Here is a 115,221-nt window from a genome sequence, read left to right as displayed (position 1 = left end):
TAGCTATATGTAGTAAAGACCAATATAGACACTTAAAAAGTGTTAAATTGAACTATATATGAGTTAAATTAACACTGTAAATTTTGCTATGTATTTCACTCTATTATAGAGACATGACTTTACCCAAACAACCTGGTTAGAGACCTCATCTCTTGTACTTGCCAATAAGGAAAGATGATATTTTACTGTATAGCTACTCAGTAGCTTTTCAGTACTTAGTATTTAAAGTAAATTTTTAATACTTGAGTAGATTTCTAGACCAGTACTATTACTTTTACTTAAGTAAATTTTAACCAGAGTAAATGTACTTTTACTTGAGTACAACAGAATTACTGAATTCTCAGCACATCGGACATTGAAGCAGATGGGCTACAACAGCAGAACACCGAGCCAGGTGTCAATCCTAACAGCTAAAAACAGGAAACTGAGGCCACAGCTAAAAGGCTCGCCATATTGGACACTAGAAGATTGGAAATATGTTGGCTGATGTGATCTGTCTTGATTTCTCCTGCGGCATTCAAACAGTAAGGTCAGAATTATATATAAACAACATGAGAACCTGCCTGTCCAGAAAGTCACTGAAATCACTGTTCTTCCCCATTCTGATTCTCTATTTTGACTTCAGCAGATCATCCTGCCCGTACGTGCTTAAATGCATTTAGGCTGATATGAATGGCTGATGAGGCATTTGTGTTAATGAGCAGTTGAAAGGGTGTACCTAATGAAGTGGTCAGTAAGCGTACTCATGCTCTGCACTCTAAGATGTGAGCTAATGACAACCTAATGCTAACCTACTGATAGTGTTTGTAATTAGCATTTCAGATATTGCCAGTGTAGGTGCATAATTTAGACAGTGCTCTTGCTATGGCATCGTTTGGTTATTTAAAGGCTTCTGTGCTTTCCATTACTACCAGTCATTAAATTAATAGAGCTTAATACAAGATATATCAAAAGAACCAAAAACTTTGACAAAAATTATAAATAGACAAAGCTTTCTGTCATGCACAGCATTTTCTGCATGTTTTGCTCAGTCAACAGCACAGGCCTGGAGATGAGCCAAAGCAGGAAGAGGAAACCCCAGCGCTGTTCACACATGGCTGTGGATAAAAATAGTTAAGGTGTTTGTTTCCCAAACAAATGATCAGGCAGTGATGGACATTCTTTCTCTTGGTTTTCTTGTATTATTGTTTTGTGACCAATTTTATATTTGTACAGACTTATTTGAACACAAACATGTAATTTATGGATTCATAGTTCACCTGTGGTCTCTAGCAACTTTATGAAAAAAATGTCCTCAAAACAGACTGAAAACTGTCTTTGTTGGGGTAAAACAGAGCAGACTAGCGTGTCTGTCTATCTAAGGCTTCTGTACTAGTATCACATGCCTTTTAATTTGTAAGGATTTTTTAATTTATTTTTACCCTTGTTGACAAAGCAGTAGGCATATGTCTGTTTTTTGTTGCGCTTTCTGCTCCTGTACATGTGTAAGTGGTGTTTCCTGACATAATAAATCCTCTTACAGTCAAACTCATCACTTTGTGCCAAATCTTGCCTTAGAAAATGCAAACAAAGGCACTTTGGTTCTTGGCTGCATGTGACCCACCCCTACAGGTTATATTACTATGTGGAACTATTCAACCATATTCCTGATGTTCTTGCTTTCTTTTGTACGCCATGTAAAAACATCAGCGTAAATAAAAGCATTTTGTCTCCCTTTACCTGTAAATGAAAATGAGAACAGCATTAGAGCACCATCTGCTGGTTGAATCCATCTTTAATCCTGATGAACCCTGCTTTTATTTCACATTATGTTTATTTTTGGGTTACAAGCTGGTTTGGTGGGTGAATACTGAAGTAGGCCAGCAGGCTATGGATAACATAATTATACACTGAAAAACAATCATGGTTTTAAGCTATTTATTTATTATAAGCCTATATAATATCACTTAAAGATAATGTTTTTCTGTTCATGGTGACCATTGTGTTTCTATTTCACTTTCCACACCACAAACAAAATTTTAAAGACTGTCAGACATAACTGTATTTTATTCCTTCCTTTTAAATCTTTCTTTCTTAAATGAAACTATCACAAATGATCAATTTGTTACGGGCTATTGCAGCCATGGTATACTACGCCCCATTTACCATCATGCCTCAGGCTGGACTCAGTGGTTTGGTATCTAAATTTGTTAATGTTTTAAACATACAGAAGCCTACATTTAGATATGGATTAGTAGGCCTAACAAACCTTAAAAGCCATCCTTAAAGAGTTTTTAGGCCATTTTACTGCTTTTTGGTCATTTTGTTTTCTTTTTTTGAACATTTTGACTGTGATGATGCTAACAATATAAATTTGAAGGCTAAGCTTTTTTCAACAGATTTTTGAAAATTCTAATATCAGAACCTTTAAAGGATCAATAATAAATTACTTTATTGACATCCATTAAAACCACCATATTTGATCCCCCAGCCATCACACTAAAAAGCGTGAATGTTATATTAACCTCACATCCTGGAGTCATTGCTTCATTGACACTGATTTTCAGACATCAGACATAATAAAATAATAAAATCAAACATAATAATCCCCTTCAAGGAAATCCAATTTTCATGTTGCTTAAGAAAAACATTAAATTTTGTGTTTTTTTACAATAAAAACATCACGGTCTTCTACACTTAAACTGGCATTTAAAGGGTTAAATTTGAAAACTTCAGGATTTTTTAATCATGACAAATATTGCAAAAAAGTACACTTAAAAAAATGCCTAGTTATTTTTTTTATTCCAGTAATGTCAAGTGTCCATGTTTGGTCACAAACACCCTCAGTGCAACAAAACAATTTATTAAAATCTTCAAATAAAAACAGCCTAAAATCAAAAGTGTTACTTATTATTTAAATATTCAAGCCTGTGAATAAAATTTGCATGTAGTGTATGAGAAATATTTCATTTGTGTGTGTGTGTTTTTTTCTTTTTTCACATTACAAACATCACAGTTATTTGCACTTAATCTGGTATATAAAGGGTTTAATTCCTAAAAAAAAAAAAGATCAATATTTGATATTCATGATCAGGTCTCATTTTGTTTAACAGTTAATACAAAAGAAATGAGAAAATTATAAATGTGGGCCATACCATTTTTATTATTTGTGTTTGCTGCCGTTTTGGTCGTTTTGCCGGTTACATCCTCGGTATAATAATGAGGATATTCAGATGATTTACGTCATTTTCTGTTATTCTTTTTTAATAACTTATTCGAGGAGGATGTTACGTAGCCAACCGAGCCTTACTTTTCTTACACTCGTAAGAAACTTCATATATAGGTCAGTAAAGTTTGTAAAGACTGGTTATTATCTCAGTGCCCCTCTCCGAAAGACTGCAAAACAATGACGTTTCACGTCATAGGCTCGGTGGTCTTAAATAACGTAATATTGCGTCATTACGTCTAACTTTGGCTATGATGCTTTGGTAGACAGGTGAGTAACCTAGAAGCTATCATGTGACCATATAAGTATCATCACAATGAGATGAAACAAACATTAGTGCTCTCTGAAGAAGGATTAAAGTATCTACGTTATGCTCCGGCTGTCTGACCACGTGCGTTTACGAGTTGACGTAGCGCCTCTCTGACCGCACAGCTGCAGTCACGTAAACATAATTCTTCTCCTGCTTGGAAATCACTCACCCACTCTTTCCCTTCTTCTCAAAAACACTCACACGGTTAAAGCAAGATAAACACCATAAAACTTCTCTCCGACATGTTGGTTATGAATTTTTTAAACGGATGACGTTTGTGTTACATCCTTCTGATGTGGTGAAATGTGTGCGTTTCTGAAGTGGAGACCTTTATGGAAAAGCTCTGTAAGCTATTACGAGCACGTGTGACAGAAAGAATAGTTCCGATATTTGTTAATGTGAGTCAAAAGTTAGGGGTCATGAATTAGAACATTTAAGATATACTAAATAAGGTTGCTAATGGGACAGTGTGGGAGTTCAGAAATAGAGAGGACATTGATTCTCAATTTGAAAAGCTTAATTTTAGCAGCTTTTTGTCGCCTCTGCTCTTAGATACTTTTATTTTGTAATGCAATTATGTCATATTGTTTTACTTTTATTTTTGAGGAAAAAACATTAAGTACAAACATGATGGGTTTCTCCAAAGAATTACAAAACTGGGACTTTACTTTGAAAAGCACAAATTGTAATTTTAACCTCTGTGTTAACCTGACACAAAGCCCTTCCACAGAATTGGCTGGACCCCTGAAAAACCCCATGAATGGGCCCACCCCAGTTGATATTTATTGATAACAGTAATGCGTGTGTTGGATCAGTAGCATTGGTGCTTGCATCTGAGCAAACAATTACTTCACTTTGGAGCTGAAAAGTGTGTCAAGCTATCATTGGGTTCTGATGTTGAAATTATTTATTCAAGCCACTTTTAACCCTTTAAGTCACTGTTTCTGCCTATGTTGTCGCATTTTTTTTCCACATTAAATCAACTTTTGTTACTTTTAACCATTTTCACTAATTTAGCTTCTTATTTTTGCACCTTTTGGCCAATTTTTTTTAACCCTACCACCAATTTTGTTACTTTTAGCTATTTTTTTGCCACCTTAAAGCCATTTTTTGCCACCGTAAGCACCTTTTTTTAGCCACTTTTTCCTTTCTTGCCCCTTTTTGCCTCTTTAAACCTCTTTTGTGCCACTTTTAAGCAATTTTTGCCACTCTTCAACCCATTTTCACCCTTTGATTTCTGCAATTTTGCCACTTTTAAGCAATTTCTTCCATTTTTAACTGGTTTTCACCATTTTGTTGCCTGTTTTGCCACTTTTAGCCAATTTTTATTCATTGTAGACCAATAATTGCCGCTCTTTTACCTCTTTTCACCATGTATTTCTGTCAATTGTTGCCACTTTTAACCCATCTTTATCACCTTTAATCAAATTTTGCCATTTTAACCACTTTTTACCTTTTTAACTGCCCACTTTTTTCATTTCTTAACCCATATTTGCTCCTTATCACTATTTTTGCCTCTTTTAACATCTTCTTGTAACTTAAAAGTAATTTTTTGACGCCCTTTAACCACTTTCTACCACTTATTTCTGCCACTTTTTAACAGCTTGTCACCATATTTATCATCCATTTTTTGCCACTATTAAATATTTTTTGCCACTGCAAGCCAAATTTAGCCACTTTAGACCCATTATTGCCACATTCACATTCATTCCTGGCCAATCAGAGCGACAAGACAAAATGATAGTAGACATGTGCTCCAGTACTAACCTGAGCTCTACATGTTGACTCATGTGACATTTAGCCAATCAGATAGTGTTGTGGATGGTATGCTAGGTAAGACCTTGGAGAGTGAAACTCAAGGCAGAGTAGCCCCTCTCTGGTGTTCTCTGGTACCAGGGCTGAACAGGAAGGAAGTTAGCTGGATGAAGGACACTGTTCTGTTATTTTTCTGTTTTGTTTTGTTGTTAACAAATTCATAAAGTTATCTCAACTTAAAAATTTAAGACAGACTTCTAAGTTGAAAGAACAAGATTAATTTTACAGTGTAAACGGTGCCCTGTATATTTGTGACTGCAGAGAGGATGGTGCAACATTACAGGAAAATCCATGTAACTCTCTCTTTGTCTTGCAGCAGTGTAGACTGCCAAGTTTCTCTGTGCCTCATTTTATTTATCTCAGCTGTTTGATAAATGTGTGATTGTGATGGCAGCTCTATGTTGCATCGATGTTAATGACATATCCCCCATACATTGAAGTTCTTCCTTAAATAGACACACAAGTGTTTGACAGTGTAGGTTAAGGGGCTAAAAAGAGAAGTATAACATTCTTTCCTATCCTTTTTTTTTTTACTGCCGGGATGAAGTGCATCCCACCTGAGTGACCTTACAAGCAGACCTGGAAGAGGCCCATACATAGACTTTAAACAGAGGTCTTCCTCTCACCATTAAATCACAGTTTAATTATGTAGAAACTCATGAGTCATCCTTGCACTCAGAAAGTGGGACCTCCTTCTCCAAACTGCTTAAAAGGACCCAAAACATGCTCCTGTTTAGAAGTTGAAAAGAGCTTGCTTTGGCCCAGTTCTTCCTATTTATTTTTAACATTATTAACATATTTATTACTTATTTATTCCTATTTTTTCCAGATGTATCTGTTTACACACACTTTGGTTTCTTTTGTCTCTGTCATCTTGCTGCCTTTTTCTCTGTCGTTTTATCTCCCTGACTCCAGCCCACTTTTACACTTGAATAATCAAGTCAGAGAGGTGCACCTCTACACAGGTATCTTCAATACCTTTCATTATGATATTTTGATGCAGATAAAGGAGTGTTAATGACATATTGTTGCCCTTGAACTCTTAACATGCTTATGTTTTTTCTCCTTGTTGCAGATAATCACAGAAGAGGCATGTATTTGCAGATGACGTTGGATGGTGGAGTGTCAGGAAGTGACGCTCAGACTCTTCACAGTGAGTATTTGGCTGATCATTCAATAGCAGACATTTCTGTAAGCGCATAGTACCAAAGGTATCAAAGATGTATCTATTAATGATTGTGTGTTTGCAGGTGTGATGGAGCTGAAATCTATAAATCCAGGAAGCACAGTCATCAAAGGGCACTCATCGTCTCTGTTTCTCTGTGTGGACAGTGAGGGCCATTTAAGAGGGCAGGTACAGCAAGCAAAGCAAACTTTTATATCCTAAAGGCTCTGTCCTTAAAGCCCTTCACTCAGCACTCACTTGTGTTGTCACTTTCAGAGACAATACGTGGAAGCTGACTGCACCTTCAGAGAGTTGCTCCTGGCAGACGGATACACTCGTTTCCTCTCCTCACACCATGGAGTCCCGGTGTCTCTGGCATCCAAACACTCCCCAGATCGACACACGGCGCTCCCCTTCACACGGTTCCTACCGCTCAGGAATACTTTGGCAGGCGAGAGTGCGACTGAACAGCCACCAAACAATGAGAGGTATTTGAACGTGGACTCTGATGATCTTCTTGGAATGGGTCTAAACACTGTGGGCAGTCCTCAGTTCTCCATGGACAAGTAAAGAACAGATCTAAAAGTGTGGATGTGCATTTCTAAAAATACATCATTACTGACCTGATTTAACCTGCAGACTTGATTTTGTTATGACACAAATGGCTAAGTTATTTAATTTTAAACATGTTTCTAGGACAGTGTTGTAAATGTAACTTATTTATTTATTGTATGAGTTGTAAAGGCTATTTAATTACTGAACTATTTAATATTGGTTTAGTTTAAAGCTCCTGTGTGTTATTTTGTGTTGACTTCAGCGCCCCCAAAGATAACTAAGTTATCTTTTTGCCGATACCATACATGTGTAAGTACTGCATTTTTGCCCTTTTCCACCATTTTTTGCCACATTTTGCCTATTTAAGCATCCTTTTGCCATTAAATACCACTTGTTTCCTAATTTTTGCCCATTTTTGCCAGTCTTGACTGCTTTTGCCCATTTCAATCGCTTTTCATTCTTTTTTTTTTTTTTGCTGCATTTTTGCCACTTTTGGACTATTTTTGCCACCTGTAACTCATTTTTTTGTAACTTCTCACCCATTTTTTGCTACTTTCTAAAATTTTTTCCACTTTTTCTCCCCATTTTTGTCCTTTTCACCCATTTTTGCTGCTTTTTGACCATTTTTGCCACCTTTAACTTATTTTTATTCCTACTTTAAGTGGTTTTGCCACTTTTCACCACTTAGAATGTGGCTCTTACAAAAGTATTTTTCAACAATTTGGCTCTTTGGTTGAGCTGGGTTGAGTAACACTGGTAAAGAAAATAACAGTTGTTATGTTGATATTTGGATTTTCCCTGTAGCTCCCAGAGAGGCATCATTATTATTTAAGTCTGTTTTATAACCATCTAACAACTCCTCACAGGAGCTTTAATGGGTGTTTTTTTTATTTATTCAAATAGTCATATTGACTGAAATAGATGGAAAATTGGTGTCTGTGTTGCCTAGATTCTTACAGGTACCTATGATGTATTTAGGTGAATCATGTTGGTTTACTTTTTGTAGTTTGTGTTTTTCTGTGTAGTTCTTATACTTTGCTCTTAGTTTATCACTTTGTCAACCCCTGCCAAAATTTGCTGTGTTTCTAAATTTGGAGTGACTTAAAAGTCAAATATTGATGTTTTAGTACAGCTCTAGCTGAGAGAAGTTCTAATGAAATATTGAAAACTCAACTTTTGTTTTCTGAATCCATTGTTAACACAGTGACCTGGGAAACAAATGTGCAGATAGAGGAAAAACTCCTGCTGAATAACAGACTTTATATTTATGGAAGCAAGAGCACCCTCTAGTGGACAACTGAGCAACTACTGAGAGAAGTCTCTATCACTATTTATGGCTTTGGTGATGGTTCTGTTTCCTGTGTTTTGGCTGGGAAACATAAGACAAAGTAAGGCTGCCATAAAGTATATACAGTATATACTAATGGATGTATACATTACAGTATGTAGTACATTCTGTAGATTCTAGACACTTCAACAGTGACCTTAAAGTATTTTTGTTAACTCTTAAATGTTACAACACCAATGTGGAGTCAGCTAGAGAGGCAGTACATCACTCTCCCCAAAACAGTGTCTTATTCTTGGCTCTAGCTTTTTTCAGATTTTGAAATACTTTTAATTATTTATTATTTATGTTTCATTAAATATTTTCAGTCAGTTTCTGTTATAAGTATCCCTAATTTTTCTGTTTTATCTGCATCTATTCTATTGTTGTCTGTACCTCAGCACATCCCTACATTTGTCTTTCAATGATGTAAAATAAATAAATGATGATTAAATGATAATTTTTTTGATTTTTGTCACAAACATAATTGACTCAACAACTTGATCCTTGACCAGCAAGAGGGAAACCTGATTTGACTGTATACATGCTTTGAATAAAACAGATCACAGGGTAAAACCTGAATGTGTTTATCAATTTTTTCAAAATCTTCTAACAGCATCTATCTGATAACTGATTATACTGTTTACATGCAGAACTGTTTAGAACTTTTAGGTACGCTTAGGCCAAAAATTGAGGCTGAAGTAAGGCGTATAAATGAAGTAAGCCACATAAGTGCACCATCAGGCATGAAGGAGGATTGACACAGCCCCAGTCATGCTCTGGATGTCGTTGTAAATAATCTGCTGAAAAAAATAAAGTCCACAACTTTAGGGCAGAATAAGGGAAGGTCTAAGGTGGGTAGTAGGGTTGCCACTAGCCCCTGGTCGGGCAGTGGCTGTCCCACTAAGGCCTGAAAATCACGAGCAGTCCCCAGGCGTATAACCAGGTGTGAAAATGCCTAGAGAAAGGAGTCTGGCCGGCCCTCCCCCACCCTGGCATGAATCTTTAGCATCCTACATGTCTAAAACTTATGCACTAACTACTTTAGTAATCAGGTAAAATCAGATAATGATCAGTTTGTGAGTGACTAATGAAAACAGACTCAATGATCAATAAGGCTTAAAGCTCCTGTGATGAACTTTCATTTTTTGTTGTCTTTGGCGCCCCCCTGTGGACAAAATAATTACTCTGCCCTGCTTTGACAGACTCACTGTTCATCTTTAACAGTTAGTGATACATGTGATATGCATGTACAGTAATTACACAGACTGTTTGCAGTGAGCTGTTAATCACTTAGTGAGACAACTACCCCCGTCATGAAGTTTTAGGCATGCAAGATAACTTTATAGGAATAGCGTATCTTTATACCAATGGTCTGGTTTGCTTTTGTAGCTCATAAATAGTCATCAGTATTGATTTCAGTCTGTTTCATAACCAGCTAAAATTCCTTTAGAGGAGCTTTAAATAGAGTTTAAGATTTTAGAATAATACGGATGTTTTTTTTAAAAAATAACGGACAGAAGGCTACTTAAATACTGTAACTTGACATCACCATATTTAGTCTGAACATGTTTCTGCCCATGTTCCTTTCTATTTGTTGTCTAACATACAAGCAGTTAGCTATACATTTTTAAATATAGATGCAATGCTTTCACATTAAAATTTAAACTATAATAATACAAGATAATATGCAGTTTACTTGTAATGTAGTAATCAGGCGCTGCCCCTGATCTTCTTCAGTGTCTGCAACTCAGCTCCTATTTCTCTTCCACAAACTATTTGATCCCCCTTTAGTACTGATCATAAAACTAACATCAATAACACAAACTAACACACATTATTGAATCAGTCTCTTCTGCCAGTTTAACATACCTTCCACGGATCATCACAGTGATGTAGTGGAAAGTCTTCTGTGCTCCAGTGAAACTAATAGTAATGTTAAAGGCAGCTTATAAGAGCTTAGTGGCTGTGGAAAAGGTCAGTCACGGCCATGCAGTCGTGACACACAGATTAAGTCTGGCTAATTTCAATGACTAAATGATATTCAACAGTCTTAGCACTGGAGGATTTAGCATTGATGCTTTTCTATAGTTTGAGACATTCTGTATATGAAATGATAATGCAAAACTGAACAAGAAACTTTTATATTTCTGCAACACTAAAATTTTTGAGACTTTATGAACCCAAATGATTGTTAGTACCCGGTCTCAGTAAGGAGCACCTGGGGGGATATGGGCACAATAATGTCAAAGCAAGTTTTGGGTGGACAAAGAAAACTAGCTTGTCCAGAAATTATCCCATGAACATGATGAAGTTTCCCATCCTCAATAGAAGGAACTGTTTACATATGGGGCTGTTTTTCACAAGCAGTAAAAATACTTTATACTCAGCAGATATTTTCTGCCAGTTTATCATATATGAGCCACTTAAATGTTTTGTGCCAACTCAGAGATATGTTACTCTATGTGTATTTCCACTTATCAATCCATCTCACTTCCACAGCCAATGTCCGTCAAGCCTTGCTTGTAGTGAAGGGAGTTCTGTCTCTTTTTAGAGATCTGGATCATTTGGCTCAGCTCAGTAATAAGAGCCAGTCTTTTGCTTCCAAACAGCTCTTCATGTTGCACAGTTTAACCTTTTCTATACCTATTAAATGACAATAATTGAGCATTTAACGTTAGTTCAAGCAGGCCACAGAGTCAAGCGTCGCCATATAAATGAGATCAGCTGATCTCACGTGAGCCCTCATCAGCTGACAGCCAGCAGATTTGCTTCTAAGCACGCCATTGGCTAATCGCGCTCATGCTGTCATTTAAACTGCTGTAGCCTGGCTCTCTTTGCTGCTCCTTCTACAAGCTGCTTTTGCAACCCTCCTCCACCCCAGCTCCTCCTTTATTCTGATTCTGACTTTCATCCTGCTGTCGTTGACGCCTGCTCTTCTCTGGGGATTTTGCAGCCACTCTCCCTGCCTCAGGCTTTCCTTATTGGCATTGGAAGAGCAGGAACATGTGCTGTTCCTGCTTGATGCTTTCCACATCAGCTTGCGGAACAGCAGGGGGCATCCCAGAACAGCAACAAAGCCAAATATAAATAACAGCAATAAGTGCAAATGAATAACAGCCAATAAAGACAAATATCTGAAATGGTGAAAAGGAAAAAGGTGGCTCCTGTCGTTCACATAAAGCTACCTCTTACAACCAGTTTTTCTCGCGAATGACCATCCATAACCTTCCTCACTTGCCATATTGGCTTGACTTGTCACTTCAGTGTAACCAGTATACCACAAGGTTTATTTTCTAAGTATCTCACAATTTTCTCTCAAAGCATATTTATGAAAAAATTAGGTTCACAGAAAAATCTCCTTTTTTTTTTTTTTTTTGAAATTGAGACCATTTGCAGGAACTTGCTTGCAATTTTTTGTTAATCAAAATAAGAAATTAACCAATAAATATCATGCTTTTGTGGCTGTTGTTTGCAAACAGGTATCGAAGTTATCTGTTTTTTTAACAGTGTTGTGTTAAAAGTTCCTGGGATTAAAATCCTGGTATTGTGACAGCCCTTTTCCCTCGATAATTAACAGGCATAAAGAACAGAGCTCTGTTTAAGAAAATAAATAAAATATAATCTTTATTAAAAACTCTGAGTGCAGAAGTAAGCAGGTAAATACAGAAATGTAGCCACAGCCATTCAAACGTTCCTCTGTAACACTGCAGACAACAGAGATGTACTACAGCATGATAAAGGTCGTGTCAGTCACCTCAGGTCACATACACCAAAATTACACAAATGTGAACTTTGTACACAAGTTACAGAAGAATGTAAAGAATGACGGGTTGGATTACGAGGGATCTGATTGGTTGCAGCTGGTGTTTGGTTGATGAGACCTGATATCTCTATTGGCAATAATCTATCTGCTTTAACTTTAAGCGACAAAGTGACAGTACTAAGACATCGTAGTTTTCAATCACAGAACAGACATTCAAAAAGTCATCTTTATCTCACACAAGCTCATTAATAAATAACAGCACATGACCCTGAGAATATAAAACGCACTGTCTTTTTATGCTTTTTAAAGCTATATTTTAGAAAATGCCTTTTAGCAACATTTGGCTAGCTGGTGTTGTAATAAATATAAATGAAGGCAATAAAAGTTTCAAGAAGGCTTATCAGTGCCACATCTCCTCTCCTCAGGACCTACACACTTATGAACTTTCATCCTGCTTTTCCATTCACTTTTGTCATTTGATGTTACAAAACTACACTTGTGTAACCAGTGGCTCCCTAAGATACATATTTCCTCCTGTGAACTCTGGGCTCTGCCCCGCACACAGTCCACCCAGCAGAGTCCCGTTCAAAGGATTGCAGATTCCTTCAATTGCGTAATAATCCCCCTCTGTATCCCTCTCCCCTTCATCCGCCCCCCCCTCGGGTTCCTCATCCTCCCACACGCTTGTCTGAATGTGGGTGTACTCGGTTTGATCCACACACTCCGTCTCACGGTGGTAGAAGTAGCTGAAGTTGGACACTATGACTGGCACTGGCAGAGAGATGGTTAACACACCAGCAATGGCGCACATAGAGCCCACTAGCTTCCCCCACACGGTCTCTGGGTACATGTCACCGTAGCCCACTGTTGTCATTGTTACAACAGCCCACCAGAAGGCGTGTGGTATGCTAATAAAGGCCGTGTTGGTGTGGTCAGCCTCTGCAAAGTAGATGGCGCTTGAGAATAGGATGACGCCAATGAACAGGAAGAAGATTAGCAGGCCTAGCTCGCGCATGCTAGCCCTCAGAGTCTGACCGAGGATCTGGAGGCCTTTAGAGTGACGGGACAGCTTGAAGATCCTGAACACCCTCACTAACCTGATGACTCTGATGATGGCCAAAGACGTGGCCGGAGAGGCATCGTTGTCCTTGGCCAGCTCTGTTCCCAGAGTGACAAAATAAGGCAGGATGGCACTGAAGTCGATGATGTTCATAACGTCCTTGAAGAAGTACGTCTTACTCGGACAGCACATGAAGCGCATGAGGAGCTCGAAGGAGAACCAACATATGCACATTGTCTCCACCAAGAAGAAGGGGTCGTGGAAAACACTCTGAGGAGGAGGCATGTTCTCCGATACATTCTTGGCCTGGGAGTGGTATTTGTAAAAGTATTCCTGTAGTAGAAGACACAGAACAGACAGGGAAGGTAAAAAACATCTTAGCAGAAACACAAGAGAAAAAACAGCAAGACTGGCACTGTTTAAAACAAAACAGAATCCAACCAGAGCTACTTCTGTAGCTCTGTTGCCCTACTATTTTTCTTAAATTTGAAGGGAGAGCTTCAAAGCCTCTCTTTATCTCTCAAATCATAAAGAAAACAGCACTTTTACAACTGAAGACTTTTCTACATGTTTATGGCATTTTTGCTGATTCAAGAGGAACAGCCCTTATTTGGTATAGGTCCTTCTAGAGGTGTATCAGAGTAAGAATTGGTGACTGTGTTTCCTCTTGTGCCCCTTGTGGAGTTAAGCCGGGATACACTGTGCGAATTTCATCCCATTTAGCCACAGATTTTGAGTCACACAACTCACTTAGAGGTTGCACTGGCATTCAGTCAGATCAGGCGTCATTTGTCATGCTGTGTACAGAGGAATACGACAGCTGACAACAACCCGATCACAACTAGAAACACTTCATCCCCATTGTGTGAAACTTTTTGAAAAAGGAACCTGCAGATTTTTGTCACAGACCGTCCCGACTTCACTCACACAGTGTGAACACCCAGGTAGTGCACGACAATCGGACTATATAGTGTCAGCACAGGGCGATGGCGATGGCCGTGCGTCATAAGAGATTCAGCCACACAGTATGACTTGACATTCTGCCACAACTGCCATAGAGTCTGCTTGAAATCTCACAGTGTATGCCCAGCTTAACTCAAGGCTCCATTCTAGGAGCAGTTCTTCTCTCCCTATACCTCCTCCCTCTTGGGTTAACCCCTTGAAGCCTGTAAACACAAATTATAGCCAGAAAATCCTAATTTTTTGGAACTGAAATGTTTACTTCACTTTCTACTGAAATCCAAAAAATAATAATTTCTATAAAATTTAACCTATATATTTTTTGTACCTCATTTGATACATTAGGTGTTTTTGGTAACTGAGCAACTGACCTGAGGACATTTTTATTATGTATCAGATTGTATTCAGAATATTTTTTTAGTAATTTATTGATCATATTGATGAGGTAGAGGTATCCTAAAAGTATGTATCAAATATTATACAACAGGCTTTAAGGGGTTAATTTAAAAAAACATGGAATATCTTTCCACCTCTATGCAGATGACACTCAACGTTAAATGCCTATAAAAATAAATGATTTTAGCTTTACTAAACATCTGCTAGACTGTTTAAGAGTTGTTAAAGCCTGGATGGCCCTGAACTTTTCACATTTTAATGAAAATGAAACAGGACTGATTGTTATTTGCCCCTGTGGAGCCTGTGATGCTCCTCTCAGGGACCTGAACCCTGCTACCTTACATAAGACCCAAAATTTCAAATCTTTGTCAAAAGATGAAGAGTGATTTTGAATTAAATCAACAAATAAAATCTGTAGTTAAATCCCATTTTTACCATTTGAAGCATCTGTCCAAGATAAAATTGGTTTTATCTTTCAATGACTTAGAGGTAGTAATTTATACTATTAATTCTACACATTTTACTGCTGTAATGCACTTTAACATTGCAGTTACTTAGGTCTCTTTTTGTGTTTAGTCAACCCAAAATGCCACAGCTATACTTTTAACTGATCTTATAAACATCAACATATCACCCTGATCCAGGCCTGCCTCCGCTGGCTCACTCTTAATTTTAGGATTCATTTAAAAAATGCATTGTCTTTTTTTTAAGCTTTAAATAGATTAACCCATTATTCTTATAATTGCACAGAAATAGGTCTCAGGTCTGTCAAAGGAAAGTTGATTCTTAGGCCACTGTGAAAAATATTTGGATATAGTGTTTTGCACTTTCTCCAGTAAAGTGAGGCATTTGATTTTGTGGAGTTTTTGTGTGTCCTTTGAGTTGAGTTGAATTTTTCCCTGTTTTTCATGGTAATTTTTATGTAAAACTTTGCTCTAATCTTATAGAACATGTAGTAGACATTGTCAATTGCATCACTTTTTTCCAAGTATCTTTTGTAGATCAAACAGCCTAGCTTTGCTGCTGTTATACCTCTTTCAGTGTAATTCAATCAGTAGCTGGCAAACCAGTGGTTTAAAAAAGCAGCTTCCTCTACACTAAACCTGAGGTATTATTATATATTCAGAGCAGATTTTCAGACCAAAACAAATGCTCTCCCCCTTCCTACTTGCATTCACATTTTCCACTCCCCTCCTGTCTTATTTCCATGCATTATCAAAGTTCTTAGAGTTCTTAAAGTTATATGTTTGTCTTTGTAGGCCACAGAAAGTTTCTGTTTTTGAATAGTCTGTTTGTTCTTCAGTTTTACTCAAAGCCACACCCTATTTATGCCAAAGAAACATCGTCCCTGAGTGGGCAGGGGCATGCCCCCCCTTTCAGAAACAAGGCCAATATTTAGAGCAGGAGGGGTTCACTTAAAAAAAAAAAAAAAAAAAAAAGAAACATGTTTGAGCCTCTGAGTGACACCTAAATAGGTTCATCAGTGTAAACAGAGAGCTGATAATAACAAATCATGAAGATGACTTTAGCTGACTCTAGTCTCGTTGAAGACAGTCATTATGATGCAATATATTTAGATACGGTGTAGCTGATGTTTTTTCTATACTCACATTTAGAATGCTGTATTGAAAGTGGTAATCATTTTCTCACAAAGCTATTCCTCACATCAAATGCTTAGTCTTTATATTATTTTCATAGCATTTTATAAAGTGTTTCATGTTCTCATAAAGTAGAGCTACAGCATGTCGTCCACCATCTTATTGGTTCCCACATTAGACAACATCATAAAAGCGCTTGACATCTGCGGTTTGACATTTCAATCATAGCTTCACCTATCTCCTTTTCAGCCCACCTGTCTCTCCATCTTCCGTGTCAGTTGGTGTTACATTCGACATTCCAGCACTGGATAGCGGCTGTTTAAGGCATCTTACACATAACATCAAGCGTGAAACGGATGACACAGATCATAAGGGATCAGTGTAGCATGCTGTAATGGGCCATGTGTGATAAATAAAGTTGCAGGGTAGTCGAAATAAACCTGGAGTATTCCTTTTTGACTTTCAGTAGCAGGTCAGTGACAGTGTTTATTACTAAAGGTGTACGTCTATGTGTTGATCCGCTCCAAGGGCTCTCCTAGGACTAAATATAACCCCGTGAGATCTCTGAAGAGAAACATGAGAGTGTCTTGCTGAGCCGCTCCTCATCCATCTCCACCTTCGTCGCTACCCCATCTCTCCCCCCGGCCTCTGCAGCCGGGTAGCATTGCCAATGCGGTTCAGTGGGTCTGCTGCAGACTTGGACAGGAGTGAGTTACAGTAGTTTTCCTGGCAGTAACCCCCTCCCCAACTCCCCCTTGTGCTGCCTGGTCTAGCAAAGCAGTCCTGAAGGAATGTGTTAACATGACCCGACGTATGCTCCTCATCCTGTGAGACCTTTCAGTCTCCGGATCTAAGCCACCGGAAGGCTTTGGCTCACCTTTGTGTTTGTGTTCGGTCACTTCTGTGACCTTTTCATTAACACACCTCACTGTCTTCCTCACCCTGTCTTCCCTTTCTCTCCTCTCCTTTTATTTGTATTCAAAGCCCCCACCCACTACTCCCTGTACCCTTTAGCGCTTCCTGAATCTGAGTGTATCAAATTTAACAGCCGACTAAAATAATCACAGCATAAGCTTCTCTCAGCCTCACTCTCTCCCTCTCTCTTTGGTCTCCTTCCAGACATATTGGCAAATACTTTTCCCTATGCCAGTCTTTTTCCTTTTAACACACTGTAGTACTCACCAAGTGTGTGTTTACCTAAACACCTGCTTCCCGTAATATCACATTTCTGTTTGAGAAAGGCTGTCATAAACAAGCCATTCAAGACCTCATACCTACTTTGATTTATTTTGACTTTATGGGAAACTTTGAATAGTTTTCCAGTCAAAAGATTTTACATCACATCAGGCATCTTATCTGACTCAACAACTTTAAACTGTTCTTTGTGCTGACATAAATCAGTTTTTAAGTAACATTTCTTGAGGCGGAAGAGACTGTGCAAGAGCCTCATGGCTTCTTTACTTCATTTCACTCATCAGTGTTGTGTGTCACATAGAACATGTGCAATATTTGCTGTTTATGGTTGGATTGGTATGTCTGATCCAACTTTTTAAAGCTCTGATACTGATCTGATACCTGACACAGGATATCTGACAGTATCAGTACAATACCAGTGTTAAATTATAACCCAAATTCCAAAAAAGTTGGGGCGCTGTATAAAATGTAAATAAAAGCTGAATGCAAGGGCTTTCAAATCTGATAAACCCATATTTTATCCACAATAGAACAAAAACAACATATCAGATATTGAAACTGAGATATATTACCTTTTCATGAAAAATATTAGTTCATTTTGAATTTGATGGCAGAAACATATCTCAAAAAAGTTAGGGCAGGGCCATGTTTACCACTGTGTAGAAGGGTCTGGGGAACAAGGAGACCAGTCAGTGAAGTGTTGAGTGTCGTACAATTCATCAAACTCATCAAATTTTGACTAATCTGACCACAGAACAGTTTTCCATTTGCCTCTGTCCATTATAAATGAGTGTTGGCCCAGAGTTGAAGGCGGCGTCTCTAGATCATGTTCACATATGGCTTCTTCTTCACATGATACACATTTAACTTGCATTTGTCAATGGCATGGCAAAGTGTGATGACAGATAATGATTTCTGTAAGTGTTCCTGAGTTCCTGCAGTGATTGCCAGTCCAGAAATATGCCTGTTTTTAATGCAGTGCTACCTGAGGGCCTGGAGATCATGAGTATTGACCTTTGGTCTTGTTACTTGTGCACAAAGATTTCTCCAGATTCTCTGAATCTTTTGATGATATTATGTACTGGAGATGATGGGATATTCGAAGTCTTCACAATTTTCGTTAAGCAACGTTTTTCTGAAATTATTCCACAATTTTAAGATGCAATTTTTTGTAGATGGGTGAGCCTGTGCCCAATTTTGCCTCTGAGAGAGTCTGCATCTCAGAAAACCTTTTATACCCATGACCAGGTATAAAAGGAGCATTTTGAAAATTGACTTGTTGCCAGTTAACTTAATGAGTTGCAAAATGCTCCTCCAGTTGGTTTTTCATTAGTACCACTTTTTCATTTTTTTTTTTTTTTTTGGCCCTGCCCCTACTTTTTTGTGATATGTTGCTGCCATCAGACTTAAAATGAGCCAATATTTTTATGAAATGGTAAAATGTCTGAGTTTCAATATCTTGTATGTTGATAATGTTCTATTGTGAATAAAGTATGGGTTCACGAGATTGCATTTTCCACCGTGCTCCAACATTTTTGTAATAAAGGTTGTAGTAACTGGCACTCCTCCCTGTGAAGATGAGACTGGGAACCACTTATGTGTGAGGCTGCATCAGCTTTTTCAACATTTGTACAGCACTAAGTAAATAAATGCATAAGAATTAAATCTGTTGTCATTTTCAGCCCTACAGTCTTTGTACCACTTGCAATAGCATCACTCACCCTCTGCTGTCACACTGAACCCTGCGTTAGCAGCACTGTTAAATGTTATAAGCTGTGCACTACCATTAATTTTATATGTTGCAGTCATTGTCTCTAGAAATGTCAGTAAACTGATCAAGCATTTCTTTGATGGATTGAAATCGGGTCCACTGATAGGAGTTGTTACAACGCACAACTATTAAATTATGGAGGCCGGGGCGAAGTACCTTATTATGACAAAATACACTATGGTTCCAAGTGTTTTCTTGCTTTTTTAACAATCACTGGAATTTTATCTTATGCATGCAACACAGCCAACTAAGCAAACAAGTTTTGTATGCCATCTTGACTGAAAAATATCCAAACTGCTCAGCTATATGTTAGCTCTCTTCATGTTATGTTGGCTCCATCCAGCTAAATGTACAGGCCTACCCAGGCCCTGACGACAGTGATGTTGCAGACACATCTAAGGTCGTAATCACAGAATAACACAGACCTGGACTATTTTGATTGGCCTCAAGGATTCCGTCCCATCTAGAGATCTGGGTCATTATTGGATCAATATCTGATACCAGGATCGAATCAATGCCTCCCAGATATGTACTACTATGTTTACATGTAAAGTGGTGTCATTTGACCTTATTCACCCAAAAGACTAGAAGTTTAACAAAATATTGATGAAGCAAAACATCATCATCCTGATTGTAATTTTGAACAGATTTCTCTACCTATTTGACTCAACCTCTCAATCATGATGCCTCACAGTGGCATCTAAAAAGACACAAATGAGGGTGAATGTTAATGCAAATGGCTGTTAATTGGTCAAAGAAGAAGTTTACAGACAGAAAAATGATGGATAATGCCACTGCCATGAAAAAGAGTTTAAGAGAGAAAGCTTGTAAAGAGTCCTGACTGTGACCAAATAGCAGTGACTAAATATATTACCAGTAATCATGCACTTGACCTTTTTAGGGTTATTCAAATTAATATGATGGTGGAAAATGATTAGTTATTACAGAACCCCTGTACTTTGACTATATCATTATTATTATATGGAAGTATTTTGAATTGCATCATATCGGATCATATTTTATCGTGAAATATCCTGAGATTCTCCCCCCAAGTAAAGACAGCTAAATGTGTGCAGCATTCATGTCAAAGCTACATTTCACTGCAGGAACAATATGATATAAATGCCCTATTTTTTTATATCATTATACAAGATGGGGTTTATCTTTGTTTGTTGCAGACTATCTTTAAACATTTTTAGTTTACTTTTTGTACATCCTTGGCAACTTTTGCACATTACTGTTGAAACACAACAGCACATACCAAACTGCTAGATTGTGCATATTTCATATCATATTATTTTGCATTTACATGGTTTATTTGGTAAGTTTTTTCTACAATGGGGAGTCTTCTGTTTACTTTTTTTCTATTCCAAATAATGCTTTTATCTTTGCACTCCAGAAAAAGAAAAAGACAAACTTCTTGTACTATACAAACCTACAATGCAATACATCCAGACATTGATTGTGGGAAAAAATACTGATTAATTTGTGTGAAACTGATTATAAAAACATGTTTGAAACTATCTAGACAGGGATGATTTGTAGCCTTCCAATGTCCAACTCACATAAAGGCCATCTAGTAAATTAAATGTTTGGTTTAAAAAGATAATATCTCAACCATACAATCCTTTAGAAACTACAGAACCCCTTGAGAGAATGTCAGCCTTCTATATTTTACTCTTGCTCTGTTTTTTTCTAAACAAAGACATTTCTTACCTCTCGTGCCTCTTTCTCAGTCCTGAAGTCAGGCAGCGTCTCCAGACAAAAGATGAGGATGGACACCACAATCACCATCACACTGATGATGGCTATGATGCGAGCGCCCGAAGATGACTCCGGGTGCTCAAACAGCATCCACAGTTTTCTCTGGATTTGGTTGGTTGGCAGAGGTCTCTCCTCCTCTTTGGGAAACCCTTCATCCTCCTTAAAGCGGTTCATGATGTCCTCTCCCAGCTCGTAGAAGAGCAGCTCATCCATAAAGATGTCCAGTGGGATGTTGGCAGGCCTCCGAAGCCTCCCGCCCGACTGGTAGAAATACAGAATGGCATCAAAGCAGGCCCGATTGCGGTCCAGGAAGAGCTCGTTTCGAAGTGGGTCAAAGTATCGTGACCTACGCCTTGGGTCTCCGAGCAAGGAGTCGGGGAACTGGGCCAAGGTGCGAAGCTGAGTTTCATAACGCATCCCTGAGACGTTGATGGCCAGTCTTTCACTCAGTGCCCATCCACTCCTCCAAAGAGAGCCAGAACGCCGCCTCTCTTTCTTCTTCTCTTTCTCATTTCCTTTGAGTTCTTTCTCTCCTTTCTCCTCGCTGTTCAGCTGGTTCTTCAGCTGTTTGTCTTTCTCTCCTCTCTCATCGTCCTGGGGGTCACTGCCATCCATCCCTGTTTGTAGGCCAGGTCAAGGAACGAAACAAAACCACTCTCCAGGGGATTTTGGGAAGGACTGGACTAAAACAAAGCCCTGTCTGAAACACGAAAAAGGAATTGGGTTTAGTAGTAATTCATAGCAATGAAGATGTTTTAAGTAGCAGAAAATAGTGCACCAGTGTCTCTTGTACAGTAAAAATTTAATAAATGAACAACATCAGCCAACAACATGTCCTATATCCTATAAATTGTCAATCATTTTATCTTAAATTGGCATTATAATTTGAACATGACAGATTCAAAGAATGGCGGTACCCCCCTCCCCTCCCCCCTTAGTGCTAAAGCATTTACTCACTAGGTTTAAAGCAGCTGCTGACAGAGGGTAATGGCCAGATGAAAAATCACATTTTTCGTCTCCTGTGTCTCATCCGGTTGTCTGTTGTCTCTCTGCCGTCATGTCTGTCTGCCACATAAAGTCCTCCTTCTGTTGTGTTGTCCACCTTCAGTCCAGCAAAACTCTTCTACCACGTTGGACACTTCCAGTTGTTTGTTCAAGGAACATCCACGATCTTGTCCAGTTCCCTTGCTGTCTCACGTTGTCTGTCTTAAAAAATTTTTTTTGGGAATGCTGTCCTGTTGAAATTCAATCTCTGTTAGAGCCCTGCAACCCCTCCCTGTCCTTTCCCTCCATTTCAGCTATGGGGCAAGACAACCTTCAACCTTCCTATCAAATGTCACCTCTGCCTGGCACTGCATGCATGGTGTAACCATCTCTAACAAGCATGCTGCTCTGACTGACTGACAGAGGTACCAGTCATTATTCCAAAGATATGATTGAATCTTGTATTAATAAGAAAATAAAATATGGAATTTATTCAGTGGTCATACAAATTATGCAATTGTTTATAAGGCTATCTGAGTGGTAAATGGTACAGCTTATACTGTTAGCATTATAATTCAGGATTTACAGGAGTGGTTTAGGGTACTGTTTGATTCTTCTATGCAAAAGCACATTTCACGGCATTTTATGTCCAATATTGTCATCTGTGATGTATGTTTTTATCTTAGTTAAGAGAATAACAAACCGATAAACATCCGTATTATTAAAAGTCAAGAGTATATTTACAATAGAGTCAAAGGAAATATTTCAGAAATATTTAAAACACTTTGGAAATGTAAAAAATTATTCAAATTTGCATTTAAATTCTGCTGTCCTTTTGTAATAAGGATAATATATTATTTATTAATGAATTCTCATCTAAAATAAGGCCCAACCTTAATTTAAACAGTTTCAATTCAAAAAAATTACATGAAAATTATATTTTTTCACATAATACCTGGTGTAAATAAACAAGAAATAAAACCTACCCTGAAAATGTGAGGATGGCCTGCACTTCTCAACGCCTCTGCTCTGTTCAGATAGGAAAGCAGAGCAACTTCTTAATCTTTATAAATGATAACCTACCTAAATTATATACAAAACATTAAGTTAACAAAAATAAAGAACATATTTGCAACAATACTTTCATTTTCAAGGCAGGTTTTCTTCAATGTTTTATGAGCTTCTTCGTCTGGGTACCATGAAAACAAGAAACTTCATGAGAGGTAGCAGTAGCCAATCAGAAGGCACAGAGTGACTTGATTGACAGACTTTCTATCCAATCAAACACGGACTAGAACCGCAACGGTTCGAATCTTTTGAAGCTTCTGCAGTGACTTGCTAACTCAGGTAGCATGCATGCTTGTTATCAGAAATTGTGATTTTGAACGCGTTTTTATCGGTTATTGCTTTAACACTGTTGGAGAACAATTAATTTTGGAGGTTTTTTATTGTTTCTCTGAAAGCTTTTATGGAAAACAACAGCATGTAACCGTCTGAAGTTTAGTCATTATTTGTGCTACTTTAAAGAGGAGGTGACAAAGGTGACAAACTCTTTTAGCCCTTGTAAGTAGGCATAATTTAGTCAAAAGACCATTTAAAATAATGGAAATGTAGTCCTCATTCATTGGTATTGCTGGAATTGGGTGTATTTATTGGTGTTTAGCATTGATAATGTAGCACAGTTAAAATTTTTAGGGTTATTACGTTAGCTTTGCTGATTTTTTTTTTACCCTTCTCTCTCGCAGAGAGGATGCTTCAAGTTCAAAGAAGTGTATCTAACCAGTCCATGTACTAAATAAGACCAAGCATCAACCCACCTGTACCATAATGGGCCGACGTACAGGTACTGTAATATCTGGTAAGCAGATTGACTGTTAGGTCTGTTAAAAAATGCTTTACTAGAACACTGTTTCATTGTATGATTGGAGCAGCTATGCTGCCTTTTTCAGTTTAACCCATTAATCATGAATGAATCCAAAATAAGACTGAGAATTGTCATCCCTACAATTTATTTCATGTGATTTCTCATGCTTGTAGTATGAAAAGCATATTTTGTGTATTTTACATTGCAGATGTCAGGGGTCTTGCATTTAATGGGTTAAGTTCCCAAAAAAAAAGAATCAATATTTGGTGTTTGGGTCAGGTCTGAAGTTGGTTTTGAAAAATAATGCACTGAAGTTGGGAAAACATGTAGATTATTTTTATTGTTATTTATGTGCGCCTCCATTTTTGTCCATGAACACCCTCAGTGTAACAATATTTGATACACCATCAAAGGGTTAAAATAATTAGAATTGCCTGAATGGTGTTCAAATAGATAGCATTGTCTGCAAAGATAGATATGAGACATTTAATGTGACATTCAGCATGAAGAGATGCTTCTTTTCTCATAAAAATATGTTACTCATATTTTCTTCGGTTTTTATTAAAGTATTAATGTGAGTCAATCAATACAACTCACTATTACTAAAGACTAAGTCAACTTATAGTTGAAATGTCGTTTTTAGTGAATAGTTTTTTCATCATTCTGAATGCTAGAGCAGACACTACCTTGTTTTACCACCAGAGGGAGATAATGTACGGGCACAAAGAAGAGAAAACCTGAATAAGGCCTCTGCAGTCATTTTTTCAGAGCTGCCTTCACTCACAGAATAAACACACTGCTTACTGAGCTGATACATTACACTCCCATTTGATCACATATCATGTCATCAAATTATATAACTCAGACTCCTTGTTATGAATCTCACAACCCCTTGTGCAGTTGTGCAAATGAGACGGTACGCTTTAAGACTTACGCAGATTCTTGATTAGATAAAGAGATATACAAATATTAAGCTCTTAATAAATGTAGTAAGGGATTTTTAGAGTTTCTTTGGGTGTAAAAGACAAGGAAAATCAACAACAAAATTACACTCTGATTTTGTGTCACTCTGCCTCACATACTAGGATATGAGGTGACTATGCTTCTGTCTGTTCTCTAAAAATGGCAAAAAAAATTATTCTGCTCTCATGCAGCTTTGCAGTGCAATCACAAGATATCGTGACTCCCATGAGATGGCTCACATACCAACACAGATCCATTACCAGGTAGAACAGTGTGAAAAAGACAGCAGGTATCCATAAGTAGAAAATAGGTGACTCATCAGACCGCATTACTATTTCCCACCATGTAGCGCTAAAACCAGGTTATTACTCTGTACCTTTATCATGGATACAGACAGTTTCTTGAAAGCATTTCTGAGCTTTGTGTCTAGTTTGTGACAGTTTACAGGGAAAAATTAAGTTTAAGATAGCTGTATTATTTTGTTAGAATTGAACTGAGTATGTCCTGATATGATATGAAACACTTTAGGACCACTAATAAGGGGTGTTTTTTTTTATAAGTGCCACTGAATTAATGTTTGTTTCCTTCCTTTAAAAACAAAAGCTCTGTCACTGGGTGCAGGCACAGAACAATATAAAGAAGTATACAGTAAAGGGTCACTTTTTACATGAAGGTTTCCGATTTCATTGAAATTTGATGAAACAAAAGCAGCACCCCCATTACCTCATCATTCTCAAATATCATGACACATTTACAGTTGACCTCAAATGTATAGATTACCATTACCGTAAATGACAAGCTTAAAATGGCTCAGGAAAAAGTCAGGATTGACATTTTGACCTTGTTGGAAATGTTCCCTTCATCTCCTTCAGCTCCCACAAATTGAATGTGTCATCCTTAAGTTTGTTTTAAAACTTTATAACTTTCCATTGTGTCCCCACTTCAAGTCTGATTATATCAATCACTTCATTGCGGCATCGTGTTCCTGACGGGCTGATGAACAGTGTTAAATGTGACTGTCAGTGAAGAGTGTTACAGGATAAGCCAGTATGCACGGAAGAAAACATTACCTCAGGTAAAAACAAGCGACAGACCAGTGATGTCACTTTTTCATTTATTTTAGGTTCATTTCAATGATTTGAAGCAGTTTTTAACGTCTCTGAAAAAGCATCTCATGACTGTTAATCAGTTATTCATTCAAGCTGCTGTGGAGATTGGCTCACATTAGGTCGCATTGACATTCATACATTGTAAGTCTCAATAGTAGAAATATGTTCAATTATGACACTTTATTGATATGTTTCTATTTTTTCTTCAAAATATAAAAAGATAGATCATGAACATTCCATTGAAATATACTTTATACAGTTCTTGATGAGTTGTTCTTTGTGTTCCAACATTTCAAAAATAAAATCAGACGGATACTCCAGTGACCACCTCCTCTCCCCATTCACTCTCCTACTAAGACCACAGTACAATGGACTAGTACCTAAGTCTGTTTTATACTATTTGATGGCATGTAAAACGAACATACATCTTTTATCTTTGGATGCTTACATGAATGCATGTTGTTAGCCTGTAATATTAGATCTATGTTAGTGATGTGACTTATGCATTGTCACATTATTTCTAATTAAATGAGATATTACAAAATCTATGGTAACATAGTATGATAACACTTCCTCTAAATGAACTTTTATAACTTTGTAAAATAAAATATTTCAGCTTAGTGCGATTGCAAAGTCACTTTATGGAGAGCCATAAAGTGACCACACGTTTGTGTTGCAATCATCTGAACTGATGACAGAACATCTGTGTCTCAGGGAGAATACAGTAAGTGTCGATCAGTGGCATATATGGTGCAGATTGCATACAGTGTCCTCTATGTAAATAAAAAAAAAAACAAACAGGCACATTAAAAAATAATAATGGTGTAGAAGACATGTCGCCTGGAGAAGACATGTCATGATATATAAAACACAAAGAAGCAGTTAGTTCAACATTTGCAACTACTTACCATATAAAGCATTTTGTTCTTTTGGTTACTGAATGAAATCTTTGACGTTTAGTAACAGATCGCAAAAATTAAAACAGACTTAGCACTCTCAACATTGTAACTCATTCTGTTCAACATGACTAAATCAAATGGCAGTATTATGCGATAGAAAAAGGAAAGACATCTTTTTTAGCCTGGTTTCGGCAGAGCAGTCACAATGTAGAGAATGAAGAAAAATGGCAACGGTGAAAAACAAGGAAAGAAAGAAAAACAGACAGCACTACTTGGCCATGAGAATACACAAACAGCTGGTTGAAGCACAAAGTTTTTGCAAGTGTGCATACCATTGCTAGAAGTTTACTTCTGAAATATTCATACACGTTTTTGTGACCATCCATGGTTGCCTAATGCCTTCCAAAATGGGAACTGACTTCAGGAGTTCTTAAAAGACAAGGGACCATAACAAAATCCCATGGACTATTACTGGAAATAGAAGCTCTAAAACCTGTAAAACCTTGAATAGTCTATACAACAACACTGAGTCTCTATTATTCTGCTGAACCTCCACTTACAATGTACTGGGAATGGACAGAGGACCATTCAGCTGCCTGAGCTAAACCCTGGACCAGCAGGGCCTGAAACTCACTTTGAATATCGAACCCTGGTTGAGGTGCTTGGAAAGCACTCAACATAGAGATGCTTTTTTTAGCAACATTTTTTGTTTTACATCACTCTCCCTCAGTGGACACTGGTATCTCTCATCCTCTCTTTTTTACAACACTTAAAAGTACTTCACTGACATCATTTTGGAAGCTCTGGGTCTCTTTGTTTGGTGCTCATATGACTGTAGTGTGCGGTAATGAGCTGCCAACTAGCCAGCTGGATGACGCGTAAGCTCCACGGGTAATGACGGATGCAAAGACTTGACCTCTAAAAAAAAAAAAAAATACTGATGAGCTACCTCTACACACTCATGCCGACACCGTGAGTGTGAGTAGTTTTCAGTTGCCTCTCGGAGGAAGACGTTTCTGCTCTACGACACGGCACAGTGTTCATAGTTATCAAGACTGGATTCATGACAAACAATGATAGGAGGCTCAGGGGATATGTCAAGACTCTGCTCCTCCCTCGAGAGATTATCAAGTCATAATGCATGCGTTTTTTTACACATCACTGTGAGGTGTTCACATTATCTTTGTCTAATATATACTAAAATTTATTATGTTAGAAAGGAAATAGCAAACACCTACATCCACGCACATCATCGACACACCTGAGTCCTTTAAACCATACAAACTTTGGAATGGCAGTTAGCTCCATGCAAACCTGAAATCTCTCTTGATTGTTCGCCAATGAAGTATATTTCATAGTCTCTTATTGGATAACCTGCACTTGCACGCGCATTTTTCGACTAAGGATCAGCGAAACAGAACTGCCTATCCCAGCATAACCCTGCCACGGGACATTCAAGGCTTTAACGAATCTCTAACACTGAGGCGTTGAAGATACTCTCGAGGTTCTCTGTTTGCCCTGCTACAATCATGTGACAACTTTTGATTTATTGCCAAAGAAAAAAGCAAACTATGAGTACGGATCAAGCAGTCAAAAAGTGTGGAGAGCTGTTGTTTTAGAACTGCTGCTGCTTGTTGCTGCTGCTGCTACGGTAGTTGTGCAAATGATTAAGGAGGAAAACAAAAACTTTGTGATTAACAACAGTATCCTTTGCGCAAATCTCAAAGTTTGGCAAAGTCTTGAGCAATCGCTTTCGATTAAATGGTTGTAAATCATACTCTATTAAAGTAAAACTATGGCAGCGGCTGAAAACACTTGAATGAGGGATGTAGGGCAGTAGTAGCAGAGAGATTTCATTAAACATAAAACATAGTTCAGGGTGTACTTTGCAAACATACATGTTTCAATATTCACATTTTTTAACTTTTCAAAACAAAATATAGCTCTTCTCTTTCATTATAATCTTTTTTTTAAAACATTAATTGCATATAACATTTTTTTAATTCATTTTATATATACTTTTTTGTATCTCTAGCACCCTTGTCTTCAACTAAGGGCTTGCAGAAAAGACAGTCATGCAAAGTAGTCATGCTGGTAAACAAAGTTACAAAAATGCATTATCTTTTTTTTTTGTTTATCTCAGCGTCCATCCTTTGTCCATTGTCTTTGTAGGCAAGAGTCCGGCATTGCTCATTGTCTTTCAAAAAGCATGTTCCTGGTGCGTGTGGGGAAAAATAACTTTGCCCACCCTTCTTGACAAAATATGTACTTCTTATCTTTTTTCCAGACTTTGACTCCATTTCATGATGCCAAATTTTCTTTCAACATTTGCATCTGATTTTTTTTTTAATTTCTTCTTTCATTTCTGGACCTTTTCTGCACAGCAACATCTTCCGAAGCCATGGATAGTTGATTTGTTTATCAAAATATAGATTTGTTCTCTTTGTACATTTCCACACTTGCTCTACTCGTGGTCCATTTCTCTTCATTATCCCTTTTGCCCAAGGGCTCCCCCGATGGGCCACCTTTATCCCAGAATTGACTTGCCTGTCAAGCAGTCGTTGGCAGCAACAGGGACAAGAGAGGGTTGGGGCAGTATACGACTGGGAATTCTTGTGCCGATTTGGCAGTGTCGGCCTTTGTGTTAGGGGAAAAGTTTATCCGATTGGTCCCTTTCAAAACAATAACAGACTTTCCAGCTAATGGGCAGTTTTGTGCAACATAAAAGGTGTCTTTGTGGTTGGAATGTATTTTTCATTGTAATTTAGGCAGGCCAATATCCATTGATATTGAGGAAAGGCTGACGATAAGTCAGACTTTGATTTTCTGTCTTTTTGCTCTTTATGTCTGAGCATGGCGTCAGCCAGACATGGGGGAAATACTTAAATGTGCATATAGACATGATATTAGTGGCAGTGAAAAGACAATGTTCTTTTAGAGGAATGACTATTGAACAAAGGCAATGGCCAGCATAGGGTTGAGTACAAACCTCATCCTAAATGGAATAGTTCCCCTAATCTACGTTACATTACAGAAGGTCATTTAGCAAGTGCATGCTACAGGACCTTTGGTATCCTACATGGATTTTTTGGGCAAGCCCAAGCCAGTACAGAAGAGATAAGGACAGGTCTTTTTCCACCATTTTTATGGCGAATATTTCAGGTGATTCTAAATGTACACATAATGCTATAGATGACCTGTTTGAGCTGATGCTACATGTGCTTCATTTGTTCAACTTCATAGATTGTGCTGTTTTTGATTATCTCAGTGTTTGTGAGGAGGGCAGTGTTCCAGACTAATAGAAGCTAATGGAAGACATAAGTTCAGTGGCAAACACGCTTTGTAAGAGCTAAACTTGAGTGGGGGCTTTAGTATGCTCACTGTTATATGTTGTGCAATCGGGCTCGTTTTAATTTGCACTCTCAGTTCAGTGCAACTTTTGTTAGAATGTCAAGTGTCACAAGGAGTAAGACCAATCCTTTGTCTCTCATGTACTCTTATATATTTTTGTTCTTCACTTGAAAGAAACCCAAGAGAAAAATGACATCTAAAAGATCCTTTGAATGCATAAATTCCCCTCTCTTCAACCTATCGATGGATTTAGTCAAGTTTTTTCCCAGCCAACAAATGCTACAATATGTTAGCAGAGATGCTACATTGTTCATTCAGTCCTCCGTGAAGACAAGTGTTTTTGTTTTTTTTTTTTTCCCGGAAACTGGTGAAGTTGCTCAGTTGTTCAGCACTGCGGATGGTACTGAGTTGGTCATCACACAAGATGGCGAGTATAATGTTGTCAGAGATATGTCATCTGGAATGTGTAAACAGGAGTCCTTTTCTCTCCAAAAGTGTGTCAGTGCAATGCTCAGTCAGTTTGCCAAAAATAAAAGGGGGGAAAAAGAAGGTCTGTCAGGCAGTTGTCTAAACGTGGTCAGAGTTCCAAGAGGCTGCTTTGGTAACAACTTGAGGAGCAGACCGTATGATTTTTTCTTTTTAATTCATGATTAACCTCTGGTCTCTTTCTTGTCACCCTAAAGATCTCCTTTCCATCCGTGTCACACCGGTTGCTTGCGTGGCTCCCGCCGCAAATTTACCGCTTACTGACTCCTCATTAGAGAGAAGGCGAATGCTAGAAACTTAACACTGTGAAGACAAGAACAGAAAGCCATTAATATTACATTCAGAAAGAATAAAAATATTTTGTAATTCATGTTCAGTGAAATTGAAAATTGCTAACATTACCAGTAAGCAGTGTTATCCAGATTGGTTTATAGAAGTGCTTAACTAATATAAGCCAATCTGGTCATAAGTACAAGAAAAATCCTGAGCTGTTTTAGAAATAAGCCAATAACACTGAATTTCATATCAAAGATCCAAAGTGTAAAATAGTGTGCAATAGGGAAGTAATCAGAGATTACCGTTACCTGTAAACTGCTGGTTAACTGTGCATGTCAGAATAAAGTGCACAAATTGAGAATGTAATGACACCTCTAGTACAACTACAGAAACATTTTATGTCAAATATAAGGCAGAGAGTTATGTTATTGTTGAACAAGAAAAATCAAGAAATGGACAGCTGACAATATCAAACACAACAGGCTGAATGTTACAAACTGCCAGCCAACTGACCAGCACCCTGATCTCCACTCTGCCAAATTTCAACAGAAAGAGAAATCATCTTAACAGAACTGAGTCATGTACAGAGCATTTTAAAGTGAAGAATTAGGCGATATGCTGTTATTTACAAACAGATGTGTTTGTAAGTGCGGGTATGTACGTGTGAAAACAGTCATTGAAGAATGCTCATTTCATGGAAAAACACATTTTGACAGATGGACAGAAAAACACAAAGTTATTTATATACAAAAGAGAAACTATTGTTGAAACCATTTCAGGAAGCTTAACCTCTTATGTAAGACATTCATCATGCAAACGCAAGTGTTCATTTATGAATATATTTGTCAACAGCTTGAGCATTATCAGTGTATGACTCAAGTTATTGCAAACAGTTCTTTATCACGTGTGCTGGCACGATGCATTATTTACTGAGAGGATAAACACCTTTGTTGTGGTTTCACCAGAAAACAGCAATTCAAAGGAAACATTATCATTAATTGCAGCCGTGTTAGTTCTTCAAGTTCTTCGTCCTCAGTGTCCTCTATTAAAATCCTCTTTAGTTGCAGATTTCTCCAGAAAAAGGAAAACATAATTCATGCTTCCTGCAAACAACTTACACTGTAAAGGCCTTTGGATCCTGTAAGCATCACCTAAAGAAGGCATATTGCCACCTACCCTTCCCTAAACGCATTCCCCTGTGCTTGTATACTGAGATTAGGACAGTAGTCAAATTAAATTTCCTAACTAAGCTATAACAGTATCCTGATTTAACTGTGCATGTAAACATACTGAATGCTTCTTAAACATTCCTCTTACAGCACTTAAAATGTGCAGTCTATAAATGTTCATCTGGTCAAGCTTCTTGCTGAGCCTCTTTATGAATGACTTTTGCTTCTAAGGGACCGATAGCTGTTTCCCCTTTCAGTGCCTGAAATGAAATCACATTAGATTACTTAGCCGCATTACTTAACATGAGCTTGTTGGTTCATAGTGGTTAAAAAGCTCTCTTTAATGGACATAATGAGCTTGGTTGACCATCTTCTGTGCAGCTTATTTCTGCATAGTAGTATCAGTCATACAAATGCTTTACAGCTATAAATTTGCTCACTAAAACTATACGTTCATCATAAATAAAAAAAAAAGTCCCCACCTTTTCACTGATTTAAAGACTGAACTACAGAAAACTGGAAATATTCCAGTGCTCATTAACTTAATAAACTGTTGAAATATCTACATTAAATGTTCAGTGTACTACATGTAGTACCAGCTCTTGTCTGATTCAAAAACAAAAAATCAGCTCTTAAGTTTGTTGTAACACCGTGTCCAGCATGTGGGCATCAAGCACTGCTTTCCACTGCAACACATTAGATGCTCACTGTTCTCACTGCATCTTTTTTAGTATTTACCTCTCTACTTTTCAAATTTCATTTTTTCCTTTGAACAGAATTAAAACTATTGCTTTTATTTTGATTGAAGAGAAACAGAAGTGTTGCCTTCATAATGAGGAGTCTGTGACAGCTGTGACCCAATTAGCTTTGCCACCATTTTAACATGAAAATAGTATTTTAAACATGGATATGGATAATGTGAGTGTATCACTATCTCCAATAATAAAACGAGCAACAAAGCTCTGTGAGGTAGAAATTTGAAAGAAATCATGCAGGGATGCTTGATATTGCATTTTTGCTGATGTCTGAAATGCCAATATTTACAGTTAATTTAGACGATACAGATATCAATACCAATATATAAAGTAAAACTTCAGGCCTTAAAACCCACAATTTATAGTTTGAGGATGAACAAATGAACAAATGTAAATCCTTAAATCACACTTTAAAATGTAAGGAGTTAAGACTGAACAGTTATGGAAAATAATCTTATTGCTTTTTTCCCTCCAATGTTGCATTTTTTTCCTTATGTTTTTAGTCTTGTGTATTTTTCAACAAACACAAATAATAAATCATTCTACATTATGGCCAACACAATATTAGTTGGATTAAACTAGAGCATACTACAAATGCAATATGAGTTGTTGTATTGAAGTGATTGATAGTTGTGTTGTCACTCTCATTTTCAACAGGAAACACAAAAGTAAGTTAAGTAGGGTTTTTTATGAACTATTTTTTAAAAATGACACTTTGATATTTGCACAATGTGAAAAGCATAAATATTTTGCACACCTCTCAGGTCCAAAAAATATTGCACCTACTGGGATTTAAAATTTGTAAAATTTGTCATATGGCAATTCAATCTAAATCTGCCCGGCCCTGTAAGGCATGATGATGAATAAAGAAAAGACTTCAGCTTCAACTCTCACCTAAAACTCCACTGACTTATTTGTCGATAAAGCTAACATTTACAGCTGATATTGGTAGACTTTTAACAGCCAAAATATCTGTTGCAAATATCAGCAGAATTTTTCATTTCTGCCGCTACAGATACTACCAGTGTAGTGCTGATGGTATCCTGCACCCTTAAAATAAAGAAAATTTTCCTTTAGGGCACTCCTGGTTCCCAGTCAGTTTTCCTCACTCTTTGCTGCCCATAGAAATGTATTTGGCAGATAGGAAAACAGAAACAGGGCAACGGGGTAAAAATGGCATGCCCTATCTATGGAATGACTGATGGTCGGTTAGGACAACAAGAAACTATTAAAATAAGCTGATTTGGTGTAAACACTCACTCATGTTTGTGATATTTGGACACAGTGTTACAGTTAAATAAGCTGTATGCTTTAAAAATAACCCTATCATGGGCCACAGATGGATTAGAGGTCAGGTAGCAGCCCGTATACTTGGGCCTGGCTTGACTCTAGACTGTGGCTCCTTTCCTGCATGTCATTCCCCACTCTCTCACCCATGTTTCTGACTCTATTCACTGACTTCATTTTTAAATAAAGGCCCCAAAATAATTTTAAAAAATTAACACATACCACTCATTTGTTAGTTTGTGTAATTTTCAGAAAACACATTGTAATAAAAATACAACATGTAACAGAATCGTAAAACTCTTTAAGAAATCCTTTTTGAAGCCCGTCCACACTCAAGAAGTATGCATAGATGTAAGTGTTTTTTTGTATGACTTTAATGTATTCAGATGTGTAGATACAGATATGTACATATTTAATTATACCCATTGACCTATTAAGCATTGCTTCAAAGGTTTAGCTAGTTAAATCTAGCAAGTTTGCATGAACTCTTAAACTGACATCAGAGCCTAGAGGGGCCTCATAGAGGCACTAACAACATCTGCCTGTTTTGTTACTTAAACAATGTTTACATCAGAATGTCCCGGGTGATTTGCATTGGCTTTAACTATGTGATACGACCCTTAAAACTCAGAAATACAGTTATGATGTTCTTCAAATAAATACTGATAAACACAAAGCAAGTCTGAAATACAAACATCCATGACCATAAATGTTCATATTCAAGTGGTGGAATGTGAAATTATGTTATTCCTCTCATCCATGGTCAGTCAATATTAAAGAAAAACATTCAGTTGCATACATACATGGTGCATGGACATTTCTTGACTGTAACAAAAATGTACATTCCATATAAAGTGTCATACCTGTATAATTCAAGTATCAGCAAACTAACATCCACATTGTGGAGTCATTTTAAGATTATACAGTATGCATGTGCGCTTAAAAGGTTTAATGAGGTTTTGTGCGCTGAGAGAAGTGATGCTCCCAAAAATTACAAACTGAAATTCAAGTTTGTTGATGTTGACAGAGACTAGCTTTGAGTTTGAACCCAGGCCAATCAATGTTTGACATTGTATCATGCTCATGAAACATTGGTCTACAAGTTATATTTGTTTAAAAACCTACAATCCCCAAGTAACCTTAACTTCCCTAAATTCAGATTGACATTACACATTAAAGAGCTGTCAAACATTTTTTTCTTTTTTTGAGAAACAAAACTCTGCATGCTGTTTCAAATATTTTCAGACAACACCAAATTATTGTAATGTTTTGACATCATACTGATGAAATGTAAAGAAATCTTATATAAACACTTTTTAATCAGTTCTTTAAATTCTCAATGGCCTTCAAATCACAGCATTAGATGAAGCTTTGCAAGCATAACTTCTTGCAGTGACTGTATAGTAAAGTCTATCAACTAACATTTTATAAACCTCTCTTGATTCAAGCAAACATTCAAGAGATGCCATCATTTTCATCTTCTTACTGCATATCTAAGTTCTCAAGGTTGAGTCATCTGGAAGCACATCGATTCTTTTGGACAAAACAGAATGAGGTCCACAAATTATTACAGTAATGAAATCAGGATTTGACATTTAAACATATGGAAACTCCTTTCCTTTCACCTGAAAAAAAAAGTTTGTTTTAAAGCACTTACAGTTTTTTCCAAGTCTTTCAGTCCCTTTACATTTCTTTTGTGAATGAACTGAAGTACAGTTAAATACAACACTGGATATTTTTGACGAATCTTATTTTAGACAATCAGTGGTAAAGAAAAGTTATTCCTTACAATAAATTACACTTAACCAGTACAAGTGAAGAAAATATACAAATATTACAAACCTAAAAAAATCTAAATGGCAGCCAAGAATAAGAAAAACTCTTACCAACCATTGAAACCACGTTAACTTGAAATAAAACAAGACAAATGGCCCATAAACATGTTTAACTTGTAAAACTCAGTCAACAATAAAAAAAGAAGACAGCCTTCCATTTCTGTGCATTTTTAAGATAAAAATAGATCTGCATATTTACATATGTATAAACACAAAGTGTTTCCCCAGCATTAAAATAATATTTGATGTTTATTGCATATGTGAATGTGGCTTTACTATATATGATTCATTTTATTTTATTAAGCTCAACATTTTATCATGACCTTTTCATGCAAGGATGGCAATCTGGTTAACAATGAAACAAACAAAACTTTAAAATGAGTAATGGAAGTAGATGATAGACTGTCATACTGCCACTGTCATATATTTTACTTTTTTTGTGTTAACAAACATTTAAAATGGAAAAAAGTATAAAAACTTAGAAGTGAAGAAAATGCAAAACAGATATTTAGAAGAGTTATACTTCATTTGTTTAGGACGTGTTTGATTGGTCTGTCTCATGTTGATTTCATTCATTCTTTTGTTGTATTGTCTTTTTATATCTTATTCCAACATGCAAACTTTCAAAGTTAGTAAATTTACAATGACAATGATTAGTAAAGTGCTTGTATTTGTTTGAACTATACAATAATTTGTTGTCATTCATACATGACTTTATAGTTACATTATTGTAATAACTTTCTACATACAATGCATTCAGTTTTTATTCAGAAATTAAAAGAATACGTACATATTTCATACGACAACTGTCTTCATTAGTATTCTTAAAAGACCAAGTCTGTTTTTGGTATTGTCAAATAGAAATGATTGACTGATATAAATATTAACGGTTAAAAACCAAAATGACTCCTTGGAAGACCGTTTACGTAGACCAGCAGGTCTACCTGGGAGGTCTTCAGCTGCCTTAAAGATATTTATTTATTCTTTTTGAGTTTCAATCGACTCTCAGAAAACAGCTAAAAGACAAAAATACAAAAAAATGGAAGAAAACAATGCAGTAGATTTCCGATTTTCAGCCGATTGTTTCAGCATGTATGGGTTTATCCAGGACTACAGCCACTGGTGTGATCTGTTAGCTGAGGCTAGTATTAAGTAGTATACTAGTACTAGATTAACTTCCCTCATCATGACTCTCAGTGTACATGTATTGATGAAAAAGTAATTAAATAGTATGCAAAGAGTTTGCACACTGAGACGTTTTTTTTATTTTTGGATGCTTTCATTTGAGCCATAATCAGATTTTTAAATACATTTCTTAAATTAACCTTGTAGGGGTGCTCCTAATCACATCTGATACCTGCAAATTAGAGCTGAGTTTAGGTGACTGGTCTAAAGAAAACACATTCCATAAACTGATTTCACTTTACTGGCACACCAGCTTTACAATGTGACGGTGCAACGTTGCGGCTACAGTTAGCCGTGCTAGTCGTATGGTGTGCTCACACCATACATGAGTAAAATCATTTGTTAATTACATGTAAAGTAAATCTAAAGATAGAGTAGGCGCGAGAATGCATGGCACATATTGAGCAAGAAATCTGGGGGGGTCTGTCACAATGGGCCTGTTCTACTGGCACAAGAATAAAAAGGAGCTCGCCTGAAGCCCCTCCCCTCATATGCATCTTGTGGACACTCACACGCGATTTGACACACGAGAGGAGCAAGTTATTTGCGCAAACTTTAAAAAACAAAGCAAGCAAACTCACAAATAGGAAACCGTTTGTGCTTGGTGTTAACATAAAAATTTTTAGCTAGTAAAAGTCGTACCACAATGCACATGCACTGTAGCATTGCTTCTTGTGCATGTGTATTCTGGAATCACTTCCAGCATGATCCTTGAAGTGCTTTTTTCAGTGCACTTCTCCCTCACTTTGAGAAATGTATGGATGAAAACAAAACATTGGAGCTGCACCTGCAACTCTTCATATTAAACACATATATAAACGACTTTGACAGATGCAAGGAGAAAAAAAGGAGCAAACATGTCCTGTTAAAAAAAAACAAAACATTATTTTCTGTGTGCAAACATGACTGATGTAGCATGCGATTGGTTTCAGATTTAAAAAAACAGTCTCAGTGTGCAAAGGCCTTAAGTCTAATAAACTTTTTAAATGTATTAAACACTTTTCCTCTGACATGATTGTTATATTAGGTTTAAAGATAATCATGATATTTAAGACAAATGTCTTAAACATGTTACAGACTTGTGATTGATCACTGTATGGTAATAATTGCATATATGGGATCTTGATTATGTGACAATACAAACTCAAATTTCAAAATGTTTGGCTGCACAACTAAGGTAGCTCTTATGGTACAATACTTTTATTTATTTATTTATTTTTTGTACCCCCTGCTATCGTTTGACATCACTTAGCTTTGCCTTGTAAACTATGAACATAAATTGTCCAATTATGTCACAATCTTAACATACAAAATGAACACTGACACCTAAAGAAGTTAAATCTTTTTTTTTCCAAACTGAATCCTACATTGCACAAACATTAATCATTTATTCGCAAAAGACAAAAAGTATAAAACCTATTCAACATCAATAACCTATAAATGTGTTTTTTTGTCTTTGGCTACATGAACTGAAGTATCTGGTGTCGGGGTCGGTACTCTGGACAGTGTTTTGGCTTTGTTTGGTCCAGAATGCTTAAAAATGGATGGTCATCTACACACTTAAGTTTTAAGAAGTATCTTAAGAGTTTTGTAACCTCTGCTATCACTTTCTCTACTAAGAATCCAAATATTTTTACATTTAAACAAATAACTTAAACAACAGTGTTTCATTAAAGTGTGTCTTCTTTGACTCATCAGCTAACTGGCATGCATCATAAACCGTTAGATCCACAAGACTAGAGGTCGCTCCTTCTACATTCAAGTTCATTTTGTGTTATTGCTTTTGTTTTTGCACGGTGTACGATCCAAATTGAGGCTTCATCACATCAGTCCATAGCTAATCCTCTGCATTTCTTATCATCCAATCTTTAAAATCCTTTCAGCTACAAAATGGAGGGGATGGGGGACCGACAGCGGCGGAGTGGTCCGGGGGTCTCATAGTTTTCAAAGGGTGGACTAGTGATAGGAGCGAGCCGCAGTGAAGACCCTGCCATTCCTGATATGTTATTGAGACTGCGAGATTTCTCATAGCCTGTCGCTTTAAGTAGGTAATGTTTAGTTTTGATTTTGATTTGAAAGTTTTTTATTTACACATTATAATGCAAATAAAACAAAGAAATCATAATTGAAATGTTTGGGCATGTTTTCACAAAATGTTCATATTCAGTTGGTTTGTAGTGAATTTACAGAGTATCAAAACATGAACGTGATTCAAAATGTCAAGAGCAGAAATGAAAAAAGAAGCACACAAGTGAAGAGAATAAATTAATGACAGGAATTTGAAAATGTTATAAAATCATAAAGACATATAAAGGACAGACAAGGACAGACACAGACAAGACAGACAGGACAAGACAAAACAAGAAAATGAGAGTTATGATATGTTTTTTTTATAGAACAGAAAAGCAAAAGATTTGTAGATATTATAATGTTTAATCTTCAGGAGGCCTATTGAATAAAGCACCTACGTTTTTATCAGATAATGTGTCATTTTTAGATGCTTTAGACAACAGTTTGGCCCAGACTTTACAATTGAACAAAAACACAGGAGTAAATATTTAAATATCACTGATACACTGTAGGCACTGGCCACATGAAGTTCTAGGAGGTTAAAAATAAACCTCTTGAGAGGAGATTTAATATACGCTTTATCTTAAATGATGGTTCATAAACACTCATTGTTATAAATAGATTTTGGCTCCCTTAAACTTCAGATGTCCAGCACAAAAAGCATCAATCCTGCAACACTTAAAAGCACTTCCTAACCCCCGGTAATCGTATCCTGTAATGATCAGTTTAAGGTCGTCTACAGCAGGAAAGGACACAAGGCAACAACAGAACTAGTAACTGAACAAATCCACCTGTGCAAGTGCTTTGAATCAGAATTCAGGGTTCCTGAACAGCGCAGAACCAAAAAGCCTGTTTTGTCCTTTCCTGCTGTATTTAAGGTGTATAATATGCATGCAGACATTGAATTCCCCCTGTAGCAGCCACATAGAAGGTAGTGCTGTGCTGACGGAGTGTTGTTGCATCAGGTGAAGTGAAAAACACCATTGGTAGGTAGTTTTTTATCTGCCCTAACAATGGCTACCTGACCAATAATGGGTGGAGTTTAAAACTTGTTTTAAAATTTAGATCAAGTGACATTTCCCTGCTAGATTATGCATTGAGGCTGCTGTGCAACAGTTTTTGGAAAATTACTGCGTTATTCTATGTCAAACTCCAACCATCCAAAGGCCACAGTCAGACAACAAAAACAACCATTGAAACAGTATGACACCCTTTGTGCCTTCCTGCCAAAATGGAGAAACACACCAATACTCCAGCTCTAAGGATTACACACCATTTGAGACAAGCACAAAAAACTCCTTTTTGTATTCTGTCTCACTCTGGTGCATTAGTTGGATGGCAACTTGGTAAAATATTGATGAAGCATTTTTTGCTGTTTTGGCTTTCTCAGGCCACGTCACACAAAGATTTCTGAGAAGCTGTCCGGCCAATCTGTTGAAACGCTACACTCCTGAGTTCAGCTCCAAAAAGATTTTGTGCATTACGGCCAAATGTATCAGGACAAACTGTCAGGCCGCATTAAATATCAGCTGTATTTTGATGATTGCTGAATCAGAGTTCTGGGGTAAAGAAGATCTTGGGTCAACTTGTTTTTATTTGCAGAACTGTAGCGACCCTTTAAATTGAATGCAGACTCTTCACATGAAGTTATTAAATAAATTAGTAAGGATTTTTAAAAATGTAACCCTGTTTTAGATACTTTTCATGGTCTCTGAGACTGTCTCTGCTATGTGCCTGTATAGGAATTTTGTCCCCACCAGAAGAAATCAGCATGATTATTATCATTTAGATCTCCTTTTTGTTCATTTGATGGCTTTTATTGCTAAAATTATTTTCAATTCTATTAGTCTGTATGTAATTATGTACTTATGTACATGTAATTATACATTCACAGATTACTTTATTATGTTTAACTGTTAAAGGGTTCAGTAACGCAAAAATCATCCAATCGCATGACAGCAATCTATGCATTTACACCTGTAGACATGGTCAAGAAGATTCACTGAAGTTCAAGTCAAGCATCAAACTGGGAAAAAAAAGATGGTTTAAGTAACTTCAGAACATTGCTATGTTAATGTTATGATATTTTATCTATTTTGAGGGTTGTTACAACGTGACTGGATCCTCCCAAGAGTTTAAAGAGTTTATTTTATTTTCAAGTGAGCAGAGGGCTTCACCTCCGTCAGCACCTGGCTACGCTAGCTACGCTGTCCAGGTTTGAGATTTAGACACACCTGTACATAAAGGTAAAGCTGAATTCATACTTATTCTTCATACTTACTGTTGTCTGAAACCAAACTAATTTCAAAGCAGGTTTGCAGTACTTAATTTTGGTTCTGTTTCTTTTCAAACACTTGTCAAGTATGATATGAGAACACATAGATAAGGGAAGAAAACTGTTAAGTACATGAAGGTGAAAATGGTGAAGACCAATAAAACTGGGCAGTAGGGGGATCCTGATTAGCATAGTATTGCTGACATTGAGAGGTTTCAGAAATGACAATAAAAGTGCTGATAAAGCTAATCATGTCTCAGCCACTGCAGTCTGTCACGCTCTACTAGCTAGCTCCTCTCTGTGCTAAGTACTGTATTTACAACATCAACAGGGGTTTGGTACCCTGGGACCGTCTATCAGGGGAACTGGTGAGTCTGGCTGTCACTGTATTCAGTGATGATATAATTCCTGTCCAAAGTCACACTTAATTTACACTACAGAGGCAGTAAGTACCTACCTACAGTCAGACTTTAGATACACTTGCACTGCAGTGGCGGCCTGGGAATGGGATGGAGAATGAGTGTTAATCACAGGAGGAGAAGGTTGTGGATTGGGAGGACACACAGAAACACAGAAGGACTGCAAATATTCTGACCACAGATTTTACCAAGGACATAATTATAATCTGAATGAAGAGAAAAAATAGACTTAATCATTCATATAAAAGGCAGAGTGTACTCGACTGCCTCTATTACTTAATTCACATATGTCCACTGATTTCATGAGTGTGTGCCTGCCTGCCATGGATGAACATGATTTGCTGACTGTTCAGATACTATTCTCAGCATGGCCGCATACTGTATCATCCTTACATGGGATCAATTGCCTGTTTAAAGATGGTTTGATATCCAGTTACCTATAATTAGATGTATTGATCATTTTATGAGCATTATGAAGCCTGAATGTGTCTATACACAACGTTCAGTACCTTCTATGTCTTTTGGGGAAACTAGATGACATGCAACTGTATCCTACATCCTTTTGTTCTCTGTATATAGGTCATACAGACTGAAATGCGTCAGCTGTTATCATTAAAGCTAGAAGCCATTTAATATTTTATGTTTATATATACTTCTCATACATATAGAAATATATGTCATATGTACATGTAAAGATACAGTACATACGTAAGAGCATGAATATGCATTATTTCTTTTCTAAGGTAAAACTGGGGTTCAGAAAAAAGAATATTTGCAGAGTGTTGAGGCAATATGGATGGAGACAGTGCGAATATCATGTTAGAACATGCATGACAATAAAGATTAAGTGTGAAGTATTGATAATGACCACAAAAATACAATGACAGAAAGGACACTGACAAGTGTTAACACATAAACATACTTTTACATGAAATGCTTTGCATAGGAAAGCTCTATGTACACATTTTTAGACTTCATATGTTTTATTTTAAACATATTTCCCTGCAGTAAGAGTTTCCCTTCAACCAACAGCTCTGCTCAAAAACAGGCAGAAATAAAAGATAAGTGGTAGCAGCTAAGGAGTAAACATCAAAGGTGTAATATCAAGAATTTTGGACATCAATATGCCAAATATTCGTATATCATACCTAATTCTATTGTTGAGGAATGACTACCTTTAAAAAACTCCCTTTATGTTTGTTGTTCTCAGCTTTGTGTTCACATCAATGAGATAGTGCTTCCTTTTGTATGTGTTCACGCAGAGGCTCACACACTTCATACATTTAATTTATGTGTGGTCCCGTCCCTTCCCAATCATTAGCCCTGCTGCCAAATGGAGAGAGACAGCACCGCCCACTGAGTGCCACAATAGCAGTTTTATCACAAGCAAACAACTGAAAGAGAGCCAACAGACTTCCCAAACCTAAGAGAAGACTATGTATTCTAAAACAGCTTAAAGAAATGGTAGGACTGGTCCTCAAATGGAGATCAGTCTGACAGACTGCTGCATTTGCTGAGGGGTTAGGGTGGCTGTAAGAAGGTGCAGGAGGAAGGGGCCAAAGAGAAGATTTGTATTGATCAAGGACACTTATCCTAAAGTGCGACGTCTGCTGAATATCTAGTCTGAAAGTGGCATATTACACTTTTAATGTGTAGCCAAAATTAATCCCACACAGAAATTATCCTTGTTAGTGCCATAGTTACTATTGTCAATTCTGAGCTTTAAATGGCCATATTTAGCTGCATTTCAATTGTTAAACCAGATTAAATGTATATTTACTGGAATGTTTAAAATTGCATAACACATTTTTTAAGTCAGTATGGACAATGTGAGGCAATTCTGTCCACTGTTCCCAGTGTCTTAACTTGTGAATAAAATGGATACAAAGGGATGTATTTTATAATCTCCACTTTTACACTGATCATTGAATTAGTGCTGAACTGCACACCAGACTAGTCTAATACCATGATGTAATGGTAGGAGACTGCTTCAGTGTATCTATTATGTTAAATACAGTGTGTAACACGATTACAGATTAAGAAATATGCAGGAGTGCATACAAAATGATTCACTGATTTCTAATGATCTGAAGTTAACATTTAGCTTTTGCACTGATCAGAAATTCCAGTTTAGTTACCTTCTATGTGTAAGTATGTCAGTTTGAGTTTACTATTAAGCTGGAGATTTTACCTGAAATAGAAAAAAATGGTCTTTGTTCTGTTTTTCTTGAGCAACGGGACTTTACCTCCTTTTATTTTGAAGGACTATAAATGACTTAAATGCCTACTTCTGACTTGCCCACTGAGCTGTCTAAAAGTTTGATAAAATGACATTAAAATCACAGCAATGTCCTTATGACATTATCCAGTAACCTACTGGTCAAAGAAGCGCACGTTAAATTAGATTTAAATATTAATATTGGGCCTTAATCGCGCCTTGATGATAGCAACAATGATGACAATACTACTATAAAACTAGGATGGATTTATCCAAATACAATCATATGTACAGGACTCAAACAGCCTCAAATTTGCAATGCAGTTAATGATACTGATGTTTCAGGTACTATCATCTGTTTCCACAATTTTCATATTTTGGTTTGGTTTTATTTTGCAGTATTTAAAATACTGTTTTGCCAAATTCAGAGTCTTAATCCAGTGAAATTTGTGCCATTTCTTGGTTTGTAAATTTCATTGTTTGGAGGAAATTTCTTGTATCATTCCAATTTGAAGAGGACAGATAGTAGGTAATAGTTCAACTCAGGAAGAACACAGGGGAGGTCAAAACGTCAAACAACAAAACAGTGTTACAAAACACAAGAAAGTCACCATAACCACAGACAACAACAAATGTTAGTTGAAAAACATAAGTATAACTTAATTCTAATCACATGTAAATAAAACAAATATTCACACTAGAACACATGACACAAAATCACTACTTAAAACACCACAAAAATACTGAAATACACTGAAGATTTACAGCTTCAGAATCACAAGAAAAAACAAAAACAGTTAATAAAATAAAATAAAAACAACTTGTAAGAAGAATACAATGAAGAACAGAAAGCAGGGAGGGAGCAGAGAGCAGGAGAGACAGAGTAGAGAAGACAGAAACAAAAGAGACCCTTGAAAGAGGTCTAGAGGAGTGATTTGGAGTGGGCAATCAAAGGGATGATTGACCATTTGACCTCAGTGAGACATGCATATTACATTGGGCGCTTAAGAAGTTAAATGGCTGATAATCAAAGAGAATAAACTGAAAAGCTTAAAACAAATTAAGTCAGCAAATACATCTTTATGAGCATGTCTATGAAATAAATCACAACTAAAGCACACTGAAATGAGTCTTACACAGCAGGAGAATCCCTCTTTAAAAAAAAGGAGAATCCTTCTCAACAAATACTGGTGTATTGTTCAAATATGTCGATCCTTAAACTCTAAGTTTGTAGGAGATGTAGGGCTGTCACAAAACTAGAATTTAAAACTTCAGTATGGTTCAAGTAAAAATCAAAGAATATTGAGTTTTGTACCAATATTGGGTAACTAATTGTTTTTAATCACCAAAAGCTGTTGGCAAAGTCCTGCATTTTGGAACCAAAATTATACCAGTTTTTTATTTTCATTTAATACAATGTGCATGAGTTCACCTACAATTTGAAGAATTTATTCCTCTGTAAGCACCAAATAGTTCTAGTTTTTTGCTTCTTTAATTCTATTGATCATTAAAACAACAGAGATTGTCTAATTTTTTAATACGGCCACAAAACATCAAAAATGTTGACAATCTTAATAACAGTTTGACTAGTGGATTCAGCCCACAAAGTACAATCTCATCCTCCAGTACACAAGATTCAACTCAAGACTCATCAGGTCAACTAAGAAGCAAGAAACTGTATTGAGCCGTTAGCCTAAACACAACTATTAGTCATCAGGAAACAGCTTTACTGTATGAGGTTCATCAGCATAAATTCCCTTTGAATGGACTCCAGATTTGCTTTAAAGAGGGATTTTTGTAGCACTTAAAATTCCATTTTGTACATAAGAAACAAATATTGAACTGAAACAATGTCAGGGACCTTTAAGTGAAGGGCTTAGGCAGCTGGAGGCTTGCTTACCTTAGACATCACGTAGCCACATTTCAATCAAATATGTCATAGCATTTGTCTGTCTGCTCAGTAAGTGTTTCAGTCACCGAGTGCAGCCTGTAATCCTTTTTGATTTCTATCCAGGTCTCCACAGTACAAACACAACTGGTCCTGAACTTTGGACTACACTTGGCACTGAAAGCACAGAAACGTGGTCTAGGGAGTAGTATTTCAGAGCCATTACACGCTCACAGCACAGTATCTTTAAAGCAAGAAGTGCAAGAGAGTTTGATAACAGTTTAAATGTTTGCTTGTTTTTAGCGTGGCATGTTTCAAGAGGTACTATCCCTTGACCCAATTTGCTCCTCTGACCCCAGTGACCTTTGGCCTTGGAAAGATGCTCAGCATGTAGCACTGCATTTTTTTCACTATAACGTGAAGCTTTAAAGGATTGGAAATTGATTTCACAAGAACATGACATATGTTCATATAAATATGTACTTCTTTGGAGCTGAATTGAATTCTAACAGACAGATTTAGGCACCATTGACGGTTCTGTTAATCCCTGAACAGTTTAATCTGTGCAAAAGCATAAACATACTTGGTATGTATATAAATAAGTGTAAAAAGGAGTGTTTTCTAAGGCAAGCTCTTTTTTGAATTGCAGTGTGTGCTTTTATTTGCCAAGGTGGAGGTCCGTAGGGTAGGGAGCTACACGAATAAACACAGTTAAAGGGAGAAACAAAATTAAGCCGCACACGACAGCACAAACACAACACTCAGACGGCATTGAAAAGACAGAGACACAGTGTATAACACATAAGAATGAAAAAGCCCACATACACACGCGTGATATGACACAACCTGGAGAGAGACAACAACAACACAGAGGCACATCAGACAACAATGTGACCCACTGTTCCCGTTCAATCTTCTTCAGTGTATGTTTTTATTGACACAGGACACGACAACTGGGCTACTTTCAGTGGAGCTGCTTCATGTATTTTCACACGTGCACGCCCACATGGGCGCGCTCGTGAATGTATGTAAGTTTTTAACCTCTCTCACAAACATACAAGGATGCAAAGATTGGTGCACACTACTTATTGTGGTTGTGTATCACAGAACAATTCCTGTTTATTTCCTGTTTTACTTAAAGTCCACATACTTGGGATGCTGGTAGGATATTATGTGGAGGTTAGGATTCATCTGTTAGAAAATCTCATAAATCAATGTAATAAGCCTTAAAATGCTGCATAAACCTCAATAATCCGATTAAACACTACCTTACCTTAGCTAAACTTTTTGCATTAATCCCTTAATGTGATACTTCAACTTAAAAGCACACTTTCCTCACTTTCAGGCACAGAGAAGACTCCTCACAGGTGAACCTTTCCATTGAAAATGTAGACAAACACTGTGGAAATGGTGGTGTATCTGTGATTTGCAGTCATGCATTTGTCTGTGTTGAACCTGTACTGGTGTTAAGTTTGTGAAAAACATGCTACTTCATAGAGAGCCTGGTCAAAAATGTCAAAATGTTTTCAGTAGGCTACGGGTTCCTTTATATTTAACTTTGGTCAGTGTTACCTCTGGTCTATGGTTTGATCCAGGAGGAGGTGGAGTTTGCATTGAGGTCCTGCTGTAACAGAGACCCTTCCATCTTATACCAATCCTCAGTCAGAGGGGAGTCTGGGCTGGGAGCCAGGGCTGCTGCCTCTAGTTTGTTGTCAACAAGGGGGGTGTTGAAAGTTTGGAGGGAGTGTAAGGGAGTGTTTTGGTGCAGGTTGGCGGCAGTGGTGGTGGTGGTTGGATTTGCAGTAGTAAATGAATAAAAGGTGTTAGGATTCGGTGAGCACAAAGATAATGCAACATCGGGTAATAAAAAAGGAAGTGGGGGAAGTTATGGTAAAGCACAAAAGGAAAAGAAGGGGAAAAATGAGGGTATGGGTTTCAAGATGAGTTAGAGGGGGAAGAGGGCAAGGAGGGGGAATGTGTGGGAGGTTAGGGAGGGAAAGACATCACAAGGGAGAGGGGTGGGGGGAGGGAGGAACAAAATTAAAAGGCAGTGCAAGGCAGGAGAGAGAGAAACAGAGAGGGAGAAACAGAAGTGACGAGAAGTAAATTAATGCATGGTCAACTGTCTGAGTCCAGAGACAGAGAAAGACAGATCGTTTATGAGCATGAATGATCATGACATTATGAGACACAACTAAATTCATTGACAATGTGGAAAGATGAGAGAGAGAGAGAGAGAGAGCGAGAGAGAAAGAGAGAGATGAGGAGAGGGACAGAAAATCTTGTAGACAGAGGAAATAAAATATGAAATCAAGCAGTGATGGAAACACAGACAACATGAATGTGGAGAGGTGGAAACAAATAGAGCAGAGCAGAAGAGCTAAGTGTTTATGCATTTGTTGTTCACTATGAATGAATACTTAATGTGTATGTCTGATTAAGATTGGAGCCTTCAATATAAAGATGAGGCTTCTGAAGTCAGTTTGATGTATGCTCTTTCATCCAACCCACCTTTCGTACATGTTTCTTTAAATCAAGAAGCCTATATGAATCTACATATTATGTATGTCATCAATATGTTCTGCCTGGCAACTTACTGTGTTTACATAAGATGTTCATGTTCATGTATCCGTCTCCCGGTGTGAAACGTACCTTTCCGCACATTCCCATCTGTGGCACGGAATTCCCTGGTGTTGAGCAGGAAGCAGGCCCGGTCCTGCTGGTAGCGTTCCCGAGTAGGCCCTCGACCAATCGGGCTCCTCTCGTCAGGGCTCAGCACCTGGTCGATAGTGGGGCAGTCCTCGTTAGCCAGTGCGGCTGAGGCTGCGTCACCGTTCTGTTTGGAATCTGGTGAGAGAGTGGGTGGGAACGCCAGGGGAAAACACAAGCAGGAGAATGTGAAAAAAAAAACAACAAAAGTTGAGGAAAATGCTGCATGTCTGTTAAAAAGCCCAATTACGTAATTTTACTGGTTGGTTCTACTCCTTTAGTTTTTCATTATAAGTTTAGTCTTGCATTATTGCAGTCTTAATGTCTTAATTTTTGTCATATGGATTTAAATCATCCATACTTTGTCACAATTTTTAACTGTAATATGAATTATCGCTCCATCCCTGGGCTAGTGCTGAAATGTATTGCCAGTTCATACAGAACCTCACTGTCATCCATCAGAAATTTTCAGCTCACTAGAAAATGTTTTATGATGTTTTGTTATGTTTTATGTGCATGTTGTCTAGTTAAAACTTTAGTTAGCAGTATGTGTAGGATTCATAAAGAAAATGCCACCTGCAAAACATAATGTAACAAGAATGTACAGTCTGTTATTTATTGCTGCTTTCATACAGAACCTCACTGTTACCCATCAGAAATGTCAGTATATTTCATGTTATTACAGACCTTGCTTATCCCATGGAAATGCACAGCACCCAACACTAACCTAATTAGGGTAATTCACAAATTATCAGAGGTCCCAAGGTAATACGAATCCCATGCGAATGGTGCTTTTATCCCTTAAGTAGGGCCCTGTGATTTCCGCGTAAACGGAACCGCGGAATTGGCTAATAAAAACATAATCTACTATTTAACGCGGAAAATGCATGAATTTGACTGAAATGCTGGGTTTTTTTTAGAAAGAGGAACGTATATTTGGGGAATATGTTCCAGGGGATTACTAAAGCATGGCACAACTTGTGCCTCACTTCACAAACAATCACCCAGCCCCCTCCTAAACAACACAAAGCATGTCAAAGCAGCTGCACGAAACACCAGTAAACATCTCGTAGCTCAACATGGGGCAGTACCGTGCGATATAATGCTGCACCTGAAAGACAAGTCATCTGTGCTACTAGTTATTTTACCTCACCACACCAGAGAGTCACAGAGAGAGTGAGGTGTGTCTTTGTATGAGGCACGCAGCTGAAGTTACAACTTGAAGACCTGCTCACCCCTCAAAGGCTTCAAACTCGAGTTGGATGGACTCTGTAGTCTAAATGATGTTACATCCGAGTATCAGTTAGCTTAATAATTCCTCTGGTAGATACTGTAGGTCCCTTTGGTTGCTCAACAAGCCAACACGTGTCTGCATTAACGTACCAGTCTGATATGACACAGATGAACAAACAGCAATGTATGGAGAGGGATGAGTAAGGAGTAGAACACAATGCAGCATCAAACTGTATGGACTGTTACAGACTGTGAGAGTAAAGAAAAGTTTAGGTAACAGGTTTACTTTTAACCATTTATCTTTAATGTTACTCTCTTATTAAGTTACTATCACTCTGTGTTTGAGAGAACAGAAGGATTTCTTCATTTACATTATAAACATCAGTTAGGACCCAGTGTGATTATACACGCGGATGTGTCTTAAAATGTTGGAAATATCTGACTGTTACACTTGTTAGAATTATTTTATATCAGGGTTATCCAAACAATGGCTCATTCAATAAATTTAAGGTTATTTCTATTTAATTAGTGAACATTTTATTCATTTACATAAACATGACATTATTTTTTATGGAAAAATTAGTGGAAAGGTTAAAAAATGGAATTCAAAAAAATCAAAATGGAAAAAACGGAATTTGGACAAAATAAAACAGATTTCATAGGGCCCTTCTTAAGGTGCTACTTTAAATCATATATTAATTTGTTCATCATGTTTTAATGACAGGCATAGACTGATGTTGTTGTCATCCACCCATAATCTAGCCATCATGTTAAAAATGAACACACATGTTGTGGTATAGCATGTGCTGATGAGTCTCCTGTGCAGACTTGTCAAATATTTGACTGATACAACTTTCTGTTGAGGAAGAAATCTCCTGACACAACCTACAAGAAGCCTCTCCAGCCTGGAAAAGAGCCAAGCAGACAGGATGTAGTAAAAGCACTGATGAAACCAATATTGTCTGCTTCACTGATGACTTAGGCTGTAAAGTAATGTATTAAAGGTGCATTACTGCTACATGTGTCTGACGCCTGATCCTGCTGCATGTTAAGTCCAAACAAAGAGAACAACTATCTGATCTTAATGCTCATGCCAGTGAGAAAACGTGTTAAGTCAGCACAAAATGAGGAGCATTAAGCCATTTTAATAGATAATTGAGTTCATTTTCCTTCCGCATGTTTGTTTTTCCACTGACAGATGGGTGCCCGTAAGGCAACTGTGGACCTACCAGTTGATCATAAATTACACATGAGTTCTGATGGGCCAGTGATTTCTCCAGGGTGGATCTAGACTCAGCTATGCACCATTTCTTGATAGTACACCCACTTCTTTCTCTTGACACTCTAATCCTTAACCTGACCCCTGAAATCATCAGTGTGCATGCCTAAAACTGCCATCAGCAAACTGGCATGGAGTCAAGAAGCATTCTAGTCAGTTTGCCCAGTCTCATCTGGTTGTAAAAAACAATAGAGCTTGAGTATTGCTGCCAAAAAAGAGAAAATGGACATGCTAACAAATTCAGTTTATCGTAGTTTTTAAAAGTCTTAAAGAAAAAAAGACCAAGCACAACAAACAGAACCTCTCACCTCTGTTTATCTCTATTATTTCTTCTTGTGCAAGAGGACAGTCACCCCCTATGCCTCCAGACCCCATCACTCCGCCTAGGACATTTCCCAAGAGCCTTTGCGGTGATGCAGTAGCCATAGCAAGGGCATCTGGCTTACAGTAGTTGGGAGACCCTGGTTGTGGTGCTCTTGGGATATGTTTGTTCTTCTTTTTGGGGAGCTTTTGTTTGGCCATTGCCAGAGAGTAGTACATGCCGAAGTTGTTGACGATTACAGGAACAGGCATAGCTATGGTCAGCACACCAGCCAAGGCACACAGGGCACCCACCAGCATCCCCGACCACGTCTCTGGGTACATATCTCCATAGCCCAGTGTGGTCATGGTCACAACAGCCCACCAAAAACCAATGGGAATGTTCTTGAAGTTAGTGTGGGCACTGGCAGTTGGGTCATCTGGGTCTGCGCCAATTCTTTCGGCATAGTAGATCATTGTGGCAAAGATGAGGACACCAAGGGCTAAGAAGATGATCAGCAGGAGGAATTCATTGGTACTGGCACGAAGAGTGTGACCAAGGACACGGAGACCCACAAAGTGGCGGGTCAGCTTGAAGATTCGGAGAATACGGACAAATCGGACGACACGGAGGAATCCCAGGACATCCTTGGCAGCTTTGGATGACAGACCGCTCAGGCCTACCTCCAGGTAGAAGGGCAGGATGGCCACGAAGTCGATAATGTTGAGGGTGCTTTTGAAGAACTCCAATTTGTCAGGGCAGAAGGTGACTCGAAGCAAGACCTCGATGGTGAACCAGATGACACACACTCCCTCCACATATGTCAACCAGCTGTCGGTCACCACTTCGTATACGATCTCATCGTGGGTCGTGTTGCCCACCAAGACGGTCTCTGTTTTGTTGATGATGGTGTTGAAGGCCTCATGTGTCTCCATGCAGAAAGTGGAGATTGAGATGAGGATGAAGAATAGGGAGCCAAATGCCACATACTGGAAAAAACAAAGAACACAAGAAGAAAAAGAGTTAGATATCAGTTAAATTTAGCACAAAGGAACTCAGCAAGGAATTAGAGGAATAAATACAGCATGAAGAAAACAAATGAGAAAAACAAGGTGCATGTGTAGCATTACTTTTTACTAGCTAAGGTTGTCAACATGTTTGATACAGTGAAATGTGTTTTATAACCATATAATTCTTTATTCAAATGAACTTTAAACTTTTGAGAATGACTTGATTGCACAAAACCTTTTGTAGAGTTTGGCCACATTGCCAGTGTTTTGAGCAGTTTAGTCTGCAGGAGTTTGCCTGCTGTTTGTGTGAGTTAAAACAACAAAAGAACTCATTTTGGATGCATAGGCCTTTTATTTTTGTTGCATATCAATGTCTTTTAATTTTTACCTGTATCATATAAATTTCTGATGTTCAATCAGCTTTGACTATTGCTGTAAAAACTACAGATGTGCCGTTCAGAGATGGATTTTTCACCAAAATGAAGACCAAAGAAGTGTTTTTGGTGGCTGATTCCCAGATACCCTGAAGAGAACCTTGGCACATTTGACCATTGTGGACAAAGTCCAAGGATAATTAGACTCATCAGGCCAGATCAAATGAAATGTGACAGTTATAAGTGATGGTAATAAAAGATGAAGCCATAAAAATAGATGTGCTGTCAGTATCTTGTCATATCATGTGCCATCAGTAAATGATGACACAAAGCATTTAGAAGTCCATTAATAGTACCATGAGTTTAATATTAAAATAATCAGCCCTAGTATTGATGTCACACCCTATTTTTTCCTTTATCTTTATTTTTTAAATTTGATAATGTACTACTATATAATCAAAACATATACATACAAATAAACTACTTGTTACATTCAGTCTGGGACTCTGTGGGACCTCTGACCTTTACAACAAATGGCGTAGAGATGAAAAGAAAACAAGAGAAATTTGCAATGCCTTCATGTAATTCTTAATCTGTGATAGAAAAGGAAAGATCAGTCAAAATTAATACTAACTTTTTTCCGTGGTAATCTGCTAGAGCTGATTGCTAAAGCTAAGCTGTCAGGATAAGATCAATAATTAACTGATAATCTTTAAGCAGTGGTCTAGAAAACCCCCACGTTTCATTCTCTCAGCGTGTTGTCACAGATCTCACTCACTGTTTTGTCATTAGACCCAAAACATGACTGCAGTTTTTCTGTTAACCAGTGTTTGAGATCTGATGTAGGAGATGATGACAGCACGTAAAAAAAAATCTTAAGGTTTTTCACATGTTTTAGTTATCATAGGTCTGGGATTTAGTAAAAGGATTTTTTTGTTCAGTGTACACATCACCTTTTTCACCCAACCACTGAGTAAAATATTCTCAGTCTGTTGTTTGCAGATGACATCAGGTTAAGAAAAGATAAAGGATTCATTATTTTTCAGTGTGGTTAATGCAACAAAAGAAGTTAATTTAACAGAATACTGCTATTTTCTGGGAAAAAGCCATGGGTTGTTGTTGCAACTGTCATATGTTTCAGTGTGCTAAAAGTGTTCACATTGCTGTTTGGAGACTCTCTGTCCCTCTGTGCAAAAATCAAGCAGCTCGGCTTTAAAAAAATGTCTTGTCAATAACGACCAAGCGATCAGAGATGATCAGTCTCTTGTCAAGAAAACTGAGATGTGCCTTTGTTGAAATTAAACACACTGAAATGCACCCATACACAATAACACACGACTGACGCAGCTGTGGGAGCAAATTGGGGTTAAGTGTCATGCCCAAGAGACATCAACATGTAAGACCAACTCTACCAACAGAGCCAGGGTTGCCCCTTTGCTACGTTTGATAACTGCAGACTCCATGGCAGGCACTGAGAGTTTAACTTAACTTACGAATACTGTACATAGGAGGTGTTTGGAGCAGCAGCAGCTCTTATTACCTCATGAATACACCATGTTAAATTTGGACATAATTTTAAAAAATGTGGAAGGAGATTTTCAATATCTTTCGTGATGTTTTTATCTGCTCTCTGGTATTTTCTCACAAACAGATTCACAAAATGATTGAGCTGCTTATGCACCCACTAAACCTGTACGAATAAGGAGAAAGTGTTGTTTCAAACTAGGGCTTGGAAATGTATAGTATAATTTTTAAGACTTGATGTATTTTCAGATGAGATATACTACAATATTGTTAATATTGTCTCTATCTAATAATCAGTAAAATGATTGTGTACAGTAATCTGCTTATTTGAAATTCTGAGTCTAAATGATGAAGATTTACAATTTTATTTTTTATTTTGGAGCATTATTTTTCATGGGCATGGGTCATTTTTATGACATGACACAATGCACTGCATTTGAGGATCCTGTCCTATCATAGTTTTGCATTATTTTTTCATGTTACTTCTGAACAGGGAGGAAAAGAAAGCATGCATGTGCCATTACACACAGAGGGAGAGGAAAAAAGAGACAAATTTTCATCTGGTCCCCTGCCTTTACGCAACTCAGTGTACCAGTGAAGTCTGAAAACAATGCTGAAACTGAAAGTCATTTCCAGAGCCCCTGTAATAGATATCCCCCATTTTTTTTAATCCAAACATTTTGTGAAAGGACTGAAGTTTATGCATATCGTGGCATGTGCTCTGCTTAAAATATCCTGAAGAAAATACAGACACACCTTGAATGCTTTTACTACCCGATCTCTGCTTGTGTTTTTACTGATTATATGCACAGTGGGAAATATCATGGATTTTGAATGTCCAACAGTCCAGCTCTAACATTTTAGTCCTATTTTAGTCTCTGCGACAAAAACTAAATTACCTTTTCATCCCAGTTTTCATCACCAAAGATTTGCAGCTAGTCTGTTTTATTTGAATTCACTGCAAAAATTTGTGGAATGTGGCAATTTGTTTCGTACTGCCAAGAGAAAAAAGAGTGAAGATGATTTTGTGGCTCTTTCTCTCCTTTGAAAGATCAAACTGGGTCCACTGGGTCGTCATAGCACTGTGCCAAGTTGGAGAGATGGAGAGCAACTTTTTAATTCAGTCTCTGTTACCTGGCTGTAAGTACAAACATTGCCACACTATCGATTATGTTCCACGGTTGCAATCCACACAATACACGAGCAAATCACCGTGTTTAGGCGAAGTTTCAGTGCAAGGAGAGAAGGGAAAGGGGCGAGCAAGCAAGAAGGGAGCAGCTGAGGCTGATCTGAATCATCAGTCATCTATTTAAATGACTTGGATGGATGCAAAAAAATACTAATAATCGAACCTGTTCCTAAAAAGTAATAATGGACGAAAGTTTTCACATTTATGTGCAAACATTATTAACACAGCATGAGATCATTTTTCTTTATGATGCGCAAAAATTTCAGACCAAAAAAAGTGACTCTGTGCAAAAGTCTTAAGACTAGTCTTCCCTGAAGAGAAACTGTAGTCAACCAACATTTTTAGTCATAGTTTTAGTTGAAAAAAATTACCACTACTCTGCTTGCTGTGCTTGTGCTTGCATGCCAGGAAATGTCTAATCCAATCTGCTTCCTGTATAATCTGCTTTTTAAACACATAGTGGTAATACTGTATACTGTAGGGATATTTCTTAAAGGTTCAGCAGCACTAAAAAATGGACACGGTCCAATCCTCATTCCTATTAAATAAGAAAGGCCCTGAGTTTTTTGCATTACTGACGTTTTTCTTAATTTTTTGTCTTGAAATATGTGAAAAAGCACATATATTTAAAATCTATCTGCTTGCTACCTCATCATCAGATTAAGATAGAAAAGGACATAAATGATTTGAAGTGTTGCACTTGAGGTGAACTTGAGGTTTTAAACAAACATGTTTCAAACTGCAGGGCTCAAGATGCCTTTTTTCTGGGCTGTGGTCTTAACTTTTTCCAAAAAGAAACATTTAATATTGCTTTCTCTCTTTCAAGTTGAAATGTTTTTATTTTTATTCACCCTCTGCCCCTTCACATCTGAAGAGTGCTGTAGTAGAGGCTGTTTGTACAAGTAGCATCCTCTATACTCCAGTGTCTCCATGCGCCATGTTTGTTTGTTCACTTCCAATGGCTTTGTCCTCGGGGCACATTTCCTCGCTATAAAGCAGCAAAATAAGCAGAGTTCCACCACTGAGACCTCTGTTGTTTTCTCAGGGTTTTTTTTCTGGTTTTCTTCATTTTTTATCACTCACAGGCAATTTTATTATTTCATTACCACTGGCCATCATCTCTATGATCTGCAAGCTTACTGTCTATATTTACCCGAGCTTTTTATTCTTCTGTAACCAATTCAATTGTCACTGAATCAATTAAAGTCGCGTGATAACTTGAGTGTGTGTGTCTTCTGCACAATCCTCCCTCTGCTGTGGTCCATTCCTACAGGCTCTGCAGTGTATTTATAGATGCAGTATACTGTGTGCTTTATCAAATAAATAATAAAACACAGACATGGCCTGAAGAGCAAAAGAGAAAGGTAGTTCATACTTGAGTGGAGCACGTATATATAAGAAGCCTGAGTGCCCTCAATGTACCGTGCGTGTCAACGTGTATTTTTGACGTGATGCACTTATGTAATATCAAGAGCAACATGCTTGAAAGAGGCCCGCTTATAACGAGGCAAATGGAGGGAAACTGTTGGAGTTATTTTTCTTGAAAGGTCTCGCTTCTCTCTTCCAGCTTTTCTTTGAATTGGATTTTGGATGAGAGCCTACACATTTTTTCTCCAAGTGCCTCCATGACAGAAAGCAGAGGACTTAAGATGCTGAGCCGCTGTATTTATTGAGGAGATTAGCTGATGAGGATTTAGCCGTAGAAGTGACCTTCCAGGAAAGTCAGGGATGCAGTTTGAGTCGATATCTAATTTGTAGGACTAAGTTTTTACATTGGGATTCATTAGTAGTACAATTAGCAGCGTTAATGGTTATGCTTTTTTAAAGGAATTTCCTTAAAGTGGCAGGACTGGGAAAGGTGACTTTAATCTTTTTGAGTAAATAAAGAAAAATATTATTAAAGAATGTCTTTGAATCCCACCATGTTGTTCCAGGTTCTTTTTTCTTCTGTCATCCCCACATCCCGACACCTAACCAACCCCCACCCGTCACCCACATGTCCATTCTCTCCGGCCTTTTTCCTTCTCCTTCCATCTCCTCTTCCTACCTCTTTTCTTCTCTGCTATGTTTCTCGCTAGTCGATGTCTGACCTACTTTCTCAGATTGCTGCAGTGCTCTCTCCCTCCGTATCATGAAAACACTCGCACACATGCTGAGGGTCTCAATCACCCTCCTACCTCTTACCCGCATACCCACCCCCTCAGCCACCCTCTGTCCCAGGAAGCAGGATAGTACCAGCGGGACCTGCTTAGGAAGATCCTTCATTGGACAAACACCCTAAAAACCTTCATGGACACTAATCAGGCCGAGTTTTAATGTGAAGTGTTATTTTTGAAGCAACTTCTACAGTTATTCCTCATGATGACATTAATGATGTAAGAAGTATTCAGACTGAGGAGATGAGCAGCAGGGACATTTTTAGGAGGATAGGAAGTGCTGTCCTTAAAGTGTTTTTTTTTTTTTTAATGCTGCAGCGCCTTTAGACCCTAAAGATGATGCTACACATGTATGAAAAAGAACGAAAAACTGAAAATAGAAGCAAAAGTGGCATAACATCATATCTTCTGGCTACACAGGTGGAGACACAGGAGGGGGCGGACAGGTGGGAGGGAGAGCAGACGATGTGGATCCATGCGTAGAAAAGCACAAAGTAAAAGAAGTTGAAGAAACCCAGAAGAAAGAGCAGAGCACAGTACAAGTGAGAGGAGGTGAGGAGCAAACGCCAAAATAGTGAGTAAATTCAAACACTGACAGAGGAAGAAATCCTGAGCGCAGTTTCACTCGGATAAGCTGAGGTAGCTTGTCGTCCTGGTGATCATGAAGGGATGTGACTGTGTCATGTGGAGGGGACTTTCAATAAGACAAGGAAGAGGACAGAAAGCAAAAAAAGAAGAAAAAACAGAGTAGGTATGAGAAGAAAAGAGAAGAGGAGAAGGAATCAGGAGGTTGAAGGGTAATAGTAACTGACAGGTCTTAGCCACAAATGTGACTTGTGTAAACCACATGGACAGAGCGAGTTCTCTGTGTTTTCCTACATGTTAAAAAATGTCAAAATCTTCTCCATAAAACACTGAAATTGAGTTTGAGTCAAAGTTGTGTTCTAAAATATGCTCTTTAATGTCTAATACAGCTGGCTAAAGACGCTAAAATCTGACTGTGTGCTTCAGAGGCGGCTGCAGGTGATGTAACAAATAAGGTCAACATTTTCAATGCATTTTTTAAATGTGCTACTAGATTTTTTTTATGTGTTATGCACTGAAAGTGCTGTTTAGGAAAGATAAAGGAAATATGTAAAAATGGAGAGATGTGGACCAGAGCAACCAAAGTGAAGACTGGAGAGCAAATGGCAAAAAAGGGGGAGAAATGCTAAAGACTAAAAAAATAAAATGATCTGCTTTTTTATGTGTATCTGCTGAAAATTCAGTGTAATTGTTACCACAATAATACATTTCAGTCAGCAACACTCTCGACATATATTTCATTGCAAAATCAATATACAGTTTTACTTGGCAGAGAAGGCTCAGCTTAAGAATGCTCCCTTGCTTAGTCAAGCAGCATGCTTTGACATTCTAAGGAGCGCATGGCCTGAAATCCCCATATGGATAGATACATAAGTGACAATTCATATTGAATACAATAAAATTACTTTAAAGCAATCTATCCATAGTAGCATGAATCTGAGGGTGCAAGAAGTTTTATAATATAAAGGAGGAGGCTGGGGTGGAGGAGTTTAAGCTTTGCTTGCAGCAGCATGGTCTTTCAGCATTCATGCAAGCAGGAATTAGTGAGAAGTACATCATAGGTAAACACATCGCTGTATTAAGAGAAAGAGGTTTGATTGGCTGTGGGAGCTGGGAGATGATAATTGTGATCAGCTGGCTGTCAGCTGCACATTAAATTCAGTTTTTTTAATTTTTATTTTAAATAAATGTTGTGTTGATACTAATTTGGCCTAGCTTGAAAGAACAGCAGGGCTAGAGCCAGAAATGTTAAATATCCAGGGCTGATTCCAAACTTGGGAGAGTCTGAGGCAAGGTTATAATAGTTTTGGATTTTTCATTATTTGTTATTTTTATTTAGTTTATACTATTTGTTATATTTCACTTTAGTTTTCATTTGTTTTTACTGCTGGTTTGTTAGTTTAGTCCAGTTTTTCTTTTGTAAAAATGCTTTGCTTTATTTGTTTTTTCAGCAAAAGGAAACTTGTCAGGGGTGAGACCCAAAAGGGTCAGAAAAAGTAAACCTCATACAAATCTTAAAAACACATTCAATCAGGTTACTCTTCGCTTTTCATTTTATCTGTTCGAATTCAATATCTGACATCTGATCTTTGACATCTGAATAAAAGTCAAGACCTAAAGTTAACCATTGTGTGATCTTCTTAAAACAAATCAGGTCATTTTACACTCCCCTGGCTTGGGTGTTCATGTCAGTCAGTATGCTGCTGCAAAAGACGAAAACTAGGGAGATTTTTTCCCTGATTTTGTTTTATTGTAGTTTGTTTTGTAATCACAAAATTTAATTTTTAGTTTTAGTTTTAGTTATTCCCAGTTTGTTAACTATAATAACCCTGCTCTGAGGACATGCTCCCCTAGAAATTATAATAAAATAAATAATTAAAATTAACAAAATGTGTTTATAATTATCTGTTTTTTATTTTTGCATTTATCATGAGTTACATACTTTCTACTGATGCAAAAGATTCAGAGTTTTTGAGAAACCAATCATCCTTGGCTCCACTTATGACGCATAGAATCTAAATCCCTTCCGGGCTCCTAATCAAAACAATAACAAAAGTTAAAAGTAGGCTCCTGCTGCTTACCTTGTCTCTTATTTCTTGATTCAATAAAACAGCACTCCATTAGGTGTTTTCACTAAAAAGTAAAACAACAGTTTCATGGATGAATTCCATACAATGAGGGAAAAAAGCTGTTCGAAGTGGCCTTCCTAGCACAGCAAATGATCCCAGAATGTTTTGCGAGTAACTCATGGTGCAAACCAGGAAGGCCAGTTTATTCATCCATGAAATAAAAAAGGCAGTTCAATGTTAAGTAAATTAAGTTATTTTAAAGGAGTACTTAATTCAAAACAACTATGCAGTAGAGGTAAGCTGAGAAGTGTGTCACTACTTGACCAGTAAATGTCGGGGCGGCGGAAAGAGCAGCTGATGGCAGAGAATAATCATAATCTTTCACAAGAAGCATTACAAAACATGACTGAGATACAGCAACAGAACATGACGTGATACCTAGCATTCCCTCAGTATTGATTAGCATGCCATGCTCTGCATCTACGAAAATACATATTTCTCTGGCCTTGGAAACCGTTGGAAATATTTGAAGCAATTTAAGTACTCAACTAAAAATACCAGGGATCCACAGGTGCAATATCAGCCCCTTATGACATCAGCCGTTGGCAACTGTGTGATTATGAACCAATGTCAGTAGCAGATGTTTATTTGCTGTGTTGTATCAATTTAATGCTGGCATTTAGCGCTGCTAATGGCTGATTCAGAGAAGATGTGACCTGTTTGGAAAACTCTGACCTGTTTTTGTGGTCAGAGGTGAGAAAAAATTTGGCATTGTAGGAGTGTGACACCTAATGAAGTAATTAAAAAAACATTGGCAGCAATATTTGCTAAATTGTTATTATAGACATGGTTGTCTGCATCGGGCCTAACTTTTACTTTCAGTGTATCTCTAAGTTATACGTAATATAGGAGTTTAATTTTTTTTGATTAACACACACATTTCAACCTGAAAATACCATTAACTGCACCTTTAGGGTCTCTAAGGGTACCTATTCACTGACAAATGATTATACAATACAAATACAATTCAGTATAAGCAATACAACATCCATACATAAATACATACAAAAATCTGTATATTTTTACCCAAAACCCATACAGCCAGTACAGCTGTAGAATTCCGAAAACACAAAAAAAAACAATACTGAAAGAGAGGAAGAAATTAGATGTTACTAAAGAAATAGTAAAAAGCTAGTGTTGATCAGCTCTTATCCAGACCATTATCTCATTTTCCCTCAGACAGTCCTGAATTAACATACTCCCACACAAAAATAATATTCTCAAGACATTCCGTCTCTTCCTGTCTAGCTGGAACAGTATGAATACAGCAAAAACACCAGAGATATGTGATGTAACTGCAAAGCCTCTCCTGATTTGCAGACTCACTCTGTCTCTCTAAATTAAACTTTGGTGTCAGGTGGGAATTCTGCAGGGAAATCTTATACGCACAGGAAAAAACACATCAGTATTTTAATCTGAATACCTGACACTGAAAGACAAAACGTGCCCTCAAACAAAAGTAAGAGAGCGATCAGTACAGAGACATGGAGATACTCTGATATCATTTTATCCTTCCTGATTCTGGGGCTGAAAATTGAACCCAGCATTTGACAATAATAATACCCTTCTGATATTTGGGTTTATACAAAAAAATAACACTAATGCAAAAATATATTTTTGACATTTTGCTAGCTTTGACCAAAATCACACTTATGAGATATGGTGCAGATATAAGTACTCATACCGGTCCAGATACAGGTATCAGCACCGCCAAGAAAGTTTAAATCCCAAAGAAGAAAGATAAAGCTCACAAAATAGGTAAAGTCCACAAAAACATGAATACCAAAGGTGACATGCCTTAAAGGAGATTAAATTAATAGCAAGGATAGAAGCCTTAAAACGGAAAAGATCTGCTGCCACCATGATGAAAAACAGGACTTCAGCAGTAGGGCCTGACCTGTGCAGAGGACACAGACACTTAGGTTTTAGGTATAATGGAGAAATGATTATTATTATCATCAGCCACTGATGTGATCATGTTTTAGACACTGATGCCAATATCAGAGATTATTTTCTCTTTACTGGATATCCCTCTGATTATTACGTGATTAAAAATATGACTATAATTCCATTTATTTTATGATACCACCGTTACCAATATTAGTTAAGGTTAACTAAAAAATCTTATGATAGAGATACCAGTACTAGTGCTAGTTTATCATTGGTACTGGCATCTGATCATGTATTTCCACCAGACAGTTCAGTTTGGTTCAGTAAACCTAAACTTTCTCACAGCCAGTGACTGGTAGGCCTTACTCATAGTGATGGGAATTCCAGCTGTCTTTAGAGATCTGGATCATTTGGTTCAGCTCAGTGATAAAAGTTGCTCTTTCAGCTCCCAGACATCTCGTACGTGCACATGAGCCATAAACATTTGTTCCTCTCAACCTTATTTCAGTGTAGGATCTGCATATCTGTATGGATTTGTACAGCCCCACCGTGTCTCTCTCACACCTGTCCAGGTCGTGTAGTGTGCTACCTAAATGTCTAATTATAATCTGATAATATTCTCGTTTTAAGTGACAAAACCTTGGTGTGCAAGACTCGGTTTCAGTCAGACGTATCACTTTACAGGAAATAATAACAGTATTTATAGCTTATACAAATCATGTTAAACAATCTTTCACCTACTAATAAGGAAGAGAAAGACAAGGAGGTGGTCAGGTGAAAGATCTAGCTGAATGAAACAGGCACTGATTTTTGTCGTTTGTTGGATCATTCATCATTCCTTCTGGAGCTAGGGAGAATATAGCTACAGTGAACACCTCTGTTTCTGTGATTTGATTAATTCTTGACATTAACGGTGGGTGGGGGGTGGAGTCAATAATGACAAATAATTTCTCTAGAATGTATACTTAAAACAGAAATTAAATTCACATGTCATTTAAATGGATTTTGTTTTACGTAAGCTAACAAACATAAACTATCAATTCAACCATAAATTATGGAATAAAAGAAGATAAGTATACAGGAAATCAAGGCTGTGACACAGTTTCCTTTTGTAAATTACTTGGAGATGGTTATGTGATCTGCTGCAGTTTTGAAGATTTATTTAGATAAAACATTTATAGCCAGTGACATTCAGTGATGACAAGGTAAAAGTAATCTTTAGATGTCAATAACCTTTTTTTTGTTTGTTTTTCAGAAAAGAAAATCTGTATCATCCAAAATCTTTATCACCGGGTCAGACAAGGAAAAAACTGGAATCAGACAATTAAATTATAACCATTATACCTCTGATTTTATTGCTCTAAAAACGCACAAGAATGGTGCATTTAATCTCAAAATGTCAAAAAAAAAATCCAGAGAAGCATGCTCACCTCCCTAAAGGTTCTGGATCCCCCCACCATAGTCTACTAAAATCCTGTGGGAAAAAAACTTTTAGTGGTACTCGTCCCAGTATCAGTATTGGTGCTGGTATGACTACTAGTTACTAAAACAGCACCATTGTATTATCATATCCATAAAAGTACCAGTATTAGTAATGGTGCCAGTATCCATACAGTAAAATAGCACCCTTATGTTGTCATAGTAGTATCAGTGCAGGCATCAGTTTGATGTTGGTACAGTATCAGTACTGGCAACTAAAATAACACATTTATGTATCATAGCAATAATAGTACCAGTATCAATAATGGCTCTGTTATAGTAATTAAAATAGCTCCATTATGTCATCTTACTGAAATAATGTGCTGCTGTTGCTGTAGCTGTTATATGTACTGGTATCAAAAATAGCACCCTTGTGTTACAATAGGAACATCAGAAGCAGATTTAGCATTGGTAATTTACACCTTGATGTAGTGACAGCCTTATCATTACCTGTGCTAGTTCAATATTAGTACTGGTATCAGCATTAGTAATGAAAATAACATCCTTATGATACAAGAGCAACACCTTATCAATTTGGTATTGGTGCTGGTATGGTATCAGTAGTGGTAAGTAAAATTGTACCATTATGTTGTCATAGTAATTAACAGTGCCAGTATTAGTTCAACATTGGTACTGGTATCTTCACTGGTATGTAAAATAGCACCATTGTGCAATATAAGTATTATTACCAGTATCTGCATTGTGTGAGTCTGTGATACCCGTTTCATCACTATCACAGTCCAGATAGGTGTATAGGCATCGATACAAATACTGGCAGTTCTACAGAATAAACTAGCCAATAAGAGCTTAACCATTTCAAAGTAAAAGTTTGCATATTAACACTCATTTTTCACACTGTATTTTAAGCCACATTTGAATGCTGCTGCTGATGAACAAAAGTTCATTCATTGTTTCAGTAATTTAATGATACAGTGTTTCAAGATGGCAGCACACAGTGGATTACACTGCAGATCTGAACATCTAATCAATATTGATCAATCCATCACAGCTGCTGGTTAAATATGCAACAGCATGTCAAGCAGAGATGTTGTGAGGATGAACAGAGAAGCACTCCCACTGCGGGAAAGCTCATAAAACACACTTAAATCTGTTTGTATGTAGCTCACAGGTGTAGGTGAGTCTGTGTTGATACTGTATGTGTGCATGTGTTGGTGTAAGAGCGAGGTTAAAGCAGTGCGTGTGGACATGAGTCACCGTGTGAGAGAGACAAACAGCTTATGGGCACAGGAGGTGTGCGATCGCAGATAGTGAGTGGTAGCTACATGAGCTGCATTGAGGTGAAGGAGAGGGACGGGCAAAGAGACAGAGAAAGAAAAGAGGTGGAGGAAGATGATAAAAAGGAGGAGTAGCAATCTGTCACTTCACACTTATTTATCTCCTCTGGCACTTGGCTCTGTTCTCTCCCTCCACCTCTCTGCAGCATGCAGGTATGTATGTGAGTTAAAAACGCTCTGAATTTACGATTCTGAATCACACTGTAATATTGGAGGGGGGGCTAATGCACTGAATTCCCTTCAGGAAAGCTACCATGTGTGACACCTGCAGCCCCGTTGACCTTCAAGGCCCGATAGAGTCTCCCTCGCTCTCTAGACTCTGAAATTAGATTTGGAAAGATCATCAACATAAATTTAAAAGAGCGGGAGTCAGAGACGGAGAGAGAGAGAGAGAGAGACTGTGAAAGGAAGTTGATGATAGAGAGTGTTGATTGTGTTTCGATGGATGAATGAAGAAGAGAGCGAAGGAATGAAGAGAAGGGGGATAAAAAGACGAGTGGAGGGGAGAAGACAACAACGTGGGGGGAGGCTTTGAAGAGAGTGAGAGTGCTATAAAGAAGAGATAGAGGAGGAGAAAAGGAGGCGGTGCTGGGGGAGCATAAATGTAAGTGATATAACTGAGGAGCCATTGTCAGAGGTGATATTAGCCCTACAGGCGTTTTTGCATGCACGGCGGTGCGCCACGCTCTTCCTTAACGGGACCCTAGTGGCGCTGTGTTTACTGCGGCACCATCCAGAAGAGCTTTATCATTACAGTATTACCACAGCCCTGCTCTGGCTCTCTGTCACCATGACAACCACTGCGTTAGCCTCTGCTTTCAGGCACCAAGGACAGGACTGAGCCAAAGACTGCTCCTACAGCTGGCGTACAGGGCTGCATGTAGAGGAGAGAGGAGATTGTGATCGTTCGGCTTGCTCAATGAAAGATTCACGTTTGTGAGGTGAAAGCCGAGTGACCTTGACAAAAGAACATAAAGGATTTTTGCTTCTTATTAACGGTTCTTTCGTTCCCATGCACAATGATAGGGATGTTTGATCAGCATTAGTATGACAAGCAGCACCCTGTAATACGGAGGATGTGGAGTCTTTCTACCAGAGGGCAAAGCAAATGGGCGACTGCAGCTGCAGAGTCAGCAATGATAAGAAGACATTGAAGGATGATGTGAAATCTGCACATGAATGAGGCATGAAAAATGAACGTTTAAACGATGTGAAATATAGAACATTCTCCTGAAGGGCAACCAGAGCAAGCGGTTCAGTTTTGGATAGGCTGATTAATCTATTATCTTAGGTGAATGGCTGCAGCAATCACTCAGAGACGTTCAAAGTAGCCGCTCAGCGTTCAGCCCAAGTGTAACCTTGGATGGCTTACAGGAAGAGCCTTCACTTGTGCCATCATCATCACCATCATCATTATTTTTATGCTCTGAGAAACACTGCAGTGAATTTAAAGGTACCACTAAAACATTATAAACCCAACAGTCAAACAGTGCCGGACAGGACAAAGAGAGCGACTCAAATGTCAACAGGGAGAGAGTTCCCTTCAGGCGCATGGCGTGTAAAATGGATAGGCAGTAAAACTGAGTGGAGAAAGAGAGCGAAAGCGAGAAGCAGCAGAACAGTGGAGATGTGTTTCAGCTTTTTTCAAGCGTTGTGTTTTTTTCCGTATGTGTTGAATTATGAATTACTTTAGTGGCTTTTAGCTGTTTATGACCCTCAACCTCAAGGCTGCCTCATGTGAGTTTAAACTGTGTTGGCATGGTCTATAAAATGTGTCCAACAATGTTAACCACAGTAACTGTAATCAGACTGTCATTCTGTGTCAAGACCACTAACTGCAGTTTAGAAAGCAATTCAATTTAGCCACAATCTCTGATTAGAGTTTTTAATCGTCACATGAAAAAGGCCATGGTCAAAAGCAATTGAATTTAGCAGCTACAACTAAGTTTTTATTTACAATAAAAAGCATGATTGTTAGCATGTAAACAAACCGAATGCTGAATTAGCAGTCCCCCCAACTCAAAGGAGCTTCTCAGCCTCCTTCAGCTACATTTTTTGTTCAGACTTAAAGCTACACCAAACATTTTTTATAGTCAAAATTGTAGCTGCTTTTACATGGAAATCAGCTCAAATAAAAAAGCTGTTAGTTACTTGCTCACAGTAAAATGACAAAACAAAGTTTTTGATTTGCTGAAGAGCAAGATGATTTCATCAGGAGTTCATGGAGACCACACACAATGCCAAAAAAATAAGCCTTTCATAAAGATAAACATCATTATACAAAGAGGCATGCAGTCAATGTTTTTTCTTTTTTTAATTTTACCTGAATCAAAAAAAATAAAGTACCCCACGTTCAGATTGATGCTACCCCAAGTAACATTAGGAAGAAACTGCTGCAGCTTATACTATATTATTGCATGACAACATAAAAACTAAACATCTCTTAGTTATTACAGATTCAGGCCCTGTTTAGTGACACTAGGTGAATCACTTCATCTGGTTAAACCATTATAAGGTTTAGCTGACTAATGCAAAGTTAAGGAAATACTAAGAAAACAGTCAAAATCAGGCACTCTTTATTTACGATGGGATTAGAGTGGCTGTGGGTAAATTATGCAAAATTGCAGAATGTGGCTAACATTAGCAGTGCCTTCGATTTTTCTTTTTTTTTTTTTGCTGGTTAACGGCCACACCTGTGCTGAATGTGTTCATGCAATGCTTCAGTTGTATCTGAGTATAAACTGGCACAGCCTTTGTACAACTTTGCCCTCATTCTCTATTTTAATATTGGGCTAAACCACCCTGTGTTATGTGGTGCTATCTGTGTTATGTTTGCTGTTGTTTACCTTCCCTGAATGCTTTGCAAGTAGCTCAGAGTGCAAACCAAAGAGACCACAATTAATAGCTTTTTCTCATATTATGTGAAATTCATGAATGAAACTATTTAGTAAATACACTGCATGGAGTGCTGTTTTTGCTGAACAGAGTCCTCAATTCAGAACAAGAAGAACAAATATCTTTTTGTTTAAACTGAGAGCCCCTGGCATACCGTGCATTTAAAGAGTCTTGTGACGCCTAGGTAGCAGCCATTAACTAGAGCTACAGTGGCTACTAGTGGCAGGTGTTTATGCTACAGTTTAGAGCATATCACTGGGATTGTGGGCCCAAAATGATTAAAAATATTGAGAATTTGGTTAAATTAAGAGTAATTCTGGCACTGAATTACAAGGGACCAGGTGTTATATGATTTAGCCAGCCAGTTACACACATCCCTCCCTTACACACAATGATCTTGACCATTAACTGCAGCCTTTCATTTTAACTCATAGTTCTCACTGCAACAGTGTTTTGAGTGGCTGAAAATGCAAAGTTTTGAAAACAGATTCCATATCACAGACTTCTAAAACTGCACCATCTCTATTGGTGTTTAAATTGGCAGTAAACAAAATCCCTAAAAACAGAGAGCAAGGTTCTGACTCTGAGTAGTAACCTAACCTCATAATCTTTGTTGGTCATGTTAATATGTTTACACTTGACCGTTCTGTGAAAGGAAGATTATGTGAGCACGAGCATGTTGTTTTATTTTAAAGTCACACCATCAACTACAGGCCACAATTACAGACTTTGTTAATTCAGTTTTCTGTTTCCATTTTTGGTTACAGAAGATGCAATGTATTGCTGACCCCAGGACAAAAAAAAAAGCTACTAGCTAAGCCAGTGGGAGTCTAAATGAACTTTTCATCAGGTTTCGTAGATGGACTAAATAAATGTTGATCAAAAGTGTTGGATTTACGGCTTGTCTCTGCTTTACCAAACTCACAAAATCTCAGTTAGTCAACAGGATGTTCATCAGAAATTACAAAATGAAAAAGAGAACAAGACAGAATTAATTAACTATATTAGAATTATGTGTGATCCAATTTGCAAACGTGTTACATTATTTCATAAACCTACACTAACACATCTTTGTGCGTCAAACTTGACAGATCTTTTGATAACAGTAATTACAGTGTTGCTGCATAGTCAACGTTTCAAGGTGATCCTGTGGCACATCAAGCTTATTTAAAGAGAGGAGATCCATGACAGCTGATTGTAACAAACTGACAGTAGAGAAAACAATATCAGAGGAGGTATCAAATTCTTGTTGCAGCCCCTTCTCCCTCTCTGTCCTTCCTTCAGTCTCGGAGGAACCGCAGCCAAGTCTCACTTCAAGGGAAATGCAATCAACATGGAGGACGCTGGTGACCATGCCGGAAGAGGCAGTCAAATCAAAAAACTGGCGAGCCCCTGCAAGGGGTCATCCAGCACCCAACACGGGACACTGCGGGATAATGAGGGGCAGGAAAGGTGGGGTGATGAGAAGGGGGTGGGACTGGAGGAGGCAGAGAGGAGGGCTGAACGGGACGGTTGCGTGTCATTGCATGATTGCCTATGTGCAAGACTCGCACGTATGGATCAGTTCTAAGTCATTAAACACCTGAATGCAGAAAGAGATGAAGGAGGAGGAGTGTTAGAGGTTGGAGGGAAGTGGCACTGAACTTGCAGATATAATTAGCTTCTGCTCTGGGTAATCCTTGCGTATATTTTACTTTCCGAGCACTGGAAACACTGACTCTCTGAGGTCAGCGCTCTTGGAAGTGATCCTGGTGAAATTTCAATCACAAAGCAGACTTCCTTTACAGACATTCCCTGAATGACTCAACTCTCTGACACGCTTATGTTTAAACTGGCAAGCTTTAACGCACGCACCTTCACACATGCAGCCTGCTAGATCCACACGTCACAGTGTGGTATCTGCTCTGCAGCGTTCTGGTCCCACTGCAGTCCTTTCACATGTTACTGAAGACAAACAAATACAGAATGGAAACAGGGTTACATGTGTCCAATCCCTTTCATCTGTTTTGTATTCTGTCCTGATTACTGCAGCATACCATGTGCGTTTGTCCTTGCAACGCAGCCCCCCTCTCTCCCTGCCAATCGTCCCTTTTTACTCCTGTCCTCCTCCATTTCTCTATCCAGCCTCGCCTGTCCTCCTTGTACTGTTACACATGTAAAACCAAGCTGTGATGTCCCACTACTCTTTCCCTAAAACCCCCATGTCTCTTTTTGCTTCAGTAACTTTCCTACCTCACAGCTGCATCATAAAGCGAGAGAGAGTAAAATGTCATGTGGTAGTTTTGCAACCCTGAAAAATGATGCTATTAACAGAAGAATGTTTAAAGGATGTATCCAGAATCCCAACAAACTCCCTCTGGAAATTCTGATACATTCAATCCAAATTGACTCTTACATCCGACTGACACACACTTCTCCAGATCACGTTTCTGTTAAAACAGTCATTCGCTCTGCCCTGCACTCTTTGCCACTTGGAAGGGAGGGACAATCACAAGGAAACAGATGGTCACACAGGAATAGTCCCAGCGACACCATCCAATGTCATTTTTCCAAAGGAATGAGCAGAGATGCTGTTTGTAAGTGCTACAGGGTATCAACACGAGTTTAGCCAAGCATTAAAAACCACATAACTGTGGAGTTGGTACAGATGTGTTAACAACACCGAGCACCACTAAGGTGTAAGTTTATGTTGGATGTTAATTTGTTTAATGAAAGCAAAAATCTGCAACTTATCTAGTAGATATCAGCTTCCTTTAAGAAAATGTGACAGAAAGTAAGAGGTTTCAGCATCTTTCATCGATGATTTTCTTTGTGTTTTAGCATAAATAATTTACCTGAGACTTTAAAAACGTTAACATCCACAATTCATGATATTTGGGCATTTTAAAGACAGGATGGTTACAAAGAAAAGCAGAGAAGAGTACGAGAGCAGGAACATTTTGTCATCTGATCGATCAGTTGATGAAAAATAATAAGTACCTATTGATAACAATTCTTCAACTTTAAACACTGTATTTTGAGGGTTTTATGTTTTTCTTCCCATAATGTCAAAGTGCGATTAATCATTATTATTTTTGGGAATAGACCAGATTCACTGATTTAATGAGGAATCATCCACAGACACATTTTAGATTGTTACCCTAAGCATCAGCCCAAGTGAGGATGAGGTTTTAAACATCCATAAACAAGTTTCTACTTTTCTATATTTCCAATGTTTATATTAACAATTTAGCCGATGGCTGATATTGATGCTGATGTTTTTTCTTCACTTTTTTTTGGTCTAATACTCCCATGATGCTGACAATTTCTCATATCTGACCATGAAAAAAGATCAAATTTTTTCTAACAGGTTACACGTTCTGCCCACTTATAAATTTCTTCTAACATCAGCAGTTAGATGAGCTAAATGTCAGCATTAAATTGTTTGGACACAACAGATAAAAATCTGCAACTGACATCTGTTCATGCCCACATTATTTGCAGATGGACCATGTTTGTCTTAAAGGATGATACCGGCCAATTCTGATGTAAAACTGATAGATCTTTGCATCCATAATAATTATACCATCACTATTCTGCAGTTTGGTTATTAAAGGTACAATATGTAGACATTTTGCACTGAAATGTCACATATTTGAAATGTCATGACTGTATCTTATTCATATTCAGCTCTGACCATCTTTGCCGTTTAATAGAGCTCAACAGTGCCTCTACACTTTTTGACAGCTCTGGTTCCAGCAGTAAATTTTTCATCCACATCATCCATTGATTCCTCTATTAACATTTTTAATCCATGAACCAAGCCAATCAGCTACCTGAATACTCTTAACTAGGGATGCAAGATATTCGATTTTTGCCAATATGTAACATGCCCATATTTCCATATTAATTTTAGCTATTATCAATACTAATATTTAAATGTAGTTCAGACCTAGAACTCCAGCTCTTAAAACACACAATTTAATTTTCAAACATGGAAAAAATTGACAAACCTCAGTCCTTAAAACAGCTGCCTACTTGTCCAGCCTAAAACTCCACTAAATTATTTGCCCCATGGCCAATATTCACAGCTGATAGAGGCAGATTTTTAAAGCCAAAAGATCTGTTGTAAATATTGTCAGAAATGTACATTACTACAACATTAATTGTAGCTTGCATATATATTGCCTCATACTACGGTGGCACACATTGTCATCAACAGCTGACTATTGTTGGCATGTGCAGTAGACATTTCTGTTGTTACAGCACTCTGACACTCCAGGATTGTGGGTACTGTAGTGTTTTTAGCTGAGATTACAAATAAACTAAGATGACCTTGAAAAGAGATCTATTTCCTATTAACTTTAGTCTCTTACAGGAGCACATACCATAGGGTAGCTCATGTTTAGTATAGTTTGGGTATTTCTGACATTACGACTTATAATTAGGGATGACTATCAAAATCCGGTAGAAACACATCCAGTACCTACTGAAACTGAATTACAAGACAGATTTTGGTGCCTCGCTCGCAACCCCAATGCGATCCCTGCACTTCAAAGGAAAGGGACTAAACACATAATGTGGAGAAGTTACACGTTTCCTTTACTCTTATGTTCTAATGGCATCTTATTTTTGAAACATTTATGACACCGAGACAGTTTTTATTCAGCTCGTCAAAACACATTTTTTGTCTTTAAAGTATTGATTCAGGCACCATTTAGGCAACGGCACCTTTTAATAAGTATCAATTTAGCACCGGTATGAAAACCAAATGATTCCCAACCAAACTAATAATCAAACCCACTGTGGAGAAAATGATTTTTTTTCTACTTCAGGACTCTATTCAATAGAAAGTGCACTTCATAAGGTATAAGGCCACGGTTCACGCCACAAGTTACGTACAAAGCACTCTGGTATTACTCACACTGTTAACCACAAAGGTCACTTTAAACAGCTTTTCTCCCTCATTATGTAAAATTCATCCATGAAAAAAAAAAATCAGTTTCCTATTTTGTAAATACAGCTTAGGAAGTGCAACTTTTGACTGACTAGAGCCCTCAAATCAAAGTAAGAAGTAAACAACAGCACTCGGCAGAGCTGAGCAGCATATCTCTACTCGATATCTTTTGTTATTGTTTTAAATGAGAGCCTTCTGGAAGCTATACTGTGAATCAGTACCATAATTAAAACAGTGTACTTTTTTTTCATTGTATCGATTTTTTTTTTTATTAAAATCTGAACCTCTGCTTGTGCTTGTTTACTAGAACTGATGAAATTCTATAATTTTTTTACTGGTGAGGGAAAAAGAATCAACAGAGTGTGACATCTTTTGTTTTTGTTTTTTTAGCTTTTTTTAAAGCATTTACCTGATTAATCTAAATACATTCTATAGACTTGTCACTGAATCAAATATTTGCCTAGTTTTAACCTCTAAACATTAAGACTATTTGATAAAGTCGTCTGAGATATATGTGTCATCTAAGTGACGTCCAGTTTGTGGGTCTATGTCTGTGTCACATCCTGGTATTTGGGGCTTTGACATGTGTGAGAGTGGTCTGCAGGCTTACATGTGGAGGCGTGTCGAACACAGTGATTTATCTTTGTAGTGTGAGCGTGAACACTCAGCAGAATGGTTTATGGGCAGCTACACTTACTGACTATGGGCCAGTGTGTAAAGGTGAGGCACTGAGAGTGATTTATGGCCGGCCAGGTGTTTGAGGGGGTCAAATGTAAGATGCATGATGTAATGGAGGTGGGTGAATGTGCTCCCATACCACATTAAGTCTCCCGTTAGTTACAGTATGTGCTGGATATTACCCATGAATAATTGACTATCTTGATGCAGTGCAAAGACTTTTGATTCAGCACGCAATTACAACATTTTTCTCTGTCAGTATTTGCACTTTGTGTTTTTCATTTATATATATATATATAAAAAGATACATCTGCTAATGCATGTGGGGGTCCATAGTACACAATACGCCGCTCTCTCGTGTGATCCAACAAGATTTGCCCCATTTAGAGAATTCAGGCTCCCACCATTGTAATCGTCTCTGGCACCGAGCGAGCTCTGAGCCACGCCAGCGTTCTGAATCTGTCCAATCCCGGAGCAGGGGAGCAAAATGTCCCATCTTTACCACTAGGTCCGACTAATTGTCTGTCTGTCCGGTGGTCTGGATTCCTGATTCAGCACTTAACCAGCACCGCTAAATGGGCTGAGGCAGAGAAAGAGAAAAAGATGGCTGAGGAGGATATAAAGGGAGGAAGAACGGTATGTGGAGTGATGGGGGAGCAATTTTTGCAACATAATCACACAACATGTTAAATGCTTCTGTCTGAGAGGTTAATGGAATGCCTCCAGCCAAAGGTTGGCATTATTGAAAATAGGCTTATTTCCTTTGTTCCAAGAGTTAAATTAGAAGATCAATAGCACTCTCTTGTGTGTACGGAAAATATGAAGCTTGAGCTGATAGCAGGTTAGCTTCAGGAGTGCAGGTAGCATGGCTCTGACCAAGAAGAAGAAAATAGGTCTAGTGGGTTACCAGTAACACTTAAGTGTGCTAATGAGTACATTTCAGTTTTTTCCCCAGACTGGAAATAGTCCAAGGTCTAACACATTTATGTACATTTTATTTCAGACGTTTGTGCTGTTTTTAATGAAAATAACATAACTCACCGATTCCGTTTTTTCCCAGGCTGTAAACACGTTTATTTCTGCTATCAAACTGTATATTTTAACACGGCTGTTGATGGGATGACATAGCGGACACTCGTAGACCTACGCTTTGTTACACTTCTGAATTGAAAGACAGATTTCAAGGCATCACTGTACCCCATCATTTCAAAGGAAAGGCACAAAATACATTATGTGAAGAAGTCACACCTGTTTCCTTTACCAATATGTTCTAATGGCATCTCATTTCTAAATCATTTATGATACAAGGCTGCTTTTATTCAGCTTTTGACTTCAAAACATTTTTTTCTTTTAAAGTATAAATTCAGCCACTCTTTAGGCATTAGCACCTTTTAAAAAGTACCAAATCAGTACCGTTATCAGAAAAAACCCTAATGATACCCAGCTCTATGGATTACACTGATTCCTGTTGTAGTATCCTGACAGCTGTAAAACTGCCAATATTTTTCCCTGTTGCCCAGTTCCTATTTTCCTCCAACAGTTGAGATAATTGAGGAACAAGGAAAGAGGTGGATGACAAGACATCAGGAGTGCCAGACAAAAATATTTCCTTGATTATCTTTCGCTTTCTTTACCCAACAAAGCTTTTTAGCTTGCTTTCTGAAGTTAAGATAACTATGCACTAATAAAAGGGGTGCACAATATCATCTGCAAGAAATAGGTATTAGTAGATATACTGTAGCTAAAACGGTTAGCTATTGTATCGGCAAATAGGAACATTCAGCAGGTGTTTACAACAATGTATCAGCTGTAAATATCATCCATATGCACAATTTAATTTGTGGAGATTAAGGCAGGAGCAACAAAGTCTTCTTCTTTGTTCATTTTCATTCCTCAAATAAATGTTTAAAATATATGCATGTATATGAAATGCAGTATGCTCTAGCTCGTGTCAACACAGACAAACTATTTGACCCAAAGTTATCAAAGGTTCATCTACATGAAGTACAACACTTCCATTTGTGAGCCTTCAAAATAAAAACACTAGAGGTCATTTATAAAGGGATCCCAAAATGTGACAGTGAGTGTGAGCGTGCGATGCAACATAATGTCTGATGCTCACATGCTGTTAGGACACAATGTTAGATCCGTCCTTTTTCTACAACCCTTGTCCCTTTCAGGGTCACTGGGGGCTACAGTCTATCCCATAGGGCGAGAGGCGGAGTACCCTGGGCTGGTCACCGGTTAATTGCAGGGACATGTAGAGGTTGTAAGTATAAGCAGATACAGCTTTACACATTAAATAAACTATCAACATACAACGCGTTCCACATTATTATCCAAATGATATTTTTCTCTGATTTTCCTAAATATTAATGCAAATGACAGTCAGAATATTTTTCAAGTCATCAGCCATTAGAGCATAATTCAAATGTTTTTGAACAAACTTCATAATGACAAAAATTATTAAAAAAAAAAATAAAAACCTCAAAATGCACTGTTCCACATTATTAAGCACAACAGCTTTTTAAAACATTTTATAGGTTGTAAAGAACTGAAAATGGTCATTTGTAGAAATTCCAGCATCAGGGGGTCATATTTACTGAAATCAAAGCTATTTCAATCAAAAACATCTTAACAGGACAAGTTCCATGTTAACATAGGAGCCCTTCTTTGATATCACCTTCACTATTCTTGCATCCATTGAGCTTGTGAGTTTTTGGAGAGTTTCTGCTAGAATTTTTTTTGCAGGATGTCAGAATATCCTCCCAGAGCTGCTGTTTTGATGTGAACTGCCTCCCACCCTCATAGATCTTTAGCTTGAGGATGCTCCAAAGGTTCTCAGTAGGGTTGAGTTCAGGGGAGTCACCATGAGGTCACCATGAGTTTCTCTCCTTTTATGCCCATAGCAGCCAATGACACAGAGCTATTCTTTGCAGCATGAGATGGAGCATTGTCATGCTTGAGGAAAATTTTGCTACAGAAGGCACGATTCTCTTTTTGTACCATGGAAGAAAGTGGTCAGTCAGAAACTCTATATACTTTGCCGAGGCCCAAGCATGACTCCGCCCCCTCCTTGTTGACATCACAGCCTCATTGGGACATGGTGGCCATCCATCAACCATCCACTACTCCTCCATCTGGACCATCCAGGGTTGCACGGCACTCATCAGTCAACAAGACTGTTTGAAAATGAGTCTTCATGTATTTCTGGGCCCACTGCAAGCATTTCTGCTTGTGAGCACTGGTTAGGGGTGGCTGAATAGTAGGTTTATACACAACTGCAAGCCTCTGGAGGATCCTACACCTTGAGGTTGGTGGGACTCCAGAGGCACCAGCAGCTTCAAATACTTGTTTGCTGCTTTGTAATGGCATTTTAGCATCTGTTCTCTTAATCTGATGTATTTGTCTATCAGAAACCTTCCTCATTATGTCTTTACCTGCATAAACCCGTCTGTGCTCTGAATCAGCCACAAATTTCTTTACAGTATGATGATCATGCTTAATTTTTCCTGAAATATCGAATGTTTTCATTCCTTGTCCAAGGCATTACACTATTTGACACTTTTCAGCAGCAGAGAGATCCTTTTTCTTTCCCATAATGCTGAAACCTGTGGCCTGCTTAGTAATGTGGAACATGTGGAAAAGTGCATTTTGTGTTTTTTATTTTTTTTTAATAATAGTTATCATTATGAAGTTTGTTCAAAAACATCTGAATTATACTCTAACTGTTGATGACTTGAAAAATCTTATGACTGTCATTTGCATTGATATTTAGAAAATCAGAGAAAAATGTTGTTTGCATAATAATGTGGAACGCGGTGTAAGCTAATTTTTGTGACATTACCAGATGGACTCAACTAACAACACCACAGAGAGAGTGAATTTACCATAATAAGAAGAGTCAAAGAAATACTACTGAAATGTTGAAACAGAACGTTGTTTTTTCTGTTTTCACAACCTTGAAGTGTTTCTCGCTTACTCAACACAAAGATCTTGTCTGTGTCCTTGTTATGAGACATTGGGAATCTGTCCAGTGAAGTATTGCCAACATATAGCGCTCAAATTACAGGACTTACAGAGGGACTGGGACCTCCGAGGATGCAAACATAACTTGAGAAGGCCTGTGGTACAAAACGTCAGGGAAAATTGAAACAGAGCATGATACATTTACCAATGTCTATCAGGCTCAGTACAGACAGGCTTAATAACTATCACACCCATGCCAACCGTTTACTTTAATAAACTTGATGAGAAGCTAAGATTAATCTCCTCAATAGTATCTGTCGCTCTTTAAAAAGGTTCAATGTACTTTTTCAGACTTGTTTCCACAGTATTGCTTCAGTCCTTACTGATCATACAAGTGCAGAGTCTCATCCTCTCACCAGTAATGGAGGAATAGATTTGCCACCAGCGAATGAAATTAAGGCCTCCTTTCCCTCACTTTGCTATTTTCAGATGCAGCCCACAGGGAGAGGAGCAAGAATGGAAGTGGGAAATAGGACTACGGAAGGGCCTGGCTTTGAATGGAGGCAACTTGGAAGAATGAATACCAATAACCCTAGTGGAAGAAGATTGAAGACTTGCTGATCATAAAAGAGGGCCATTAAAGGTTCATGAAATTTTCTTAATTTAACAGCTGATATGGAGACACTGTTGAATGTTTCTACAGCTTATACTGGGCTGGTTAGGATGCACATTTGTTTCATTTTCAGAGTCAAAAAGGCTTTTTATGTGACATACATTGGGAAAAGTTACCTTGCATGTTCATTCCCAACGGAGCAAAACGGACAAAAAATACAGGACAAGACCTACACAAACAATTCCCAGTCACCCTCACCACTATTCCCATTTGCAATTGGGAAGTGCTTTCCATTGAGATATGTTGCTCTGGGGCAAACAAAACTAGTGCAAAATCTCACCAGACTACTCAAAATTAGAAGTGACCTAGTACATAGTAGCATAGGAGAGTCTTTTTAAATGAAATATAAGCTTCAACCATTAAAAAAATGACAAAGTGTTTAAGTTAAAACTTTACTTTTGACTTTACAAACCCATCTTCATGGGTACATGCTCCTCTCCTCTAAAATAGTGATGCAATGTCCCAGACAAAAATGGTAATGTCAACCAAACCCTGCCCCGAGCGATGTTCTCTTCCACCCAACACCATATCTATATATACACGCCTATCATTACATCTTTTTCTCCATTTTCTGTCCACCACAGTGATTTTCTACCCAGAGACGACCTGTTCTGAGTCTGTCCAGCATGACAGCAGGTCACATTTGTGTTTGTGACAGCACCACGCGCTCCAGCGCTGAACACAGTGGAAAGGAACAGCAAACAATGAACCAAAAGACGTGACCTTCAGGAAGAGGAGGGGGCTTCGGATGCTGTAACTACAAAACAAATCAAATACAGGAGCACAAAGTCAGATTTGGAGAGGGCAAAGGGGCATCTTGTGCATGCTGAGCTACAAATGGTGCTTTGTCAGGAGAGTGCTGACAAAGACCACTGCGTCCTTCTGGTGCAAAAGTGGAAGTGACCAAAGAACAGCTGAACCTGTGGGAGGACGTTACAGGACGACATCCAGAGAGGCAAGCACAAATTTTTTTTATTTATTTTAAGGAAGAAAGTTGTTCCTTGAAAAATGTCCTTTTATCTTGATTTATGAGAGAATTTCTCACATTTATTCAACTTAAACAGCCATTTTCTAATTACATTTGTACATAAATCACACCCAAAATAATAGAAATTATTACTTACAGCTTTTTCTTTTCTCTTCAGTGTTTCAGTTTACAAAAATATCCATGACTGATCGGCTCTTCTAACCATGTGGTTGTAAAAGATCGCAATTTTATCATTGTTTTATACCAATTATTATTATTCATTATTTTATACCAATTATTTTACATCCATGTAGTAACAATATCATACAGAATAATGATATCTATGGAAGCCCTAAGAGGACCTGTATGTTGGACTGCAACAAACAAGTATTTTAATCATCCATTCATCAGATGATTGTTTTCCCGATTCTTCTGTGAATTGGATGCATTATTTTCAAATATCATTAATAAGATGAAAGTCAGAAAAAAACTAATGTTCTAACAGGGTTTTTATGACAAGGCGCTATTTTTAGACCGCCACCGTCTCCTCTCCATCGTGAAAAAAGGTCACTGATCAATATTTCTCCCAATTATTCTTGCTAATAATCAGATTATTATCAAAGAAGTACTAAGTAAAAGAACAGTTTAGCAACTGTCTTGGTGTGACATTAATTATCAGCTTTTGTCAACTTTATAGATTTGTTGTTTCAGCCCTACCTGTGTCCATACTGTTTATTTTGCTCTATTTTCCTGTGATAATCAGTATACTTTGTTTTTTCATGATCACAACTTATTCATCTTGTATCTCAGGATGACAATGCTGATTTTCCAAAGATTATGAGTTAATGTCAGCAGTTTTCTTTAGATCTTGAGAAATGTACTAGTTTTCTCAAAACAATAAAGTAAGAAAGTCAAGACCTTGTTTTTGTTTGACCTGTTTATCTGTTAACATAACATTACAAACATTATGTCAATACAATACTTAATAATTTACACTGTACCAGTGAAATTTATTTTTTAATTGGGAAGGTTATCATTCTGGGCCTTGCAGTTTTTGTGTCCCATAGAGGCTGTGGTCCTCTAAGTTTTGGAGCTGCTTTCCCATGGGTTTCAATAAAACATGCACTCCAGTATGCACTGTATATGGAGAGGGAGGTAAAGGGCGCTTCCTGGTTCAGGCTGCAAGCAATCCCAGAATGCCACAATAAGTGGGTATGGAGCAGTTTTCAGCATTAACCAAGGTGGCCACTTTTAACAGCTTTTCTCCCACATTACGTGAAATTCATCAGTGAAATGAAAACATTGGTTTACTGTGTAGTAAATACGCAGTTTTCATTGAACAGAGTTTTCATTCAAAATAAGAAGTAAGCAATGGAGTCCGGTGGAGCTTGGCATCATCTCTACTCATCATCTACTGCTGCTGTTTTGACTGAGAGCCTCTTGGCAGAAGAATCTACACACTGTGCACTTCAGTTCATTTTTTGTCCTTTTTCTTAGTTACATTTTTTTCTAAAACTCTCCTCACATCAACCATATAGGACTGTCTCTAAGGTTGTCGAAATTGCAATTTTTTGACCCCATATGTTTTGAACAACACGCTCGACTTCATTTTAGTGATCGATAGCATTGGAAAATGCTGAAGCTCCAAAAAAGATGCATTTTTTTCATAAGGATAGAGGAATGAGTCCATCAAAAATTACAATCTAATTCCTAAACGCTGTCTTAAATGCAGAGATAAATTAGCAACATTTTGGTACTTCTCTCTCTCTGTACCCAAAGATACCAACATATTTGTGCAATGCAGCCAGTGCATAAGATTTTATATGTAAAATTTGACAATTGAAATCAAGAGTTTATTCAAAATTGGATGCCCTGGCCTCTTTTGCCATTGTATGCAAAAGGGTACAGATATGCCTGATTTTCAATGGTATGATGTTGCAGTTTAGTATGCTGCTATTGTGACCACTCTTACTGTAACTGTTACCATTTCTGTGTTGGTGAGCTTTCTCATTTGGTTTTTTTCTGTCTGTTTAAAGCCTTTCTTGACCAATAAAAAGTCAAGCTTCACTGTCTGTCACACATCAGCTTCATGTAGCCTCAGCTGCACTGCAGGATCCATGTCGCCCGGCACTGATCAATAAAGAAATCAGATGCAAATCACATTGCTCCACACCTCATCAAGCAGAAACATATACATCCATAAATTTAGCTCACTGGCCAACAGACGTGTCCCCATCCATCTGCAGGGCAGAATGAGCTGCTGTATGTTTTTAACAGGTGATGGAGAAACAGAGAATGGCTTTGAAAACATACAACAAGAGAAACAATCAATTGATTATCAATCAATAGGCATGCTGTGGGGGGGGGGGTCGAAAGATTGAATGGCTCAGGCCTTCACAGATAATCGAAGATGCAAAGACAAGGGTCCCCACCCCCATAATGCAATGTCTCCCACTCTCTCTCTCCGTGGTTGTCACCTCCTCCCTGTTTATCTCAAACCCCTCTTCTTCTTCTTCTTCTTCTTCTTCTTCATCTCCCTCTCAGGCTCCCCTTTTTCTCTCACCCCTTCTCCATTTCCCTCACTCTGTCCCTCCTCACTCACTCCCACCCGCCTCTTTTTTCCTCCTCCAGTGCTCCCCCTCCTCCTCCTCTCTCTCTCTCTCTCTCTCTCTCTCTCTCCCGTGTCTACTGCAGCAGAAAATCCAGCACAGACACCAGCATGTGTGTGTTTCTACATGTGTGTGTGCCACTACGGTAGATCCACGAGCGAGCCTCACACGATCAGGAGCGAAAAGGGAGGTGTGATTTTTTTTGTTATTGTTGTTTGGGGTGAAAAAAGCCCTGCGTGTGTCGATCGCTCCGATCAAAACATTGATTGCTGATGCGTTACATCACAGCCATGCAAACAAAAACCCCTCAAATCATTAGAGGAGCATCTCTCCATCCTGTCTCCCTTTATTTCCTCCCATCTCCCTCTCATCTGTCTCATTGTATTTCCACATCAGCATCTCATTTTTTTCCTGTCCTAGCCTCTCTACATCTCTCTCTTTCTCTCTGTTTTTTTTTTTTTTTTTTTTTTTTTAATTTGAATCTCTTCTGGACAAAACGACCAAAGGTTTGCTCCATATCGGACAAGACAGGAGGATGCAGGAAAAAGGAGTGATCTGGGTCAGAACGCTGTTTGATGTATAGCCCTGGCATATTAGACCTACAGGGAGAAATGGGGGCTACATTCACCCACAAATGGAGCAGATGTTTTGCAGCCACTGAAATGAATCCCACCAGCTACCTGCTCTGTACTCTGCATAACCCCAGCATGGTGTCACATACACCATCTGCAGAAACTACACTCAATGAGTGTTGTTTTTTGTATGATTCATGAGATCTGTAGTGTTAAACTGTACATTACATAATAAACAGCATTCTAGCAGCAGGTACAGTAGCTTGGGCAGAAATGCTGCAAATGCTGCCTCCTCTTGATCACAATTCAGAGCCAAATCTCTTTAAAATTTCAGCACATTTTAGCCCTGCTTCTGCCATGGCTACAATTAGGACATCCAGTTGAAAAGTACCCCAAAATGTGATGTTTTCATTGAAGCACAGGTAGAGAGGGATGGGATAGTAAGAAATCAATTTGATCTAGACAAGAGTGACACTTTAAGAAGCACTTCCAGTTTGATCCTGAGTCTAGAGAGGCGGATCAGGTGGCCTAGATCAGACTATCTGTCCGTCACATTCCCCTTCCTCTAGAGGGAACTGAGCCCTGGATCTATACCTGAGGAGGCGTGAGTGTGGGTTAGGCTATTGTCTTTTTGTTTTGTTCTCAGTTCTGCTGAGTATGCGGTGATTTATGTCGTTTTTCGGCTATTTTTGGTTGTGATTGCATGAACCGGCCACTGCAGGTGTCTGCTGACTGTCTGGTCTTGCATGTTTGCCTACATGCATGCATTCACATCATCCAGAGAAAATCTGTACAACAGAGGAAAAAGACTAGAGATGACGAGTTTCACTAAACAAGACAAATCAAAGCAGCTGTGATCAAGATGCTGGAGGGTCCTAGAGAAGAAGAAGCCCAATCCAGCTGTTTTCATGTGCTACATATCAAAAACACAGTCAGGGGTACTTGTTACACATACACCTGTATGATCAAATGTCAGCTTTTGAGGGTTGATCATTAACTATTAACAAGGAAGCAGGAAAACCAGGATTGACATGGAAACAAGTTGTGCGTAAAAGCTATAACCCCCGTGCGTAAAAGTCGTGTAGCATTTAACTGGGACAGCAGGAGAGGCAAAAACAAACCCAACACACTGAAGCTCCACCAAGGGCAAATATGGAAGAAGACACTCTTAAACAGTGACATTTCAGTGTCCTGTGAGCCTCCTCTATGAGCTGCTGCAATAAATAAAGACTTAGATGAAATACGGCGCACTGATGTGCATCGTAAACGGACAAATACGACCTAATGAAGGCGTTTGGATGCAGGGAGCGCAGCGGATGGCGCGTTTGGAGACTGATATGTATTAAACCTGCTCAAGGAGCAGAATACAGCGATAGGAATTATGATAGCAATAAAAGTGCATTCAGTGTGAATCCAGCGCGCGTGAAACATGTAATCCATCAACGTGTGGGACATGGAGGGGATGTGTTCGGTTTTTGTTGTATGAAGTAGTAACCATCTATCAAAAGATATAGCTGCATGATCATTTTCCATTTTTCCTATGCTATCAGCATTAATTATTCAACATCAGTAAGTATATATCCTGCTACTTATAATCATGTCACATTCCAGCAGTCAGAGGGCTGCAGGTAATCATTAAAGGCTGCAGTCATGGCAGCAGAAACCCTCAAGAGCAAACTTTTAAAATGATTGCAAAAGTGATTTAAGGCAGCAAAATGTGTACTGTGCAACAGCAGAGACACAAGTTAAGACATGGAGGACTCACCCGGGCATATTTGGAGGAGTAAGGGTCCTCAAAGAGAGCCCAGATTTTGGGCTGCCAGGTTTTCCACCAGCCCGCTTTCCTCGCATCTTCCTGCATGCACAGTCTTTTCAAGTCCCCATCCGCACCTCCAAGCGCCGGGTCGTCGTCCGGCGCGTCCGGCTCTGGAGTCTCGAAGCTGTCCAGCGCCTCCTCCGCATCCCGGTGCTGCCGGTAATTCATCCAGCAACACGCCTCCACGTCCGTCTCGTCGATGCCCCAGAAGGCCAGCTCCTCCTCGAACAGGGGGCCGCACACATCGTTGGGACAGTGCAACTTCCCGGTGCGGTAGTAGTTGAGGATGAAGGAGAAGACTGACGGGTGGCGGTCGAAGAAGAACTCGTCTAATTTGGGGTCGTAGTCGAAGTTGCTGAACGCGTCCGGCTCGGTGAGCCACGATAAGCGGGTACCGGGCAGCGTTTTCAGGGTGCTCCGGTAGGTCTCATGCCGCACCCCCCCGCAGTTTATCACGATTTTCTCGCTTTCCGACGGACAAGTCATGTCTGCGCTGTAACATGCTTTGTTGGACGACTTGTTCCCACCCTTGCGCCCTTTGAAAGAGGATACACACACCGAACTGAGCATAGAGGACCGGTGGGGGAGGGAGAGGATGAGAGAAACCGATGGGAGGAGGAGGATGGAGGAGGAGTCTGCGGGGAGAGAAAAAGGGCAGAAATTTTAGCAGAAGGGAGAAATAGATCTGGATTATCAACATTGCAACATAGTTTAAGACCCACACTCCCATGATGCATGTATGTGCAATAAGTTGAGTGATAATCAGGTGAAGGAAGGGCACAAAATGACCTTGTGCAGGTGCAGTGGGTGAGGAAGGGGAGGAGGGATGGAGAGGAGGGGAGGCAAAGTTGTTTTTAACACAGCATCCACATGCCTGCAACTTCTCTCTGCAACAGCAGGAGACAACATCCTAACAGAGTGATGGAGAGGAGACCCCCCCCATGAGTGTGATGTGTCCCAGCACTGATACCCCCCACTCCCCCCTTTTTGGGGCTCAACTATCATCCTGCAGTGAACAATCTCTGAATTGATCTTCTCCATCCTCTGGTTGGTGTTCATTTAAATCCTCTCCCTAATTAGGCCACTGTGAGTCTTGAGTATGCATCCTCCTCCCCCCTGTACCTCCTCTCTTTCTCTTCCTCCCCCTTCCCTCCCTTCTTTTTTTCCTTACCCCAGCACCCAAGAGTGAGAGGATTGCAAGGACTGACAGAAAGATGGGAGAAATTGCAGGACAAGTGAGGACTGGGATGCTTCATCGATATAACCTGCAGCATCTTGTGCATGTTTTCCGTGTATAAGCATGTGAGTTTGTGTTAATTGCCTCCCGAGAGTGCCATGTCCGCACTAATGTTAGATCTCCTCAATCAGCCTGACTGTGAGTCTCTACACTGCTGCAGCCCCCTCCGACCGCACTGAGCTTCATGTGATGCACAATTATGCCAATGCTCTCTCTCTCTCTCTCTCTCTCTCTCATGCAAAGAGTGTGTAAAGAGTGTGTGTGAGCATAGAAGGTAGGGAAGGCAGAGGGGTGAGAGAGGGGAGGAGGCATGGAGGGGGGAGGCTGTAAATCAGATATTTAAAGGATGGATGGAGAAGGACGGGACAATGAGGCAAACAAAGCCCTTCAGATAGGGACGAAAAACAGGGAGAAGCAAGGAGTGAATGCAGCACGAGCCTGTCAAGGCAGTTACAGTAAACAGTTAGAGTGTAATATTGTCTAAAGGAAGAAAAGGGGGAGGAGGGGGGAGGGCATGGAAAAAGGAGAGTGCACTATAAAAGTGAATGAATTCTGCTGCAGTAAAAAGCCAGCTAGCCCCCCCCCCCCCCCCCCCCTAAAGACACGCGTCCATACATGCTCTCTCCATCTATGTTGTTAACCTTCTTCTCTATTCAAAGAAATGCACCACTCTCCTCCCCCTCCTCCCCCTCTCTCCTGTGAGCTCTCACCGGCCCTCCCCCTCTGGCTCCTACTACTCCCTCACTTTCGCTCTCTCACTCTCATATTCCGCATAAAGGACTCACATTTCATTGAAGGAGGGGGAATCGAGGCTTCATTTCTCCCAACACTTCCCTCCTCTCACAACACTGTCTTATCTCTACCCAGTGCCCCTTCTCCCCCCCATCCTTTCCTTCACTTCTTCTCTTTCTTTCTCCCTCCTTCTCTCCTCTCTTGCTGCATTTCACTCTGCTGCATCTTTTTTTCTTCCATTTCTCGCCTCTCTCTTGTTTCTGTCCTGTCCCATTCCATTTCTAAAGTAAGCTTCCTTCACTTTTGGTCAACTCTCCTCCTCCTCCTCTTCACACTCACACTTTTTCTCTCTGTCATGTAGGACACTGCAGTCTTTCTCTTTGCTACTTGTTTTCTAGCGTTGAACTCTGATTGTTTGATCATTTAACGCCACTTTTTATCTAAGGAGACAACTTTTTGTTGGTGGGAAAGTTTGCTTTCTCTCTATTCTTTTCTGATCTTTCATTGACACCAAGTTATTTTTTTTTTAAGTTTGTTATTTGGATATGATTTTGACCTTTCAGCTGTCAGTTTTTTTCTTAATTTTGGAGATCACGGAGAGAGACTTAACAGCACACAGGTAAGATCTTCCAAGATCAAGGCTATTGCATGAGTTTGGAAACAGGAAAATTTAGCTCTGCACACATTTAAGACTAAAGCAGATGTTCCTCATGTGAACAGGGAAGAAAAATCAAAACTTTTCCTCACCATTCCTTTGACTTCAGTCTTTGCATTGCTTTGTTTTCTGCAGGAGCTTAGAAATTGGCTTGCTTGTTAGGAATTCATCTGCCTTACTGGGTTGCAGGATTGCACAGCATCATTCTAAAAAGTAGCAGCTAAAACTCTAAAAATGTTGAAACTATAAATAGATACATGTGGGTAATAAAGGAAGAAAGTTATAAAGATATAAAAATAGGATGTTAAAGCATTAAAAGTCTTCTGTTTTACTTTTTACTGTTATTGTTGGTGTTACTACTAAACTCTTTGCAGTGTTTGCTGCAGGAGCATCAAATCTGCTTACCTGCCAAAAAAACCCTGCATTTATGAGACACAGTTGTACTGCATCACACTGAACTTCTGCAACTTATACCTGCACAAATTAAACCAGGAATAATTTCCTCTGGTAGGCAAGAATAAAGGACAAGATAAAGCAGAATGCAGCAGTGTTGATGTCCTTAAATTTCTTCTTTTTCCCCTAGTTTTCAACGTCTTTGCAAGGATTGATGCAGGAGCATCAAATCTGCTTACCTGCCAAAAAAAATCCTGCATTCCTGTGTCACAGAGTTGTACTGCATCACTCTAAAGAAGTATTTTTGCAACTTAAACTGTACAAAACAAACCAGGGGTGATTCCTTCTGGTAAGAACAGAATAAAGGACAAGATAACAGAATGCAGCAGTGTTAAAGACCTTAAATTTCTTCTTTTCCCCTGAGTTTTCAAAGTCTTTGCAAGGTTTGATGCAGGAGCATCAAATCTGCTTGCATGCAGAAATGTAGTGCAAAGCCCTGCACTCACTCACTGCAGAAAGTAGTTAAATGTTCATCTTTGTGACTCAAAACTAAACACTCAAAACAATCTTATGAGGAATTATTATGCACACAACTGCTGTGTTAGAAGTGTAAAATTGTCACTCTTCCCCCGTATTTATAAAAACTCATTGCAGTGTTTGATGCAGGAGCATAAAAATCTGTGCTCCTGTGTGTTAGGACTTACTGCATCCCTCCAAAAAAATATAATAGCCTCCATCTTTTATAACAATCAAACTAAGATTGATTCCCATATAAAGGAAATAAAAGCAAGCTGAAATAGAATGATGCTGTGTAAGATGCCTTAAATTTCTACTTTTACTTCTCTCTATTGCCAAAAACTCCTGTATACCAGGATTGTATTGCATCAATCTACCAAAGCAAATTTGCAACTTTGCGACTAAAACTTTTACAACAGCTTAGCCAAGACTTATTTTATCAAGGTTGATGCATCAAGTCCCCTAAATTATTCTTTCTTTCAAGATCTTTGCAGTTTTTGCTGCAGACGCCTTGCTTGCCAGAATAAAATCTGCACTGCTGAGCTGCAGAATTGTACTGCACGATGTGGAGTAGTTTAAACTGCATCTTTACCACTGAAAACTCTTCAAAAAAATTAAATTATGATTAATTTTGAGTTAGGAACATCAGATTAAACAGTTTAGAGGAGGGGTCCGACATGAAGTTAGGGGAAAAGACAGTCAGTTCTGTCCTGTGGGGTTTTCCTGCAGGACAGCCTGTGTTGTTGTGTGGATTATATTTCAGCACCATGGACAGCACCACTCTCTCTCTCTCCCTCTTTTTCTCAGGGACCAACTCCAGTGGGATGCTAAACTTTTCAGCCCTCTGTCATCTCAAACTTTTATCCATTAGGGTGACTTTTTTTGGCTCCACTTTGCTTGTGCGCTCCTTTTTACTTCAGCTTCATCGGCTTCCGTATCTTATCGGCAAACTGCTGAATATTTTATACTTGGACAGCCACAAGTCTGTAACTGTGGTTAAGTGCCTTTTTGTTCCCTTTGAGTCGCATGAGGCAAGTTTATCGATTTTAAAAATGTACCTGAGGGTTGCTTTATTCACTGAAGACAATTTAGAGTTAATTTTTGGCAGCGTGCTTCCAGATTTATCCCATGTCCTGCTGAGTTATTACAGCTTAAGGTGTAAAAATGTTACATTTAAGAGAGAAAAACCAGAGCTCTGACCTTTATAAGTTTTGGTTAAATTAGTTTATGCTTTCTAGTTGAAATTCAGGAGAAGGTCCGCAGTTTTAAGCTTTAAAAGGGGGGGAGGTAGGAGCATCTCTTAAAGGGCCAGCACAACACTTTTATCACTGACAGCAGTGCGAGCGCAAGGGGAAAAAACAGCAGAGAGAAGAGGGGGGAAAGGATGAGAAGGGAGGTAAGGAGAGGGGGAGAGAAGCTACACAAGGTGAGCACTGGGTGTAAGATGGAGGAAGGGAAAAACAGCAAAAGATGTGAAGCAAGGAAAAAAGGAAAAGTGAGTGAGAAAACTGGAGGAAAGAGAGAAGCTGAAAGGAGAAACAATCTCCTCCACCACCTCTCTTTTTTTCTCTCTCTCTCTCCTGCAGCATTTCCTGCCTCGGCCACCATGTCCTGCGCCACCCTGCTACTACTGCACTCACACAGGGGAGAGAGAGAGAGGAGGGGGGGTCACATATACACCTGGCTGCAAAAAATATTTAGTAAAATAATCATTATGAAGCAGATCATTTCTGCTGTGGACTGATGGGTAAAAGAGAGAGTAAGAGGGGATGAGAGGAGAAAATGTGCACACAACTCGTGCACGAATCCTGCACTGACGCTAATATATATTAGCAGAAACACTGCAGCAAGAAGGGGGAGGGAGTGCAGGATTATGGGATGCATTGACTGTGAGGTACCAGCAGCAGTAACCGGGGGGAGGGGAGGAGCGTGCACACTAGAGAGAGAGAAGGAGAGAGAGGGAGGAATTTGGAGGAGTGCTGACTATGCGGAACAGAGCGAGCAGTTGGCGGAAAAAAGGCAGAAAAATTTACCAATCACAGAGAGAGGCAGAGGAGATGGAGGAGAGGTGGAAAGAGGAAGATGGGGAAGGCAGGGGGGGTGGAGGAGAAAAGGGAAAGGGGTGACAGAAGAAGGCTCAGGATCGCACCTGAATGGCTGTGAAGGTATAGGAGAGGAGAGAAGGGGGGTAAAAATGATGTCCATTACCAAAGGGAGTGCAGAGAAGGAGAGAGGAGGGAAGGAGGGGGAAAGAAGAGATAGCACAAATTACGTATGTGTTTCTGGTGTGGAGCCATTTTTTTTCCCACCCGCTACCTCATCAAAGGATGTTGCCACAAGGCTTCACGCTGTTCCATCCATACCACCTCCCTCCTTTCCTCATTCCTCTCCCCCTCACCTCCTCTCTCTTTCTCTCTCTCCCCAGTGTTAAGGAGACCCCAACAGGAGAAACCATGTCACTGCAACACGGTGCAAAAAGCACTGCGGTCACCTCCCCCTTTTAGTGCGGTGTCACAACACTCACTACTCCCCCCTTTCCCTCCCTCCTTTACAAAAATCATCATTGCACCTCATCATGTGCAACTCCACGAGAGGTAGCCAGATAAGGAAGGAGTGTGAGCATAGTGGTGAGGAGTGGGTGGCGTTTAAATTTGAAGAATGAAAATGGTAAAAATATCATGAATGGATGATAAAAAAGGGAAAAGTCTGGAGAAAATACAGAGTAGTTCTGAGCAGAGAAAAACACAAGGCACTTCTCTTCATAATAAGGCTCAAATCCCAAAACAGGCATTAAAGAGCCAATCAATTAAGAAAGCAGAAAACTACGAGGGGCCAGCTTCTTTACTCAGCAACACCAGCAGTGAGATCTCCAGGGGCGGACCAATCCACACACACTGCAGCAAAGACATACACCCAAAGGGGGGCTTGTGCATATTGGTCAACCCCTAATCCCTCCGACTCGAGATGCTGCTGTTTTTTCTCGCCAGCCATGAGCCCCTCCAGTCTACTTTCCTCTCCATCAGAGAAGAAGAAGAATCACTCCTCGCTCCTGGTTGGCTCCTTTTAGCAGGCAGAGGGGATGATTAATACATAAGGCCATTTTCAGGAATAGAAGAGCAGAAATGAAGCTCAGAAGAGGAGGATAGAAAAGATTTTTTTAGGCTAGATATGCCCCACAGGGGTGAGGTTTTACAGGTGATGGAAGAAGAAGGGGTGATTGCTGCAGGAGAGGTCAGAAAAATCCTGGGAAAAAACGCAGGAAGGAAAGAGTGAGAGGATACAGTGTCATGTCAGGGAAAGGGCTCTATTTTTGGACCTGGATCAAAATCTGAGCACTCAGGGTTCAGCTTTTAAAATCTTTTGGAATCTACATCCCCTTCCCACTCACTGTCATGTCATTTAAACCTAATTAACAACATCCTGCATGATTAGGAACATTATAATCCAACGTGACATGATAGGAGCCAGAGGGCCAGATAGCCAGGAATTAGATGCAACGGTGGAAAAAGTCAAGAGGAGGGCTCTTTAAGGAAATAAGCTGGGTTTAAATCGGAGTAAATAAAAAGAAATATATGAAGGAAAAAAGGGGTGGAGGACAGACAATGAAAGGGCTACTACGCTGACCTCTGGTGAGTGAAATTGGCAGGAATTGGAGGTAACAGAGGGGTCACAAGGTCACTGATAAGGCTCTTTATGCAAGCTCAAGGCAGACACACTGTATGTTTTATTTTACTCTGTTTCCTCATGTAAGGCAGGCAGATTTTAACTGCTTCCTTGAGATATTGGATCTCATTATTGTGGGTAAAAATGCTTTTCCCGTGTTCATTTTATAGATCTTGAGGAAATTTCATATACTTCTGATCACAGCAGAACACTTTTTATCCTGAGACAGTGAGACAGTTTACTCTAATAACCAGAAATGACTCACTATCATGGAAGAACAGTCAAATAAAAGCAGTTGGAAGATCTGGTGGTGAAAATGTAAAGATTCAACATGTATCAGTACACGTCTGCTCACTGATTTAGGTTTTTAAAAGCAAGATCAGGAGATGAATCAATGAAAGGATGAAGTTTTCAGCAGGAAAGAGAGAGTATCACCACCAAGGAGAGAGGAAAGGGTCAGGGCAGAAAAGAAAACGCACAGGACACGGCAGATGCGTAATCAAATCACGGCCCTCAAAATAGATTTATTCCCCCGGTTGCTTAAACAGCAGCGCCCTCTTTTTCTAACCCCATCACAACTTTCACATCCCTCTGACAGCATGCCACTGTCTGTCTCTGGAGGGGAGGTTTTTTTTTTATTTGCTAAAATCGAAGGGGTGTTTTCTGGGTTACCCTCAATCTAAAAATAGCATCAGCTGTAGATTTATAATGCAGGATTTGAGGAGGAGGTGGTGTAGGAGGGTGCAAATAGAGGAAGAGAAGAAGAACATGCTGGAGTCAAAGCGAGGCATGGAAGTGATGGTAGAAGAAGAAAGGGAGGATGGGGTTATGAAACTGAAGTATGTGATGCAGGGAGAGGCAGACAGAGATATAAGACAAGGTGAAGAAGAAGCACGTCTAGACTGATCTTTAACTGGCCCCAAAGACTTTCTGGAAGAGATCTCAGTGACACGATGTCCTTCCTGTTGTTACGCTCCACTACATCCCAACCCCTCCACCACCACCACCACCCCCCATTTCCATCTCTTCCTCACACCTTCTCCTCCTCTCCCTCATGTGTTTGTGTGTCAGCCTTCCTTTCTTTATCAAACCTCCATTTTTTTTTCCAAGGCCTTGACACTTACCCACTGCTGCATGCACAGAGACAAAAACACACAAATGGTGGTACATGCAAGTGCAACAAAAGCACAAAATAAGCACACATGGATGCTCATGCAGCAGACAGATACAAAATGATGCTGAGAGGAGTGCACAAACATTCACACAAACATATTCCCCTCAGAGGCATGGAGCTGCTCTGATCTAGTGGTGTAGATGGGGAAACACCCACCATTTATGCAATGAAATGTTAGGATTTATTATTTTTTAGGCTAGATAGATTAGATAGATATGGCTGCGTAAAGTACACTTCATTTGGATTTTTTAAGGGAATAAAATAAAGGTAAAACACAATGAGTAGGTTTAGCAATCCAAAATGAACATTTTTAACATATTTATCTTCTTCAAATGTCGATCAAAGCATTAGCAGGCTAGAAGAAGACAATAAATCGCCGCTAATGTAGATTTAACGATACTTGTTGAATGCAGACTAGACGCCGAATTTTTCCTATCTTCCGTGTCGAGCTGCCCAATGAAGAAATGTTCAGTTAATAGACGGAAAAACGCAGAATAAAGCCACCAAAAATCAAATACAGACATATACACAGAGACACGGTTCATACTCACTTGGTTCAGGTTCGTTTGGAGCGCGTGCAGCGACACGCACATCAAAGCTTTACCGATCAATCAAAATGTAGTTTTTCTTTCTTTAGCTCGCTCTTTTCTTAAGATTTCACAGAGTATCCAGTTTCTCGCAGGCATTCAGGTGAGCTATTTTTCCCCAAAAGACGATTATTTTAAATCAAAACAGGATTGCGCGCGACTGTTGCTTAAAAAACAGATCTCGTTATTGCCGGTTGTTACTTATAGCTTATGGTCATGCTGATGATGGCAAAGGGATGAGTCTTTCGGATGAAATGAAGCAGAAGTCCCCCTGAAAACTGGCTGTTTTTTCTTTATCTTTGCTATTTCCCTCGGTTTCAGAGCCCCTCTCCCACCTCTTTGTTATTGCCAAAAAATAATTGCCAGCCTTTGTTACAGTGTCTCTACGCTTCCAGGCACAGGGTGTAGCTACCATTCAGCTTCTTCCTCTGTCTCCCCCTCTTTTATTTCCAAAATGTTTCAATGGAGATGCCTCCCTTCTCTCTCTCTCTCTCTCTCTCTCTGTGCCTTTTTTCCCTCTCTGAGCCTCTCTCTGTTCCTTTGGAGGAGCGTCACCTTCTGCACTATTTTTTTCTCCCTCAGACGATACATGTGGGCGGATTAGAGAAGAAGACAGAGGGGTGGGAGGACCCCGGTGAATACAGAGGCTAATTTCTCACTGAACTTCACAATTGCATGTGCTGAAAAAATACACACAAACATACGTCTGTCTGAGGAATACAATATGCTGATTTAAAACGATATGTGTTTAATTTTCTCCCCCTCTTTTCCCCCCACATTGCCCACACATGCTCACTCTGCTGGACGGACGCACAAACACCATTTTGTCTACAGGTTCCCTGCCTTGGCTGACATCAGCAGTCATGTGGTACAGCAGAGGAGCAGGTGGGTGATATGACACAGAGTAGAGTAATATGTTGAATTACAATAATACTGATAACAAGAAGAAGAGGAAGAGGAGACACTGTTTTTGATTTGAGTTATCTCTGCAACAAGCTGCAGGAGCAGCAGTATCAGGTGATTCAGTTTTAAAAGATGATTCTTGTTTGGCTTTTTTGAGCATTGCAGGTCTTTTGTTTTGAGTCGTATTACTGCAGAAGTACAGCCATTAGCCATGTTGCTGATGCACTTGTCGCCAGGAAACTCATCACCTCATGAAAATTACAACAGCAGTAAAAGGCCAAAGGCTATCGCTTAGGCATTTCCCTCTGACCACAAAATGTTCTCATAAGAGACTGTGGGCAGAGAGAGGAGGAGTAAAGAAGGAAGATGGGTGTGTTTTTAAAGTGCAGTTGAAGTAAGTACAAAGAACATAATGATACAGCTTCATTTAAAGCTGCAAAATTATTTGTTACTGTGATAACAGCAACATCCCAACTGAAATTAACACAATATACTCTAGATAGACAAAAGTATTTGGCCACACCTCTTAATTTTTTAATTCAGGTGTTACAATTAGTCCCGTTGCCACCAGTGTATAAAATCAAGGAATTAGCCATGCAGTCCCCATTTGCAAACATTTGTAATACAAAATGGGTTGTTCTGAAGAGCTCAGTGACTTTAAGCATCATACTGTGATTGATGTCACCTTTGTAATAAGACTTTATAAAAATTTCATCCCAGCTGTATATTCCACAGTCAACTATAAGTGTTAATAGAAAATAGAAGCGTATAGGAACAACAGCAACTCAGCCATGAAACTAAAGACCATGTAAAATCACCGAGCAGGGTCAGCAACTGCTAAGGCGCATATGCATAAACGTTGCCAACGCAAATTTTATGACCGAAGAGTTCTGAACTTCCACTGGTATTAATGTGAGCACAAAAAATTGAGCGGCGGTAGCTTCATGGACTGTGTTTCCATAGCTGAGCAGCTGCATGCAAGCCTCACATCACCATGTCCAATGCCAAGTGTCAGATAGAGTGGTTTAAAGCACACCATCCAACACTTCTATGGAGTGACAGATCACTTCACAGAACCTGGAGTGATGTGCTTATCAGTCAGATAGGCTTGTCTGGTTTCGGCTGATGCCAGGGGAACTTCACCTGCCTGACTGCATTGTACCAACTGTGAAGTTTGGTAGAGGAGGGATAATAGTATGGGGCTGTGCCCCTTATCTCCGGTAAAGGCCAGTCGTAATGCTTCAGCATACAAAGACATTTTGGACAACGCTATGCTTCCAACTTTGTGGCAACAGTATAGGAAACAGCCCTTTCTATTTTAACATGAGCCAGTGCACAAAGCAAGGACTATAAAGACGTGGTTTAATGAGATTAGTGTGGAAGAACTTTACTAGCCACCAAGAGCCCTGACCTCAACCCCACTGAGCACCTTTGGGATAAACTGGAGCGAAGATTGCAAGTCAGGCCTTATCTCCAACATCAGTGCCAAACCTTTTAAATGTTCAATAGACTGAATGGACACAAATTCCAACAAAACTCTCCAACTTTGTGGAAGCATTTACAGCTGCAAAAAGGGGGCAATTCCATGTTAAAGTACATGTTTATGAATATAATGTCATTACAGTCCCTGTTGGAGTAATGGTCAGAAAGCCAAATACTTGTGCCTGTATAGTGTACATGTGCACTAATTAACCCAAAGCCATGCCCTTCTTTGCCCCCATAAATCAACCATTCAGACTGAAAGCACCAGGATGTATCTAGGGAACCCCCCTTCACTGGTGTTTTGTCCAAATAGTCCCACAATAGCTCAGGAAGCATGGAAGGAGAACTCCGGCACCTCAGAGCCATACTCCTTCATGCTAGCTCTCACAGCTCACCATACATAGACCATCTTTATCTTCCTCTACATGGCACTTACAGCCCAAAACAGCATCTTAAACAAACCCAGGTCTGTCTGCAGATAGCCTGCTGATGCTGATGTGTTTTCATAATATGATATATCACTGATGGTATTTTAAAGTGATATTTAATAGTGTTTCCGTAAATTCAAAAAGTCAGATTGAATACCTGGATATGTGTTGTGGACCTGCTGTTCTTTATTGCTGATTCTGCTGGAGCAGGCGCAGAAGGTGTTGGGGCACAGTGGCATGTTAATCTGGGCCTGGAGGAAAGAGTTTAGAAAGAAGACGGGGGAAGACGCCAGGGTGAGGTGTCCTTACCAAGGCTAGCTCTCATCCTGCTAATCCAGGCTCTGGAAATAATCAGAATTACCTAGACTTTTTAATACAAAAATTTTAAAACGTCACAATCTTTGCTGTTTTTCTCTCAGATCTTTGTAATCCAAAAGCAGTGAAGCTGCAAAAAAGTTTTCTAACCAGTAGCTGCTGTAAGTGAAGAAGCGTTTGTGTTTGAGTAGCTTGGACAAAACAGGAGTTTTCCTTTACTTTTAAATACCTTCACAGTTCTTGAGTTATATTTGAAAGCTTGTATTGTTTTCATCAGATGTGCTTCACTTCTCTTTTTGACAATTCAGCAGCATAGTTTGCAGTCTGCTCTATTTTTGTCATCTTCATAAGAAACCTGCAGACATGGCATTAACTTTGCCCACCTACTTCAGTAATAAGAGGCAAACATGATGCTGTAAATCAGAGGTGTCCAAACTTTTTTCACTGAGGGCCACATATAGAGAATAAGAGGGTGGTGGGGCCACTACCTTATACCTCACTTTGAGGATATGAAAGTGAAACCAATTTGATGAAGGCTGAAATGTTCTAAGTGATTGAGTATGCTTAAGTTGGTAGTTACTGGCTGAAAAGGCAGCCAATCATTTTTAGATATCAGGGGCCCTGGTCAGACGTAGCTACCACTGGCTCAGCCCCAGGAATGTTATTGGTACTGCTGTTAGCTGCCTTTAAGCCATCCAGGTGTTGTAAAATCAAAGTACTGTTATCATTTTGGTTGCCTATATTTTTCCCATTAACAGCTATAAATTCTTTTTGTCAGAATGTTTGTTTACCGAATTAGCATAGTAGCACTGTATTGCTGAAACTAAGAAGTGCAATTCAATCAAGCAGCAGCTTTATGTTCCAATGTGAGCCATATCACATTTTACTTTTAGAATTTGTGGTGGGTCAATGAAAAATTTACCAAGGGCCACATCCACATAGTTTGGACACCCCTGCAGTAAATGATGCCGAGAACAGAATCTGCAGTGTTTTATGAATAGAGTCTATTTAGATATGATACTGGCACAGATACCCAATAATAGTATCAGTTCATCCCTAAATTAAAGCTACTATGATGAGAAGTTTTAACAGACAGAATTAATGCTGATATCTCTTTAAGATATACAAAAACTAGCAAGATCATAAGCAACAACACTGATCATTCCTGTACAGTAATTTTTAATTACTGAAACAGAGCTGAGGTTCAGTGTCAGACAAAGCCTGGCAAAGTAGAAGTTCCAGGAGCTTTAAAATCAAGAAATCACCCAATATGTGTTGCCTTGGGCTTGTATTTTATTACTTTGGTGTTGAAATGTGTATCAATATGGTATGTCTACCGTACATTTGGCCAGTTGCTTACCTCAGTTACCATGTTTTTAGTCATGCCACAATATTGCAGGTTAGACCCCACAGCAATGAAATGTAGATTGTATGTTCCTCTGAACATTAGTTTTATTTATGAAACTACTCTGTCTGTAAAGCTGTCTATTCTTTACAGGCCAAGTATAGTTAATGTCTAATATTTAGGACCCCATACAAGACTTCATACCCCCATAATTGTGAGGTTTAGTGCTGTTTTCTGCACCCTCAGGAACTAATGCATAAGTCTATCCTTCAATCTCTGTTCATTTACAATCCCCCTAAAAACTCTGCAGCACTGATGATGGTCAAACAAGATTCATGCAGGTGTTGCACTCGAGAATTCTGAAATAAGTTGAAACCGAAGCCAGAGCTGTCACTGCAGAATCTGTAGAGCTCTTTCTACAGCATCTACAGCAGTCTGGGGGCCACATGCTACCCCCATCCTCAATTGGTCTGCAAGTCGATTTCAGATATCAGAAATTATGAACACGAAGAAACTATGACAAAATCTGACATAAGGAATGTAAAACTGAGTTGACAATAGAATGAAATATGTCAGCAAAGAAGTAAAACATTAAAAGGAGTCTGGCTGTAGACTGCAGCTCTCAGATGGCGCTCTTAAAGACCACTACCGTGAGACACCACCTCCATCGGAATGGAATTGGCATAATTTGCCACTACTTGTCAACGTACTTCCAGTTTTAGAAGTAGATAACACAAACAGTGGAGTGCTTTTGCCACAGTATCTTTTGCTTAAGCTACATAAGCTTTGGTAAACATTGTTAAAGCTGACTCGAGTTGAAGCTACTGTTATAAATATATGTAAACTATATAAATTTAAACATGTGCAGTGCTTAACAAATTTATTAGACCACCTGTCATATTTGTCTCAAAGACCATCCAGGATCATGAAGTGTTTTAATGCAGACTCTTTCATTTTCAGTGAGCTCTCCATGTTTTACCATTTTGAACAGGAATGAGGGATTTCAAACTGAATTCACCCAAATTTGAGCTGGCTCACTGGGCTTCTCTGAGAAGTCAGAAATTAATCAAGCATAACATTCAACCAGTAAAACTCATTTTTCTGTCCAGGAATGCAAGTAAATAACTATAATTTGACATATTAATCAAGAAAAATAATGTTTTTTTTTTGTAAATCAGTAAATTTGAAAATTCATGGATAACAATAATAATTATATTTTAGCACTAAAAATATGATTTCTGTTAAAGAGCTTCTACATATGGGTGTATTAACCATTGCAGAATCATAAAAAATGATTTTGGTAATTACCAATGTTGTTAATTTAGTGCAGCTGTGGCATAAACCTTACTTTGGGTAGGGTTAGGGTGGTCTAATAAATTTGTTAAGCAATGTATATTATATAACAGTAGGATGTGGAAATGAGTACAGAAAGAACTAAAAGACCAATCCACAAGTAAACAGGACATTAGGACCCCCCCCCCCCCCCAGTCAAACACACACACACACACACACACACAGACATACAGAAACCCTTTGTCGGGAACTAATAGGGGGTTTTGGGGAAGCATCTGGTACAGTCACTTTAAGTTGAGGTGCCAAGAGTTACATAAATTGAGTTGTTTATCCCAAAGTCCAGTTCCAGGAAGGGAAGAGTGAGCTTCCACAGAATCTTTCAATGGAATTTTTGACAGATGTTCATGTGATATTTTATCTGCACCATTAATATTCATTCATGTTCACTGGGCCAAGAAATCAAAGGCCGATTGTCCAGTCCAGAGATGTGTTTTTTCTGATGTAAAGCACTTGGGGACCTTTGTCCATGAAAAACTAAAGCTAATGTGGCTTAGTTACCTTGACCAACATTAGCTACAGCAAACAAAGCTAAAGTTGACATAGCTTCATTAGCTTAAGCTGCTGGTGTGTACCGTAGGCATATACACTATCTTCTAATGAAAACCCAAATTTAGTGTCTCATAAAATTAGAATATTGTTAAAAAGTTCAATATTGTAAACTTGTGGTGTCAGACTCTAGCTAAATTACTGAAATGCCTGCAAAAGTTTCCTGAGACTTTAAATGGTCTCTTAGTCTGGTTCAGTGGGCTGTACAGTCATGGGGAAGACTGCTGACTTAACAGATGTCCAGAAGACAGTCGTGGACATCCTACACAAGGCAGGTTAGCCACAAAAGGTCATTGCTAAAGAAGCTGGTTGTTCACAGAGTGCTGTATCCAAGCACTTTAATAGAAGGTTAAGTAGAAGAAAACTGGTAGAAAAGCACATGGATAACTGCAACTTTGAGAAGACTGTCATGCAAAACCCATTCAAGAATTTGGGGGAACTTCACAAGGAGTTGGCTGAGGCTGGAGTCAGTTCAGCAAGACCCACCACGCAAAGACATGTCAAGGATTTGGGCTACAACTGTCGCATTCCTCATGTCAAGCCACTCTTGAATCAGAGACAATGCCAGAAGTGTCTTAGCTATGGAGAACAAGAGCCATACTGTTGCTCAGTGGTCCAAAGTCCTCTTTCAGATAATAAAATAATAATAATGATTTTGTTTTTAGTAATATAGAAGAGATTGTAGCCAGTGAACAAAATATGTTGGAGCATCTCTTTTAAGGTAACAAAGCAACAGAACAACAGAAATACCCAAATCTGAAATCTCAATGCCAAAATCCCCAGTAGTACCTGATCATCACCTCTTACACCTTCTACAGACTGTGGGTTTTAGCAGCCTTATATGTTTCTGGCATGCTATACTGTGCGACATGAGTCTAATACAACATCAAGTTCAATGTGTGTAGACAAAACGATAGCAACTCCCACTAAACACAGTAAATCACAGGCTATGATGTACGCCGGTATGAAAGAAATCATTGTCATCAGTGTGCATCATCCATCTACGCTGCCAGTGCTGTGGTAAATGACAAAGCAAAGCAACACCAAAGTTGTTGTAATTGTAGCATTCATATGCTTAGAAAAACATCTAAAATCAAGATTTTCCTACTTGTTGGAATCCTACAAACTTCTGCTTTTTGGCATTGTCTCCATTCTAATGCTAACTAATGCTAACTTGTTTGTTTGTTGGTGCTAGTGTCATGTTTATCATTTTATTTCTTCCTGCATTCCTATTGGTTGGTTAGTTGACATAGGTCTTGGCAGTAGTCGCGCTGTAAGACGATCATCCTAAATTTCTGACACTGTCAGAATTTTATCCCAGGCTATCTTTGGTCGCAAGACCATGACAACGGCTGTGTGACGTAGGGCCATCAATTTAAAGCCACGACCGAAGATATCGCCACACTCGGTCTTCTTCTGTCTGGGACAACTCAAAATCACACAGAGTATACCAGGCTTTAGAGCACCATCATAACTCAAACTCAACACATCGTAATAATTTAATTTGTCAGTAGGCCATTTTTTTATTTATTGCATGCCACTTGACCAAACAGTAATCTACCAATTTGTGTTTTCACTATGGCTATAGGGATCTACCAAACTAATTAGTTTGATACAAAGACATTTTGGGGCTTTTTGAAGGGCTTGGACCTTGCCATTCACATATACAGAAACTTATTTATTTATTTAGATTTATTTTAACAGGAAAGCCTCACTAAGATTACAAATCTCATTTACAAGAGTGTCGGACCCACACAGACAGCTCTTACATGTATCACCTAGTGCAATCGGAAGAACATTTTTAAGTTAATTCTTTGAGTGGGAGGCCATTGCCAATTTTCCTAAGATGTTACACACTAAGATGTATCCACTTTTTGTCTCTGTATGTTTGGTCAGCTGAAGTCCTTGGACATGTGCCTTTGTACTGGACAATTGGCCTTTGATTTCTTGGCCCAGTGAACATGAATGAATATTAATGGTGCAGATAAAATATCACATAAACATCTGACAAACATTCCATTGACATATTCTTTGGAGGCTCACTCTTCCCTTCCTGGAACTGGACTTTGGGACGAAACAACTCCATTGATATAACTCTTGGCACATCAACTTGAAGTGACTGTACCAGATGCTTCCCCAAAACCCCCTATTAGTTCCCGACAAAGGGTTTCTGTATGTCTCTGTGCATATGGGTCTGATGTCTTGTTTACTTGTGGATGAGTCTCCTCTGTGCTCATTTCCATATCCTATTGACGTATCAATATACATGTTAAAATTAATTCACACTATAAAATAGACAAGTGCATCTCGATAAATTAAAATATAGTGTAATAGTTCAGCTATTTAAGTAATTCAATTCAAAAAGTGAAACTCATACTCATTACACACTGTGAAATATTTAAAGTGTTATTTCTTTGATTTTGATGATTATGTCTTACAGTTAATGAAACTCAAAATTCAGTATATCAAAAAAAAAAAAGAATATTAAATATGACCAATCAAATAAGGATTTTTAATACAGAAATGTTGGCCGTCTGAAAACTATGTTTATTTATATACACTCAATACTTGGTTGGGGCTCCTTTAGCATGAATTATACTGCCTTCATATGGTGTGGCATGGAGGCGATCAGTCTGTGGCACTGCTGAGGTGTTATGAAGCCCAGGTTGCTCTGATAGTGGCCTTCAGCTCGTCTGCATTGTTGGGTCTGGTGTCACTCATCTTCCTCTTGACAATACCCCAGAGATTCTCTATGGGGTTCAGGTCAGGCCAGTTTGCTGGCAAATCAAGCACAGGAATATCATGGATTTAACATGCTTTTGGAACTTTTGGCAGTGTAGGAAGGTGCCAAGTCCTGTTGGAAAATGAAATCAGTATATCCATAAAGCTGGTCAGCAGAGGGAAGCATGATGTGATCTGGAATTTCCTGGTGAATGGATGCGTTGATTTTGGACTTCAGAAAACACAGTGGACCAACACCAGCAGATGACATGGCTCCCTAGATCATCACTGACTGTGGAGACTTTACACTAGAATTCAAGCACCCTGGATTCTGTGCCTCTCTGATCCTCCTCCAGACTCTGGAACACTGATTTCCAAATGAAACACAAAATTAACTTTCATCTTTCATCATGTTAAATCCATGATATTCCTGTGCTTGATTGGCCAGCAAACTGGCCTGACCTGAACCCCATAGAGAATCTCTGGGGTATTGTCAAGAGGAAGATGAGTGACACCAGACCCAACAATGCAGACGAGCTGAAGGCCACTATCAGAGCAACCTGGGCTTCATAACACCTCAGCAGTGCCACAGACTGATCGCCTCCATGCCACACCATATGAAGGCAGTATAATTCATGCTAAAGGAGCCCCAACCAAGCATTGAGTGTATATAAATAAACATAGTTTTCAGACGGCCAACATTTCTGTATTAAAAATCCTTATTTGATTGGTCATATTTAATATTCTTTTTTTTTTTTTTGATATACTGAATTTTGAGTTTCATTAACTGTAAGACATAATCATCAAAATCAAAGAAATAACACTTTAAATATTTCACAGTGTGTAATGAGTATGAGTTTCACTTTTTGAATTGAATTACTTAAATAGCTGAACTATTACACTATATTTTAATTTATCGAGATGCACTTGTCTATTTTATAGTGTGAATTAATTTTAACATGTATATTGATACGTCAATAGGATATGGAAATGAGCACAGAGGAGACTCATCCACAAGTAAACAAGACATCAGACCCATATGCACAGAGACATACAGAAACCCTTTGTCGGGAACTAATAGGGGGTTTTGGGGAAGCATCTGGTACAGTCACTTCAAGTTGATGTGCCAAGAGTTATATCAATGGAGTTGTTTCGTCCCAAAGTCCAGTTCCAGGAAGGGAAGAGTGAGCCTCCAAAGAATATGTCAATGGAATGTTTGTCAGATGTTTATGTGATATTTTATCTGCACCATTAATATTCATTCATGTTCACTGGGCCAAGAAATCAAAGGCCAATTGTCCAGTACAAAGGCACATGTCCAAGGACTTCAGCTGACCAAACATACAGAGACAAAAAGTGGATACATCTTAGTGTGTAACATCTTAGGAAAATTGGCAATGGCCTCCCACTCAAAGAATTAACTTAAAAATGTTCTTCCGATTGCACTAGGTGATACATGTAAGAGCTGTCTGTGTGGGTCCGACACTCTTGTAAATGAGATTTGTAATCTTAGTGAGGCTTTCCTGTTAAAATAAATCTAAATAAATAAATAAGTTTCTGTATATGTGAATGGCAAGGTCCAAGCCCTTCAAAAAGCCCCAAAATGTCTTTGTATCAAACTAATTAGTTTGGTAGATCCCTATAGCCATAGTGAAAACACAAATTGGTAGATTACTGTTTGGTCAAGTGGCATGCAATAAATAAAATGGCCTACTGACAAATTAAATTATTACGATGTGTTGAGTTTGAGTTATGATGGTGCTCTAAAGCCTGGTATACTCTGTGTGATTTTGAGTTGTCCCAGACAGAAGAAGACCGAGTGTGGCGATATCTTCGGTCGTGGCTTTAAATTGATGGCCCTACGTCACACAGCCGTTGTCATGGTCTTGCGACCAAAGATAGCCTGGGATAAAATTCTGACAGTGTCAGAAATTTAGGATGATCGTCTTACAGCGCGACTACTGCCAAGACCTATGTCAACTAACCAACCAATAGGAATGCAGGAAGAAATAAAATGATAAACATGACACTAGCACCAACAAACAAACAAGTTAGCATTAGTTAGCATTAGAATGGAGACAATGCCAAAAAGCAGAAGTTTGTAGGATTCCAACAAGTAGGAAAATCTTGATTTTAGATGTTTTTCTAAGCATATGAATGCTACAGTTACAACAACTTTGGTGTTGCTTTGCTTTGTCATTTACCACAGCACTGGCAGCGTAGATGGATGATGCACACTGATGACAATGATTTCTTTCATACCGGCGTACATCATAGCCTGTGATTTACTGTGTTTGGTGGGAGTTGCTATCGTTTTGTCTACACACATTGAACTTGATGTTGTATTAGACTCATGTCGCACAGTATAGCATGCCAGAAACATATAAGGCTGCTAAAACCCACAGTCTGTAGAAGGTGTAAGAGGTGATGATCAGGTACTACTGGGGATTTTGGCATTGAGATTTCAGATTTGGGTATTTCTGTTGTTCTGTTGCTTTGTTACCTTAAAAGAGATGCTCCAACATATTTTGTTCACTGGCTACAATCTCTTCTATATTACTAAAAACAAAATTATTCATGCTAAAGGAGCCCCAACCAAGCATTGAGTGTATATAAATAAACATAGTTTTCAGACGGCCAACATTTCTGTATTAAAAATCCTTATTTGATTGGTCATATTTAATATTCTTTTTTTTTTTTTTGATATACTGAATTTTGAGTTTCATTAACTGTAAGACATAATCATCAAAATCAAAGAAATAACACTTTAAATATTTCACAGTGTGTAATGAGTATGAGTTTCACTTTTTGAATTGAATTACTTAAATAGCTGAACTATTACACTATATTTTAATTTATCGAGATGCACTTGTCTATTTTATAGTGTGAATTAATTTTAACATGTATATTGATACGTCAATAGGATATGGAAATGAGCACAGAGGAGACTCATCCACAAGTAAACAAGACATCAGACCCATATGCACAGAGACATACAGAAACCCTTTGTCGGGAACTAATAGGGGGTTTTGGGGAAGCATCTGGTACAGTCACTTCAAGTTGATGTGCCAAGAGTTATATCAATGGAGTTGTTTCGTCCCAAAGTCCAGTTCCAGGAAGGGAAGAGTGAGCCTCCAAAGAATATGTCAATGGAATGTTTGTCAGATGTTTATGTGATATTTTATCTGCACCATTAATATTCATTCATGTTCACTGGGCCAAGAAATCAAAGGCCAATTGTCCAGTACAAAGGCACATGTCCAAGGACTTCAGCTGACCAAACATACAGAGACAAAAAGTGGATACATCTTAGTGTGTAACATCTTAGGAAAATTGGCAATGGCCTCCCACTCAAAGAATTAACTTAAAAATGCTCTTCCGATTGCACTAGGTGATACACGTAAGAGCTGTCTGTGTGGGTCCGACACTCTTGTAAATGAGATTTGTAATCTTAGTGAGGCTTTCCTGTTAAAATAAATCTAAATAAATAAATAAGTTTCTGTATATGTGAATGGCAAATTCCAAGCCCTTCAAAAAGCCCCAAAATGTCTTTGTATCAAACTAATTAGTTTGGTAGATCCCTATAGCCATAGTGAAAACACAAATTGGTAGATTACTGTTTGGTCAAGTGGCATGCAATAAATAAAAAAATGGCCTACTGACAAATTAAATTATTACGATGTGTTGAGTTTGAGTTATGATGGTGCTCTAAAGCCTGGTATACTCTGTGTGATTTTGAGTTGTCCCAGACAGAAGAAGACCGAGTGTGGCGATATCTTCGGTCGTGGCTTTAAATTGATGGCCCTACGTCACACAGCCGTTGTCATGGTCTTGCGACCAAAGATAGCCTGGGATAAAATTCTGACAGTGTCAGAAATTTAGGATGATCGTCTTACAGCGCGACTACTGCCAAGACCTATGTCAACTAACCAACCAATAGGAATGCAGGAAGAAATAAAATGATAAACATGACACTAGCACCAACAAACAAACAAGTTAGCATTAGTTAGCATTAGAATGGAGACAATGCCAAAAAGCAGAAGTTTGTAGGATTCCAACAAGTAGGAAAATCTTGATTTTAGATGTTTTTCTAAGCATATGAATGCTACAGTTACAACAACTTTGGTGTTGCTTTGCTTTGTCATTTACCACAGCACTGGCAGCGTAGATGGATGATGCACACTGATGACAATGATTTCTTTCATACCGGCCTACATCATAGCCTGTGATTTACTGTGTTTAGTGGGAGTTGCTATCGTTTTGTCTACACACATTGAACTTGATGTTGTATTAGACTCATGTCGCACAGTATAGCATGCCAGAAACATATAAGGCTGCTAAAACCCACAGTCTGTAGAAGGTGTAAGAGGTGATGATCAGGTACTACTGGGGATTTTGGCATTGAGATTTCAGATTTGGGTATTTCTGTTGTTCTGTTGCTTTGTTACCTTAAAAGAGATGCTCCAACATATTTTGTTCACTGGCTACAATCTCTTCTATATTACTAAAAACACCCCTGCCTGCATGAATATCATCCATGTTCACTATATTAGTTACTGTCTTTATTTAGCATACGAGTATTTTCTGCTTTTCCTAATTTTAAAATAATAACACACAAAAATGGTTCTTCCGTTATCACAATCACCCAATGAACGCAGATAAAGCAGCACAGATAAAATAACCCATGAACATTTGACAAACGTTACACTTACGTAAGTATTCTTTAGAAGACCACTGGAACTGAACTTTTAAACTTGACAGATCACCGTGACCTGGCTTTACTACATATTTACCAAAATCCCTTGATGTTTGATGAGTGCGTTTGTGTTTGTCCAGACCTTATTTCCACCCTGCAGCAGCTTGATGTGCATTTTGTAATTAATATGCAGCATTACATATACTTTATATGGACAAAAGTATTCGGCCATACCTGTTAATTATTAAATGCATATCCATGTACATTAAAGTACATGGATATGAATATAACGTCATTCTAGTCCCTGTTAGAGTAATGGTCAGATGGCCACATACTTATAGTGTGTATATGTTACTAAATATATGATTATTATATGGTTCTATAGATATATGCCTAAAATATACCCCACATTCAAACAACTGTAAAATAAGGAAAAACAATGAGGGTATGTCAGTGTCATAGGTTTAGAAGTCATTAACAAAATTATCAGAAAGGTTTAATTTTTTACCTAATTATGACAAAATATAAGTCTCATATGGTCAAAATAACTTGTAAATCTATTAAATAAACATAGGTGTCAGTCTCTAATAATTTAAGTCTATACCTGTATGTGGTGCTGAGGGAAAAGCTAAGAGATTGTGTTAATGATTATCAAAACTGTGGGTGTCATTTACAGCTTTGTTTGGTTGAACTTTAAACAATGCATACATTTTACAGCTTCCCTGTTTCCATCTGTGTGATTCTCTTATCAAACACGTGCTGCAATTCTCGAAATCCTCAGGGGCCATAGTAATGATTGACTGACATTTCTAAGTATATGTAGATAATTATATTTATAGGTATAGTATCAATATTTATCAGTGATTAATTCTAGTTGTTGAGCACTAATAGAGCATAATGGGGTCGAAGTTCCACTTTAACACAACAAGATGGTATGATGCCTTAGAGTCATAATGATTGCTCTAAGTCAGCATGAGGTTGCAAAAATATAGCTACCACATAATCAACTTCATTGTATTTAGAAGGACTCAATAAAAACCATAACAAAATATGACTTGTTGAGAGTGATAACGAAATTATCCAAAGACTGAGATGAGAAGAAGAAAGACGGTCTACGTTGAGCTGTTTGCTTATTCTTGGCCAAGGAGAAACAGAGATTGTGAAGTTGAGGCCAGATTTCTAAAAAGACCAAAATAATTCAGCCTTTTATGCCTTTAGGGCAACTTTAACCTTAATCACAACTCCAAATATGATTACACAGACTCCATTGTTTGATGTCCAGTGTTAAGACGTCCTGGAGTCAGATTGTCTCTATGAAAGGTTCACAGAGACACAAGCTATGAAGAAACAACCTTGATTGAACAAAGAGCCTCTTATCTAACCCAAACTAGTAAGTTTAGACTGTCAGCCCAGGGAGAGTGGAGAGACTCCTAGAGTCCCCACTCTTGACTGTACAGCATGACCTGGGGCTTTGACCATCCACAGAATATCTGTGGAGACAGAAATATTAGCACTACTCATCTCCAATTCTCCACTCTTTACCACATCAAGCGTGGACTTTGTTCAATAAAAACTACCTCATACAGTATATTAGCTAAATAGTAAACCAGTGTTCTAGCTTCGAGGATACATTTAGCATGAGTGAGCGAAGCTAATATTGGCCCTTTTGGTTTACTGTGAGTTGCTTGCAAAGGATTCCGGGATTGCTTGCAGCACAAACCAGGAAGGGTACTTTTAACTGCTTTTCTCCCTTCTGAAATTCATCCATGAAACCAAAACAATGGTTTACTTTATGTAGCTTTTTAGTTCCCTTTTCTGCATCATAAAACTCATTAAAACAAAACTACCCAGACAATCAACCACAAGAGTATAAATCTGAGCTGAAGATTTGGTGTCCCACCTGTTAACATAGAGAAGGTGAGGATGATGGCTTATTGACCTATTGCAGACACAGGGCTGCATGATGTCACTCAGTACAGTGGATGGCAGAAGTACTGATGTTGACATTCAGTTTTTCGGTTAATAATTACATTAAAGGTGTTTTGAGAACCATAAAAGTAACAAATCAACATTATTAGCTTTCTCGGGAACTCTGTAAAATAAGCCGAGTCACCTAAAGGGTGCTCAGAGAGAAAGTTAAAGAAGCGTTTCCCTGTACACATATAGTGACCTTGAATCATACAAAAACCCCAAAGCTTATAGTTGTCCTTATAAACATCTCATTCTTTAGTTTTACAGTAAATTGTCAGAATACGCCAGAACATAAATACATGCCAAAACTTGTCAAATAAAATCGGATTAAACTTCCAGGTAGTGTTATAGTAAGGATTAAAATACCAAAAGTTAAAAGTCAAAAAACCTGACCTGCAAAACCCGATTACAAAATGTTTAATAAAGCCAAGTAAAGGGTCTGAATACAGGGGAAAACGCATGTCCTCAGTGAAAGTACCCTTACGTAGCTAATGTAGCTAAGGCTAAAGATTACAAGGCTACATTAGCTGCGTAAGCTATGTAGAAGATGTAGCTAAAGCTTACATAGCTACATTAGCTAAGTAGCTTCAAGGGATGTAACAGTTTTGTGGTATCACAATGACAGAAGTGTCTCAGTACCGTCGTGGACTAACGGTTTCAAACAACAGGTCTTCAGGGCGAGAAGTTTTGTTTTCTTGTAGAGCATAGCAAAAGAGTGCTGAAACTACCATTACCATCAGCTCTTGTGTTCCCATCATCCTTTGCGCTTCACTGGCTGGCTTGATCTGAATACCAGTAACATTTGGAGCCACTAGGCTAATCATCGCCCTGAAAAGTTTTGCAGAGATGCGAGGAGCAGAATTCAGGAAGGCCAAAAGACTCTAAAAGAAGTATTCACAATCCCACTTCCCAAAAAGAGTGCAAGGGCTCAACAGATCACAACATGTATCAGGTGAAAGTTTTAGAAGGTTAGTAAACATGCTGGAGGAAAAGTTTAAATATATTTTAACCCTGATGCACACCTACAGCATTTTTTGCTCATATTGTAATATTTAAAGTGCAGTTGTTTAATAAATACCAATGTCAATTTTCCCCAAGTTGTAATTTGTTGTTTTGTTTTTTTTAAATTCTGTAATAAATACTGTAGCATGGACTTGTTACCAAGGTATTATTGTGTTGTGAAATTTAGATACCATTACATCCCTAATAGCTACTTTATGTATGTAGCTAATGAAGCTATGTTAGCTTTAGCTACGTTCTTAAAGCTAAAGCTAATTAAGCCAAGTTAGCTACGTAAGCTATGCAGAAGATGTGGCTAAAGCTAACAGAGATTCTAGGAATGCAAAAGTAATGCTAATTTCGTGGCTTTGCCGTAACAGAAGCATCTAAATGCCGTCCTGGATATGTCAGTTTTACACGATAGGTCTTCAGGGCAAAAAGTGTTTTTTTTTTTTTGTTTTTTTTTTGTTTTTTTTTTTGTGGAGCAGAGTTAAAGGGAAGTGTTACATATTGTAATATTCAACATGCAACTGTTGTTTTATAAATGGCAATATCCCTCTTTTCCCCAAGTCTCCATTTGTTGTTTTGTTTTTGATAGAGCAATAGATACTGTACCACAGACTTGTTACCGATGTGTTATCTTACTATGACATTTTGAGATGTTACATCCCTAGCTACTTTAGCAAGCATAGCTAAAGCTAACATAGCTAGATTAGCCTTACGTAGCAGCATTAAATATGTAGTTAGAATAGCTACATTAGCTCTAGCTAAAGTTAACAAAGCTACAGTAAGCCACCGTTCACGTAACTACTTCTAAAACATTTCTATAAGTAATTTAATCCCATGTTAGACCTCTGACTTTTTATCTGTTTTATTTTTGAAATGTTGCTTGCCTGTAATGTGGTTATTTCATGAATGTAACTGCCAGATTTTGTTTATGAATAAAGTTGAAAAAAAAAAAAAATCTTCTATAACAATGTGCAGGCAAATTACATCCCTTCTGTTCTGACAGAGACGGGGTCTCACAGTGGCAGTCTGCAAAAGAGGGTGTTTCAGATATGGGGTCTGCAGCCAGACCCCTCTCAAAAATGCTCATCAGACATGTAATTAAAGTGGGGGTATGTTGCCTTTTTTCAAGGCTTCACACCATCTCTCTGATCCACATAGTAGCTTTACATGGTTTACAGCTCAAAAAACTCCTCATGTTTCTCACACTGGCGTCCTGAAAACCCCTTATTTCAACCTCCATCTGAAACGCTTCATTTTTGCTGTTGTCTCTTTAACTCCCCCGGCTCCACGGACCTGCTTTCCTCCAATTGGCCAATTTTCCCGAGGCTGGCTGGCGGCAGGACTCAATGTTTTGTGCCCTTGCCTCCAATGTGGCTAATGTTATTATTCTAGTAGTGGAAAACTTTGAATGAACTGGTCCAACTGAGTAAAATATGGCGAATTTTGATATAGGCTCGTATGTGTTAGACCTGGAGTCTGATCCTGATAGTTTGGAGAGAGAGGGGGGAAGAAAAGCAGCAGCAGCGAAGGATAGAGCAGGACGTATGTGTTTGGTAAGTGTTTAATTACTCTGTTGCTAAGTGGCTAATGGCTAAAAGGCCTTGTGGGGGCGGTCTGTTCCACTTTGCCGGCAGCACAGAAAAACCACGAACCAGTCAGGAGATCCTATTGTGATGACCTCATCAGTTTGGTCCATCGAAATCTCGGCGAGATTTTCTACGAACCGTTTTTATCAGTTCACACGCTAATTCCAAGATTACTGCCGCATATGTCTGTCTTGAAAATTTGCAGACGTGGAATATGGACACCTAACATTGTGACTTTATATTTATGTTTTAAAAATCGGAAAAGTATAATACCCCCACTTTAATGAAAAAGTCATGAGGCACCTGTGAGTTCTTATTCTTTTTTCATATGTGCTTCAGCTGACGGTTACTGACTGTAACACCAGCGTTTACTGGCTTTAGCCTATTTAGTGCCTCTGTTAAATGAGACATTGGAATATGCTGTACACTTCATAAAATGAGTTTATGGTGTCTAATACTGACATTAAAGCTTTCTAAGCTTTCCTTGCACTACCCAGACTACCACCGGGATATTGTGGACATGAGTGTTTACTCAGCACTGGTATCAAGTCCCTTATGCCATCTAGGCTTGGGTGGGACATTGTTAACATCATATGCAAAGGGTCAGCACTGCAGCCAATCAGCAGGGGGAGCTCTAAATATTCTGGTGTCACTCACAGGCTGTTGCTCAGTCCATCTTAAAATCAATCTTTGATATAGTTCAGCCTGCAGCAATGTGTTGGAACAACCAAAAAAGAGAAGACATTTTTATCTGTAGATCAACACAGCTACCATGGTTAAAAATGTATTAGCTCTAAATTAATTCAGAATTCAAAGTTCTGTGTCGTTCAACTTTAATCAGATTTTTGCAATGGTAAAATTATGTTAGTATCAGCAAATGATTAATTCAAAAAAGCACATTTAATCCCACATTCTGCAACAAGCATAAAGCAGATTTGGTCTCAGTGTCAGCAGGCGAGCACAGATAAGCAGGCAGTCATCTGCAGAAAAAAGCTGACAGTGTTTCTTCATCAACCCTCCATAAATACTGAATGTCCAACTTAGTGTGCTCTAAGAGCAGGCATTAGCCGACACAGACACATCCACGGCCAGGCTCTTGGCGGCAGCATCGTGCAGCTCATGCATAAGAAAGTAAAGGCAGACTGACTGTACGGTCACGAGAAGACTGGAGCAGAAAGAGCATCTCTGAGATGATAGAAACAGATGAACTCGACTGTTTATGCTGTGTTTCTGTAATGATGAGTATGTTTGTGATCAGTACTGTGGTGTAGACAGACAAGATCACTGGCCTTGAGGGTGTAAACACCGTGATTGACAATGAGAAACTGGCGGGTCAATAATCTGTATTGATGTTGTCCATCACTTACTGAAAACATTATCAGCTGACTGGGAGTGGTGAAAAATGTCCCCTCAGAGATGAAACTCTGAGTGATCTTCAGGTCTGTAACATATTTTATGTTTTTGTGGAAGCAGGCTGCTCTGGGATGTAAAAATGGTTTCAGTTTGAGAACTAAAACTAGAAGCACAAATCAAAGTTTGCAGAGCTGCAGACCACACAGGAAATGTCAATATTGACTCTAATCACCTTCGAGACAGAAACAATGTGCAGCAGTATGGCCGACTGTGAGCCAGCTTTTATTGGATTATGAACTCAGCGGCATGTTGGAGAAAGCAGTAATGCCTTGAATCCCATCGTGAGATTTGTTAATGAGTGGATGCAGCCCATGTTATTACCAGCACTGCAGCTACAAGATTCCTCCAAGCTGCTCTGCAAAGAGACTACAGAGAAGCTTCGGCTTTGTTATGATTCAGGGACTGTTTTCTGCAAGTCACTGCCAGTCACTAATGAGCTGTGGCAGAAGGATGATTGGTAAAACAGTTTAAAGACAGAAATAAAGTAGAATTCTGTATTACCTCAAAGCAAAGGCTTACTAAGGACTAACAGAACATTTCTGTGTACTTTTGAAAAACAAATCAACTCAACAGGATTTATTTTGGAGGGGTCTTCAGCTTTGGCATTCAACTGTACATGATGTTCTTCCAGATTCAGGCTGATATCACAGCCAATGATCACACTAACATGAAATCAATCCTGCGGGTGATTAAAGAAAGTTTTGTGGAAGAAGGTAGGATTTCATCTGAATTAGTCATCAGTGTTTTATTAAATAGATTTGTTCACCATGACTGACCAGTTTAAAAAGATGCATGAGTGACTGGTCCAAACATGTTCTATAATCACAATAAAATCATGTTTTGGTTAAGTTTTCTGGTGTGGGATCTCATTCTTCTAAATTCTGCTTGATACCCACACTTCCTTGTTATAATTGGTTTCAAGGAATCAATATTTTATCAGCAGTGCATAATACTCACATTTGGACAGGCAGGAAATCCCTGGTGAGGGTTCTGTCCCAGAAGTTATCACCGAGCCACAATTAATTTGTTTCTAAAGTTATCTGAAATGTTTTCACCAAAGATTACTTACTGAATAAGTGTCAGACATTTAACCTTGACATAGCATTCATAGCATGCAGTCTTTACACTATAGACTAGCACTAGCACTCATGACTGTTCCAGGACAATTTCAGTGACAATTTATCTGATTTGACTGACTTCTATGAAAGTCTGATTCAGAATGGCTATTACCGCGCATGTTTGGTTAAATTTGAGTTTTGGTTTTTAAAGTTAGGGTCCAAAAATTACACGGTTCATGTCATGATTTCATCCATTTCACCTGAAAAGTGCAAAAAAAAAAAGCAGCATTAAAGGGGACGTATTTTACCCTTTTAAGACGAATATATTGGTCTTAGAGCTCCCAAAAACATGCTTATAAAGTTTGTTGAGGGGAAAAAACACTCCAGGACTCAGAACGAGCTGTATCTGTGTTGTGGCTTTAAATGTTAATGAGCTCTCTGACTCCGCCCCTGCCCACGCCCCATCTGGAAATTGATGTGGCTTAATGGATGTGGCTCTCCTGATCTTGCTTTCAGATGGAAGAAGAGGATCAGGAGAGGGGCACGGAACTTTCTTGGGGGCAGTGCTAACTCCCCACATGACGCCATGAGGGGAAAATCTGCTTGTTTCAACACACATTTTCTGAGAGGTGGAGAAAGAAGGGGGGGTCTGATTCTTGGGGGGATTTAGGACAGGCCAGGGGCACATATATTTGTTAGAAATGCCTGAAGAAGTGTATTTTGCATAGTATGTGACCTTTGAACTCAGTGGTGGAAAAAGTACTCAACCATTGTACTCATATATTACTCTGGTAAAATTTTATCTGAGTACACATAAAATTACTGGCCTATATCTATAGTCAGGTAAAAAGTATTCAATTCAAGGTTCACTTGAATGTACAGTGTAAAGTCATTTAACAAAAAAAAAGGTAAAAATGAAACATTATGTATGTAAGTAGGTCTATTTAAATTAGTTTCTTAATCACCTGCTTAATGAAATGGTTTTATTTCTATTAAGAATACTAAGAACTACTATCTACTAAGAATCAGCCTTTTATTCATACGTAGGGAGGGTCCCCTACACAGAGTCCAACATCTGAGACTTTTGCATCTTGCAAGAAGGGCTGAATAATTTTGGAAAATTATCTAATTGTTTGTTTTTTGTTTTTTTGTTTTTTTTTTTGGAACATTGCATTTGGGCATTGACATGCACTTACGTTTTTAAGTTTCTTATCTTATAAACACAGACAATAATTCATTCTCAGTTATATTCAAC

At 38.6% G+C, this 115,221-nt stretch overlaps 3 protein-coding genes and 1 long non-coding RNA gene across 6 annotated transcripts; 2 read left to right on the top strand and 2 right to left on the bottom strand.

The window, feature by feature from the left end:
* Nucleotides 1-6,159: 6,159 nt before the first annotated feature.
* On the top strand, nucleotides 6,160-7,065 carry fgf21 (fibroblast growth factor 21). Its single transcript, XM_041816578.1, has 4 exons — nucleotides 6,160-6,295; nucleotides 6,406-6,483; nucleotides 6,581-6,684; nucleotides 6,772-7,065. Exons 1-4 carry the CDS (start codon nucleotides 6,160-6,162, stop codon nucleotides 7,063-7,065), a joined length of 612 nt encoding a protein of 203 aa, XP_041672512.1.
* A 4,919-nt stretch (nucleotides 7,066-11,984) lies between these two features.
* LOC121528235 (potassium voltage-gated channel subfamily A member 7-like) lies at nucleotides 11,985-22,091 on the bottom strand. 2 transcript variants are annotated; one of them, XM_041815562.1, is made up of 3 exons: nucleotides 21,841-22,091; nucleotides 20,836-21,583; nucleotides 11,985-13,533 (listed from the first exon to the last, which is right to left on the bottom strand). In XM_041815562.1, the coding sequence occupies exons 2-3, from the start codon at nucleotides 21,496-21,498 to the stop codon at nucleotides 12,631-12,633; spliced, it is 1,566 nt and encodes a 521-aa protein (XP_041671496.1). In that variant the 5' UTR covers nucleotides 21,499-21,583; nucleotides 21,841-22,091; the 3' UTR covers nucleotides 11,985-12,630. The 2 variants fall into 2 exon arrangements, with proteins under 2 accessions (XP_041671496.1, XP_041671497.1); XM_041815563.1 differs by having other exon boundaries at nucleotides 20,836-21,579; nucleotides 21,841-21,851.
* Nucleotides 22,092-23,231: 1,140 nt separating this feature from the next.
* On the top strand, nucleotides 23,232-80,087 carry LOC121528236. The gene is made up of 5 exons (XR_005993478.1): nucleotides 23,232-23,430; nucleotides 23,613-23,710; nucleotides 58,112-58,243; nucleotides 78,037-78,190; nucleotides 78,805-80,087. It is a non-coding gene; the product is annotated as an uncharacterized LOC121528236 (long non-coding RNA).
* Nucleotides 25,795-93,644, bottom strand: LOC121528234 (potassium voltage-gated channel subfamily C member 1-like). 2 transcript variants are annotated; one of them, XM_041815560.1, is made up of 6 exons: nucleotides 93,106-93,644; nucleotides 84,134-84,819; nucleotides 51,446-52,427; nucleotides 48,569-48,763; nucleotides 47,489-47,617; nucleotides 25,795-30,842 (listed from the first exon to the last, which is right to left on the bottom strand). In XM_041815560.1, the coding sequence occupies exons 2-5, from the start codon at nucleotides 84,752-84,754 to the stop codon at nucleotides 47,496-47,498; spliced, it is 1,920 nt and encodes a 639-aa protein (XP_041671494.1). In that variant the 5' UTR covers nucleotides 84,755-84,819; nucleotides 93,106-93,644; the 3' UTR covers nucleotides 25,795-30,842; nucleotides 47,489-47,495. The 2 variants fall into 2 exon arrangements, with proteins under 2 accessions (XP_041671494.1, XP_041671495.1); XM_041815561.1 differs by lacking the exon at nucleotides 47,489-47,617 and having other exon boundaries at nucleotides 93,106-93,643.
* Nucleotides 93,645-115,221: the final 21,577 nt, after the last annotated feature.

The sequence above is a fragment of the Cheilinus undulatus genome, linkage group 20, assembly GCF_018320785.1.
Source record: "Cheilinus undulatus linkage group 20, ASM1832078v1, whole genome shotgun sequence".
NCBI lineage: Eukaryota > Metazoa > Chordata > Actinopteri > Labriformes > Labridae > Cheilinus > Cheilinus undulatus.
This window is presented reverse-complemented; position numbering and strand designations above follow the sequence as displayed.

Bases quoted from the DNA above. Each gene is read 5' to 3' on its own strand.
- fgf21 (XM_041816578.1), top strand. From the start codon at position 6,160: ATGTATCTGTTTACACACACTTTGGTTTCTTTTGTCTCTGTCATCTTG. The intron at 6,484-6,580 runs GTGAGTATTTGG...GTGTGTTTGCAG, and splicing joins TGACGCTCAGACTCTTCACA to GTGTGATGGAGCTGAAATCT. The intron at 6,685-6,771 runs GTACAGCAAGCA...TGTCACTTTCAG, and splicing joins AGGGCCATTTAAGAGGGCAG to AGACAATACGTGGAAGCTGA.
- LOC121528235 (XM_041815562.1), bottom strand. From the start codon at position 21,498: ATGGATGGCAGTGACCCCCAGGACGATGAGAGAGGAGAGAAAGACAAA. The intron at 13,534-20,835 runs GTAAGAAATGTC...CTTCTACTACAG, and splicing joins CTGAGAAAGAGGCACGAGAG to GAATACTTTTACAAATACCA.
- LOC121528234 (XM_041815560.1), bottom strand. From the start codon at position 84,754: ATGCTCAGTTCGGTGTGTGTATCCTCTTTCAAAGGGCGCAAGGGTGGG. The intron at 52,428-84,133 runs GTGAGTCCTCCA...TGTTTTTTCCAG, and splicing joins ACTCCTCCAAATATGCCCGG to TATGTGGCATTTGGCTCCCT. The intron at 47,618-48,568 runs GTACGTTTCACA...ACAACAAACTAG, and splicing joins AGATGGGAATGTGCGGAAAG to AGGCAGCAGCCCTGGCTCCC.